The 134,513-nt window shown below is 44.4% G+C and overlaps 2 protein-coding genes and 2 non-coding genes across 7 annotated transcripts; all 4 read left to right on the top strand.

Annotated features, from left to right (window-relative positions):
• The first annotated feature begins 24,089 nt into the window (after positions 1 to 24,089).
• CCNT1 (cyclin T1) lies at positions 24,090 to 80,264 on the top strand. Of its 2 annotated transcripts, XM_040425500.1 has the most exons (10): positions 24,090 to 24,263; positions 31,939 to 32,020; positions 40,584 to 40,712; positions 45,514 to 45,574; positions 46,373 to 46,435; positions 48,129 to 48,174; positions 54,268 to 54,431; positions 55,668 to 55,738; positions 56,655 to 57,811; positions 80,172 to 80,264. In XM_040425500.1, exons 1-9 carry the CDS (start codon positions 24,118 to 24,120, stop codon positions 57,804 to 57,806), a joined length of 1,914 nt encoding a protein of 637 aa, XP_040281434.1. In that variant the 5' UTR covers positions 24,090 to 24,117; the 3' UTR covers positions 57,807 to 57,811; positions 80,172 to 80,264. The 2 variants fall into 2 exon arrangements, with proteins under 2 accessions (XP_040281434.1, XP_040281433.1); XM_040425499.1 differs by lacking the exon at positions 80,172 to 80,264 and having other exon boundaries at positions 56,655 to 58,458.
• A 94-nt stretch (positions 80,265 to 80,358) lies between these two features.
• On the top strand, positions 80,359 to 100,255 carry KANSL2 (KAT8 regulatory NSL complex subunit 2). 3 transcript variants are annotated; one of them, XM_040425501.1, is made up of 10 exons: positions 80,359 to 80,427; positions 80,818 to 81,073; positions 88,537 to 88,715; positions 89,556 to 89,670; positions 94,419 to 94,582; positions 95,028 to 95,194; positions 95,953 to 96,049; positions 97,259 to 97,512; positions 97,601 to 97,786; positions 99,956 to 100,255. In XM_040425501.1, exons 2-10 carry the CDS (start codon positions 80,826 to 80,828, stop codon positions 100,070 to 100,072), a joined length of 1,527 nt encoding a protein of 508 aa, XP_040281435.1. In that variant the 5' UTR covers positions 80,359 to 80,427; positions 80,818 to 80,825; the 3' UTR covers positions 100,073 to 100,255. The 3 variants fall into 3 exon arrangements, with proteins under 3 accessions (XP_040281435.1, XP_040281437.1, XP_040281436.1); XM_040425503.1 differs by lacking the exon at positions 80,359 to 80,427 and adding an exon at positions 80,436 to 80,746; XM_040425502.1 differs by lacking the exon at positions 80,359 to 80,427 and adding an exon at positions 80,436 to 80,750.
• Positions 95,705 to 95,840, top strand: LOC120996840. The gene has a single exon (XR_005777939.1). It is a non-coding gene; the product is annotated as a small nucleolar RNA SNORA2/SNORA34 family (small nucleolar RNA).
• Positions 99,733 to 99,867, top strand: LOC120996839. The gene has a single exon (XR_005777938.1). It is a non-coding gene; the product is annotated as a small nucleolar RNA SNORA2/SNORA34 family (small nucleolar RNA).
• Positions 100,256 to 134,513: the final 34,258 nt, after the last annotated feature.

Below are 134,513 nucleotides of genomic sequence, written 5' to 3'. Positions count from 1 at the left end.
CAGCCGCTCCTCACCTACATCGCAATCCTCTTCCTCCTGCTGTCGGCTGTGCTGTGATCTGATGCACACAGCGTGAGGTCACAGAGTGTCCTCACGCTGTGCGCAGCCTTCACAGCCGACAGCCGAGGACCAGGAAGTGGTGAGTACAGAACCTTCACTGCTTCCTGGTCCTCCGGTACTAATGAGCGCTTCCATAATGGAAGTGCTCATTAGTATTCGCCCCATAAGACGCAGGGGGGAAAAATGCGTCTTATGGGGCGAAAAATACGGTATGTACCCCAAAATGATACCAATAAAAACTACAGCCCGTCCTGCAAAAAACAAGCCCCCACACAGCTGCATTGGTGAAAAAATAAATATGATATTGATATTAGTATATGGTGATGCAAAATATCATTTAAAAAGTGATTTTATGCTGTATGAGTAGTAAAACATAAAAAAACTATCTAAATTTGGTATCGCCATATCCGTATCAACCCACGGAATAAAATGATCATATCATATTTAACGCAAGAGGTACCCCATAAAAAATAAAAAACACTGACACAATTGCCATTTTTACCCACTTCACCTCCACACAAAATTGTATAAAAATTGATCAAAAAGACAAATGTACCCCAAAATGATACTAATAAAAACTACGGCCCGTCCCGCAAAAAACGAGCCCCCACACAGCTACATTGGTCAAAAAATAAAAATGTTATGGCCCCTAAAAACAATTTCAGCAAATTACATGTTAGAAAATCATTATGCCGCTCCTTCCCTTCTGAATGCTGCCGTGCGCCAAAACAGAGGTTTACGACCACATATATGTTGTTGCCGTATTCAGGAAAAAATGCATAACAAATTGTGGGGTGTATTTTCTCCTGTTAGCCCTTGTGAAAATAAAAAATTTGGGGCTGAAGCAACATTATATTGGAAATAAAATATAATTTTTCATTTTCACAGCCATGCATTTCGAAATTCTATGAAATGCTTGTTGGGTCAAAGTATTCATTTCAACCCTAGATTTAATGGGGGCACAGCGGCACACAGGGGGTCTTACCCTATTTCAGGCTGCGATCTCTAGAGTGGAGATCACAGCCTGAAACCAACATTTTACAGTGCTGCTCTCTGATTGGTTAGTCTGCAGAGACTAATCAATCGGAGTGCTTGCTGGCAAGGGAACACTCTGATTGGTCCCTTGCCGGCTTCCCAGCTGTCTCTGCTCTCGGGGAGAGCGGAGACTCCGGGGCTGTGACACTTTATAGTGTCACAGCCCCGCTAAGCAGTTTGGACGTGACTGTACATCCTAATGCAGTAAGTCACTTGCAATTTGGACGTACAGTTACGTACGGTTAATGCCCCAAGATGCCGCCATTTCCCTCCTTTCCCCAAATCCTCCTGCTCCCTTGTTCCGGCATTGATGGCAGCGGCTCAGGAGCGGAGCCGCTGCCATCAACAGAGAGTGTCTGCTGTAAATTACAGCTGACACTCTGCTGTAACAGCTGAAATCGGTGCTGGCACCGATCTCGGCCGTTTAACCCCATAGATGCCACGGTCAGTAGCCGCTCACGGGATCCATGGGGTTGAGAGGGCGGGATGCTGTGATGGCCGCGGCCCGATTGTTACCATGGCAACCGGACACCTTGCAAAAGTTTCCGGGCATCCATGTATCTAAGGCTGATCAGACCCTGAGGGTCTGATCAGCCTTAGGCCCCTTTCACACGGGCGAGTATTCCGCGCGGATGCGATGCGTGAGGTGAACGCATTGCACCCGCACTGAATACCGACCCATTCATTTCTATGGGGCTGTTCACATGAGCGGTGATTTTCACGCATCACTTATGCGTTGCGTGAAAATCGCAGCATGCTCTATATTCCGCGTTTTTCACGCAACGCAGGCCCCATAGAAGTGAATGGGGTTGCGTGAAAATCGCAAGCATCCGCAAGCAAGTGCGGATGCGGTGCGATTTTCACGCACGGTTGCTAGGAGACGATCGGGATGGAGACCCGATCATTATTATTTTCCCTTATAACATGGTTATAAGGGAAAATAATAGCATTCTGAATACAGAATGCATAGTAAAATAGCGCTGGAGGGGTTAAAAATAAATAAAAAATAATTTAACTCACCTTAGTCCACTTGATCGCGTAGCCCGGCATCTCCTTCTGTCTCCTTTGTTGAATAGGACCTGTGGTGAGCATTAAATACAGGAACAGGACCTTTGATGACGTCACTCCGGTCATCACATGATCCATCACATGATCTTTTACTATGGTGATGGATCATGTGATGACCGGAGTGACGTCATTAAAGGTCCTTGACCTGTAATGGACGCTCACCACAGGTCCTGTTCAGCAAAGGAGACAGAAGGAGATGCCGGCATCGCGATCAAGTGGACTATGGTGAGTTAAATTATTATATACTTTTTTTAACCCCTCCAGCGCTGTTTTACTAAGCATTCTGTATTCAGAATGATATTATTTTCCCTTATAACCATGTTATAAGGGAAAATAATACAATCTACAGAACACCGATCCCAAGCCCGAACTTCTGTGAAGAAGTTCGGGTTTGGGTACCAAACATGCATGATTTTTCTCACGCGAGTGCAAAACGCATTACAATATTTTGCACTCGCGCGGAAAAATCGCGGGTGTTTCCGCAACGCACCCGCACATTTTCCCGCAACGCCCGTGTAAAAGAGGCCTTAGTGTAAGTGTAGCACTGACTAAACAGTGCATTGCAATAGATGACTATTGCAATGCACTGTATAGCCATTAGGCCCTCTGGATCTTCAAGATCCAAATGGGTCTTGATAAAGAAAAAAAAAAAAAGTGTAAAAAAACCCATCAAAATGGAAATAAAAATAAAATAAAAATTGTCTTTTGTCATATCAGTTCATTTATAAGTCATGAAAAAATAAAAAAATCTACACGTAATTGGTATCGCCGCATCCGTAATGTTGTGCATTTTTATACGTATACAATATTATCTAATGACATTATAATCAAAATGAATGCTCATCTCATTGCCTTTAAGAATAAGATCAGCCTGAACCAAAGTTATATTATATGGCTGAGGAAACCAAGATGAGTTCATGGCAAGTTCAGTTTATATAAAAAATAATAATTGTGAACATAAACGGACATTGTATTAAAAGTTAGTGCTAAAGATATGAGACAATCTGTTAAGGAGTAAGTCAACTCCCTAAAACATGTCTGTCTGGAGGGAACAAGGTTACTTGATAAGGACTCATGTCCTTATCGCACACCTGCTGTATGAGGTTCAATTTATATATTCATAATTATATTATATATATATATATATATATATATATATATATATCTCTGTATGGTATATTTAGTTTACAACATATGTTAATCAATAATTCATATAATGTGTTATCTATGTGTAACAATGTATCGATTTATATATATGTTATACTATGTATTTACCATTTAGAAGGTATTGTAGAAGGTACAGAAACAAATAAGTTTATGTTAATTGGATTTCAAAATAATAGTTATTCATGGACGTAGTGAAATGTACAAGTTCCGATGCCTAGCATCAAAGCCGCTATATAAAATTTTCATCAAGTCAACCTATATTTCAAAAAGATAGGAGAAGACAGTCAACTCCAACAAGTCCAGGATATAGGTAATTAAAAGTGTCAGGAAAAGACCTTCCTCAATGATTTATGGTAAGGAAGGTCAACAAGTTCATGTGAACATATTATTAGATATTTAATTTTAATGCTTAAAAGTTGTTATGTTCATCTACAATACCGCAGTGCCATCTGGAGGCAGATGGACAACATTATATTATTTCATTATTTGTTCTATACCATATTAGGAGTTGAGATAACGTCATGATGTTATTAGCATGCGAATACACCCACCCTACCTGATTGGGAATCCCTAATCTAAAGGGGATGATCCTTAGATAAGGGGGGGAATAATTACTCGTGTGCGGAGTAGCATGGAAAGTTAGCAAGAAAAAAAAAAGAAAGCTAGAGAAAAAGATCCATATATCCATTGATCCATCCATTCATTCAATCAAAAAGAAAAACTTTACCAGAAGAAACTTGGATTATTCTTTTTGTATTATTAGGAAAGTTCTTCAGAACTGGTCCCATCTGAACTCTGTCTACCTTTGACCCGGTAACGTATATTTTGTCTACTACTCGTGATATTAATAAGATATTTCTCTCGGTATACAGGGAGTGCAGAATTATTAGGCAAGTTGTATTTTTGAGGATTAATTTTATTATTGAACAACAACCATGTTCTCAATGAACCCAAAAAACTCATTAATATCAAAGCTGAATATTTTTGGAAGTAGTTTTTAGTTTGTTTTTAGTTTTAGCTATTTTAGGGGGATATCTGTGTGTGCAGGTGACTATTACTGTGCATAATTATTAGGCAACTTAACAAAAAACAAATATATACCCATTTCAATTATTTATTTTTACCAGTGAAACCAATATAACATCTCAACATTCACAAATATACATTTCTGACATTCAAAAACAAAACAAAAACAAATCAGTGACCAATATAGCCACTTTTCTTTGCAAGGACACTCAAAAGCCTGCCATCCATGGATTCTGTCAGTGTTTTGATCTGTTCACCATCAACATTGCGTGCAGCAGCAACCACAGCCTCCCAGACACTGTTCAGAGAGGTGTACTGTTTTCCCTCGTTGTAAATCTCACATTTGATGATGGACCACAGGTTCTCAATGGGGTTCAGATCAGGTGAACAAGGAGGCCATGTCATTAGATTTTCTTCTTTTATACCCTTTCTTGCCAGCCACGCTGTGGAGTACTTGGACGCGTGTGATGGAGCATTGTCCTGCATGAAAATCATGTTTTTCTTGAAGGATGCAGACTTCTTTCTGTACCACTGCTTGAAGAAGGTGTCTTCCAGAAACTGGCAGTAGGACTGGGAGTTGAGCTTGACTCCATCCTCAAAAGGCCCCACAAGCTCATCTTTGATGATACCAGCCCAAACCAGTACTCCACCTCCACCTTGCTGGCGTCTGAGTCGGACTGGAGCTCTCTGCCCTTTACCAATCCAGCCACGGGCCCATCCATCTGGCCCATCAAGACTCACTCTCATTTCATCAGTCCATAAAACCTTAGAAAAATCAGTCTTGAGATATTTCTTGGCCCAGTCTTGACGTTTCAGCTTGTGTGTCTTGTTCAGTGGTGGTCATCTTTCAGCCTTTCTTACCTTGGCCATGTCTCTGAGTATTGCACACCTTGTGCTTTTGGGCACTCCAGTGATGTTGCAGCTCTGAAATATGGCCAAAGTGGTGGCAAGTGGCATCTTGGCAGCTGCACGCTTGACTTTTCTCAGTTCATGGGCAGTTATTTTGCGCCTTGGTTTTTCCACACGCTTCTTGCGACCCTGTTGACTATTTTGAATGAAACGCTTGATTGTTCGATGATCACGCTTCAGAAGCTTTGCAATTTTAAGAGTGCTGCATCCCTCTGCAAGATATCTCACTATTTTTGACTTTTCTGAGCCTGTCAAGTCCTTCTTTTGACCCATTTTGCCAAAGGAAAGGAAGTTGCCTAATAATTATGCACACCTAATATAGGGTGTTGATGTCATTAGACCACACCCCTTCTCATTACAGAGATGCACATCACCTAATATGCTTAATTGGTAGTAGGCTTTCGAGCCTATACAGCTTGGAGTAAGACAACATGCATAAAGAGGATGATGTGGTCAAAATACTCATTTGCCTAATAATTCTGCACTCCCTGTATAGCCAAGAGTTCCCATATTGTGGGAATATATAGTGTTAGGTGCCTCCATAATGCTGATTTTCTCTTAGCAAAGATGCATATTGTTAATGGAAGATCTGACATTATTTGAAAAGAGGACTAAACCCTTGGAAAGTTATTTTCCCGAGTCTGATTGCCGAGTTGAATATTTTATCATATTACCGTATATACTCGAGTATAAGCCGACCCGAATATAAGCCGAGGCCCCTAATTTTACCCCAAAAAAATGGGAAAAATTATTGACTCGAGTATAAGACTAGGGTGGGAAATGCAGCTATAATGCAGAGTGTATGTGTATATAATGCACACACTCTACATTATATACACACATCTGCAAGAGGGTGACTCAGATTGATGGGAGTCTGACTCTGACTCCCTGTATTTAATGCAGAGTTTGTGCATTATATACACACACACTCTGCATTAAATACAGGGAGCCATCCACAGATCTCCCCCCTAAACAGTGCCATCCACAGATCCTCACTAAACAGTGCCTTCCACAGATCCCCCTACAGTGCCATCCACAGATCCCCCTCCCCGACGCTCACAGCAGTATATTTATAAACGAATCAGTAACTACGGTACTTTAACTTTAATCATTGCTCATTGCTGAGCTCTTTACTCTGATTATTTGGATATCTTACTTTGTCTTAGCTCCGGTAATAGCAGGCAGTGCGGGGGGCGGCGCTCACTCACTGACGTCACGCGCCTGCTCCCACTAGGCGGCACAGGCGCGTGACGTCAGTGAGTGAGCGCCGCCCCCCGCACTGCCTGCTATTACCGGAGCTAAGACAGACCTAGACTCGAGTATAAGACGAGGGGGCTTTTTGAGCACAAAAATATGTGCCAAAAAACTTGTCTTATACTCGAGTATATACGGTAATATCATATATTTTTGATTGGTCATAGGAAAACAGAGTCAAGGGATAACAGTTAATTTTCCTGTAAATCCGTGTTTTATGGTTATAGCCTGTTTGATAACAGAACATCCTAAGTTTCTCTTGGTACATGAGTCCGTTTGTTAAAAGTATGACACTGGTTGTCATAAATCAATAAATCATGCTGTGCTGATCAGATAGGGGTGTGTTAACACCACCGTGTGGTACATTTTGGGTGTTACGTTGTAACTTTATCATTTGTTTTGCAATCGTATTGTTTTTATATTCTTTGTTTTTATAATAAACGATTATATATTTTTGCATATACAATTGTTCCTTTGTTTCACTGCTTGCACAAATCAAATTAACCACCTCCGGACCGCCTAACGCAGATTCGCGTTCCGGAGGTGGCAGCGCTGCGCACAGTCACGCATATACGCGTCATCTCGCGAGACGCGAGATTTCGCTCCAAGCCGGCCCGCGCATGCGCATCGCGGGCCGGCAAAAGTTAAAGAACAAGTTCGTCACCAGCCTGCCAGCAACGATCATTGGCTGGCAGGCTGGCGATTTTTAAAAAATCCAATCACAAGCCATATAACAGATCATATTAGTAAATATGATCTGTTATATGGCTTCTCTGCTCCTGTGCTGGTCCTTTTCGTCGGTTGGATCCAGCACAGGAGCAGACTGAACTGTGAGTAGCACCAACACTACACCTTAGCCCCAGATCACCCCCCTGCACCCCAATTAACCCTTTGATCACCCCTTTGATCGCCCCTGTCAATCACCAGTGAAAGGAAAAAAAGTGATCAGTGTAAACTGTCACTTTTTTTTTTTCACTAGTATTGGCTGTTAGGTTTTAGGGATAGTTTAGGCCCCTTGGTTAGGTAGTTAGCGTCAGTTAGCGCCCACCCCACCGCACCGCAGTCACTTTTATTCGCTGAATAGCGTATCGCTAATCAGCATTTGTACTTTTATAGTATCTGTAAGTGATCAAAACTGATCACGGTCAGATCTATAATAGTATTAGTGTCACTTTAGTTCGCCCTCCACCCAAAACGCAGTGTTTGCCCGATCAGGCCTGATCGGTCGCCCACACGTGCGTTCACCCACGCCCGCCCCACCGCAGTGACAAAAAATATATATTTTTTGATCACTGCACATTCATTTTACACGCACTGCGGCGATAAAAAAATCAGTTTTGATATTTTTTATCAACCGCAGCGGCCTCCGGTACTTCGCTAGCCTCCCCTTTGTAAGACAGGTTTGCTTTTTTTCTTGGGTAGTCTCAGGGAATACCCCTAAATTTAGTAGTCCAAAATGTCAAACAGGGGGTATTCTTCTGAAGAGGCCTACAGGATTCTGACCCAGTCGGATGAGGAGTGGGAACCCTCATCTGATGAATCTAGCGGGTCAGAATATGAACCTGTGGAAAGCAGTGGCTCTCTGACCCAAAGTTCGGACGAGGAGGTGGAGGTCCCTGGCAGCACCAGGCGTACCCGGCCCCATGTCGCTAGACCACAGGTTATGCAGGATCCGCTTCAAGAGCAGCAGAGTGGGGCTGTCGCTGCCGGATCACGTGGTGAGGCATACACCAGCAGCGCAGCCCTCCCTGGACCTAGTACCAGCACTGCCGTACAACATGGTGACGTGGCGAGCACCAGAAGGGCAGTTGAAGCTGGTACGGTGGCACGTGCACTAGTTACCCCGTCGCAGCCACCGCAAAGACAGGCCCGTAGAGCCCCTAGAATCCCTGAGGTGCTGGCAAACCCTGATTGGCAGTCACCAACTTCAGCCGCACCTGTAGTTCCCCCTTTCACCGCCCAGTCTGGAGTTCGGGTTGAGACGGCTCAAATCGGTTCGGCCCTGGGATTTTTTGAGCTGTTCTTGACTGCGGAGCTCTTGGACTTAGTCGTGGCAGAGACCAACCAGTATGCCACACAATTTATATCCGCCAACCCGGGAAGCTTTTATGCCCAGCCTTTCCGGTGGAAACCAGTCCAAGTTTCCGAAATTAAAATTTTTTTGGGCCTTCTCCTCAACATGGGCCTGACAAAAAAGCATGAATTGCGGTCATATTGGTCAACGCACCCGATTCATCACATGCCCATGTTCTCTGCTGCTATGTCCAGGGCACGATTTGAGGCCATCCTCCGTTTCCTGCATTTTAGCGACAACACCACCTCCCGTCCCAGAGGCCACCCAGCTTTTGACCGGCTCCACAAAATTCGGCCCCTCATAGACCATTTCAACCAGAAATTTGCAGATTTGTATACCCCCGAGCAAAACATCTGCGTAGACGAGTCCCTAATACATTTTACCGGGCGCCTTGGCTTCAAACAGTACATCCCAAGCAAGCGTGCCCGGTATGGGGTCAAATTGTATAAGCTCTGTGAAAGGGCCACAGGCTATACCCACAAATTTCGTGTCTATGAGGGAAAAGATCAGACCCTGGAGCCGGTCGGTTGCCCTGACTACCTGGGGAGCAGTGGGAAGACAGTCTGGGACTTGGTGTCACCCTTATTCGGCAAGGGGTACCCTCTTTATGTGGACAATTTTTACACAAGTGTGGCCCTCTTTAGGCATTTGTTTCTAGAACGAATTTGCGCCTGTGGCACCGCGCGAACTAGTCGCGTGGGCTTCCCCCAACGGCTTGTAACCACCCGTCTTGCAAGGGGGGAGAGGGCTGCCTTGTGTAACGAAGAACTGCTCGCGGTGAAATGGAGAGACAAGCGTGACGTTTACATGCTCTCCTCCATTCACGCAGACACGACAATCCAAATTGAGCGAGCAACCCGTGTCATTGAAAAGCCCCTCTGTGTCCACGACTATAATGCGCTCATGGGAGGGGTGGACTTCAATGACCAGATGTTGTCTCCGTATTTAGTTTCCCGCAGAACCAGACGCTGGTATAAGAAGGTGTCTGTATATTTAATTCAATTGGCGCTGTACAATAGTTTTGTTCTCTACAGTAAGGCTGGGAGAACACGATCTTTCCTCAAATTCCAGGAAGAGATCATCGAGAACCTCCTTTACCCAGGAGGTTCTGTGGCCCCACCCCCCAGTGTAGTTAGCCGTCTACACGAGCGACATTTCCCCAGTGTCGTTCCTGGTACCTCAACCCAACCGTCACCCCGAAAAAGATGTCGTGTCTGTAGCAGGAGTGGAATAAGGCGTGACACCCGCTATTTCTGTCCTGACTGTGCTGACCACCCTGCCCTATGCTATGGAGAGTGTTTCCGGAAGTACCACACACAGGTACACCTAGCATAGGGATTGCATCTCACAGGACAGGCACACAGGGCTATTAGGGCCCTTTTACTCTCAGCTGCTGCAAACCTCTCCTTTCACCTGGGATAAAGTGCATAACGTACTTCGCCACATCTTTGGGCGATTTGCGCTTTGCACATTGTCCCATGGGGAAGGAGAGGTTTGTTCTATAAAGGTAAAAAAAACTAAACAAAAAAAAAATTACCGGTAAGTAAAAAAGTTAAAAAAGTTTAAAAAAGTTAATATGTTCTGTTCTAAAGTTAATAAAGTTATTGCTTTGCGGCCTGGTTTTTTCTTTTTTGTTTTGTTTTTTTTACCTTCCAGGTGGACCAACCGATCGACCAGCTGCAGCACTGATGTGCATTCGGACAGAAGCATTGTGCTGCTGTCAGATTACACGCAAGTCGGTGTATGCGGCGCTGCAAGACGAGATTTCTCCTCTGCAGTAAAAGATATGTTTGCCGAGGCATATGAGCTGAGGAGGTGGCGGTGTTCATATACTTTGGCAAACACTTTGTATATATAAAAAAAAAAATCCCGGCAATGATTTATTCATCCACATCGATTGATGTGAATGGAGAAATCTGGTTTGCCAGGGCATACGAGCTGAAGTGGGTATGGATGTTGGGCGGAGCTCCTATGTCCTGGCAGACGCCTTTCCCCTCCTTTTTCTTTTTTTGGCAGAGATTTTTTCATCCACATTGATCGATGCGAATGAAGAAATCTGTGCCGTTCATTTTTTTCTTTCAGCCCAGAGGCTGAACGGAAAAAAAAAATCTCATTACCCGTATGCTCAATATAAGGAGAATAGCAGAAACTCCTAATGCTGGGCATACATGTAATGATTGCGGAGACCCTCAAATGCCAGGGCAGTACAAACACCCCACAAATAACACCATTTTGGAAAGAAGACACCCCAAGGTATTCGCTGAGGGGCATATTGAGTCCATGAAAGATTGAAATTTTTGTCCCAAGTTAGCGGAAAGGGAGACTTTGTGAGAACAAAATCCAAAAAATCAATTTCCGCTAACTTGTGCCAAAATTTTTTTTTTTCAATGAACTCGCCATGCCCCTCATTGAATACCTTGGGGTGTCTTCTTTCCAAAATGGGGTCACATGTGGGGTATTTATACTGCCCTGGCATTTTAGGGGCCCCAAAGCGTGAGAAGAAGTCTGGTATCCAAATGTCTAAAAATGCCCTCCTAAAAGGAATTTGGGCCCCTTTGCCCACCTAGGCTGCAAAAAAGTGTCACACATGTGGTATCTCCGTATTCAGCAGAAGTTAGGGAATATGTTTTGGGGTGTCATTTTACATATACCCATGCTGGGTGAGATAAATATCTTGGTCAAATGCCAACTTTGTATAAAAAAAATGGGAAAAGTTGTCTTTTGCCAAGATATTTCTCTCACCCAGCATGGGTATATGTAAAATGACACCCCAAAACACATTCCTTACCTTCTCCTGAGTACGGAGATACCAGATGTGTGACACTTTTTTGCAGCCTAGCTGGGCAAAGGGGCCCACATTCCAAAGAGCACCTTTCAGATTTCACAGGTCATTTACCTACTTACCAGACATTAGGGCCCCTGGAAAATGCCAGGGCAGTATAACTGCCCCACAAGTGACCCCATTTTGGAAAGAAGACACCCCAAGGTATTCCGTGAGGGGCATGGAAAGTTCCTAGAATTTTTTATTTTTTGTCACAAGTTAGTGGAAAATGATGATTTTTTTCTTTTTTTTTTTTTTTCATACAAAGTCTCCTATTCCACTAACTTGTGACAAAAAAAAAAAATTTCCATGAACTCACTATGCCCATCAGCGAATACCTTGGGGTCTCTTCTTTCCAAAATGGGGTCACTTGTGGGGTAGTTATACTGCCCTGGCATTCTAGGGGCCCAAATGTGTGGTAAGGAGTTTGAAATCAAATTCAGTAAAAAATGACCTGTGAAATCCGAAAGGTGCTCTTTGGAATATGGGCCCCTTTGCCCACCTAGGCTGCAAAAAAGTGTCACACATCTGGTATCTCCGTACTCAGGAGAAGGTGGGGAATGTGTTTTGGGGTGTCATTTTATATATACCCATGCTGGGTGAGAGAAATATCTTGGCAAAAGACAACTTTTCCCATTTTTTTATACAAAGTTGTCATTTGACCAAGATATTTATCTCACCCAGCATGGGTATATGTAAAAAGACACCCCAAAACACATTCCTCAACTTCTCCTGAGTACGGGGATACCAGATGTGTGACACTTTTTTGCAGCCTAGGTGGGCAAAGGGGCCCATATTCCAAAGAGCACCTTTCGGATTTCACGCGTCATTTTTTACAGAATTTGATTTCAAACTCCTTACCACACATTTGGGCCCCTAGAATGCCAGGGCAGTATAACTACCCCACAAGTGACCCCATTTTGGAAAGAAGAGACCCCAAGGTATTCGCTGATGGGCATAGTGAGTTCATGGAAGTTTTTATTTTTTGTCACAAGTTAGTGGAATATGAGACTTTGTATGAAAAAAAAAAAAAAAAAAAAAATCATCATTTTCCACTAACTTGTGACAAAAAATAAAAAATTCTAGGAACTCGCCATGCCCCTCACGGAATAGCTTGGGGTGTCTTCTTTCCAAAATGGGGTCACTTGTGGGGTAGTTATACTGCCCTGGCATTCTAGGGGCCCAAATGTGTGGTAAGGAGTTTGAAATCAAATTCTGTAAAAAATGACGAGTGAAATCCGAAAGGTGCTCTTTGGAATATGGGCCCCTTTGCCCACCTAGGCTGCAAAAAAGTGTCACACATCTGGTATCTCCGTACTCAGGAGAAGGTGGGGAATGTGTTTTGGGGTGTCATTTTACATATACCCATGCTGGGTGAGAGAAATATCTTGGCAAAAGACAACTTTTCCCATTTTTTTATACAAAGTTGTCATTTGACCAAGATATTTATCTCACCCAGCATGGGTATATGTAAAAAGACACCCCAAAACACATTCCTCAACTTCTCCTGAGTACGGGGATACCAGATGTGTGACACTTTTTTGCAGCCTAGGTGGGCAAAGGGGCCCATATTCCAAAGAGCACCTTTCGGATTTCACTCGTCATTTTTTACAGAATTTGATTTCAAACTCCTTACCACACATTTGGGCCCCTAGAATGCCAGGGCAGTATAACTACCCCACAAGTGACCCCATTTTGGAAAGAAGAGACCCCAAGGTATTCGCTGATGGGCATAGTGAGTTCATGGAAGTTTTTATTTTTTGTCACAAGTTAGTGGAATATGAGACTTTGTATGAAAAAAAAAAAAAAAAAAAATCATCATTTTCCACTAACTTGTGACAAAAAATAAAAAATTCTAGGAACTCGCCATGCCCCTCACGGAATAGCTTGGGGTGTCTTCTTTCCAAAATGGGGTCACTTGTGGGGTAGTTATACTGCCCTGGCATTCTAGGGGCCCAAATGTGTGGTAAGGAGTTAGAAATCAAATTCTGTAAAAAATGATGAGTGAAATCCGAAAGGTGCTCTTTGGAATATGGGCCCCTTTGCCCACCTAGGCTGCAAAAAAGTGTCACACATCTGGTATCTCCGTACTCAGGAGAAGGTGGGGAATGTGTTTTGGGGTGTCATTTTATATATACCCATGCTGGGTGAGAGAAATATCTTGGCAAAAGACAACTTTTCCCATTTTTTTATACAAAGTTGTCATTTGACCAAGATATTTATCTCACCCAGCATGGGTATATGTAAAAAGACACCCCAAAACACATTCCTCAACTTCTCCTGAGTACGGGGATACCAGATGTGTGACACTTTTTTGCAGCCTAGGTGGGCAAAGGGGCCCATATTCCAAAGAGCACCTTTCGGATTTCACAGGTCATTTTTTACTGAATTTGATTTCAAACTCTTTACCACACATTTGGGCCCCTAGAATGCCAGGGCAGTATAGCTACCCCACAAGTGACCCCATTTTGGAAAGAAGAGACCCCAAGGTATTCGCTGATGGGCATAGTGAGTTCATAGAACTTTTTATTTTTTGTCACAAGTTAGTGGAATATGAGACTTTGTAAGAAAAAAAAAAAAAAAAAAAAATCATCATTTTCCGCTAACTTGTGACAAAAAATAAAAAGTTCGATGAACTCACTATGCCCATCAGCGAATACCTTAGGGTGTGTACTTTCAGAAATGGGGTCATTTGTGGGGTGTTTGTACTGTCTGGGCATTGTAGAACCTCAGGAAACATGACAGGTGCTCAGAAAGTCAGAGCTGCTTCAAAAAGCGGAAATTCACATTTTTGTACCATAGTTTGTAAACGCTATAACTTTTACCCAAACCATTTTTTTTTTACCCAAACATTTTTTTTTATCAAAGACATGTAGAACTATAAATTTAGAGCAAAATTTCGATATGGATGTCGTTTTTTTTGCAAAATTTTACAACTGAAAGTGAAAAATGTCATTTTTTTGCAAAAAAATCGTTAAATTTCGATTAATAACAAAAAAAGTAAAAATGTCAGCAGCAATGAAATACCACCAAATGAAAGCTCTATTAGTGAGAAGAAAAGGAGGTAAAATTCATTTGGGTGGTAAGTTGCATGACCGAGCAATAAACGGTGAAAGTAGTGTAGGTCAGAAGTGTAAAAAGTGGCCTGGTCTTTCAGGGTGTTTAAGCACTGGGGGCTGAGGTGGTTAAGATACTTGATAAAAAGAACTTAGAGGCGTTTTTTATGTCCGCCTGAAGGATAATATATATATATTTTTTTTTATCCTCTCTTTTATATGAAGATTCTTTTTCATATAGAAGATATATGACCGTAACAACCTGATCTATAGAAGTATCATGTTAGTAACTCCGCGAGGTGAACGACGTAAAAAAATTATGTAAAAACAATGACGGAATTGCTGTTTTTGTCCCCTCACCTCCACAAAAATATAAATGACAAGTGATCAAAAAGTCAAATGTACTCCAAAATAATACTAATATAAACTACAGCCCGTCCCACAAAAAACAAGCCCTCACACAGCTACATTGGTGAAAAAATTAAAAAGTTATGGACTTTAGTATATGACGATGCAAAATATAAAATTTTTAACAAAAAAGTGATTTTATGCTGAAAAAGTAGTAAGAAAAATCACTGAATAAAGTGGCCTAAATGGGAGAAAATGCTCAACTCCAAACACTGTAGCGTGTTTATAATCAGGGGAGCAATTCCTCCGCATGCGATCTGTTGCTAACGGCAATCCCCAGAAAAAATGCATACAATGGAGGATGTTGGCAGCGGACCACATGCACCACAAAACCATCCTACACCAGATGAAATAATGTGTGGATGAAAATATAAAAATGCATAAATCACAGAAAAAAGTTGCACCACAACAATATGCGACTGACCATACTGGCTAGACCCTCACGCTGATGTTAAAAGCTGAGACGTTAGCCAATATCTTCCAGTCAGGAACATATCGGAGCCCTGCACACCCCGTCAAGGTATCTCAGTGTGGCGTGGGTCCTACAGCTAAACTACCTATCGTGTGTGAACACAGTCTGATAGGTGCTAAGGACCGACTCACAGCCAAGCTCCTACATACCTCCATAGTATGATCCCTACACTTAAAAGGGTTCTGGTTATAACAAGCTATCCCCTCAGCTATCTCTAGCCTTTCAATAGAAATGAATGAAGCGGCAGCACGCATTCCGACCAGCTGCTCCGTCCATTTCAGGGGGCACCACGGGGTACAGGGCCCCTGTTCTCCTGGGGCTGACAGCCACATTCAGTCCCTTTCTGCCATTAGCTGAGTGCTGCTGATCAGCCATTTAGGCACCCTGTGCAGTCACCCATCCCGGCTCTGACAAAAACATATGACATTCCACCTGTTGCCCATGTTATGGAAACCCTATTTTCAGAAATTTGAGAGAGACTTCAAAGGTCCTCCAAGTCTATCAGCGTGGTTCAAATTGAGTCCTTTACTATGCATCAGAGAGAAAGAAAGACATAGATAAAATGTTTCCAAGGGAACAATACCCTGCAGAGTAATGTAATGTATCATCAACTAACATAATTAGGCGGGATTACATTCATAAAATCAGTGTACCTGGGAGGAGGTGTAGTACCAATCGTCAGCTTCTCGTTCTGGATTGTATTGTACTATATACTTAGCCTTTTTGCATAACTTAGGAACAAGCCAAAACAAGAATTTCACAACTATATATATAATTTACTAATACTGGGAAGACTAGACATGACACACATGACATATGTATGTATGTATGTATGTATGTATATATATATACATATATGTCCGTATGGAAGTTCTCCTGGCCCCCAATACTATCCCAGTATGAACTGGTCTTCTCAGGTCAACTCATCCTATGGATATAAATTATAAACTCTAAGGCTGCGTTCACACGAGTGAGTATTCCGCGCGGGTACAATGCGGTAGGTGAACGTATTGCACCCGCACTGAATCCCGACCCATTCATTTCAACGGGGCTGTTCAGATGAGCGGTGATTTTCACGCATCACTTGTGCGTTGCGTGAAGATCGCAGCAATCTCTATATTATGCGTTTTTCACGCAACGCAGGCCCCATAGAAGTGAATGGGGTTGCGTGAAAATCGCAAGCATCCGCAAGCAAGTGTGGATGCGGTGCGATTTTCACGCATGGTTGCACATGGTTATAAGGGAAAATAATAGCATTCTGAAATCAGAATGCTTAGTAGGTGATCAATTGAGGGTTATTTTTTTTTTTAACTCACCTTCTCCTCTTGTTCGCGTAGTTCCCGGTCTCTTCTTTACTTCTTTAATGATGAACTACCAGCTAGGACCTGTGGTGACGTCAGATCACATGCTCCAATCACATGGTCCATCACCACGGTGATGGACCATGTGATTGGAGCATGTGATCTGCTGTCACCAAAGGTCCTTTAGCCGACAGCTCATCATTAAAGAAGTAAAGAAGAGACCGGGAACTACGCGAACAAGAGGAGAAGGTGAGTTAATTATTTATTTATTTTTTAACCCTCAATTGATCACCTACTAAGCATTCTGTATTCAGAATGCTATTATTTTCCCTTTTAACCATGTTATAAGGGAATATAATAACATCTACACAACACCGAACCCAAACCTGAACTTCTGTGAAGAAGTTCGGGTCTGGGTACCACAGTCGGTTTTTTATCACGCGCGTGCAAAACACATTGCACCCGCGTGATAAAAACTGAACATCGGAACGCAATCGCAGTCAAAACTGACTGCAATTGCATTCCTACTCGCGCGGGTTTGCCGCAATACACCGGGACGCATCCGGACCTAATCCGGACACGCTCGTGTGAACCCAGCCTAAATGACCCTACAATAAGAGAGATGAAGGGGGATGTGTAAGATGTACTGTAAATGCAGAACCCATCATTTCCCCCTTTTTCTCATTTACATACAAGGACAGCCAACTACTTCGCTCTACCCTAGTGGTAGTAGGGGGGCTTTCCTAACTCTTCACCCATTCATTGAGCTGTGTTCCATATGTAAACAGCACCATACCTGGGAGGAGGAGTAGTACCAATCGTCAGCTTCTCGTTCTGGATTGTATTGTACTATAAACTTAGCGTTTTTGCATAGCTTAGGAACAAGCCAAAACAAGAATTTTACAACTATATATATAATTTACTAGGACTGGATGATGGTTGACAGACTTATTGTCCCAGACGTTATATAGGGTGGGCCACGAAAAAGTAACCTGCCTCCAATATCTCCAAATCAACCTAATAGTAAATCTGTCTTAGTTGTTCATAGCAACCAATCAGAGCTCAGATTCCTTTTTGTCAGAGTTCTGTAGGAACTGAAAGCTGAGCTCCGATTGGTTGTTATGGGCAACTAAAGGCTGATTTATTACTCGGTTTGATAAAAGTGGCCTATTGTGTCAGGAAGATGGTGTTCTCCCTGGAACAGTGAATAGTGATTGTGGAAGGCCATGTGCGAAGCAGAGCGATTAAGGAAACGCAATAGACCTTTGCCGACAAGTACCCAGAAACAAAACCACCAGCTAAACGGTGTATTCAGAGTCTGGTTCTGAAGTGGCATCAAACTGGCTCTGCTGCAAACATCAATCAGGACGGCTGAAGTTGTGCAAGTAGCCCCCAAAAATCAACTCAAAGACTATCTCAGCAAGTGTATCATCCAGGGGCGGACATACCGCCTGTGCAGCCGATTCAGCTGCACAGGGGCCCATTCTTGAATACTAGTAAGCGCTTCCTAGTCTGCAGGAGGCAGGGGAGTGAAGCACTGTGAGCGCTGTACTCACCCCTCCTCCCTGGTCCCCTCCGGGCCGCACTGCACTGTCCTGACTGTGTACAGCGTCAGGAATTACAGGGAGCACCATGACCTGATGCTGCACGCAGTCAGATGACAGTGCAGCCCAGCTGGAGAGGATACCGGACATGGAGAGCAGCTGTGTAGCAGCAGAGGTAAGTTTATTTATTAGAGTCTGGTGGGAGCCTGAGCATCTGATATGGGGGTCTGAGCATTGATATGGGGGCCTGAGCATCTGATATAAGGGTCTGATCTAATATGGGTGTCTGAGGATCTGATATGGGGTCTGAGGATCTGATAAGGTGGTCTGATCTAATATGGGTGTCTGAGGATCTGATATGGGGGTCTGAGGATCGGATATAGCAGTTTGATTTGAGGATCTGAAAGGAAGGGTACTGGTGCAAATTGTAAGGATAATTATTACTACTTGGGGACTACAGGGAACATGATTACTAGTAAGGGTCCTATTAGGGCATTATTACTTTTAGGGCACAATAGGGACATTATTGCTATTGGGGGCACTGTTAACACTGAGTGCACTCTGGCAGATAATTATTTCTATTGGTGGGACTTTGAGGATCACTATTACTGTGGGATGTACCCTGACACAGTATCAGCTTAGCGCAGTTATTTTTGTGGAACTTTATGGATACAGTATTAGTGTCAGAAATACTATTTCCTGGGTGCAGTTATTTTTATTTTGTTAGTTTGTTATTTTATTTATTTATCGTCTTTTTGTAAAACTCTGCAGAGACAAGAGATGGTTGAGAGAAGTCATCATGGCGGTCTGGTCTGAATGGAGAAGATGAGGAAAGAGAATATTTACATCAGAGGAGACGTCACTGGATGCAAGTGGTATGTGCGCTGTATTCTCCTGTACAGTATGTTTGTAGCTCTGTATGTAATGGTTTCCAAGTATGTCTTTAACAGTAGGGCTAAAGGGAAGGGGTTAGGTTGAAAAATTGGCACGGGGGGGGGGTTTGGCTCTGGACTTGCAGGAGCGCACGGCATTATCATGATTTATAATGCTATGTGCCTCTGCTTGACCTTATTTCTACAGAATCATAGTGACATAAAGCTGTCACTATGATCCTGTAGAAATAAGGTCAAGCAGAGGCACATAGCATTATAAATCAAGATAAGGGTCCATTCACACGTCTGCAATTGTTTTGTGATCCGCAAATTGCGGATCTGCAAAACACGGACACCAGCCATGTGCGTTCCGCATTTTGCAGACCGCACTATGATAGAAATGCCTTTTTTTTCTGTGGCTGTGGACAAGAAAAGGATATGTTAAATTTTTATGTGGGGCTGCGGAACGGAAGTGCGAATGCAGTCAGCACACGGTGTGCTGTCTGCATCTTTTGCGGCCTCATTGAAAAGGAATGGTCCGCACAATTGCGTAACGGATGCGGACTCATTTTGCGGACGTGTGAATGGACCTTAAGGCCTCATGCACACGACCGTATGTATTTTGCAGTCCGCAAAAAACGGATCTGCAAAAAATACGGATGATGTCCGTGTGCATTCCGTATTTTGTGGAACGGAACAGCTGGCCCCTAATAGAACAGTACTATCCTTGTCCGTAATGCGGACAATAATAGGATATGTTCTATTTTTTTGCGGAACGGAAATACAGAAATACGGAAACGGAATGCACACGGAGTAACTTAAGTTTTTTTTTGCTGACTCATTAAAATGAATGGTTCAGTTTACGGTCCGTAAAAAAAAAAAGGAACGAACACGGAAAGAAAATACGTTTGTGTGCATGAGGCCTAATACTGTGAGCTCCTGCAAGTCCAGAACGGAGGATCACGCTCACACATGGAGCGTGATTCCCACAATGGACTCACTTCTGCGAAATAGCCCTTAAAGGGGTTGTCTTACTTCAGCAAATGGCATTTATTATATAGACAAAGGTCATACACTTACTAATGGATGGTAAATGTCCCTATTGCCTACTTTGCTGGCTTGATTCATTTTTCGATTGCATTATACACTCCTGGTTTCAGCCACCCTGAAATCCAGCAACAGTGGCCGTGCTTGCACACTATAGGTAGGGTTGAGCGAAGCGAGTTCAGACTGGTCTGACCAAACCCAATTCATTCCAAAACTTCATTAATTATATGTGCTCCATACAGCTTTACAATGTATTGTCCTCACTGAGGCTAGGGTTGTATCGGTTCCAAAATTTTGATTCGGTTTTAATACCAGAAAAAGGTATTGCGATACTCGATACCATGCGAAAAAAAATAAAACTAAAAAAGCCACATGCATTCCGCATTTTATGGAACATCCGGCCCATAATAGAACAGTCTGATCCTATTTTTTGGGGGGACAAGGTGACAAAAAAAAAAAAAGGTGAATCATGCACTTTTTATAAAAAAAAAATTCTGTTAAGAAGTACACCGCATAGGACATACATTTTTTTTAAATATTTTAATAGTTTGGACTTTTTAGATGTGGCGATATGTAATATGTTTATTTATTGTTTATATATAATAATATTACAGGCTATAGCTACTAGAGATGGGTCGTTTAACCAAGGAGTTAGTCTGATTGCCTGATTAGGGGAATAAAAAAATTCCTTCCCGACTCCAAAGTGGGGAAAATTGGCTTCTACCTAACAGGGTTTTTTTTTTGCCTTCCTCTGGATCAACTTACAGGATAACAGGCCGAACTGGATGGACAAATGTCTTTTTTCAGCCTTATATACTATGTTACTATATGTAAAATTGGGAAAAGGGGTGATTTATACTTAATATTTTGGTGTGTTTTCTTTTTTTTTTACCTTTTTATTTAATAACTATTTCCCCCTTTAGGGGCTAGAACCTGGGATCTTTTAATCCCTTGTCCTATTCACCCTAATAGAGCTCTAGGACTTCACACTGTCCCTGCTGCCCTGTGCATAGTGCACACAGCAGCAGGGAGCTGACTATGGCAGCCAGGGCTTCGGTAGCGTCCTGGCTGCCATGGTAACCGATTGGAGCCCCACGATTTCACTGCTGGGGCTCCGATCAGAAGCTGCCACTGCCATCAATGAGGAGGAAGGGAGGGGACCCTGTGGCCACTGCCACCAATCATTTTAATACTTGGGGGGGGGGGGGGGGGCACTGCGCCACCAATGATTTTAATACTGGGGAGGAGAGGGGGAGGGCACACTGCGCCACCAATGATAATATAATTAACATTTAATATAGGAGGCCTTCCGGATTTGTATTAAAAAGGACCTTTCATCTGGCAAAAAATTCTGAACTAAGTATCATGATATGCACAGCGGCGTCCAGGGATCTCACTGCACTTACTATTATCCCTGGACGCCGATCCGTTCTCCCGCTATGTCCTCCGGTATGTTCGGGGACTTGGTTATACTGGGCGGAGACTGCCCTTGTTCTCCTGGGTGTCTCCTTCTCCCCTGTGCTGCGGAGGAGAACACAGAGCGCACTGACAGCAGCAACATCATTGTTCTCTGATACTAGACTGCGCAATAGCGAAGCCTAGTATCGAAAAAAGGCAAATCCTGGTATCGAGGTCGATACCAGGCAAAAGTATCGAAAATTCGAATAACCGAAACCACCCTAGCTGAGGCAATCTTCTTATTGCCACCAGTAACGCGAGAGTTGTTTAGTCTTATGCCTGGCCCATTACAGTTAGTTTCTGCGCATACACATTCATGTTTTACAATCTGAACTCGGGTTTATTAATGAGCCACAAACCCAAGTTCGGATTCGGATTTTGAAACATAACATATGCACAGAAACTACTGTAAAGGGCCATTAACAAGACTAAACAAGTCTCACGTTACAGGTGGCGATAAGAAGATTACCTCATCGGAGCCAATACATTGTAAGGTTGTACGGAGCACATATTATTAATGAAGTTTAGGAACATATCGGGTTCAGACTAGGGTTGCCACCCGGCCGGTATCTCACAAGCAATGCTGGCATTTTAGTGGTCCTGCCGCTGCAGGTAATTTCTTTCTACCGGCAATATTAATTACCGGTATTTTTCTACAAGGCCAATTACTAATTAGTGCTTCCATTGTGGAGTGCTCATTAGTGCAGCCTTTATCTCCACCCCCCCCCCCCCCCCCAACTTGTGTTAAGAAAGAAAAAAACAAACTCACCTCCTCCATATGCTACACTCGCTGCTGACTGGAGGACAGGACCTGCGAGAGGTCATCACACTGGAGCGCAGGTCCTGTCCTGAGCTTCCAGTCAGAGAGCGTTCAGCACAGCGCGAGCAAATGGAGGAGGTGAGTGCTTTTTTTTTTAGAATCGGAGAAGGGGACATTACTCTTACTGGGGGCACTAATAGGAGGCATTATTAATTCTGGGGTGCACAAATGGGGGCATTATTCTTACTGGGGGCACTAATATTACTGGGGGGCAATAATATTATTGGGAGCCACAATGTGATAGCGACTTAAAGGGGTTGTCTTACTTCAGCAAACAGCATTTATCATGTAGAGGAAGTTTATACAAGACTAATGTGTTGTTATTATCCATATTGCTTCCTTTGCTGGATGGATGCATTCTTCCATCGCATTATACACTGCTTGTTTCCATGGTTACGACCACCCTGCGATCCTTCAGTGGTGGTCATGCTTGCACATTATAAGGGCCCTTGCTCACAACCATATGCCCTCCGTGAGCGGGCCATATGTCCCTGAGCGGCATTGATCTTGCGCACGGGAGCACACAGCATCATAGGTTACAATGATGCTGTGCACGTCGGGCCGCCTGCGGGGCTATTGTCCCGCACTCATGAGATCATATGAGTGCATCATTGTAATCTATGATTCTGTGTACTCATGTGCGCGTGATCGATGCCGCTTCGGGACATATGGCCTGCTCATGGACCGTATGTCTCGGAGGGCATACGGTCGTGAGTAAGGGCCCTAAGGAAGAGTGAAGGCCTCTCTGGTGGCCAGGACCATGGGACCACAGATAGACCAGTGCTTTTTCCTATAGTATGCAAGCACGACCACCACTGATGCATTGCAGGGTGGTCGTAACCATGGAAACGAGCAGTGTATAACGTGATTGAAAAAATGTATTTAGCCAACGAAGGAAGCTGGATAATAACAATACAATAATAAGTGGCTTGTATTAACTTTCTCTACATAATAAATACTATTTGCTAAAGTGAAACAACCCCTTTAACAAACTGTGTTAAGCCACTCCCCCACAACCACACCCCCTTTAGGGTGTGGCTTAACTCAGCTGATATTTTTTGCTGGGAAAGGTGTCAACCCTAGTTCATACAGAGCAGTCCGAATCCCCTTCGCTCAAACCTAACTACAGGAAAAAGTGCCAGCCTCTGTGGGAACACACATAGAACAGTGCCTTTTTCTATAGTGTGCAAGCACGGCCACTGTCCCTGGATTTCAAGGTGGTCGTAACCATGGAAACCAGAAATGTATGATGCAACTGAGATAAATATAGCCATCAAAGGAGACAATATTGGCAATCGCAATACATTAGTGTTTTGTATTAACTTTGTATATATAATAACTGCTACTCACGGGCAGGGCCCTCTCTCCTTCTGTACCAGCGTGTAACTGCTCTTGTTCATGCTTAGTGCAGTTGTATGTATAACCCTGATCATATGTACAGCGCCATAGAAGGAATGGCCCTTTAATAATAATTTACTGACATGAGACAACTCCTTTAACCTCTGCCTGCCTGGACAGCGCGCGCACACCACCCACTGCTGCCTAGTTACACAATCAGACCGTCCGCTACAGCCGCAGCACCCTTCCTTATATAAGAAGCGTCGTCGCGCTGACGTCACTTCGCTCCGCCCTCCCAGAAGCGCTTCCGGTGTACGCGGTCAGGCCGTGCTGGGTTCGGCATGACGTACTTCCTGTTTTCTCTCGCGCGGTCCCATTTACTCCGTCATGGCGCCGCCGAGCCGCTGGTATTTCACCCGGGAACAGCTAGAGAACAGCCCCTCTCGCCGCGCCGGCTTGGACCCAGATAAGGAGCTTTCTTACCGGCAGCAGGCGGCTAACCTCCTGCAAGATATGGGCCAACGGCTTAACGTGTATCCTTCCCTGGGCTGTAGTCAGGAAGGAAGGCCTAGAGCTGGGCGGCTGTGTGTTCACGGGAGGGGAGCCGTTGACTCCCTCTGTTACGATGCGTGAAGGACGAGCGCTGCGCTGGACACAGGCGACTGCTCACGACCCTTGCTGCTGACAACCATACTGCGTGTTAGGAAGGTGTCGGGGCAGCCCCCCCCCAGACGTGTGTTTAGCCCCACGGTCATACGAGGTGTCATTACTGAACCCCCCCACCAGGGGGCATGATCCTACTTTACAGATACATGACTGGTCCCCTGTGGGACCTCTTGCAGTCATGGTGACTTGTAGATGAGCAGTTTTGGATGGCAGTAGGTTCCTATCAGCAGTAATGGTGTATTACAACGGGCACAGTGGTGGCTCTGATTATTGTAGCAGGAAAAGTTACAGTTGGGTTGTTAAACCTAATACAAGGCACAAAAAAAATAAAAACCGACCGCAGAACATGTGATAATAAACCGGATCCAGATGTGTGGTGTCTTTAATTCAATAAATAATGCGTAACCTTTTTATTTTTTGTGTGCCCTGTGTTCTCAGGAGGACAGTGTACTGTGCATCCAGGGTGTCATTTCTGTAGAGTGCAGACTTGGGCTACTTTCACATTCGCGGTAAGCTTTTCCTCCGCCTGATCCGTACTACTGCTTGGACACGTGTGCTGTCGAAAGTCCGTCTGGCCCCCCATTCATTATAATGGGGACCGCTGACATGCCGAGAGGTGCTTGTCAAAAACCACAGCGTGCATCAGCCGGTGCCCATTATAGCAAATGGGGTCGGGTGGACTTCTGACAGCAACCGTGTGCAAATGGGAGTGCGGATCTGGCAGGCTGTTCCCCTGCTGGAAAGGCTTATCGCCAGTGTGAAAGTAGCCTTAGGAATGCTATCGGCGATTACGTATCAATTTGCATCACTTATAATTGTGAAATAAACGTCAAATGGATGATTGCTAGAAGTAAACTAGATAAAAAGTGGCTTAATAAAAGGATTCCACACAGGCTGACAGCACAATGTCAGTATTTTAAGGGTGGGTTCAGATCTGCGTTCTGGATTCCGTTATGGCTTTCCGTTATAAAATGGTTATAACGGAATCCATAGGACCGATCCGTTATGCTGCCCATAAACTTGTATTATGACGGGATGCAAAACGGAAGCATTTAAAAGGCTTCTGTTTTGCATTCCGTCATAATACAAGTTTATGGGCAGCATAACGGATCCGTCCTATGGATTCCGTTACATCCTTTTTATAACGGAATCCAGAACGCAGGTGTGAACCCACCCTAATAGGATGGATTCATTTTATGGCATGGGAAAAGCTTCTGCAGAATTCACGTCTCTCCGTGTGCGTTTGCTGCAGATCTAATCCTGTGAGGCAAATCCTCATGTACAGAGTGGATTTGGCTGGAATGTAAAATGACTCCCCTCTTAGTACACACTGTTAGGCTGGTTTCAGACGAGCGCGTTCATGGACTCTGCTCACGGCATTAGGCCTCATAACCATTGTTTGGGTCCACGTTCAATCCACATTTTTTTTGCAGATCTCACAAGGACCCATTTACTTCTATGGTCCCTAAAAATGCGGACAGCACACCGATGTCATCAGTGTGCTATCCGCATTTGTGCGGCCATTCCACAAATTATAGAACATGCCCTAATGTGCATTTATAATGGGAAGTTGCATTTTGAGAATCCACGGACCGCAGAATACATGTGGTTGTGTGTACAGAACTGTATAATTTGTAATGCTGTGGGTCCCTGCCCAACGTCATCTGTAATGAATTGTATTGACTGCCGTCAGTACAAGTCATTACAGCAGGGACACACAGGATTATAAATCAATGCAGTGAGAGATCCCATTACAAGATTGCGCTCCCACACAGGGGGTGTTTCTCACAGTGAACTCACTCATCTGAAACTGGTCTTGCATGGACTTTGGTTTTTATGTAGCTGTCCTTTGATCATAGGTGTAACTTCAAGCCCCTGGGTCTCAATTCGTAATTTGTAATCGCTTATAATTTAGGCCCCTTGCAGACGAGCGTGTGTCACGCTACGAGTCCGCAGCTGCCGGCCTGGGGTCACACAGCATTATATTGATTCATGATGCTATGTAATACTTAGGCCCCTTGCAGACGAGCGTGTCCGGATGCGTCCCGGTGCATTGCGGCAAACCCGCTCAAGTAGATACCCAGTTTTGTCTGCGTTCCGTTGTTCAGTTTTTATTGCGCGGGTGCAATGTGTTTTGCACGCGCGTGATAAAAAACTGACTGTGGTACCCAGACCCGAACTTCTTCACAGAAGTTCAGGTTTGGGTTCAAGGTTGTGTAGATTGTATTATTTTCCCTTATAACATGGTTATAAGGGAAAATAATAGCATTCTGAATACAGAATGCATAGTACAACAGGGCTGGAGGGTTAAAAAAAATAAAATAAAGTATTATTTAACTCACCTTAATCCACTTGCTCAGGCAGCCGGCATCTCTTCTGTCTTCATCTGTGAGGAAAAGGACCTTTAATGACGTCACTACGCTCGTCACATGGTCAGTCACATGATCCATCACAGAACAAGACAGAAGAGATGCCAGCTGCGCGAGCAAGTGGATTAAGGTGAGTTAAATTATTATTATTATTATTATTTTTTAACCCCTCCAGCCCTATTGTACTATGCATTCTGTATTCAGAATGCTATTATTTTCCCTTATAACCATGTTATAAGGGAAAATAATAATGATCGGGTCCCCATCCCGATCGTCTCCTAGCAACCGTGCTTGAAAATCGCACCGCATCCGCACTTGTTTGCGGATGCTTGCGATTTTCACGCAACCCCATTCATTTCTATGGGGCCTGCGTTACGTGAAAAACGCACAAAATAGAGCTTGCTGCGATTTTCACTCAACGCACAAGTGATGCGTGAAAATCACTGCTCATGTGCACAGCCCCATAGAAATGAATGGGTCCGGATTCAGTGCGCGTGCAATGTGTTCACCTCACGCATTGCACCCGCGCGGAAATCTCGCCCGTGTGAAAGGGGCCTTACAGTTCTGGAAATAGATGACACTGACAGCATTATGTCAGTGTTATCCAATACATTCCAGAGCTGTAAGGGTTACACACTCGTCTGCAAGGGGCCTTATGGTACTAGTTTGTTGTGGGGTAAGGGGTCATTTTTGGGTTCCTGAGGCCCAGGGGCAGCTGCAATGTCTGCATCACATATAGTTATTGTATATTCACAAGTAGATTGGTTCGTCCGTGTGCATGCCACAGTAATATCTCCAATTGTTTTAAAATCTGATACATATGAATATAGCACAAACTCCACATGTTGAAATTTCATCAGTAAAGCCTCATTCCTACATCAGTGTTCTCCACGGACAGCACACGTCCCCATTCATTTTAATGTGTGTATTCAGACATCAGTGTTTTTAGCATAGACGCATGCTCTATTTTGTCCGTGTTCACGGATCCATCACGTCCATTATAGTCTATGGGTCCATGAAAACCAGGGGTGCAACACAGATTCCATCCGTGTTGCATCTGTGTTTCACGGATCATTAGGAAGAGATGCTTTGAAAATTATTTTTCAGCTTTTTAATGTCGGTGAAACACGGATAGCTTCACGGATGCGTCACTGACCACCTGCTTACAGATTTGAGCACAGACACGGACGTGTGAATGAGGCTTAAGACAGATTTGCTAAAAGTTGCTTGAAAATCTTGGTATAGTTGCTATTAAAGGGAACCTGTCATCTGGAAATTTATTGTAGATCCCATTATAGTGAATGGCTGTGCCAGATACGGTAACTCCGGTAGTCTGTTCCTCTGCTGAAACACACTACCAGAGTTAAGCCTCATGCAGACGTCCGTAGAACGTGGTCCGTGAGATACCGGACTGGCATTGCAGGAGGGCATGACGTCATTGGTTGCTATGACGCCGTGCGATCCTGCAATGCCAGTCCGGTATCTCACGGACCGTGTACCACGGACGTCTGCATGAGGCTTTAGATAATGGAGATGTGGCTAAGTAAAAGGTATCATTGCATTCAGGTGAGCTTTACCTACAAGGCTTTGTGCCTGGTTAAACAGTGACTTCCCTTTAAAGTTGTACCATACTACAAATTAGTATAAGGCCACTTTCACACAATCAGTGTTTGGTCAGTGATTTCCATCAGTGATTGTGAGCCAAAACCAGGAGTGGAGCTACACAGAGATCATGTATAAGGCTGGGTTCACACCTGAGCGTATTCAATAAGCGCTTTTTACAGGCGTTTTTGAGGCGTATTTTGGGGCCGCGCGTTTGTGTGATTAACCACAGAGGCATCCAATGAAAAACTGCCACAATACGCGTGACAATACGCCCCAAAGAAGCGCCTGTACTTCTTGGGGCGTAGGGCGTTTTACAGCGCGTTCGTACGCGCTGTAAAACGCTCAGGTGAGAACCATGCCCATAGGGAAACATTGGCTTTTGCCTGTTGAGCGTTTTACAGCGCGTAGGAACCCGCTGTAAAACGCACAGGTGTGAACCCAGCCTAAAGGAAAGATCAGCACCGGTTCTGTGTTATTGACCCATACTTGGTTATGGTCCACAATCACTGATGGAAAACATTGACCAAAAGACTGTATGAAATCGGTCTAAAGCTTATATTATACGGGCATGTAAAATAATCTTTTAGATCAGGGCTCGACAAATCCCAGGTCGCCATGGCGACCAGGAATTTAGTCCTGGCGCTTGGGTATTTGTCAGCCCGTTTTCAAAGGTGCCCGGGCGATGGGTGCGGAGCTGCCGTTCTGTCCGGAGGCAGCACCGTGTGAGTCAGCTCCGTCACAGCACACAATAGCAGAGACGCTGGCAGCAGGGAGGGGAGGGGCTCGGGAGGAGTGTAATCTGATCCTAGAGTGGAAGCTGCTTCTGCCAGCCCCTCCCCGCCCACCAACCAATCAGAGCTGAGGCAAGGCAAGCACTAGCAGCTCTGAGTCTGAGTCACTGACACAAGTACAGGGAGTCTAAGTAAGAAAGAATCAAATGAGTCTCAGGTTAGGGCTCTTTCACACTTGCGTTCTTGTCTTCCGGCATAGAGTTCCGTCGTCGGGGCTCTATGCCGGAAGAATCCTGATCAGGATTATCCTAATGCATTCTGAATGGAGAGAAATCCGTTCAGGATGCATCAGGATGTCTTCAGTTCCGGTACGGAACGTTTGTTGGCCGGAGAAAATACCGCAGCATGCTGCGCTTTTTGCTCCGGTCAAAAATCCGGAACACTTGCCGCAAGGCCGGATCCGGAATTAATGCCCATTGAAAGGCATTGATCCGGATCCGGCCTTAAGCTAAACGTCGTTTCGGCGCATTGCCGGAGCCGACATTTAGCTTTTTCAGAGTGGTTACCATGGCTGCCGGGACGCTAAAGTCCTGGCAGCCATGGTAAAGTGTAGTGGGGAGCGGGGAGCAGTGTACTTACCGTCCGTGCGGCTCCCCGGGCGCTCGAGTGACGTCAGGGCGCCCCAAGCGCATGGATCATGTGATCACATGGATCACGTCATCCATGCGCATGGGGCGCTCTGACGTCATTCTGGAGCGCCCCGGGAGCCGCACGGACTGTAAGTATACCGCTCCCCCGCTCCCCGCTCCTACTATGGCAACCAGGACTTTAATAGCGTCCTGGGTGCCATAGTAACACTAAACGCATTTGGAAGACGGTTCCGTCTTCAAATGCTTTCAGTACACTTGCGGTTTTCCGGATCCGGCGTGTAATTCCGGCAAGTGGAGTACACGCCGGATCCGGACAACGCAAGTGTGAAAGAGGCCTTAAAAGAATCTAAAGATCCGATTAGTCAGTGACTCATTCGATTCTTTGAGTTAAAAGAACAGTCAGTCAGACTGTAGAACAGGTTACACTGAGGCTGTGGCTGATGCTTTGCAGCAGTGATAAGATTAAGGGACCTGAGATAAGAGAAGTGACAGATGACACAGTTTAGATTACAGTTTGAATTAACCCTTTAGGATCAAATTGGCTTCTCAAGGAGATCTATATGTTAAAGGCATCCCTTCTTCTGTCTCATTCAGTAGCTATAGAACTAAGGCTACTTTCACACTTGCGGCAGGATGGATCTGGCAGGCTGTTCACCCTGTCGGATCCGTCCTTCCGCTGTTTCGCCGGACCACCGCTCCGTCCCCATTGACTATAATGGGGGCAGAGCTCTGGCGCAGCACGGCAGTGCATGGTAAAAGTACTGCATGTCCAACTTTTTAGTCCGGCGGCCTCTCACCGCGAACTGCCGTGCTGCGCCGGAGCTCCACCCCCGTCCCTATTATAGTCAATAGGGTCCGGGGACGGAGCGGCGGTATATGTAACATGGTATACAGCATTATTGGGGGGGCTCTATGGAGAAGTGGGGGGGGGCACCTACTAGGGGCTTTATGACGCGGCTCCGCCTGGCTCCTAACTTTTTTAGCTGGCTCCTAGATTCCAAGGAAATTTGTCAAGCCCTGTTTTAGATCATTTATAAAAGTGGCGCCCAGCCCTCTCACATTCTGACTTTTCACCTGCCACAGCTATGGCAGGGCAGGAGCGGAGTGCAGTTGGGACAATTATTTGTGACTTTTCCAAATGTCCCTATCATAAATAATGGCAAAAACCAATGTATACCATAGGAACGCCCACAAAACTGCTGGATTTCCCATTCTGAGTTAGGCTACTTTCACATTAGCGTTTTTTGCGGATCCGTCATGGATCTGTCTGCAAAAACACTTCCGTTACAATAATACAACCGCATGCATCCGTCATGAACGGATCCTGTTGTATTATGTCTTCTATAGCCATGACGGATCCGTCATGAACACCATTGAAAGTCACTGGGGGACGGATCTGTTTTCTATTGTCAGACAAAACGGATCCGTCCCCATTGACTTACATTGTGTGTCAGAACAGATCCGTTTGGCTCAGTTTTGTCAGACGGACACCAAAATGCTGCAAGCAGTGTTTTGGTGTTTGCCTCCAAAGCGGAATGGAGACTGATCGGAGGCAAACTGATGCATTCTGAGCGGATCCTTATCCACTCAGAATGCGTTAGGGCAGGCATGCTCAACCTGTGGCCCTTCAGCTGTTGCAAAACTACATCTCCTTGCATGCCCGAAAAGCCTACAGCTATCAGCCTACAGCAGGGCATTGTGGGAGTTGTAGTTTTACAACAGCTGGAGGGCCGCAGGTTGAGCATGCCTGCATTAGGGCAAAACTGATCCGTTTTGGACCGCTTGTGAGAGCCCTGAACGGATCTCACAAACGGAAAGCCAAAACGCCAGTGTGAAAGTAGCCTTAGCAGGCACACAAATTAACATCGGCCTGTCAAAGGCAATTGATAAATTTGGTTTACAGGTAAAATGACGAAAAAGTCTCATTTTACTCCAAAATAAAGACCAAACCAGTTTGATAAGTCAGGACCTAAGTGGTTTCATATGAATACAGGATCATACTATACAGGGTCAGTTTGTTGTCTGTTACCATGGAAACCCATAGGCTGCAGAAGAGCTGTAGAAACAAAACGATAGGAAATTTTGCAAAGTTACTTCACTTTTTATATTATTTGCATTAACAAAATAAAAAATAGTTTGTGAAGGTGGATATAACCTGTTGTATTTTCCTTAGTTTTAATAATGCAGATCTCAGCTGACTATTAATACAGCTATAGTATACATGCATCGTTTCTATATGGTCCAGTCGTTTACAAGATTCCACCGTAACGTAAGTGATGTTGTGTATATTTTCTTTTCCTCTAATGTATTGTCATTTATGAGTTACAGTGGTTAGAGTGAATATAGCAAGGTTATTTAAAGGGAACCTGTCACCAGGATTTTGTGTATAGAGCTGAGGACATGAGTTGCTAGATGGCCGCTAGCACATCCGCAGTACCCAGTCCCCATAGCTCTGTGTGCTTTTATTGTGTAAACAAAAACAATTTGATACATATGCAAATTAACCTGAGATGAGTCCTGTCCCTGACTCATCTCACATACAGGACTCATCTCAGGTTAATTTGCATATGTATCAAATTGTTTTTGTTTACACAATAAAAGCACACAGAGCTATGGGGACTGGGTACTGCGGATGTGCTAGCGGCCATCTAGCAACCCATGTCCTCAGCTCTATACACAAAATCCCGGTGACAGGTTCCCTTTAAAGATTTTTTTTTCTTCTTTTAGGGTGCATTCACACGACCATATGTATTTTGCAGTCCACAAAATTACACATTATGTCCGTGTTGCATCAGTTTTTTTTTTTTTTGGATGGACCCATTGTAACCCAAAGTGGACAAAAATAGGACATATTCAATCTTTTTTGTGGTACTGCGGAACGGGTATACGCATTTTTTTGCGGCCTTATTGAAATGAATGGGTCCACATCCAATCCACAAACAATAGGGATGACATGCGGACCAAAACTACAGTCGTGTGAATGGGGTCTTAGAAATGTACAGCCATTTTTTAAAAGGGTTGTGTCACTTCAACAGATGGCATTTATCATGTAGACGCAGTTAATACAGGGCACTTATGCTGAATATATTTTCATAAGAATTTGGGAAAATTATAAAATGTCCTATAAAATGTCTGTTCTATTCCTGATCTAAGGATCTAGGCTTTTAGTTGAGATGAATGTGTGCTGCCCTTCATGTAGATGCTCAGTAGTGAAGCTCCTTCGCTACAGATCTGAGGAAAAAGGCACTGGGAAGGAATGGCTGCACTCATCTCAGATCTGCTAGAGAAAACAGGATTAAAGAGTTTTTCTCACTAGTTACAAAGATTTGCTTCTAACATAAAGGGACAGTTAAAAGAAGACATTTTCTAAATCCATTGGTCAGTAGATTTTACTTAGTCAGGAACTATAGAGTCTAGACAGTTCAGCAGGTCTCTCACTGCACACAGGTTTCTATGGTAACCTGCATATCTGATTAGCTGAGAGCAGGAGTGACCTCGCCCCCGCGGAACGATGGAATTTATAAGGTTTAGAAGAGATTACCTGCAGTAAGCAAAAGGTCCAAGTGTTGTGAGGACTGAGAAGCATGGCTTTACCTGTAATTGTGTTAGAGATCACAATAAGTTATATGCTAATAACTGGTGGAGACCCCCCCCCCCCACAGCCTGGGGAGGCAGAGCGAGTGCAAACTGCCTGTCAGCCAGTGCATCAACGTGCTGAGAAAACCCCTTTAAGGCAAGTACTTCTTAGTATATCTAAACTTTCAATAAACTGTGCATAAATCAATTGTTCAGGGCATGTTCTCTCTGGATGCTTTATGTTCTAGTTTGCTTTTCCTCTGAGCTCATGTTTGGAGAGGTTAGCTGCTCTGATGGCTTCTATATGCTATACATAGTATATAAGGTGGAAAACTGTTTTCTAACATCTCAAATTTAGAAATACAGAAACACAAAATACAAAAAAGCTTGAATTATCACTTAAACATGCGCCATGTATGAGGGAGTCAGAGTTAGGGGAAATTGAGGAGTCGGGGCTTTGGCTTACCGACTCCACAGCCCTGCCACCACTGCTGGATTGCAGGGTGTCATAACCATGGAAACGGGCAGTGTGTAATGTGATGGAAAAATAAATCCAGCCATCAAACAAGACAATATGGACAATCACAATACATTAGTAACCAGGGTGGATTTGATTTAAATCATACTGATTTAAATCAAACTGATTTAAAGGGACTCTGTCACCACTTTCTAACCCCCCCTTTTCAAAGTATTGTTATCTGCATGGCGCCCCTGTGATTATAAATGTGTTGTTAGAAGTTAAATTCGCCGTCTCCTTTTGATAAAAAGAGCTTTTATCTAACCTGTCAATCTTCTTGATAAGGTGCCCAGGGCGTTTCTTTTCGTCTCAATCTGCCGCCCGCCGCCGCCACCGTTGGTGCCCAGCTCCTCCCCTCATGCTTTCAGCGCCGCCTGAATGTAATCAAATACGCCTCCGGCTCTCTCTGTGCCCCCTCCTCCTTTTCAAAGATCCCGCGCGTGCGCACAGGGCTGTGCCTGATGCGCCCGTGCGGACATTTACAATCAGCCTCATTGAGCGAAGTGCGCATGCGCGCACTTCGCTCAACCTCCTCATCAGACGAGCACTGCAGCCTGCTGCAGTGCTCGTCTGATGAGGAGGTTGAGCGAAGTGCGCGCATGCGCACTTCGCTCAATGAGGCTGATTGTAAATGTCCGCACGGGCGCATCAGGCACAGCCCTGTGCGCACGCGCGGGATCTTTGAAAAGGAGGAGGGGGCACAGAGAGAGCCGGAGGCGTATTTGATTACATTCAGGCGGCGCTGAAAGCATGAGGGGAGGAGCTGGGCACCAACGGTGGCGGCGGCGGGCGGCAGATTGAGACGAAAAGAAACGCCCTGGGCACCTTATCAAGAAGATTGACAGGTTAGATAAAAGCTCTTTTTATCAAAAGGAGACGGCGAATTTAACTTCTAACAACACATTTATAATCACAGGGGCGCCATGCAGATAACAATACTTTGAAAAGGGGGGGTTAGAAAGTGGTGACAGAGTCCCTTTAAATCACTAGTCAGTAAGGCTTGATTTAAATCATAGTTTTCTACATAAAGACTAATTCTTGCTGGTATAACTTATAATATGCAAGTAGATGAAGATTTTTAGAATAACAACTTTTCATATTATGTAGTACTGGAAGACTGGCACTCTCAACACATGGGTCCATATGGTTCAGTGCAGATCACAAAGTTTATTAATAGGTACAAAAAAGAATAAAAAGATAAAAATATATTTATAAACAAATAAATATACACTGATAACTATTAAAGTTTCACACAGTATTGTGCTGATCATAACATGATATCATAAATCGTATATTTTGACACCCTATATTGTATATTGATCCTTATGTTTTAATGATCGCTGCAGGAAAAAACATAAATGTTCGCAAATAGATTCCTGTAAATGGGAAAAAAAGGGGGAAAGAAAAAGAGAGTCCTCCTTGTTCTTATCCTTAAGAAAAGCAGACAATGCGAAAAATTTTTCGCTAGAATGAAGTCAATATTTCTGCTATAGTTGACTGTTTCTTTCTTATGCAAGTTTTACTTGGCAATTGGCAGTTTGGATATGCCTAGTGATCACCCACTGTGTGGGCTTACCTTTCCTTGGTGCCGGTCAGTCAGTCAAATTTTTCGGGGCTCGCTGGATGCCGGCGTCCCGGCTGTTTCACAGTCAGCGTCCCACGTGGATTCGGAGATAGGTTTGTCGCTCCGGAAATGACGTATCGGCACACAGGATTGTATTCGTTGATTTTTTTTTAGCTCAAACGTTCGTTATAACGGCCAATATCGAACTTACAGTGCACTGTTATAGAGATATTTCTTCTTACAGACGGGTCATATTATGATCTCCTATTTGGATCTCTTGAAACCAAACGCGTTTCGGGGAAGGCTCTCCCCTTCCTCAGTGGTAATGAGGAAGGGGAGAGCCTTCCCTGAAACGCGTTTGGTTTCAAGAGATCCAAATAGGAGATCATAATATGACCCGTCTGTAAGAAGAAATATCTCTATAACAGTGCACTGTAAGTTCGATATTGGCCGTGATAACAAACCTTTGAGCCCCGAAAAATTTGACTGACTGACCGGCACCAAGGAAAGGTAAGCCCACACAGTGGGTGATCACTAGGCATATCCAAACTGCCAATTGCCAAGTAAAACTTGCATAAGAAAGAAACAGTCAACTATAGCAGAAATATTGACTTTATTCTAGCGAACAACATTTCGCATTGTCTGCTTTTATTAAGGATAAGAACAAGGAGGACTCTCTTTTTCTTTCCCCCTTTTTTTCCCATTTACAGGAATCTATTTGCGAACATTTATGTTTTTTCCTGCAGCGATCATTAAAACAACATAAGGATCAATATACAATATAGGGTGTCAAAATATACGATTTATGATATCATGTTATGATCAGCACAATACTGTGTGAAACTTTCTTAATAGTTATCCAGTGTTAGTGTATATTTATTTGTTTATAAATATATTTTTATCTTTTTATTCTTTTTATGTACCTATTAATAAACTTTCTGTACTGCACTGAACCATATGGTCCCATGTGTTGAGAGTGCCAGTCTTCCAGTACTACATATTTTCTTGCATTTGTGAAGGGTGAATCATTTTAGACTAGAGCACCTCTCTGTGACTGTGAGAGGGTGAGCTATTTCCCATATTCGCAGAACGCTAGTGTGAAAGTAGCCTAATCCTTTTGAATTCAACTTTTCATATTAGTTTGATTAGGTTGATTCTGTATTCATAGGTTTGTAGAAGTTAGGATTAAGGTCTTTTTCTCAACTCTGTTCATGTTATAACATTTTTGCTGTGAAGAAGAGGCATGTGATCTCTGCTGAGTCAAATTCAGTTTTGAGAACTGCAAAGTAAACCAAGCATCTGTGATAATATCTTGTAGGCAGAGAAACTGCCCAATAATCTTACAAAAACCTCTGGAAGAGCCTGACATTGTGAATGGATTAATGGAATTTTTTACTAAAAAAATTAAACTTATACAGCCTTATTCTACATAATTAAAAAACAAATCTTTATTTCATGATGGAATAACCTTTGGATGGTAATATATTTTCCTTTAAAAAGCATTTTATATAAAAAAAAATCTGATTTAAATAAAAAAAAATCATTATTTTTTCTTATTTTTTTTTTTATAATAGATTTTTATCCACCCTGTTAGTAAGTGCCTTGTATTAACTTTCTCTACATGATAAATGCCATTTGCTGAATTAAGACAACCCCTTTAATCTAAACTTAGAACAGAATCTACTATAGCTAGATTCTCGACACTTTTTCAAATTTACTATATATTTATACCATAACCTTTGCTTTTTATTGTAAAAATAACATAGGACCCTATGCTTCTTGACATTTTGCCATAATGGTAATCATAAGATCTTATGAGTGTGGGACAATAGCCCTGCAGGCGGCCCGATGTGCACAGTATCATTGTACTCTATGATGCTGTTCACTGCCGTGCGCACGATCAATGCCGCTCCAGGACATATGGCCCGCTCAGGAGGGCATACGGTCGTGTGCAAGGGCCCTTATTACTCTGTGTTATTTCCGCAGGTAACCTAAAGGTGCATCAGATTTATCAGCCACTGTAATAAATCTGGTGCATATTTATACTATTCATAAAGATGATACGTTTTATCTGTCTTTCTCAGAGAGTTTTTGAATACTTTTAATGTCTTTAAGGATGTGAAATAAAATATAGAGTGCTGGAGAGCTTCATATACTTTTTCCTAAGCATCTTTAGGCTACTTTCACACTTGCGTTCGGGGTTCCGCTTGTGAGTTCCGTTTGAAGGATCCGCTCAGAATGCATCAGGTTTGGCTCCGTTCCGCCTCCATTCCGCTTAGGAAGCGGACACCCGAACGCAGCTTGCAGCGTTTTGGTGTCCGCCTGGCCATGCGGAGCCAAACACATCCGTCCTGACTTACAATGCAAGTCAATGGGGGCGGATCCGTTTGACGTTGACACAATATGGTGCAATTGCAAACGGATCCGTCCCCCATTGACTTTCAATTTAAAGTCAGGAGTCCCTATTAATATACCATCGGATCGGAGTTTTCTCCAATCCGATGGTATATTTTAACTTGAAGCGTCCCCATCACCATGGGAACGCCTCTATGTTAGAATATACCATCGGATTTGAGTTAGATCGTGAAACTCAGATCCGACAGTATATTCTAACACAGAGGCGTTCCCATAGTGATGGGGACGCTTTAAGTTAGAATATACTAAGAACTGTGGACATAACGGCCCCCTGCTGCCTGGCAGCACCCGATCTCTTACAGGGGGCTGTGATCCGCACAATTAAACCCTCAGGTGCCGCACCCCCCTCCCTCCCCAGTTTTAAATTCATTGGTGGCCAGTGCGGCCCCCCTCCCTCCCCAGTATTATATTCATTGGTGGCCAGTGCGGCCTCCCCTCTCCCCCCCCCCCCCCCCACCTAATTAAAATCTCCCCCCCCCCCCCCCCCCCCATCATTGGTGGCAGCGGAGAGTTCCGATCGGAGTCCCAGTTTAATCGCTTTGGCTCCGATCGGTTACCATGGCAGCCAAGACGCTACTGCAGTCCTGGCTGCCATGGTTACTTAGCAATTTTAGAAGCATTATACTTACCTGCGCTGTCTGTGTCCGGCCGGGCGCTCCTCCTACTGGTAAGTGAAAGGTCTGTGCGGCGCATTGCTTATAGCACAGACCTTTCACTTATCAGTCCTGGCTGCCATGGTTACTTAGCAATTTTAGAAGCATTATACTTACCTGCGCTGTCTGTGGCCGGCCGGGCGCTCCTCCTACTGGTAAGTGAAAGGTCTGTGCGGCGTATTGCTTATAGCACAGACCTTTCACTTACCAGTAGGAGGAGCGCCCGGCCGGCCACAGACAGCGCAGGTAAGTATAATGCTTCTAAAATTGCTAAGTAACCATGGCAGCCAGGACTGGTAAGTGAAAGGTCTGTGCTATAAGCAATGCGCCGCACAGACCTTTCACTTACCAGTAGGAGGAGCGCCCGGCCGGACACAGACAGCGCAGGTAAGTATAATGCTTCTAAAATTGCAAAGTAACCATGGCAGCCAGGACTGCAGTAGCGTCTTGGCTGCCATGGTAACCGATCGGAGTCAAAGCGATTAAACTGGGACTCCGCTCGGAACTCTCCGCTGCCACCAATGATTTGGGGGGGGGGGGGGAGGCCGCACTGGCCACCAATGAATATAATACTGGGGAGGGAGGGAGGGGGGCCACACTGGCCACCAATGAATATAATACTGGGGCGGGAGGGGGGGGGGGGCCGCACTGGCCACCAATGAATTTATAACTGGGGAGGGCGGGGGGTCTGGCCCCTGCTGCCTGGCAGCACCTGATCTCTTACAGGGGGCTATGATACGCACAATTAACCCCTCAGGTGCGGCACCTGAGGGGTTAATTGTGCGGATCACAGCCCCCATTAAGAGATCGGGTGCTGCCAGGCAGCAGGGGGCAGTTATGTACACAGTTCTTTTAGTATATTCTAACTTGAAGCGTCCCCATCACCATGGGAACGCCTCTGTGTTAAAATATACTGTCGGATCTGAGTTTTCACGATGTGAAAACTCAGATCTGAAAAAACAGTTATGCAGGTGGATCCGTTCTGAACGGATGCAAGCGTTTGCATTATAGGTGCGGATCCATCTGTGCAGACACCAGACGGATTCGCTCCAAACGCAAGTGTGAAAGTAGCCTTAGACTGTCTAGTCAAAGTTTTCATTTAGATGGCATTTGTAAATCTACCTCTCTCTCTATATATATATATATATATATATATATATATATATATATATATATATATATATATATATATACCGTATTTATTTATATTTTATGTTGTGCAATTGTTTCCTTTATTTAAAGGGATTCTGTCACCAGGTTTCACCCCTGTCAGCTAAACATATGCTGATGTTCAGGGCCTCATCACGATTCCTAATGTGGGCTTCTAAATGTGATCTGTAGCCTTATTTTGCTAAAAAACAGCTTTTACTAACCTGTCACTCAAAGAAATAAGGTGCCCAAGGGGATGTCAGGGGATGTGAAGTGATGCAAGGTGCCGGCTGCACCCGCCGCCGTTCGTGCCCAGCGCCGCCTTTCCAGACTTCTGCGCCGCCTCCTAATCCTCTGTGCCGCCTTTCAATTCTCTGTGCCGCCTCTCGCTCTCCCTCCCCCTCCTCCTGCTGTAAGATCTCGCGCGTGCGCACAGGGCTCTGCCTGATGCGCCCATGCGGACTTCTCCATTTGGCTTCTTACAGCGAAGTGCGCATGCGCCGGCACTTCGCTCAACCCCCTGTATGACCTGCACTCTGGCGCCAGCCTCTCAGAGCCCTGTGCGCATGCGCAAGATCTTACAGCAGGAGGAGGGGAGGGAGGGAGAGCGAGAGGCGGCACAGAGGATTAGGAGGCGGTGCAGAAGTCTGGAAAGGCGGCGCTGGGCACGAACGGCGGTGGGTGCGGCGGGCACCTTGCATCCCTTGACATCCTCTGACATCCCCTTGGGCACCTTATTTCTTTGAGTGACAGGTTAGAAAAAGCAGTTTTTTAGCAAAATAAGGCTACAGATCACATTTAGAAGCCCACATTAGGAATCCTGATGAGGCCCTGAACATCAGCATATGTTTAGCTGACAGGGGTGAAACCTGGTGACAGAATCCCTTTAAAATAAAGTACATATTTGAATTTAAACAAAAAATCCATGAAGTAACTATAATATTTTTTTAAATCTCAGACTGTAGCGCCTGCTGCTTTGTTTTTAGCAGCAAAGGTGGAGGAACAGCCTCGTAAGTTGGAGCATGTCATCAAGGTTGCTCATGCCTGTCTTAATGCTCAGGAACCTCTACCAGACACTCAGAGTGAGGTATGTAGCCACTACTGTGATTTTATACAATAAAAAATAGTCCACAGTGTGAAGCTGGCCGTGCATGGTGCAGTATTTCAGCACGGTTTACACTGTGTACATGTAATTAACAAGCATGTCAAGTCCTCCGTATCTCTAACATCTTGATAAAACCTATTACCTCAGCACAGCGGGGGGATTCCCATCAATCACATCTCACTCTGTATGACTCATCTCAGACATCCATGGCATATCCACAGTACATCCTTTAAATGTCCAATAAATGTACCCCCACCTCACCAGGTCGCAATGGCTGCAGAAGCGGCCAGGTTTACAGCAACAGCCGAGGGCTGAACTTTTTAGAGCCTGGGGTTGCCCTGCAGAAAATGTTACAAAATAAAAAATACCAACATTACACACCTGTTAAATCCAATGCTACTGCAGCACTCATACTCCTCCCGTTCCTGCCAGTTTTTATTTTCTTGCAGCGCTGAAGTGCCACACGTCCATGTGACCATTGGCCCCAATGGTAAGATGTATGGCACGAGACTGCAGAGGCCAGTTATTGGTTGCAGATGTTACATGAATGTATGGCATTGTATGGCCACTAAAGGAAAATAAACAAATGTAGGTGGAGAACACCGGTGCAGAGTGGGATTTAACAAGCGAGTATTTAAAAAAAATAATATTGCTGTTACCTTAAGGGCTCATGCACACGAACGTATTCTCTTTCCTTTTCCGTTCCGGGTTTTTTGAGGACCGTATATGGAACCATTCATTTCAATGGGTCCGCAAAAAAAAAACGGAATGTACTCCATGTGCTTTCCGTATGTCCGTATTTCTGTTCCGCAAAAAAAAATAGAACATGTTCTATTATTGTCCGCATGACGAACAAGGATAGTACTGTTCTATTAGGGGCCAGCTGTTCCGTTCCGCAAAACACGGAATGCAAACGGACGTCATTCGTACTTTTTGCGGATCTGTTTTTTGCAGACCGCAAAATACATACGGTCGTGTGCATGAGGCCTTAAAGGATTGTCTAATTAAAAGTCTTGAATGGCCTTAAAATGAAAAAAAATTTAAGCTCCCCGTTTCTCCAGCACAATTCTCTGCGGTACTGGTCCTGTCCTTCTGCAATTGTTTGCTTACAAACGCAATGATGTGATGCCATAAATCACATGACCACTGCAGCCAGTCACTGTCCTCAGTGGTCTACAGGTGAGAACTGTGCACTTCACAGTGTCAGTGATTTGCACAGGGATGTGTCGAGGATCAACAAGTGACTGCTGCAGCTAATCACTGTCCTCAGCAGTAGAACGCAGATGTCACGTGTTGCATTCCAGCATAAACAATCAGCAGCAGGAGAACCAGACCAGTGCCACAGAGAACGACGCTGGAGAAAGGGCCCATTTTAGGACTGTCAAAGATTTTTAATTATCTTAGGCAACCCCTTTAGGCTACTTTCACACTAGCGTTTTTTGCGGATCCGTCATGGATCTGCAAAAACGCTTCTGTTACAATAATTCAACCGCATGCATCCGTCATGAACGCATCCGGTTGTATTATGTCTTATATAGCCAAGACGGATCCGTCATGACCACCATTGAAAGTCAATGGGGGACGGATCATGTCACGTACTGGGGACCAAACCAGCCCACCGCGTCACGTGACAAGGGTTGCCCAAGCCCTTCAGGCCGATTCACCTCACACGCTGCATAAATCGCCACCTGAAGCCTGCAAGCACACTGACGCAATAACACAAAACTTTTGCCGCCACCACCCGCCAGTTATAAGGTCGACAGGACAACCCTGAGTGTTCCACTCGCAAGCAGACACATACACGATAGTAAGCCTCAGGGAACAACATACCGCCTCAGACTGCACATACACTCTTCATGGAGCTAACAGGTTCTTGAGGTTACAAGACAAACCATCAAACTTTTAGGTTTAATGTATGAAAAATAGACAGTACTTGGTTACAAAAAATGATTAACAAGAGACATACATAAATGGCAAACAATTGTAAAATAGAAAGGAGAAAACATAGAAAGTTCTGATACTTAGCATTTGTGTGGTAAAAGTCCTTTCCTCCCAGGAGATTTGGGCTGAGTAATGGTGCACAAACTAATTTGATTGGATCTCCCACTTTGTGACATCCAAATATCCAGGGATTACATTTTTATGTCTTTCCTCCAAGGGCAGGCCAGAGGGGGATTCACACCTCTGACTCAGCCCCTCTGGGCTGTGCTTCATTACACATGCAGCCAGCCCCCTGGCCATCTAGGGAACAGGTGTGAAAATATCCAAAATATATTTCCCAGTTGCCGTGGTGAAGATACAGGCCCCAGCCCTTCTTTATAATTCATAGCTCACCGTTCCGAGTCCTAGCATATCAAACGTGACACGTCCAGGACGCTCGGAAGGTTAGATCCTTCTTTTAGGAAGATGAAGGCGAGTTGATACGCCATGTCTGGTGTCCATGCGATGCCCCCATCATACCAGAGGTGATGAGCTGGGTTTTGGAGACATCCGCCCCCTCCTGAACAAGTTATGAAGGACTACAAATTTTAGTTCATTTTCTGGTTAGGAACTCCCCTGCTGACAAAAGGGGTCAGAGAGTCTTCAGTCCCCTGTCCTAAAGTGTGATCAGCTAACGGGCCCACCCTCGCTAACTATCTCCCGGGGAGCAGTTTGGCTGTTTCCCAGGTACGAGGCAGACAGCTCGACTCTCTCTATGCATCCTTAAGCCAATTCATAAATCAATTACTCCCAACGTGACTGCTGGCCTTGTAATACAGAAGATACAAATACATAAATACACACTGTATATATATGTAAATCACACACTGGAATATGTTTACCGCTTATAACCATAAAACATATATCGCTGCAAACATTATAATAACTAAGGATAAGGCGGTCCTTACAGATCCGTTTTCTATTGTGTCAAAGAAAACGGATCCGTCCCCATTGACTTACATTGTGTGTCAGACGGATCCGTCTTGCTCCGCACCACATAACGAACAGAAAAACGCTGCTTGCAGCATTATTCTGTCCGTGATCGGGACGCAACAAAACGGAACGGAATGCATTTTGGTACATTCCGTTTTGTTCAGTTTTGTCCCCATTGACAATCAATGGGGACAAAACTGAAGCGTTTTCTTCCGCTATTGAGATCCTATGATGGATCTCAATAGCGGAATTGAAAACGCTAATGTGAAAGTAGCCTTAGTTGTTTCTATGCAAGGTGTATACTAGGTCTACCGGAAGCAGGCAGACAGTATATGAAGATTGTTTATAATTTTAGTTAAAGGAGTTATGCCATGATTGATATAAGACATCATATGGTACATGACAATACTTTCTAACAAAGCTTAAACCAGCCCTGTAAAGCAGCAGGTGGCGCTATACAGATAGATTTCAGTGAATAACTCACTGGCTCTACTAAATTATTAATTTCATTCTATTACAAAAGTATTCAGATCCAGGTGTGAAAAATGTAGAATATATTTTGCGACACAACCCCTTTAAGGGTTTGTTTGGACACTGTTACCGTCTATGAATTGTATGACTAGGACAGGTACATTGTATTAGCTCAGTGAAAGGCAAAAATACTGGTAAGGATCAGATATGGACTATGGGAGAGGGTTCGCTGAGCATGCTTGTTATGCACTTGTTTGCATGTAGTCTTGTCTTTCATTGGACCTTTTACCTTTGTAGCTTTTTAGCAGGTTGGCTCGCCCTGTAAGGTTTGGTCTGTTCTCGCTGCTAATAACATTTGGTCAGAACATGATTAAATCTTTTATTAAACATTCTCTTCCCCATCATATTGAGAAGAAATAATAAGAGCTGATTCACACGACGTGTGTCGGCCACATCTCCCAGTCCAACCACTGCTCCCCTGACCGGAAGTGACTGCATCATAGTGATTTATGATACCGTCAGCTACTGTCTGATGGCGAATCTATTGTACTGTATTTACATGATGATGTGAGTACAGTACAATAAACCCGCGATCAGGAAGGAACCGTCTGTATCATAAATCACTATGATGCAGTGACTTCAGGTCAGGGGAGCCACGGTCAGCTGACATACAGGCCGTGTTTCTGGACTGAGCACAGTCATTTGAACCAGCTCTAAGATTCCACATAATCCTCAGTTACTGTAGAACCATGACCAGTTTGTAACCCTCATGAAAAAAGGGACAATGCAGCACCACTCTGCAAACACAAATAATGTACAATAATGCCATAATTATAGAACATTTTCTGGTGCTAATGTTACGCTTATTTAGCAAATTTTAGATTCTTGACATACATTTTGTACAAAATTATTTGGGCCAATCTGCCAAACGTCAAGGCGATCTCTGTAAGACGGGAACCTAACACTAAATCCTACCTGTTATGTGCTGCTAGGTGTGTTAAAAAGCAGAGTGGACCCAGCATGCATGTGGAACCTGCACTCCCTGAATTTTTATGGCACATAACAGGTAGGATTTAGTGTTAGGTTCCCATCTTACAGAGATCGCCTTGACGTTTGGCAGACGGCCCAAATAATTTTGTACAAAATGTATTTGTCAAGAATCTCAAAGTTGCAAAATAAGCGTAGCATTAGCGCCAGAATGTTTTCTATAATTATGGCATTATTGTACTTGTGTTTGCAGAGTGCTGTTGCGTTGTCTTTTTTTCCTGTATGTTTCTAGCCATGGCAGCGTGCACCTGCACATTGGGATGTGCTGACTGACCCCCTTTTTTGCAGTTTGTAACCCTGTTTTGTACAGAGTGCTTGCCAGTGAGTAATTTGCCTGTCCTCTCAACAACAGGCATACCTGCAACAAGCCCAAGACCTGGTCATTCTAGAGAGCATTATACTGCAGACCCTGGGTAAGTCTTCCAGGATGGCTGAAAAAGGGAAAACCACGAAAGCCCCAACTAAGCCTTGATCCCAGCCATGGAGCAAGACTGACCTGGAGGAAAAGTCTGCAGAATAACACTGTGGTGGATGATAATCGTGCTACCCAAGGGCCTTACTACCTTGTGTTATGGTGTACAGTGTTTAACCCATTAAGGGCCACCTCTTTGGGGCCTTATAGGTAATCTGTCAGCTCCAAAATACCTCACAAACTACAGTAAGCAGTATACAGTGTAAGTAACGCCGAGTCCGGTTATGCAATCTTTATCGCCATACTCATTTGAATTCTGACACTGTACCCCAATGAGCCAGCAGTAAGATCCACTGCGAGTCCTTTCCATTGTGTACGTGAGCACAGGAGTCCTCTCAGTATATTTTAGTGCTAGTTTGTCAGGGTCGGAATGAGGATAATAATTACATAACCGGACTTGGCATCACTTACACTATACACCTCTTACCCTTGTTTGGGGTTGGGGGTTTCGGAGCTGACAGATTCCCTTTAAGGACTAAGCACAATTTTTTGCCATTTTTTTCAGTTACTGTACTGAGTTCTTATAATTATACTGCGCCGCTGAGACACTCAAATGGAGCTCCGTCTCCTCTTCAAACAGCTGATCGGCGGGGGTGCCTAGTCTTGGACTCCCACCGATCAGATACTTATGACCTATCCAGGGGATAGGTCACCAATATATACTGCCTACACAACCCCTTTAAGACCAAATCGTCCTTATCTCAGATTAATATCTAAAGTATTGTCTTTTGTTTTTCAGGGTTTGAAATTACTATTGATCACCCACACACTCATGTAGTGAAGTGTACCCAGTTGGTAAGAGGTGAGAATTCATTTTCTTTCCACAGGCTCACATTAATTTCAGTACGCTAGTACTATTAGCCAAAGCAGAGAACTAGGGGACCCGGTTCCCTCATGCATTACTTAACAGTTATATGACTGACAGCCATGTAATACTACATTTTCCCTGCAGTCACCAGATAATGTAGTTAAATGGTTTTTCTGAGACTTTTCTGCTGATGACCTATCCTCTGGATACATCTGACACCCAGCACCCCCGCTGATCTGCTGTTTGAGAAGGCGCTGTCACTCGCAGTAACACTGTGGCCTTTTCTCTGCTCACCATGCACAGCGATGTCTATTTGATAGCGGCTAGGCTTGATATCATAGCCCAGCCCCAATCACTTCTATAGGGCTGAGCTGCGCCTTGGCCATGTGACCGATGAACTTGTCGTCACCGGCCTATGAAAAGCTGTGAGAAGGAAGCGGCGCTACTGTGGTGCCTTCTCAAACAGCTGATCGGGGATGGACCCGAGTGTCAGAACCCCACCGATCAGATACTGATGACCTATTCCTAGTCTCGGAAAACCCTTTTAATGTTGAGTTTTTTTGTTTTACATCTCTACCATACAACATGCTCTTCATTTTGGCTTTTGAACTGCTTTTGAAAGTGTGGGAACAGTATATGTATTGTGAAAATATATGAGGCATTGTGATGTCCTCCTAGTTTTATAGTTTGAAATGTATTGATTGGGCATTGTAGAAATAGAAAATATTTGTTACATACCATATTTTTCGCTCCATAAGACACACCTGACCAAAAGACACACCTAGGTTTTAGGGCTCCTGCACACAACCATAGCCGTTTTTGTGGTCCACAAAACACTGGCCAAAAGCCTGCAGACATTTTTTTTTCACTCCTTCACAAATGTCCTATCCTTGTCCACAAAACTGACAAGAATTGGACATGTTCTATTTTTTTTGCGGGGCCGCAGAACAGACATACGGGTGTGCTGTCCACATCTTGTGCTGCCTCCTTGAGATGATTTGATCCATAAAAATTGCAGATCGGATGCGGACCAAAACTACAACCATGTGCAGGAGCACGAGAAAGAAAATAAGAAACAAATATTTTCAGACTTCAGATCAGGAGGAGCTGAGCAGTTTTTTGGGAAAACATTCATTAAAACTTGTATTTCATTCATTTACATTCCTGCTCATTCTGGTATTTTAAAGTCGCGGAGGCGGTCCTATCAGTGATTGACAGCTATCTGTGTATACACAGTCATAGAGGGAAGGCTGTCAATCACTGATAGGACCGCCTGCTTGACCTCAAAGCCCAGAATGAGCAGAGATATAAATGAATGAATTACAAGTTTTGCTGAATCTTTTCCCATAGAACTATATATCGATCTGCTCAGCTCCCCCTGCTCTATAACATGCTGCCTACATCTCAGACACCATGGTCAATGTGAAAGGTTCTGTTCCCTCTAAAGTTTTTTTTTTTTTGCCTGCAGCGTAGCAGGTAAATGTTACATCATAGAATTTGAGGAGGAGTTGTATGGAGCATTGGCTGAGCATAAGCACCGCTGCACACCGTACAAAGCTATGATAGATACAGAAACAGCTGAGTGAGCACTGTGGAAGGACTGCCTAACCAGCAAGTTTTAAAATAATGTAATGTGTGAAATAACCTATTATGCACCCATTTTAATTATCTCTCTCTTTCTCCTCAGCAAGCAAGGACTTGGCTCAGACATCCTACTTCATGGCAACCAACAGGTTAATTTATGAGTGTATTTCTGTGGGTAGAAGGTGAAAAAAAAGACTTTTTTATAGAATAAAGTGACATCATAACGGGCTTTAACATGGAATATGTACAATTATTGCCAGCTTTACTGAAATATTTACTGTTGAAATATTTTTGGGCCACCTGTAAATTTGAAGTATAGTTATTTCTTCACAGCGTATTCCACTAAGGTCTTCTCAGCTTATTGCGTCTTTAAATTCTGATGCAAATAGACATAGATGTTGCGGCACCCTGCAAACATTAGAGGAAATGTCCATATAGAATGGTCTAAAATAAACAGAGTAATACTAACCTGACTGCTCCCCTATTGCTCCCATGTTTCAACTTCCAGCATGGGCTGCTGATCTTTTAATGCTGGCTTCCAGCAATGACATATTGGTTTAATCTTATGATTGCTGCAGCCATTGATCAGTTGCAGAGGTCATGTGACCTTGTCAAAATGTCATTGGTAGGGGCCAGCTTTTAAAGATTGGCTGCAGTAGTCACATAGGCCCCCATCATACCAGTAGACGCCAAATTGGTATAGTTTTAGCCTCTGTCAGGCGGATATCAGCTGGGTTTTCCAATTTGTTACTGTAGCCTGCACTATTACATACAGAGCCAACCACTGAAAAACCGTGTATCACGCAATGTGTTTTTTTACCAGCTTCACCACCTATGGGGTATGGATGCTATTAAGTGGCATCTGTTAAACTTGTGTGCCCAAGATTTCCATCAGAAAAATCCTCCCGTTGGAAACTTGGTGTGGTCACTAGGCCCAGTGTGAATAGATTTAAGGAAAACATGTCACTGCTGGCCCAAAAAAGGGACCTAGCTTAGCGCTGTTTGACCCACAAGTACCTGTTTATTATTCTTTAACATATTGAATAAGAAAGAATACTACACTGTTAACATGAAAAGGCCCTTTAAACTGAACCATAAGAAGTGTTAAAGAGGACCTGTCACCGCTCCTGACATTCCTGTTTTAATAGCTTCATACATTCCCCATGTAATAACAATTCTGGAGAATCTATTCGTATGGCTTTATGTTGTCCAATTCCTTTATTATTTCTACTAGAAGTTATGAATGAATTGCTAGCAGTCTGCAGTAAGGGTACAGAGCTGTGTTAATCAGATGGGGGTGTGTACCTGCATAGTCTCACTCTATCCAGTCAGCTCTGCCATTGTCAGACTGTGCAGGGGGACCCCCCCCCAAACTGGTTACCACCCTTCTGTACCCTTACTGCAGACTGTTAGCAATTCAGTCATAACTTCTAGTAGAAATAATAAAGGAATGGCACAACGTAGAGCCATAAGAATAGAGGCTCCAGAATTGTTATTACTGTACAGGGGGAATGCAAGTAGTTATTAAAATAGACCTATCAGGAGTAGTCACGGGTCCTCTTTAACATTTTTTCAGTATAACTTGAGGTGTCCATGCTCGGCCGAACACCGTGTGTACTCAAGCGCGATGCTCGAGTCTCCTCCCCGCATGTTTGTTGGCTGCTACGCAGCCAATAAACGTGTGCGGTGGTACTGCCACTCACTGTAATGCCGTAGCCATGTTGGCTACTGGCATTACAGTGATTGGCTGGCCGGAACTTTTCAGGATTATTGTTTTATCTGGCTGCCATGTATATTATTAGCGCAACCTGCGCTAAATTGTGTGCAATTGTTTGGCCGCTTTTGACAGTGACACAACCTCCGCTACATCTGTTGTTTTACATTTGCACTGTGAAATTCAGCGCAATTGTTTGGCCGCTGGTGACAGCGACATTACTTGCGCTACATCTCCAGTATAACGTTAGCGCATCCGAAATATTAGTGACATTCAGTCTAATTTTTTCGCTGCTGGTGACAGCGACATTACCTGCGCTACATCTCCGGTATAACGTTTGCACATCCTAAATATCAGTGACATTCGGTTTAATTTTTTCGCCGCTGGTGACAGCGACATTAGCTGTGCTAGCTACATTTCCTGTATAATATTTGCGCATCCTAAATATCTGTGACATTCAGTTTAATTTATTTGCGCATACACTTACAAAACCTGCGCTACTGTACGTGTGACATACTTGTAAGCATATATACCAGAGATGCTCAACCTGCGGCCCTCCAGCTGTTGTAAAACTACAACTCCCACCATGCCCTGCTGTAGACTGATAGCTGTAGGCTGTTCAGGCATGCTGGGAGTTGTAGTTTTGCAACAGCTGGAGGGCTGCAAGTTGAGCATGCCTGATATATACCATTTAATATGCTCAAGGCGAGCAGTAAGGGACGGTGAAGTGGCCATGCTGCTGATGGTGCACGTAGAGGCCGTGACCCCGGGCGCGGTGAAACTGTGCCTGCTGCCAGAGCACAAGAAACACACTAATCCACTATACCTAGCTTCATGTCCCAGTTTGCACGGCGGCGCTGGACACCACTCTCGAAGTCACACCAGTGCGACCAGGTGGTCGGTTGGATTGCAGCAGATAATGCTTCCAGTCGGTTAAGCACCACCCTGTTTTCCCACAAAGTCCAGTCTCAGTAGCCAAGAGTCTGGTCAACAGAATCCTCACCCTGATCCTCCTTCCTCCCACCATGGAGAGTCTTGGCAAACAAGTGATCCCACATTTGGATATTCCGAGGAGCTCTTTTCATCGCCATTCCTTGATTTGGCCCTCTCGCCAAGCCCGCTTGAAGAGGGACATGAGGAGATCTTGTGCATTGATTCCCAAACTCAGGAGCATCCACAGTCAGAAAAAGATGACGGTGGGGAACGGCAATTAGTGTTTCACGAGGTGAATGATGATGATGAAATACAGTTGCCAATAAGTCAACGGCAATTAGTGTCTCAAGAGGTTCATGATGAGGATGAGACACAGTTGTCAATAAGCGAGGTTCTTATTAGGTCAACCAGTCAGGAGGATGACCAGAGTGAGGAAGTGGAAGAGGAGGTGGTGGACGATTAAATCACTGACCCAACCTGGGAAGGTGGCAAGCCGAGCGAGGACAGCAGTACAGAGGGATCCGCAGCACGGCAACAGGCTGGTAGAGGCAGTAGGGTGGCAAAAGGGAGAAGGCAGGCCACACCAAACAAGCCCGCAACTGTTCCCTGGAGCACCCCCTTGGAGCAATCTTCTTGCCAAGGGGTAGGTGTTTCGCAGTCTGGCGGACGATAAAAGAATTGTCATTTGCAACCTGTGCTGTACTAAAATGAGCAGGGGCGTGAACACTAGCAACCTAACCACCACCAGCATGATCCGCCACATGGCATCAAAGCACCTAATAGGTGGGCCGAACGCCTGGGTCCACAATCGGTGTCTGAGGGTCACACCACTGCCTTCTCTTCCCCTGTTATGTGCTGTCCAAGACCCAGGCCTGGATGCCTCCCGCCCTGCACCTGGACCTTCGCAAGCACCATCATCTACCACATCCACCTCTGTGTCCCAGCGCAGTTTACAGATATCCATAACCCAGGCCTTTGAACGAAAGCGCAAATACCCAGCCACCCGCCCACAGGCCATAGCACTAAATGCGCACCTTTCCAAATTGCTGGCCCTGGAAATGTTGCCATTTAGGCTTGTGGACACCGAGGCTTTCCGCAGCCTGATGGCGGTGGCCGTCCCTCGTTACTGAGTCCCCAGCCGCCACTGTTTTTCATGGTGTGCCGTCCCCGCCTTACACCATCTGGTGTCCAGTAACATCACCCGTGCCCTGACCAACGCAGTTATTGGGATGCTCCACTTAACGACTGACACATGGACAAGTGCTTGTGGCCAGGGACTCTACATTTCCCTGACGGCACACTGAGTGAACGTTGTGGAGGCCGGGAGCGAGTCGTACCCTGGGATGGCACAGGTGCTACCGACGCCAAGGATTGCAGGCACTATTTCCATCAGGATTTCCGCCACCACCTACATTAGTGGCTGCAACCCCCCCCTTCTCCTCCTCCACTTCCACCTCTGAATTCTCATCTTGCAGCACTAGTCAGCCATCAGTGTAGCACTGTAGTGGGGAAGTGGCAACAGGCCACGCTGAAACGAACTTGCTTAAGTGATAAACATCACACCGCTGGAGAGCCTTGGCAGGGTATAAGGGACCAGACTGAGCTGTGGCTCTGTTCAGCGTGGATGGGCCGAAGAGGATGAGGAGATTGAGAGTCATCCTCCTGGTGAGGACAGCGAAGTCTTGTCTGTTGGGACTCTGGCACACATGGTTGACTTTATGCTATGCTGCCTTTCCCATGACCCTTGCATTTTGGCCAACACAGATTACTGGTTGTTCACCCTTCTCGACCCCCGCTACAAAGAGAACTTCTCATCTCTCATTCCTGTGCTGGAGAGGACTAGCAAAATGGTGCAATACGAGAAGGTCCTTGTGGAAAAATTGCACCTGGGACAGTTTCATGACACCCCGCCAGCACCCTCAGCCTGATGCGTGGCCTAGTGTCACAAGGAGAGAAAAGTTTTGGAAGATGGTGAAGGAGTACGTAGCAGACCGTGTCAGCGTCCTCAATGATCTGTCTGTGCCTTACATCTATTGGGTGTCCAAGCTGGACACATGGCACAAACTGGCGCTCTACGCCTTTGGAGGTGCTGGCCTGCCCTGCCAATAGCGTTTTGTCAGAGCGTGTATTTAGTGCTGCTGGTGGCATAATAACTGATAAGCGCATCCGCCTGTCAACTGAAAATGTTGACAGGTTGACTCTTATCAAAATGAACAAGGCCTGGATTGCCCCTGACTTCTCTACTCCACCAGAGGAAAGAGGCTGAACATAAAGGCACTTTAAATGTGGCTTTTATGGTCTATTGAAATACACTGTATTCCCATGCACCCCTTCCACCTCAAAAAAGGGTTATGGTTCAATCTTCCTTTTCTCGCCCTCCTCCATATCAACATGCTTATTAGGCTGCCCTCGCCCCTAATGTTTTAGAGGGTCACCAGCAGGCCCTTGCTCCTAATGTTTTTGAGGGTCACCAATCATAATTTTTCAAGGGTGTGTATGATGCCCTCCTTTATGTGTAATAAAGGGTGTATTGTAGTGCCGGTTCCTTGTAATTTTTGGCAGCCCTTTCACTTAGTGCATAGGCTTTATGAGTGTAGGAGTCCCACTACCTGAAAAATTGTACCACAATGTGAATGAGGCCCTCCTTTATGTGATATACAGGTTGTATCTGAGTGCCTCTTCCTTGTAATTTTTGGCAGCACTTGCACGTTATATACAAGTAAATATACAGGAAGGAATGTTTGCTACCAAATTTTCCTCTAAAATCGATTTTATCTTCGATTTGGTGCGTATTATTGTCAGTCTGTAAAAGTGGCGTACTACTCGGACAACATCGTTCCCAGCAGCGACCTGGGAGTCCACGATGCATCCAGACATCCTCCCCATGCTGTTCCTGAACCATTTCAGTGTGTTTCCATCAATTTCTGACCTTTTCCTATGAACCAGACACCCTCCCCTCTTCAGAGCAGGGGGTGCCTGGTTTAATGCCCTTTGGTGCTCGATGAACACTAGTCCATACACATTGGATTAATGTCAGCCAAACTTGCTGATCTTACCAGTACAGGATGTCCAGTGTGTATGGTGGTGTCCCAACTCCTCCTTGAGGGCAGGTTTTAGGGAAAAGAAGGATTAGGCGTATTGGATTTCAACATGTCGGATCTTTTGTTCTCATTGTTGATGAACTGGATTTCCCCTGTCCCCATTCAAAACACATGCTTGCTTGGTTGATATGCGGCTGGAGCACTTCAAGTGTCTATTACCATTTTTTTTAGGGGTTGTCAGGTTTTAGAAATATATTGTACATCACTCAGGGCGTACCTGAAATAAATAACAGACTATTACTTACCTTGCAAATCCTGAGCTGCCACTCCAATTCTCCCGGTTAGGCTCTGTTGACCTGGCTGCAGCGGTGACATCACATCTACAACATGTGACAAATCAATGCTGCAGCTGGGTAAAAACAGCCGACGGGTAGGAATCTTTTAGGTAAGTAATGGTCTATTTCAGGCACGCCCAGAGTGATGTCCAATTTATTCATGAAAACCCTTTAATCAAAGTTGATGTCACATGTAATTTTTAATCTGTTCTCTCGTAGTCTGCATTTAACTACGTTCAGCCTTCAATACACCCCTCCGGTAGTGGCATGTGTCTGCATCCATTTGGCGTGCAAGTGGTCTAACTGGGAGATCCCAGTGTCAACAGATGGGAAACCATGGTGGGAGTATGTGGATGTGACAGTGACACTGAAGCTTTTGGATGGTTTGTATCTTTAGGTTTTACATTGCTTATGTAACTGTAGATGTTTATTAGATCAACCAGAAATGTGTCTGACTTGCATATGTTAGGTCTTTTTCCTTCTCTCTGTATATTGCACGTGCACATTTGAGCTATTCAGCCCCACTGCTGCACCCCTTCCCTTCTTGTACCGTGATTGTTCACACCTGAGCGTTTTACAGCGCGTACGAACGCGCTGTAAAACGCCCTATCCCCCAAGAAGTACAGGAGCTTCTTTGGGGCGTATTGTCACGCGTTCCCGCCCATAGATTCATTGGATGCCTCTGTGTTCAATCACACAAACGCGCGTACTACGCGCGTTTCCAAAATACAAAAACGCCTGTAAAAAGCGATTATCGAATACGCTCAGGTGGGAACCCAAGAGTCTCCTCAGACGTCCGTAAGTGTTTTGCGGTCCACAAATTGCATCGTGTAACCTTATGGAAACTTGTCAATCTGGCGGCATCTCAGACTCTTCTTGCTCCCGCAGAGAGGACTTCATATCACCTAGAATACTCTGCTCCATTGTTAAGCTTGTATTTTTCTGTGCTATAGCTCCTTATTTTAATGCTCTGTACATCATCATCATGATATTCTATTTCCCCTCCCCTACAGATCTGGGGGATAGCATATACTCTTCCCCAGATATAGCATGGCCCTACTCGACATAGTTCCTCTAAATAGGTTGCTCAATGTTGGATCTTGCTAGCTGGTGCTTCTATACCACCCTCGTCATCCTTTTTTTCAGTATGTACTCGTATGTTTGACTGTACTATTAATGGTTTAATTCGGTATCCATAATTTCCTACAGGCTTTGCAGGTTTCAATTCTTGTAGACTTCCTCTTATGCAGCATTCCATATGTATTTTAACTTTTTGGTTTTCCACAGTTTAACATGGAAAATGTGTAGTTTTGTAATATGCAGTTATATACATTAATAAGATAAAATTAGAAGAAATAATAAATGCAATATCAGAATCTCAGAAAACCCCTTTATTAACTTGATAATATTTCAATATATACTACATCTGAATGTGAATTTCAGTATAGACCACACATTGTAAATGTAGGTTTGGAGATTTAATTATACCCTCGGGTGCACAGTGCATGCAAGGTAGGCACAGGTGTTGTGTGTAAATGTAGGTGTCATGCATTGATTTGCATAGTATAATGTTTGTAGTTTTTTCACCTTGACTGTAACTATATGTGTATTATTTGCAGAGCTGACACATGAATTTCTCCAGATCTTAGAGAGAACTCCCAGCCGCTTGAAGCGTGTAAGAAACTGGAGGGTAAGTCTACTAATAATATGTTACTTATACATTGGAAACACATATCACTATATAAACCAATGTAGATGCTGTTTTTTGGTGCCCAAAATGTAAACATATTAGTTCCATTTTGACAGCATAAGAAAGCCCTGTGCTGCTGACTTAGGTCTCATGGGTGCAGCGTGTGTAGGAGGCTGTACAGCATCGCACTGGCTCCCCTACATAATAATATGGATTACGCCACAATAGTTTTTCTTGCTAGATTCATGAAAAAAAAAAATCCTCTATTCATGCACTGCCAAGGATGTACAAAACAGAGACACAATGCTGCCATGTTCAGGGGCTAAGTGAATTTCATATTACAGCAATATAAAGATATATATATATATATAATTTATAATATGAGCCAGATTAGAGAAATGGGAAGTTAAGGCTATGTTCACACATGCAGCGGATACCAAATTGCAGATTCTGCCATTTTTGCAAAAATAAAAAATAGCACTGTAGGGTGGACAACTCGGGGAAAACTGACAGGTCCAGTTATAAGTCAGTGGGGCCCTTGGGGTGCCGCTGTTTGTCCATCTTGCACCATTGCTTCTGGTAGAAACAGATTTTACGATTTGATGCAATATTGCATGAAGTGCTGAGTGGCATTTTCACAGGTACCAGGGGTCTACATGGGTATGGGTGTATAATATGATTTTTTATTTTATAATGCAGGTTTATTTGTGGATGTCAAAATTGTGAAAACTGTCCTGGCAAAGAAAGGGATAGTGCGATGCCAACATCTAAACTGTACTGTACTTTGATGTCCTAGTGACCACAATCATTTAAAGTCATGACGTGTTAGCCAACCCAGTTTTGTTTGTCACTCGTTCCGACAGGTAAATGATTTTAGGCCTCTTCTAAGTATACTTGTATTTGTTTTGTCATTCAGACCACTCCAACAGTCGGCAAATCTAAAGAAGATGGTTTTGATGATGCGGATAGCAGTGACAATCTTTCCGACCAGGCCATACTTCGAATGTGCTCTCGCGGTGGTTTTATAACTTCCCCCCTGTCTGATGCTTCTTCTCATTCATTCTCTGGATCAAAAGTGGATTCTGTGATGTCCGGGAGTACGTGGGGAACTCTGCTACCGAGCCAGAGGCAGCCACAAAGGACTACAGAACACAATGCATGCACAGATCAGGCCCAGCTAGCTGTAAGCAAACCACCTGCCACTGCAAAAGTGTCACTGAAGGAGTACCGTGCGAAGCATGCCGACGAATTAGCTGCACAGAAACGACAGCTAGAACATATGGGAGCCAACCTAAAAGAGCAATATGCAAGTGCTGCCCAAAACCTACTCATTCAGCAGCAGAGAGAGCGGGAGAAGGAGAGCCACACGTCGCCCATCATTTTAAAGATTCCCTTGCATGAAGTCAGTCATGAACGGACAGACAAGTCTACCAGTCTGAAAATCCATCTTCCTGTACCTAACCGGGATAAATCGGAGGAGGGCAAAGTTTCCGTTAAAGTGCCAACGGAAGAGAGTGGTGGTAACAGCAGCAGAAGTAGGGAAAAACACAGGAGCAGTTCTTCATCTTCTCATCACCATCATCACCACCACAACAGCCAGTCTCACCGTCAACACCACTCGGACTCATCCAGCAGCTCAAATAGCAAGCGATCTTCTTTCAGTAGCTCTTCTCACAAAACATTACCTTCTCGAAAGAGACCTCCCTCAGATGATGTCAGCGGCCATGATCCCTCTTTTCATAAACTAAGGAGGACTTCCAAAACTCCCACATCTGACGTCCCTGTGGCACAAGCATCTCACAGATCACGCAGTAGTCATGGCAAAACAGAGAGGGAGTCCTCCTCTGGTGCCAATGGGCACAGTGCATCTAAAGTTATTGATTACCAAGACACAGTAAACATGCTGCATTCACTGCTGAGTGCACAGGGAGTGCAGCCCATGCAGCCAGCTCAGTATTTGCATCAGTTTGGGGATTATCGCAGGCCCAGGCCGGGCAACACAGACAAAGCCAGAGCTCCTCCACTTCCTGCTGAGCCACCTCCACCTTTGCCGCCACTCCCCAAGTAACTGAAGTACGCATCTTCAGACTTGCATGAAAGGGTTTTATAGCCACTATTTTACCAGCATATTTTCTCTGTGTTCTTCCATATACTTTGTCATGTATCTCATGTCTTAAGTTACATTTTAAAAATCGTATTTCTTTGTGTCCTTTTTTTTTCTTTTGGCTAGAGTTCATACAACAGCTGCCGTTCTTGTCGGCCACTTTCAAAACCGCCGCAGCTTCACAATGTCTTGTCTCATCTGTCTCTTTTTTAAGTGGGGGTGTATGTTTTAAAAGTTCCTTGCCGTTAACATGCAGAGCCACAAGCTTTGTATTGAGATTTTCAAGGCTACAAATTTGAGGTCCGTTTTTTTTTTTTGTTTTTTTTTACTAGCATGTCCAGGTACTTTACGTGAGCACCATTATTTCTATCAGGATTGACACTGAAACGTTTTTCTGCATGGAAATTTTGTGCACATTTGGAATACGTGTAAATGCAAAGTTATAAAGAGGCTTGACAGTGAGGTTTAATGATGGCGGAGTGTTCAGTCCCCATACATGGTTGTTGTTCACCTTTCTGCACTGTGTTAGATATTTTAAACTGTGTAGTAATAATTCACTCTTAGGCCTCTTGCACACAACCGTATGGCTTTTTCAGTATTTTGCGGTCCGCAAAACATACGGATGACATCCGTGTGCATTCCGTTTTTTGCGGAACAGCTGGCCCTTCATAGAACAGTACTATCCTTGTCCGTAATGCGGACAATAATAGGACATGTTCTATCTTTGAACAGAAATACGGAAACGGAAGGCATACGGAGTACCTTCCGTTTTTTTTGCAGATCCATTGAAATGAATGGTTCCGTTTACGGAACGGAAACGGGAAAAAAAACTGTTCGTGTGCAAGTGGCCTTAGTCTGCTGCTTTAAATATGACCGTTCTTACTATTCCATCTATCATTGATGGTTTTTGGGGTACGTATGGCGTTCTAATGCTCTGTGATAATGATAATTATTTTTATTATATCGATAGTGCTGCAAAATCCGTTCAGGAAAGAGAAATTAGACTTTAATAATAATTAGAAAAACCCCTTCTCCCACTAATACAAGACCTGCTACTACACAGCTCGAGCTGATTGAATAGTGCCGGAGTGGTCTGGAAGCTCAGAGCTACTGATTGCTCCCTTGACAGTATGTGGTCTCTTTAGTATAATGGGCAACAGAACAAACTTAAAGGCTATGGACACCTTTTTTTTTTATTGTATTCTACTCATTTTGAGCTAAAAATCTTGTTTTCAATTGGTCCTTTATTAAAAAAAAAAAAGAGTCAGCCCCTTTCTTTGTACAGGTTGAGATTCTCTAAAAGCAGGTCATGTGTTTACACTGCGTCGCATCAGCTGATGGCTCATGTGAAGCCTTATCTCTGATCTCCTGAGAGCACAGAAACACTCATTATAGCTCACTTCTTAGCTTTCTGATTAGGGACGAGCGAACTTGTGTTTCTAGTTCAGCGCTCAAGGTTCGGGTTATCTAAGAATTCCGTTATGGATTCTGCTACCACGAACCATAACTTATGGTCCGTGGTAGCAGAATCCATAACGGAATTTTTGGATAACCGCGAACCTTGCATGCCGAACTAGAAAGACAAGTTCACTCATCCCTATTTCTGATATGAATATGGCTTAAATAAGTGTTTAAGAGCTGTTTGTATCTCAGAGGTAAAGTGAAAGTAGGATGGTCGCAGCTAGGCTAAAACGTAACCCTTTATGACAAAAACTGCTGAAAATGTTTATTAAAGACCAACTCAAATGATTTTTACCCCAAAATGAGTAAAATGCAGTCATACAATAATTGCCTCCAAAGGTTTTCATAGCCTTTAAGTGAAAAGAAGAAGTGCACATGTATTTATTCAGAAAACCAGCACTGGGGAGCAATGATTGCTCTACTATACCTGGCACTGGAGATGATATGCTGGTAGTATTTGTCAGTATTTGATGCAAGCGCTTCCGCTAAATCTAAACTCAATAATCTAATCTTATTTAACCCAATGAGTAGTAAATAGTAGGAATAGGAACTCCATTACAGCTCTCTATTGAATAATTTTATTACCATAGTTTATCATTAAAGGGTCACTAACCTTTTACAAAACTTTTCGAGACATATCAAAAGTTGTGACTGATTATGATGCTGAGACCCCTACTAATTCCTTTAACCTCCATGCACATTAGACCGCCAGCTAGCGCTTTCGAAATCAGTGGGTTCGACTGATATATATCTAGTACGCAGGGTTATTGCAATGCTTCAGCTAAAGATTATGTACCACAGCATGAGTTGCAGTGTGCAGTAATATATTTACTGGCTGACAGAACAGTATGGGTCCATAAAATTCTGTGGGAACTATATTCCCAATCTATGTGTGAGGGACTTGTTAGCAAACACAATGTTACAAGAAAAAGTGGAAATTCTTCTCTTTAGTGAGGCAGCACATGCAATCCCACAAGGCAACTTAAAGAGGTTGTTTGGGGTTGTCCTTAAGATAGGCCATTCCTACCGACTCTCAGTAAGGGCTCATGCACACGAACAAGTGCGGCCTGTGCTGTGGACTGCAAATAGCGGTCCACAATGCACGGGCAGCGGCCATGTGCCTGCCATTTGCGGATGCACACCCATTCACTTGAATGCGTCCACAATCCGCAAGATTCAGTGCGCACAGCAAAGAAATAGAACATATTACATTTTTTTGCGATGTGGAGGCACGGGCCAAAATCTCACTGAAGATCTCCTGCCTCTGTGGGCTTCCGCTCCGTGTCTCCGTACTGTTCCGTATCTTGCGTATTGTGATACGGGCACGGGCCTCACATGTTCATGTGCACGAGCCCTAACTCTGAGCTCTGCGGCCTCTTTGCTTACCAGGCTCAATGCTGTACATTTCTAGCGGCTTTGTGTGGTACTGCAGCTTGCTGTGGCTCATCTCATTCAGAAGAATGGGACAGAACTACATGTACAGGGGCGGACTGGGAACTTGAATTGGTCCTTAAAAAAAATAAAAGCGGCCCCATGTTGTACAGGGGTTAAAAATTGACAGAAGGCAGTGCCAGCAATACCATACCATTTGTAGCACGAAATACACAGTGCAGAACAAAATACTGCCACTCCTGCTGCAGTATTCAACTGTATGGCCTCATGCACACTGCCGAGAGCGGTCCGTGGTATGCCGGGCTGGATTCCTATTCAGAGCAGGAGCGCACGGCGTCATTGGTTGCTATGACGCCGTGCGCTTCATGCCGCCGCTGCAGTACAGTAATACAGTCATATAGTGTATTACTGTAGTGCAGCGGCGGCATAGCAACCAATGACGCCGTGCGCTCCTTCTCTGAACAGGAATCCAGCCCGGCATACCACGGACCGCTCTCGGCCGCGGAACACGGCCGTGTGCATTCGGCCTATCACTGTCCTGAGGATGGCGATAGTTGAATGCAGGAGGGCTCCTGATACTCCTAGCATTAATTAATACTGAGAACCTGGTCGGTGGCTTGAGGAGGGCTCGGTCGGCCCACTGGGTAATTTCCCTGTAGTGTCTATGGCCAGTCCGCCCCTGTATGTGTAGTATCATACTCAGCTGCTACAAAATGTACAGCACTGAGCCTAGTAATGAGCACCAGAGCCACAACCTCTTCAATCTGATATTGATGGCCTATCCTAAGTATAGGTCATTGTTTTAAATCCCAGAGAACCCCTTTAAGTGCACCTTTTGATATAAAGAAAAACAATTACAATCACTCCTGCGGTGAATGTGTATTATTGTTAGTGCAGGCAGGAATGTTATGCCCAGTGGGTATGAGTGTAGTGCGTGGTGTGATATGCACTCAGACCCTGCTTGGCCCTTTACGTTTTTTGTCAGCAGGGGTCTCACACATAAACACTGAGACGGGAACTCTGATGGGGAACTACAGGCAGCACAACTTTCCCCTAATATGTCATATATTCACATTTCAAGGGAATTTCTGGTACTGAGTATTCCACTGTTATTTGCCCTGCTATCCTGTTTTTTTCATGTGCTGAGATTGCATGAAGGGGGAGCTAATTTATCACAATATTACTGTATTATCTGTATTTGATACATGGGAGAAAATACGGATGAGAAAACACCATGGAGACAATACAGAGGCTACTGACGTGTTTCAATACACTCATGTGAACATGGCCTAAGAATAGTCTTGAGCGAACTTGTGTTATCAAGTTCGGCGTACAGATTTGGGTTATCTAAGAATTCCATTATGGATTCCGCTGCCACGGACCATAACTTGTAATAATAGTGTTGAAAGCAAATTATGACGTGCCTAGGGAATGAATAAATGAGAAGTTAGTATTTTACGCTAGATTTTCTTGAAGCCTTTTGTTTTAGTATGAAGTGACTTCCCCACTCCATCACACATGATCTCCATCTGCTTCAGAACATCATGGGGAGATACCCCAAAACCGGCGTACTCTATGATTAACCTAGATGGTAAAATTCTCATTACGTCAGGCTGTTTAATAGTGTAAGAAAGAGGCCTTGCAGGTATCCACTGTATGTGCACTGGTAAGACATGTGTTTACTTAGAGACAAAAAATTCTTCTCAGGAATTAGTTATTCAAGGTAGTCATGTAGTAATTTATTTCCAGAATGATATTTTGTTGTGTAGTTTGTATTGAGATAAATGGTTTTGCACACTGCTGGCTTTACCTGAATGTTTCTCGCCAGACGCATCATATTACTCTATTGTTTTAGGATTTAAATGGACTGTGACACAGTTGTAAATAATTCATCATTTATTGGTCTGTGTTCGCATGTGTGCGCAGGTTCGTGCCAGTAATTGTTTGTTATTTTGTCTTTTCTTTTACATAGCTGAACTTTTAATATTATTTTTTTTTTGTGTGGGATAATCAAGTTATAGTCAAAGTGTTCTTTAAGAGCCTAAAGGTAAAAATAGTGAACTCTGTGATTAGAGATAAGCGAATTTCATATTTTGAAATTCGTTCAAATTTCGTTTGGTGGTAAAAGGTGAATTGCATTATGGATTCCATTACCACGGACCATAACGCAACTCTATGACGGAATGCAGAACTGAATGCTTTTAGAGGCATTCCGTCATAATAGAAGTCTATGGGCTGCAAAACGGATCCGTCCCGTTTCCGTTATGCAGGGGAGTCCTCTCCTGCATAACGGAAACGGGACGGATCCGTTTTGCAGCCCATAGACTTCTATTATCACGGAATGAATAACGGAATGCCTCTAAAGACATTCCGGCATAGAATTGCGTTATGGTCTGTGCTAATGGAATCCATAACGCAATTCACCTTTACCACCAAATAAAGTGTGAATGAATTTCATATGCGGAAATTTATTCATCTCTATCTGTGATATATTAAAGAAAAGTTACATTTTTCACTTATTTCCCCCAACCTCCTCACCCCGCGCCTGCACTGTTCAGTCTCTGAATTGACTGATCACATTGGTAGACAGAATCCATACAAAGCCCATTGAAGTTTATGGATATTTTAGATCCTTTGTGTTATCTGATGAAGGGGCGTTTGTTACCCTGAAATCTCAGATATATTGTACCTAATGTATGGAGAGAGGAAGAGAAAGACCAGCTGCGGAGGCAGACAGACTGCAGAGCGAGACCAGACACGGCTGCAGCATCTTCTAAGTGATTTGTCTCAACCCAGAGCTCAGGTGAAATGTTATGCAGTTCTGGGGTGAGATAACTCACTCAATACTGCAGCCACGTCTGGTCTCTTCCCTGTATGGATTTGATCCGGCAGTTCAGAGACAATAATCAGTGCGGAGTGAGGGATATAAGTGCAGAAACAAGTAGTTTCTTTAATAAAATACATTTCAGACTTCACTACTTCAAAGAAAAAACTGTTTAGGGCTCTTTCACACGATCGGATGCCGTGCGGGTAATCCGCTGCGTGACAGAGAGCCAAGCCGTGCCCTGGACAGCAGAGACACGGAGCAGTAACATGACTGATAACGCTCTGTGCCGCTCTGTGACCCTTTTCTCTAAAAAATCACAGTGAGATAAAGTTGTCACCGTGACTTTGTGGTAAAAAGATCACAGAGAGGCAAAGAGCGTTATCAATCACGTTACTGCTCTGTGTCTCTGCTGTCCAGAGCGCGGCTTGGCTCTCTGTCACGCAGCGGATTACCCGCACAGCATCCGCTAGTGTGAAAATGCCCTTAGATATGCTTTGAAGGAAAAAACTTACACGTTGAACAGATATTTCAGAATTTACAGCAGTAGTGGTTTGCGAGGTGGGGCTGGTGCTCTTCTGAGATCTTGTGCTCCTTAAGGTGGAGTCACACAGCTTTTTTTGTTGCAATTTTGATGCAGTTTTTTGAGCCAAAGTCAGAAGTCGATTTGGTAAGAATAAGTGTAAGGCCCCTTGCAGACGAGCGTTCCTCCCGCAGCGAGTCCGTATCGCAGCACCCGGCCTGACCTCCCAGCACTGACGGAATTCACATAGCATTATATTGATTTATGATGCTATGTAACCCTTACAGTTCTGGAATGTATTGGATAACACTGGCAGCATTATGCTTCAGTCCAGTGCAATACATTGAGTTGCTTGCTATCAAAGTCAATCGGTAACACTACAGAAAATCTCCATGTAGCCAGGTTTTACTCTGGTCCGATTATTTATTTTTTTATCGTTTGGAAACAAAAAAAATCATTAATTGGCCTACACACGTTGTGGAAGCGCGGATTCCGGAGTGGGAAAAACTGCAGTGTAGTACAGTACCAGCAAAGTGTAGAAGATTACACAAATCTTAGGTACACTTTGCAGATTGTTTCCCTGCGGAAATTGGCCTGCTGTGCGGTTTTCAAAATCTGCAGCATGTCAGTTATGTTTGTTGTTTTAGCTGCGGATTTCACCCTTTTCCAATGAAATACGCATCTAATCTGCAGAAAAATCCGCAAATAAAAATTGTGTATTTTGGTACAGAGATGTTGCAGAAACGCACAGAAATTTGTGCGGATCTTATATGCGATCACCCGCATAGTGTGCAGAGGGTCTAATGATTATTGTGCGTTACAGTAGTGACCAGTACGATTTCTGGTGTAACAGACTCAGTATGGTCAGTATTTCGAATCAGGATTTGTAAGCCAAAGCCAGGACACACTCCATAACATAGTGGATTTTATGTAAAAGTTTCTCTGAATGAGAGAGCAGCATACAAATATGCTGCAGAAACAGACCATTCAGATGTTTGGGGCTGATTTTTAATTTCTGGAATTTCTGCAACAAATCTGCCACGTGTGAGCATACCGTTGGGTATGACTTCGTGGTTGAAATGTTTGCAGTGGAATATAGTAAAAGGCAAAAACAGATCTCATGTTGCAGATATTGGCCTACTGTGCGCATTTTCAAATTCGTAGCATGTTCATTTCTGACATGGCAAGTTTAAGGATTTTCCCCCTTGACTTCAATATGGAAGTCAAGATCCACAATAAAAACCTGCAAACAACCCCATAGTTGGGGATTTTGCTGCTGATTACCCGCAAATTTGTAACAATAACCACAGAAGTTAGATAATCATATAAAATGAAAAATATAAGCGCTATACTCGCCACTCCCGTCCTGACGTTTTCCTGGCCTCCATCAATAACGTATTGATACATATCACCACTGTGCAGCATCGACGGTAGTGACCATCAGGAGACCAGGTAAGGCTACTTTCACACTAGCGTTCGGGTGTCCACTCGTGCGCTCCGTTTGAAGGGGCTCACGAGCGGCCCCGAACGCATCCGTCTGGCCCCAATGCATTCTCAGTGGAGGCGGATCCACTGAGAATGCATCCGTCTGCCAGCGCTCAGCCTCCGCTCCGCTCAGTGAGCAGACACCTGAACGCTGCTTGCAGCGTTCGGGTGTCCGCCTGGCCGTGCGGAGGCGAGCGGATCCGTCCACACTTACAATGTACGTCAATGGGGACGGATCCGCTTGAAGATGACACTATATGGCTCAATCTTCAAGCGGATCCGTTCCCCATTGACTTTCAATGTAAAGTCTGAACGGATCCGCTCAGGCTACTTTCAGACTTAGAAAATTTTCTAAGTAATAATGCAGACGGATCCGTTCTGAACGGATGCAAACGTCTGCATTATCGGAGCGGATCCGTCTGATGAAACATCAGACGGATCCGCTCCGAACGCTAGTGTGAAAGTAGCCTTAATGGGACGGGAGCGGCAGGGGATTGGGAAGGAGGGCACAATGCTTTTCTTTTTGTTCTTTACAATCAGTAGTGAGTCTGCAGAGGCAAATCCACACAATGTTGCATGTCCCATTCCTAGTTTTGGCTTACAAATACTGACCTAAATACAGAAGTGTGAATGAGGCCGTAAGCTGTACACAACACTTCTATTGCAATCACAATTTAAATGTCTGTGCAGATTCTGTGCAATTTTACTGGATGCCAGTGGTGGTACCATTGTTCATGAAGGCATGACACAGCGGCATAAATAATTTATTTTGCTGCCCTATTGCCTAAAATATTTTTTATTGTGTGACAGGCAGCTTTATGCCTATTGATGACTTTAAAGGAGTTTGGCCAAATATAATGCTATTCCCTCACTCCATTTCATGTGTTTTTTCCTGGAAGAAAAAATTGTGAACATTTTGGGGAGGCCTTCAGCAGAACCAGCTATATATATTTTATTTTTTTTGCATCTTACTTTATTTTTTAAACAATAAATTTCAAACTTTATATAAAACATAGTATGTTGTAGCTCAAAGAGAAATATACAAAAATATGCCTGATATACATATAGTAACATACATAGTTTATAAGGCTGAAAAAAAAACATCTGTCCATGCAGTTCAGCCTGTACTGTTGACATATATACGGTTGACATGCTGCTGGATCCAGATAGCCAAAGTATTAAAGTACCGATGACCATAAGACACACCTAGGTTTTAGAGGAAGAAAATAAGAAAAAAAATATTTTTCATCAGACCCCAGTCTCATGTGGCCCCCTATAACCTTCATCAGACAAAAAAAGAAAATAAAATAAAACAACTTACCTCCCCTGCTCTGGACGGCGCCACTCGGGAGATCCAGTGTGCTCTTACACGCACTACGTCTTGACACTGTCAGGACACAGCTCAGCGGGTGCTGTCAGTATAAGGGCTCATGCACACAAATGTATTTTCTTTCCATGTCCGTTCTGTTTTTTTATGCGAAACCATTCATTTAAATGGGTCCGTAAAAAAAAATGGAAGTTACTCCGTGTGCATTCCGTTTCCATATTTCCGTTCTGCAAAAAAATAGAACATGTCCTATTATTGTCTGCATTACAGACAAGGCTAGTACGGTTCTATTAGGGGCCAGCTGTTCCGTTCCACAAAACCCAGAATGCACACGGATGTCATCCGTATTTTTGCAGACCTCAAAATACATACGGTCGTGTGCATGAGCCCTAATGGAGTCATTCATCCCCTTGGTCGCAGTGGTGTTCTGGTTGGGAAAATCAAGCAAGGAAGTTTGCTCATCACTATTCTGAAAGAGACCTTTGTGTGGGCTTCTGTATCTAGGTCTATCAATAATAATAGAGGTGTCTCTCCACGCGAGATGCCAGCAAATAACTTTCTTGGATTTTGTTTGTAGGTGGAGTCTTTAGCTGTTTATTTATTTTCACTTTCTAAGCAACAGATTTACAAAAACATAAAAGGGAATATAAAAAATAAATATCTGTGTATAATATATAGAGTTATGTATCCTTCCATGTTCATCGAAATTAGACTGGCTTATATGGAGAACTACATTTCTCATTATATGTCTATGCAATGTGAATACAAAAGTTACTCTTTTTTTGAGAGAGGGGTTGTGGGGATAATTTAGTTATTGTAATAAAATGTTTAGTTCCCAAACAGGGACTATTTACTATGGGCATAGAGACGTCTTTTGCCAGATACACACAGCCCAGCTGTCAGGGTCTGTTCACATGTTTGTACCCTGCATGTGCCATATATACGCAAACGTATCCATAGTGCCCCATTCACCCGATGGAGGCCAAGAGAGATAGATAACTTTATAGGGGTTCTCTGGGATATTCATATTGATGGCCTATTTTCAGGATAGGTCATCAATATGAGATCAACAGGGGTCCGGCACCCCCACAATTCAGCTCTATAAAGAGGCTGCAGTGGCCTCATCCCAGGCCATGTGATGGTGTTCTACGTCAACAGGTGACATATGGCATACATCGCAGAAGACTTAGACATGATGTGAACAGTCTTAGCTGTATGCTATGCTGCTGATGTGACTGAAATGTCTTGTAGTAAATAATTGTATTCATTAACCATTCATGATGCATTTAGCAAAGAAGTAGAGGTTTTATTGGAACTTGAATTATCATATATGTGAACTAGTGCGAGGGAACATAGTATGAAATACGTAAGAGGGGTCAGGGGAATAAAGGGGTAGTACATGACTTGCTGCACTAAGGAGGGGCAATTAGGGAGCAACAGTTTTACAAAAAAAATAAAGTAGTTATACATGTTTAGGATGTGGTTAGTGTTGTACTATTGCTTTGTATGTAATGACCATGCAGCTTCTTTTTTTTTTTTACGTTTCTTGTAAAGGCTGGAGTATCCCTTTAAACCTGTGTCTGTGCAGGGCTCTGTATAAATATAGAAATATAAAGATATCTGTTAAGACTGCAAAAAGTAAAATGGTATTCAAGACGATAACTTCTTGGTGCTCTGCTCTACTACAACTTTAGGCCTAAAATTCCAGTGAGACATATTTAAATTAATTTAGTTTATAATGTGAAGCTTTCCTTCCGTGTGCTAACTGCATATTCTGTGGCTAGCTCACTGACCCTTTCATCTATATGGGGCCATGCAGATTGGTAGAACAGGACCTGTGCTTGTCCATATTGTAGATAAGACTAGCCCTTTCTTCTGATACAGAATGCACATGGGAGGTATCCGTATTTTGTGGATCCGATATTTTTTTTGCAGACTGGCAAACGGCCATGTGCATGTAGAGCATTGATTTTCATCCACGCATTGCTGTTTTAGGCGTCACTCAAACGTCTGTATCCGTGATGATGTTTGTGACAATGCGGTCAGTGTTCCATCCAAGATGTCTGTGAAGGGTCCATTGTTGGTCTGTGTGTCATCCATATTCCATGTGCACTACTAGGCTGAAAAAGGGATTTCCAGAGCATCTCCTACCAATGGTCAATGAAAATCAGTGACAGGACATGGATGCCATCTGTGTTTTGCAAGCCATTTTTCATGGACGTCAATGGGCATGTGTGATCTGCATCGCAGACTAAAGTAGTGCATGCTGCGGCTGTTTTTCACAGACCCACGATCAGTGCAAAAACAAGGATATCTCATTAAAATCAATGGATACATGTGCTGTCAGTGGAGAACACTGACAGCAAACATCTGTGATTTACTGATATCTGAATAAGGCCTTAGATGATGTCAGCTCCATTACAAGGAGCATGGGTTTATACTTAAAGGGGTTGTATCAATAGACATTAGTGGCATATCATCACCAGATAGGTGCCGGATCCAGAGGTGGCACCAACACCTATCTCTAGAAAAGGGCCCCCAAAACATGGCCACCCTCCATTCAGTTCTATGGGAGCTCCCGTAAAAAGGCGAGCGCCAGCTTGGCTATTTCTGGAACTCATGGAGAGGTGGCCGTGCATGCATGGTGCACTCTCCATTCACTTCTATGGGAGTTCCGAAAATAACCAAGTGCACTCGCTCGGCTATTTTCAGAAGTCCCTTAGAAGTGAATGGAGAGCACACCGCACATGAGCAGTGAACTTTCCTTTCCTTTAGGGGCCCTGTTCTAGAGATACGTGTGGGTCCCAGAAGTGGGAGACCTAACGATATGCTACCAGCGTCTCAGATGACACAACCCCTTTAAAATGACCATACTGACAACATTTTAGTGTCTGGACTAGGGATGAGCAAATTTCATATTTTGAAATTAGTTTTCGGCTTGTGTTGTGGTATTTACTGAATTGCGTTATGGGCTCCAGCATAACGGAAACTGGACGGATACGTTTTGCAGCCCATAAACTTCTATTATGACGGAATGAATAACGGAATGCCTCTAAAGGCATTCCGTCATGGAATTGCGTTATGGTCCGTGGTAATGTAGTCTATAATGCGATTCAGTAAATACCACAACCTGAACCGAAAACAAATTTCAAAATATGAAATTCGCTCATCCCTAGTCCGGCCCTAAAAAGATTCAGTTGTATGCTACCAGTGGTTGAATATGCGTCATCAGGTAGCTGCTGTAATGCATCACATAAAAAGAAGGAACACTCACCAGTAGTAACCAGTCAGATCACCGCTTTTGTTTTCAGAGCTGGAATCAGATTGGATACGATGGGCAATAGTAATGTGCTGCTCTTATGTCATTTAAGGAATGTTTTCTGGCAAGGATTAAGTGCAAGAGGCGTGTTTGTCATTGGTAATTCTTTTATACATGTGGCGCACTTGTGTTTTTATTTGTCCTTCATATATACTGTAAGTCGGAAGTTGTCAAGGTACCTATCATTTTAAGAGGTTGTGTACTGGTTTAATACTGGTGACCTATCCCCAATATCAGATCAGCAGGGGTGCAACTCCCGACACCTGCCCCTGTCAGCTGCTTGAAGAGGTAGTGGGGCTCGTGCGACCACTGCTTACTATACAAAACTACCAGTGCGTCATCTCGCTTGTACAGGAGGTATAATTACAACTGCTCCTCTCTTTCAAGTGAATGGGAACAGCAGTTGTAACTACATTGCGCGGCTGTCGCAAAGGAGGCGAGGAGAAAGCAGCAGATCGGCAGGGGTGCCGGGAGTCGGACACCCTCTGACCTGATATTGATGACCTACCCCAAGGATAGGTTATCAGAATTAAACCAAACATATATCGTAGTGAATTTCTCATTGGGGAGGGGGATCTGGGTGCTGAGACCCCTACCTCTGGGGGCTGGACAGTTTTGCTTTCTGATGAGACTGTGTACTTGTGTTTACTGTGAGCACTTGCTTTCTCTTGATATTGCCTTCATTTTTTGTGATGTGTAAACGTTAGTTGTAACGGTGTCAGGCTGCTCAGCGAGGAGAGTTTTCCAGATGGTTCTCTGTCTTTATATTTGGCGTAATTGGTGTTGTTTTTAAGATCTAATTTTAATATATTAGCATTGATTTTGTTTTCCTGCTGTGTACCATGTACACAGCATAATGACTGGTTCTAGAGGAACCCCTTGTCATTTGGGATAGAGCGCTCTCTTCCTCTGCCCTTCTCTCATGCACAGCCTTCCATTTTTAGAGAGTAAAGTCAATATCCTCTGGCTTGATAATAGACCATCTCCACACCGTCATCTGAGAATTCAGACACATATTAAAGCCGCATGCAGACGTCCGTGGAACACGGTCCGTGAGATACCGGACTGGCATTGCAGGAGCGCACGTGCGTCAAAGCAACCAATGACGCACGTGCGCTCCTGCAATGCCAGTCCGGTATCTCACGGACGTCTGCATGAGGCTTAACGCTGCAAGTGGTAATACAAGTCATCTCTGTACATTTGGGCAAGCTGCTCTAAGAGTTGTTAGTGAGCAGGCGCTATTACGGGGCACATACCCTTCACAGACCACATAACAATATGGGTGTCATACACTTGGGGGCTGTTGACACGGCTGAATTTGGCGCAGATTCCATTGGATTGCCATTGTTTTGAATGGGAGGCCACGGTTTATTGTGTGTGACTGTGCGAATAAAGGACATGAATCTGCGCCAAATTGAGCTGACAAAGAATAAGCTGTGTGAATGGTCCCTAAGGATGCACCACACATAGTGGGTCCACTGGGGCATTTCAGGGAGTGAAAAATCAGCAGCGTATCTGGCTGATATCCGAAGAGAAAATATATGCATCAAACTGTGCGGATTTTGTTGCGAAAACGTTGTGGATTTTACCTGCAGGTTTCATCCTCTGCATTGCAAAGGGTGAAATCCATGACATAACTGTAAAATCCACACCAGATGTCAAAATTCAGATTACGGTGCAGACTTTTTCCGTAGCGTGTGGTTGAGATGTCTTAAGATACATGTACACGATAGTGAAAAATGGACATGTGATGGAGGTTTTTCTAACGTCCGTTTTAAGACCAATGGTCGTCTATGGGGTTATTCACCCTGCTGTTTTTTTCACTGACCGACTGCCCCCATACAATTGAATGGGTCAGTTTTTTAACGTCCGTTTCTCAGAAAGGCATCGTGTAGCCTTAAAATCCCATGCACTTTGCTGCTACTGGAAGCTCTGTGGATTTTCCACACCCAGTTCCGCTGCAGAAAATCCACAGATTTTACGCTGCGAGTGGCCGTACCCTTACGGTTCAGGATGCGTTCATACCCACTAGCCTACTGTTATTAGGGCATCTAATAAATCTTTATGTTCTAGTGGCTATTGCTATATGGTAACTGGCACTAAGGTTTTGCTGTTTGAGTAGATTCTGTGTTTATGGGCGATAATCCACAATGTTCATTTATTTGTACAGTAAAGTATAATCGCTGTATATTATCACTGTTGAGAAATGATCTACGTACAGATCTGTGGACATAAACCACACTGCAGACAAACCGTCCCTCACATTTTCCATCTACCTTAAAACTGACAGAGATTATAAGCTAAATATATTTTACCTTTTTATATGACCAAAGAGCAAAAAGGGTACGCCTGGTATAAGGGAGTAGGGAACGACTCAGGAATAGAAGTAACATGGTGCTGGTCTAGTGGCTCATTGAGGGCACTCTCTGCTGTGAGCATCCAGAGCCCAGAAATCATCTCCACATTTTATTTGGGGGCTGGGAAATTACAGGAAGGGCTTTTTACTACAGCTTGAATGTTGTAAAAATTTTGTACAATGAATGTTTGATATCTTGCTATGAATACATTTCTATCTATCCATTGCATCAAATAAATGTTTGAGGCCATGTAAAAAGGGACTTGTGTTTGCTTCATTCCTTCAAAAGCTAGATCAGATTTGTAACACTTTGTAACAGCCCTACTGACCAGATTTTTGGTGTACAGACGCAGTGATCTCTGTGCAGTGCTAGGTTGTTTTCACATTACACAATCAAGCCTTGTTTGTGGTGCTAAGAGTATAGGGGGTCATTTATTATCCAGAAATACGCCTATGTAAGGCCTCTTTCACACTTGCGTTGTCCGGATCCGTCGTGCACTCCATTTGCCGGAGGTGCCCGCCGGATCCGTATCAACGCAAGTGAACTGAAAGCATTTGAAGACGGATCCGTCTTCAAAATGCGTTCAGTGTTACTATGGCACCCAGGACGCTATTAAAGTCTTGGCTGCCATAGTAGTAGTGGGGAGCGGGGGAGCAGTATATTTACCGTCCGTGCGGCTCCCGGGGCGCTCCAGAATGACGTCAGAGCGCCCCATGCGCATGGATGACGTGATCCATGCGACATGTCATCCATGAGCGCGGGGCGCCCTGACGTCACTCTGGAGCGCCCGGGGAGCCGCAGGGACGGTAAGTATACTGCTCCCCACTACACTTTACCATGGCGAACAGGACTTTAGCGTCCTGGCAGCCATGGTAACCATTCAGAAAAAGCTAAACGTCGGATCCAGTAATGCGCCGAAACGACGTTTAGCTTAAGGCCGGATCCGGATTAATGCCTTTCAATGGGCATTAATTCCGGATCCGGCCTTGCGGCAAGTGTTCAGGATTTTTGGCCGGAGCAAAAAGTGCAGCATGCTGCGGTATTTTCTCCGGCCAAAAAACGTTCCGTTCCGGAACTGAAGACATCCTGATGCATCCTGAACGGATTTCTCTCCATTCAGAATGCATGGGGATAATCCTGATCAGGATTCTTCCGGCATAGAGCCCCGACGACGGAACTCTATGCCGGAACCCAACAAAGCAAGTGTAAAAGAGCCTTAGGCATATTTCTGACGCAAAGGATATTTGTGCTGCAATCTGCAACTTTTCCCCGCTCACGCCAGGTCTAAAACAGAGTGGCGGGGCCCGGCAGGCCCGTCTCATTCATCATTTTCTACGCCTGTTTTAGGTGTAGAAAATGGTCTAAATCTATGCCAGCAATGGAGCTAGGGTAGATTTAGAATCGGCGTTGGACCTGCCAAAGTTATGTAGCGTCCTCTACATAACTTCGGCGGACCAGCGCAGGGCCTTATTATTATTATTATTTATTATTAAAGCGCCATTCATTCCATAGTGCTGTACATATGATAAGCGGTGCACATACATAATACAGACAATTGCACTAATCATAAACAAGACAAGTTACAAACTGGTACAGAAGGAGAGAGGGCCCTGCCCGTGAGGGCTTACAATCTACATGGTATGGGAGAAGGACACAGTAGGTGCGAGTTAAGTTGGTCATGGCGGTATAGAGGCAGCAGGGTCACTGGTTGTAGGCTTGTCTGAAGAGGTGGGTTTTCAGGTTTCTTTTGAAGGATTCCAATGTAGGTAAGAGTCTGATATGTTGGGGTAGCGAGTTCCAGAGTATGGGGGATGCATAGGAGGAATCTTGGAGTCGATTGTGGGAAGAGGCGATAAGAGGAGAGGAGAGAAGGAGGTCTTGTGAGGATCGGAGAGTGCGTGTGGGGATGTATCGGGAAAGTAGCTCCGAGATGTAGGGAGGGGACAGGTTATGGACGGCCTTGTATGTATTTGTTAGTACTTTGAAGTGAATTCGCTGGGCAATGGGGAGCCAGTGAAGGGATTGGCAGAGGCAGAGGAATAATAGGGTGAGAGGTGGATTAGTCGGGCAGAAGAGTTGAGGATAGATTGGAGGGGTGCGAGAGTGCTAGATGGAAGGCCACAGAGGAGAATGTTGCAGTAGTCTAGGCGGGAGATAATGAGGGCATGTACAAGAATTTTCGCAGATTCAAAGTTAAGGAAAGCACGGATGCGGGAGATGTTTTTGAGTTGGAGGCGGCAGGTGGTGGAAAGCTTGGATTTGCGGTCGGAAGGAAAGTGCAGAATCAAAGGTCACTCCAAGGCAGCGGACTTTGTTGGCCGGGGAGAGTGTGCAGCTATTGATCATGATAGATAGGTCTGCTGAGGGGGTTGAACAAGATGGGGGAAAGATTATAAATTCTGTCTTATCCATGTTAAGTTTTAGAAAGCGAGAGGCGAAGAAGGATGATATCTATATCATAGACATTGTGATAGACATTGTGGGATTCGTGATAGTAAGGTGGTGATGTCTGGACCAGAGAGGTAGATTTGTGTGTCGTCAGCGTAGGAGTGATACTGAAAGCCATGGGACTCTATGAGCTGTCCCAGGCCAAAAGTGTAGATAGAGAAGAGCAGGGGTCCTAGGACAGAGCCTTGAGGGACACCAACAGAGAGGGAATGAGACGAGGAGGTGGTGCGAGAGTGGGAGACGCTAAACGTCCGGTCTGTGAGGTATGATGTGATCTAGAAGAGGGCCAGGTCGGTGACGCCAAGAGATGAGAGAGTTTGCATCTAAAACGCCGGTCTTAATGTCCCCCATAATTCACAAATACTGTTGTGTGAATAAAGCCTTAGGCTACTTTCACACTTGCGGCAGAGTGATCTGGCAAGCAGTTCCATCGCCGGTACTGCCTGCCGGACCCGGCAAAACGTATGCCAACTGATGGCATTTGTAAGACTGATAATGATCCTGATCAGTCTTACAAATGCCTGATCAGTCAAAAAAATGCATTGAAATGCCGGATCCATCTTTCCGGTGTCATCCGGCAAAACGGATCTGGCATTTATTTTTTTCACCTTTTTTTCGGTCTACGCATGCGACACTAATACATTCCTATGGAAAAAAATGCCGGATCCTGCATTCAGGTAAGTCTTCAGTTTTTTTCGCCGGAGATAAAATCGTAGCATGCTGCGGTTTTCTCTTTTGCCTGATCAGTCAAAATGACTGAACGGTAGACATCCTTATGCATCCTGAACGGATTACTTTCCATTCAGAATGCATGGGGATAAAACTGATCAGTTCTTTTCCGGTATAGAGCCCCTGTGACGGAACTCAGTGCCGGAAATGAAAAACGCTAGTGTGAAAGTACCCTTAGATCCCCATTCACACTTACATTTTTTGGATCTTCCCCTGTCTATATGCCTCATTAGGGATATAAATGGCATATTGAGGTCCTGTTTGGGACACTTATTAGCCTACATTCACATGAACAGTCCTTTAAAAACTGCAAAACGGTCAGTTTTTAACTGCCGTGTGCATAACCCCATAGACTACTATTGTTCTTAAAACGGAAGTGTGTATGTAGCCTTAGACCTTATGCACACGGCCGTTCCGTACATTGGGGACCGCAATTTGCCGCGACAGATCCAGACCCATTAAACTTGAATGGGTCCGTGATCCATCCGCACTGCAAAAAATAGAACAAGGACTCCGTAGTACTTATGTGGGGTTCTGTTCCGCAGCTCCAGATTGTAGACCCGCTGTTTGCGGGACACAGCCGTGTGCATGAGGCCTTAGCCAGGGAGGCACACCTTCATTACATGGTTACTAGTGTTGAGCGAACTTGTGTTTTAAGTTCGGCGTCTAAAGTTCGAGTTATCGAAGTATCCCGTTATGGATTCCCCTACCATGGACCAAGTTATGGTCCGTGGTAGTGGAATCCATAAAGTGATTCTTCGATAACCAGAACTTTAGATGCTGAACTTAAAACACAAGTTCGCTCAATACTAGTGGTTACCCATTCATCTGAGTGGATCCCTTGAATTACTGTCTGCATCTTCCCCTAGTAATACGAAAAATCTGAGCATTACATTGGTCAAATAGAATTTAAAATGGTCATCAGTATTTTTCTCCCATATTGAAGATATAAGTACGACTCAGTAATAGGGATGTAAAGTTAATATATATACTTAAAAAAATAGAAGTGCTAATAGTTTATTTATTTTTATCAATTAACAAAATGCTAAGTGAATGAAGAAAAGAGAAGTCTAAATCAAATCAATATTTGGTGTGACCAGCATCAGTTCTTCTAGGTACACTTGCACACAGTTTTTGAAGGAACTCAGCAGTTGTCCCAAACATCTTGGAGAACTGTATGTTGGCCTAATATCATGTGGGTCCTCTTCGTGCCGCCCATACAGCTCTGACCCATTGACACATAGTAAAGGACCTCTGAAAGGGTCAACAAGACGATAGCAGCCGAAGTTATATGGCGGGACTTCCATTAACACATGCTCAATCGGATTGATATCTGGGGAATTTTGAAGTCCAATCAACGCCCTGGACTGTTCCTCAAACTATTCCTATGCAATTTTTTGCAGTTTGGTAAGACACATTATTCTGATGAAAGAAGCCGTTGCCATTAAAGGGGTTTTCCAGAATTACTATGTTTTTAACAGGTATGCTCAATGTACAAGGTTCAGGATATCTAAGAATTCTGTTATGGATTCCGCTACCACGGACCATAAATTGTGGTCCGTGGTAGCAGAATCCATAACAGAATTCTTAGATAACCCTGGATCTTGTACGCCGAACTTGAAAACACAAGTTCGCTCATCACTACTCATGTAGTCCCTTACCTCATATACCTTTTCCATGTGCATTTTTTTCAGTTTGGACTCTTGTGACCCATTTTCACCATGTAATAAATCCCTCCAGTTTGTTTCCACCCTGTATATATGCTGTGGTCAATACCTACTAAAAGTGGATCAAGGAAAGAGAAGCAGTGACCGGGTCATGAGCAGCTAAGGCTTTATTCACACATCAGTGACTGTGGGCCAGGACTGGAGCCTCCACAGACATAAGGTATAATGGAAAAAATCTGCCCCTGTTCCTGTGTTTAGAGCCGCACCTGGTTTTGGCTCAAAATCACTGACCGAACACTCTGTGACTAAAGCACAGAACAGGGACAGATTTTTCCATTATACCTTATGTCTGTGGAGGCTCCAGTCCTGGCCCACAGTCACTGATGTGTGAATAAAGCCTTAGCTGCTCATGACCCGGTCAGTGCTTCTCTTTCCTTGATCCACTTTTAGTAGGTATTGACCACAGCATACCGGGAACAACCCCACAAGACCTGCTGTCCTGGAGAGATTTTCCGACCCAGTCATTGCCATTCGGTTTAAAAATCAAAAAAAGTTGGTTATATAAGTTCGGCCGCCGGCGCCCCTCATGCTGCGCCGCCTGAGCGGCTGAGGCTGAGCGCCTGCCGCTCTAAAGAATCCTGCCTGCGCCTGCTGTGTCTGCTCTGTGCTGTTGTTAATGTAGCGTGGCCGAGCTCTGTTCGATCCGCGGTACAGGAGCTTTTGTTTCCTGTTCCTGGCCGGACTGACAGGAAGTGCTCACTTAGTGAGGGGGGGGGGGTGGAATGAGAGTGACAAGGGAGAGGGGGGGGGGGGTGGAATGAGAGTGACAAGGGAGAGGGGGGGGGTGGAATAATGAGAGTGACAAGGGAGAGGGGGGGGTGGAATAACGAGAGTGACAAGGGAGAGGGGGGGGGGTGGAATAATGAGAGTGACAAGGGAGAGTGGGGGGTGGAATAATGAGAGTGCCAAGGGAGAGTGGGGGGTGGAATAATGAGAGTGACAAGGGAGAGGGGGGGGGGTGGAATAATGAGAGTGACAAGGGAGAGGGGGGGGGTGGAATAATGAGAGTGACAAGGGAGGGGAAGTGGAATAATGAGAGTGACAAGGGAGGGGGTGGAATAATGAGAGTGACAAGGGAGAGGGGGGTGGAATAATGAGAGTGACAAGGGAGGGAGGGGGTGGAATAATGAGAGTGACAAGGGAGGGGGTGGAATAATGAGTGACAAGGGAGGGGGTTGAATAATGAGAGTGACAAGGGAGAGGGGGGGAATAATGAGAGTGACAAGGGAGGGGGGGTGGAATAATGAGAGTAACAAGAGAGGGGGGGTGGAATAATGAGAGTGACAAGGGAGGGGGGTGGAATAATGAGAGTGACAAGGGAGGGGGGGAATAATGAGAGTGACAAGGGAGGGGGGGTGGAATAATGAGAGTAACAAGAGAGGGGGGGTGGAATAATGAGAGTGACAAGGGAGAGGGGAGGAATAATGAGAGTGACAAGGGAGGGGGGTGGAATAATGAGAGTGACAAGGGAGAGGGGGGGAATAATGAGAGTGACAAGGGCGTCCCCAGAGCCAGACTGCAACCAGAGACCAGATCATCTTATTGTCCTGGTGGTAAGTAGACAATGCAATATGTTTATTATTTAATTGTTTAGTTATTAATACTACATTGGAAACTAATTTACCTCATATTTAGGGTCCATTCACACATCCGTGTGTGTTTTGCGGATCCACAAAACACGGACAGCGGCAATGTGCGTTCCGCATTTTGCGGGCACTAAGAGAATATGCCTATTCTTGTCCGCTATTGCGGACAAGAATAGGACATGTTCTATTTTTTTCAGGATCGGAATTGCGGATCCGGGTCCGCAATTCCGGATCGGGGCCGCACGTCGTGTGGCCCCATAGAAATGTATGGGTCCGCAATTCCGTTCCGCAAAAAGAGACGGCTACAAGAAGCTGGATTAACCCTAAGGGAAACATAGCAGTTCTTTTAATTTAAAAGCTGAGAAAGGGGTGGAACATGATATGGGCAGATCATCTCATAATTTTTATCTTGCCTAGGGTGGCAAAAATCCTTGCACCGGCCCCTGCTTCTAACAGATTAATTTCTCTTAATGTTATGGCTAATCAGTATATTTCTGCCCCAAACAATAAACTTCTCACATACATACTGTAACATTCAAGTGTTCTGATGACTCCTATAGTTCACGCCCCATCTGTTTAACGTGTGATGTTCAGCCGCCCATAGGAACACGTCTCGTGAACAGACCGTCCAGCCTACGCTGTAGTCATCTCACTCGTGTCATCCATGTGGACAAAACACCTTCACACAGGACTGCAGGGACGATGAGCTGGAACCACAATAAATCTTGGCTATATGGAAAATGGCACTGTTGAAATGAATGGAGATAAACTGCCCAAAACGTTAGATCGATTTTACTCCATATACATTAGATCTAGGGTCAGCAACCTCCCGCACTTCAGTTGTTGCAAAACTACAACTCCAAGCATGCGCCATTCTCTTCGATGGGCTTTTAGAGAACAGCTAAGCAAGAATGCATGCTGGGAGCAGTAGTTTCACAACAGCTGGCATGCTGAAGGTGGCATATCCCTGCATTAGACCAATAGTGCTAGACGGTAAAAAAAAATATTCTAGAAGTCTTTTAAGCCGAGTTTGTGTTGTACTGGTGAAATGTCCATCCTAAAATAAAAAAAAACTGTCTCTCAGGAGCCGCGGATAATGGTGTACTTTTGTAATTTTTATTTGCTTGTTTTGTGTCTTCCTTGCTACGTAGCAAACATGGCGACTAAACGCGACCCGGGCCCATCCCGCCTTAAAAGCAACAACGCAGGCTTCCTTCTTTCTGATTGGTTCACCTAATCTCGCGATAATCACCATTCCCAATCAGAGAACGGAGTGAAACTGGCGTGGAAGGGATAGCGGCTTCTTCTAATTCGGCAGCCAATCACGGCGTTAAGGGGCGTGTCTATTGGAGTGAAGCCTGGACAACCTCACTCTTCTGCCTCAGTGTGAGAGGAGCGGCCGTGCAGGTAAAATGGCGGTGGGAGCGAGTGCTGAGTCACTAATATGCAGTGAGGCACAGGAGGCGGCGGCTGCTCTGGAGTATGCCGGCCTGACGTTTGCTGTACACTCTGATACAAGGCTTTGTGTCTGGGAGCTCCCTCAGGCTCCTGGTGTTGTTACAAGTGATTCTCCGGGCCTTGAGCGCCGCCTGCAGGCCCGGATGTAAAGCACAGCCAGGGGCAGTGGACCCCACGTGCAGTCATCACCAATGAAATAAACCTTTAGCTTCTTAAAGAACAACATTTGGCGAAATCTGGATTGTCTTGTTGTGTCTATGGGGAGTGTGTATGTACGTGCCTTTTATGGATTCCCTTCTAACGCTTTATTCCTCTTTAACCATCTTATTTTCTTATCAGCATTTCAGATGAACAGAATTCGCATCCACGTCCTGCCCAGCCGAGGCCGCCTGACCCCTGTGCCGAGGACCCTCGAAGCCTTGTCCTGTGCCTACGCTCACAGGCCATGCTCTCAGCCTCGCCTTGAAGGCTACGAGTTCTGCATCAAGCACATCCTAGAAGATAGAAACGCCCCGTACAAGCAGTGCAGCTATGTCTCCAGCAAGAACAGCCGACGCTGCAGCAGTGCCGCTCCTAAGCCTGACAAAAAGGATGGGTAAGTAGGAGCACTGATCTCTATTCTGTCGCCGTATGTCAGGGCACTTATTATAGCTGTGGAAATATTGGGCGTTGGCACTTTGGATGAAGCAATATGGCCGCAGAGTTTGCACTTAAGGGAGTCTGTCAGCACATTTACCCCTTTTTAACAGTTCCCATAGCGCTGTAGCTACAACACAGATGATTAAAACTGTACCTTTATATGCTTTTGTGAACTTGTAAAACTGCCAAAAATGAACTTTGCATATGTAAATGAGGGCTCGCAAGTGCCATGGGGCTGCGTCCACTGCGTTGCTGCGCAGGCAGCTCTGCCTCTTCGGCTCTTAGCCCAGCCCAGCCGTTTTCTCTCCCAGTCAGCGAGATCTGCGCGCTGACTTCCTTGGCCGGGGCATGCGCACTGCGATGCCCATTGCTGGCATCGCAGTAGCTTATGCGCCGGCTAACGGATCAAACAGATAAATTTTACCTCTCTTGGCTCTCTGTGTCTGCAGTGACAGCTGCTTGCTCGGCTTTCCTCCTCTTCTGCGCCGATGCACCGCCTCCTTTCTGCAGTTTTCGCGCAGTTAGCTGGCGCATGAGCTACTGCAATGCCGTGCCAGCAATGGGCATCACAGTGCGCATGCCCCGGCCAAGGAAGTTAGTGCGCAGGATCTCGCATAGGGGGAGCGAAAACGGCTGGGCGGGGATAAGAGGCAGAGCTGCCTGGGCGCCAACGCGGTGGACGCAGCCCCTGGGCACTTGCGAGCCCTCATTTACATATGCATCAAAGTTTGTTTTTGGCAGTTTTACAAGTCCACAAAAGCATATAAAGGTACCGTTTTAATCATCTGTGTTGCGGCTACAGCGCTATGGGAACTGATAAAAAGGGGTAAATGTGCTAACAAACTCCCTTTTATTTTTTTTTTAATCAAATCGTTTTTATTAAACAATAAATACATATTATAACATAATACAATATGTTGACTTTTTCTTCTTTAAATTATCCACGATGCAGATTCAGTGAACAACAATACTCATAAGTATATCACCACTCAGTATTAACATGAATCCATACACTACATATACCTTTGCTAAAACATATTATGGGCAAAAAAAAAAAAAAATTACCAGAAACTTGGCCTTTCCAAACTCCCTCCCCCCCTTACCCTACCCTAACCCCCCAACCCTAACATTGGTCTTGACCATCACATGACTATATAACCACGTGGGTATGAGATAACCATTCAGTCCACATTTTTTCAAACTTCTGAGGGCACCCTCTCTTCACAAACACCCCTTTTTCGAGTACCAGCATGTCATGCACCTTCCGTTCAAACTCACTCAGTGTGGGCGGACTCCCCTGGATCCACCTCATAGCGATCAGTTTCCTGGCCACATATAGCAATCTCCCCGCAGCTACCCTAACCGGTTCATTTCCTCCAATTTCAGACACATACCCCAGAATACACACCTTAGGATCTTTTTGAATTCTTAATGTCAATTTACTATTAATCATCTCTACAACTTCCTCCCAATAATTAGCAACTACTGGACAAGACCACAACATATGTAACAAGTCTGCACCATCTTCCATACACTTTGGGCACTTGTCATCACCTCTTACTCCTATCTTTTTCAGGAACACCGGTGTTTTGTACACTCTGTGTATAATAAATAGTTGGGACAGTTTGCCCTGTTCACTTAGAGACACCTTGGGGACTGCTTCTAAAATATCTTCCCACATATCCTTAGACATATCCCCCACGTCAGCCTCCCACTTTTTCATTCTTGAAAGCGGATATCCCTCTAAGAATTTTTCCATTAGAAGAGCGTACACCTGTGATATTAACCCTCTTTTTCCCCCTCCCGACGGAAGAACAAGCTTATGGACCACCTCCATTTGAGCTATCACACATCCCTTCCGCATCGTGACCCCAAGGGCATGTCTTATTTGAAGATATTTATAAAACCACTCCTTGGGGATATTAAATTCCTGCTGCAGGCTTTGAAATGACTTACATGTCTTGTCCTTAATTAATTGTCCAATTCTCGTCACTCCATAAGTTTCCCAGTTCCTAAGTCCTGGTATGGCCAATAGTTCTGGCAACAAGTGGTTCTTTCCAATAGGTGAAAGTTCACTAATACCTCCCACTCCTCTTAGCAGCTTCACTTTTGCCCAAACTTTTTTCATGAGTTCAATCAGAGGAAGTTTTTCCCTCCCTGCATGCATTCCTAAACCTTCCAGAATGCCCATGAGGTCACGACTGCCCAGCCAATGCTGCAATATCTGCCCAGTCATATCTGGTGCTTGTAGATCAATCCATCCCTTAAAATGCTGACATTGGGAAGCCAAAAAATAAATCCATGCGTTAGGGACAGCTAGGCCCCCTTCCGACTTAGAATACTGCAATGTCTCCAGTTTGATCCTAGCCTGTCCATACTTCCAAGTAAGATCTCTAAATATAGAGTGAATTTTCTTAAATCTATCCAGAGGGATCCAAACTGGAGCATTATTCAGTATATATATCAGTTGGGGCATCATAACCATTTTTAAAAGGTTAACTCTGCCTACCACCGAAAGAAAGAGCCTACACCATGACCTCACTTTAAGCCTAAAAGTAGCTAGCAAAGGGGATAGATTTAGTTCTTCAAAATCCGCTAGTCTCGGTGTTATATGTAATCCCAGATATTTAAATTTATCCACCCAGGGCACCAAACTATCTACTTGTCTGCCTACCAGGGCCTGCCCGTCAATTGGCATCAAAGAGGATTTCTGCCAGTTTATCCGTAGTCCGGAAAAGCTACCAAATCTGTCAATCAATGCCATGGCCGCATCCAGGGACGCACCAGTATCGCCCAAGAAAAGTAGGGTATCATCAGCGTACATAGCCACTTTATTATGCAGTTCACCATATCTAAACCCCTCTATACTTGTAGATAAGCGAATATGCGCCGCCAACGGCTCTATTGCAAGAGCAAACAATAAGGGCGACAGTGGGCATCCCTGTCTGGAACCCCTGGCGAGGGGAAAACAGTCTGATAATCCTCCATTAGCTCTAATTCTCGCCTTAGGGCTAGAATACAGAACCTGTACCCACTGAATGAACCGTTCACCAAAGCCCATAATTCTCAGGACCCCCCACAAATACCTCCATTCCACACTATCAAACGCCTTAGCGGCGTCAAGCGCAAGCAAGGCCCTGTCACCACCATTATCCGCCGGAATATTTAAGCTAGTGTACAGCCTACGAAGGTTAATAGCCGTTGATTTTCCTGGCATAAATCCCGTCTGATCCGGATGTACTATGGTCAGAATTACCTTGGACAGCCTGTTCGCCAACACCTTCGCCAGTAGCTTAACATCAGCCGTGAGAAGTGAAATTGGCCTGTAGGAATCCGGTATTTTAGGATCCTTCCCAGGCTTAGGCAAAACCACAATTATAGCTTCCTGCATCGAATGTGGTAACGAACCTGCCTCCAATGAGTGCTCAAACACCTTAAGTAATTCAGGGAGTAATATCCCCTGTAGTTTTTTGTATATCTCTACTGGGAGACCATCAGCTCCAGGGGCCTTACCACTTGCCATGTCCCCAAGTGCAGCTTCCAGTTCCTCTAGTGTAATCGGCTCCTCTAGCCTCTCTCTATCTTCTTCTGACAGCACCGATAACTGCGCCTCCTCTAGGAAATCCTTCAGGGCCTCATCAGAACTAGATCCAGTGGAAGTATATAGAGATACATAGAAGCTTTTTAAAATTCCTAATATTCCTTTTGTGTCCTGACAACTGTTCCCCCTGTCATCTCTCAACTCCTGAATACAAGAGGAGCCTCTCTGAGCCTGCGAGACCACTGACAACAAATGACCCACCTTCTCTCCTTCCTCAAAAGATCTCTGACGGTAAAAGCTTCTCTTTCTATCTGCGGCCTGTACCAGATGACATCTCAGCTGCTCCTGAGCAACCTCCAGCGCCTCACTACTAACCATGGTGGGGGATCTACTAAACTCTCTCTCAGCCTCGGACACTAGTACATGCGCCTTGACATCCGCCTCTCTGGTCCTGGATTTATGTTTGTTGATTTCTTTCATCAGAACTCCCCTCAGAAATGCTTTCATGGCGTCCCATACACCTGGTATCGAAGCCGACCCTGTATTGATATCAAAAAATTCCTTAATTTCCATAGAAATCCCAGATAGGTCACCCAACACATTCAACCAATGAGGATTACACTTCCACAGCCTCGGTCCCTGTCTGAGCACCCCCAGGCACAAGTCAATCTGCACCAGAGAATGGTCAGACAACGACCGAGGATGATAAACAACATCCCTAACTAGTGGTAGCATTATGTCGTTAACAAGGGCCAGATCTATACGCGATAGTGAATGGTGCGTGGCGGATCTACATGAATATTCACGCTTATCCGGGTTACGCCGTCTCCATACATCTTGCACTCCTACCTCACCCAAAATATTCCTGAGAGCCGCACTCCCCGGTGAACCACCTGCTCCCTCCACCCGGCATCTATCTAGGGAGTCATTCATCGTGCAATTAAAGTCCCCAACCAACAGCCACGGCAGCCCAGGGAAGTCCGCCACAAAGCCCATGATCTCTCTTATTAATGGGGAAGCAAACGGTGGGGGCACATACACAGACACCAGCACCAGCTGTATTCCATCCACCTTACACACCACACACACATACCTGCCCTCAGCGTCCACACACTCCTGCATATGTTCATACCTGATACTCCTATGCACAATCATACTTACACCTCTAGAATGAGAGGAATGAGTTGAATGTAACGCATGGATCACCCAATTTTTATTCATCCAGTGTAAATTTTCTCCTGTCAAATGCGTTTCCTGAAGACAACATATAGCCGGCTGAAACCGCCCCAGATACTGAAAAATACACTGTCTTTTCCGTGCTTCAGCCATCCCTCTCACATTCCAGCTTAAGATTCTAATCGCCTGTGACATGGTAAAATTTTTGACCATATTTGAATCTCACACCCCATTCAGATAACACTCGCTCATAGTTCAAGACCCTAACCTTCCCCCCCAACCTTTTCCCTACCCCCCCACCCCCCTCCCTCCCTCTCATACTCAGGTTACTGTAGCTGGGGAAACCTTTCCCTTCCTTATCCACTTCCCACATTAAAACAAGGCAATCCGAGAGCAACATGCCCTTCAACCTACAATAAGCATAACAATTTATAACACTTTTCCTCAGGTAGAGAATCCTCCCCACAACTGAGAAATACATTTTACTATCATTACCGCCTGCTCCCTCAGGAACTACCATTTGGTAGCATTACATAATACACTCCCTAACTGGTGCAACATTTAAAGCAATCCTAGAGTGTAAATGCATATATAACTTGAACATAAGAAACGTATATCTGCCTCCTTCAAGTGTCCAGGGCCCCACTTCTCAATTGTCGCTCGTGGACGTCCAGCCACTGCGTCGCCTCCTCCGGATCTTCAAAAAATCTGGTGGATCCCAATGCCACCACACGCAGTTTAGCAGGAAACAGCATAGCGTACTGGACTTGTAGAGCTCTCAGCCTTTTCTTTATATCCATAAATCTGCTTCTCCTCCGCTGCACTTCGTTGGAATAATCCGGAAATATGGATACTTTCACCCCATTCAGGACCATCTCCTCATTGTCCCTAGATTGTCGCAGGATAGTGTCCCGGTCTTTAAAATGGAGTATCTTCGCCAGTATGGGACGGGGAGGTCTGCCAGGCGGAAGCGGCCGCATGGGGACTCTGTGCGCCCGCTCCACCGCATATAATGAGGATAGACCTTTTTCATGAAATAATTGGTGCAGCCATTTTTCCACAAATTCGGTGGCATTATCCCCCTCCGTCTTCTCTGGCACACCCACAATCCGCAGGTTATTCCTTCTGGACCTGTTCTCCAGGTCATCTGTTTTGGCGTATAACGCCGCTATATCTTTAGCAGATGATTTTGCCGCCATTTGCATAGGCTGGATAACGTCCTCAATAGTGGACACCCTCTTCTCCAATTCAGAGGTGCGTTCTGTGATTTTATGTAAGTCATGCCTAATTAAAGACACGTCTGACCTCAGACTGCCAACCTGTACTGTAAGCACCTTCAGTGTGCTGTTACAACTGGCCACAGCGGCCATAATATCTTTTAGAGTAGGCTCTGCTCCATCCACAACTTTAGGGCCTACCGCGTCTTTTGCCGGCCGTGCAGGGGTTAATGGCGGCCAATTTACCGCGTCCAGGGTCTCCCCGTCGGTGGATTCATCCTCTTGTCCAGAGGAAACCTGAGCGTCCATCTCCTTCTCCTCAGCCCAGTCTCCCCCAGCACTCTCCGTGCGAGCAAACCTGCTCAGCTTTGCGGCAGCCGTCTGTCTCGTCTTGGGCTGTAAGGCCGGCCCCTCTTCTTCCTCGGCGCCATGCCGACTCTCCTCTGGCCTGTCACAGCGCGGCCCTTTACCGGACTTTCTAGGCATGTCGGGACTCAAAAGATCAGCACCACACTCTCCTGACTCCTCTCAACCACCAGGTAGGCAAGGATCTGCGAAATAGGGGGTTGCTACCACTCTAAAATCAGGATGTCTGCAGGAGCTCAGTGCGGTGCGACCTACTCCATGCGCTCTCAGGCCACGCCCAACAAACTCCCTTTTAAAGGGGGTGTCCCATCTCCACACTTATCGCTAGGGATGAGTGAATTTCTGTTTTCAAGTTTGGTGTATAAGGTTCGGGTTATATAAGAATGGCGGTCCCTGATAACATTGTTTTCAGCCCTTCTACTGCTGCGTACCAGTTAGATTTCTATATCGGGTTACGGTACTTTCACACTAACGTTCTTCTTTTCCGGCTAGGGCTCAATACTGGAAAAGAACTGATCAGGCATATGCCCATGCATTCTGAATGGAGAGCAATCCGTTCAGGATGTCTTCAGTTCAGTCTTTTTGACTGATCAGGACAGAGATGATACCGCAGCATGCTACGGTTTTATCTCTGGCCAAAAAAACTGAACAGTTGCCAGAATGCTGGATCCGGCATTTTTTTTCCATAGGAATGTATTAGTGACAAAATACAAAATAATGCAATGTGCAGACCGAAAAGGTGAAAAATATAAATGCCGTCTCTGTTTTTCCAGATGAAACCGGAAAGACGGATTCGGCATTTCAATGCATTTGTTAGATGGATCAGGCTCCTGATCAGTCTTACAAATGCCATCAGTTGGCATACGTTTTGCCGAATCCGGCGGGCAGTTCCAGGACTCAACTGCTTGCTGGATCACTCTGCCGCAAGTGTGAAAGTATCCTTATAAAAGAATGGCGGTCCTGAGTTACTCCTGATGACTGTCTTCAGCCCTTCTACTGCTGTGTACCAGTTAGATTTCTAAATCGGGTGTCTGTGTGACATTCCCAACTGTAATGATGAGTATTGTCAGTTCTACATAATCTCTAATTGTTTTCTATTGGCTGTGTTGATCTTTGCAGTGTTTCTTTCTGTGCTGAGCATTCCCGTAGAAATGCCCTAGCTCTCCAGGCTCAAATGAAGAAATCAAACACAGGACCAACCAGTGAGTCTTTGTTATACCAGTTAAGCTCGTATGCCCGAGGAGATCTGGGTACCCAGACCCAAGAAAGCAGCAGAAGTGAATCCAGTTGCATCCTGGGTATGTTTTCTCTCCTTGTATTACATCCTGTTCATTTATTCCTTATTCTTTAAGCACCACTGTGTGTGACTAATACCTAACGGGATATCTCAGCGGAAGTGTGTGAATATTTATAAAGGCTCCCCTTTTATTAGAGGGTTAAAATAACATTTGTGAAAGCAGTAAGCTATCATGTAATTGACAGGGAACCTGTCGCTAGATTTTTGGGCCACCCACTTGTTATACCCATGTAATTGCTTTTAACCTTCTAAAGATGCCCCAACCACTACTGGCTGTTTTGGCTTTATGTAGTAAAATAACTTTTAAATCTCTTCACTGTTCATACAGAGGTATTTTTTTGAAATCCAAATCTGAGATTCATAACATGCTGGTGGCTTAGTGTTGTGCCTAATGTATATTATCTCTAAACCTTGTAAAAAAAAAAAAAAAAAAAAATAGAGATATCTATCTATCGCCAGTTCCATCCCTGTGGTAAAGCTATCCGGCAGAGGATTAGCCTGCCAGAGTTCCCTGTATCAAGCCTAGCCAGATACTGCCGTTCACCCCCAGACCCCATAGAATTTTTTTTGTCCAACCAAAACCCAGCGCTTGTGCTGGTGGAAACCAGGCAAATCCCATTATTGTGAGTGGGGATCTGGCAGTGCATGGCCCTGTCCGCTTAGACGGGCTTACAGTGAACTTTTTATGTAATGTTTGTAGAAAGATGCATGCAGTATTTTGAGTTGCTCCTAAGGTGCAGCTGAAATCTTGTAACAAAATCCAGAACGGTTTCCAGCTCTGATATTCTAATTCCATTGTGTCTGGTTAATTTGGGAATAATTTCAATGCGTTTCCACTTAGATGAGGACAGCTGCAGTGACAGCGACCATGAGGCGGTGACAGTAGATCAGACCTGGATGGGAGATCTTGATAGTGAAGCAGACAGTCTGGACAGTGATCAGGAGGATCCTCTGAAGTAAGTCTTGGTGGTTTAGTTTTTAATGTGATGTTTTCGTTGCTACTGTTAGGCCTCATGCACACGACCGTTCTGGTCCGCATCCGAGCCACAGTCCCATTCACTTCAACGGGGCTGCAAAAGATGCGGACAGCACTCTGTGTGCTGTCCGCATCCATTGCTCCGTTCTGTAGCCCCGCTAAAAAAATATAACCTGTCCGTTTTTGCGGACAAGAATAGGCATTTCTACAATGGGTTGCCTATTCCGTTCTGCAAACTGCGGAAGGCACACAGGCGGCTTCTGTGTTTTGCGGGTCCGCAATTTTTTGACTGCAAAAAAATGGTACGGTCGTGTGCATGAGGCCTAAGAGGCTGTGTATTGGCAAAATAGTTACAATTGAAAAGTGAAAATATACAGTCCCACATCTCCAATCTTCGAGGAATTTTAATTGCGTTATGTTAAGAGTTCCCTGATATATAATATCTTTTAAAATGAGTACCTAATAAAAATTGTTTTATGAAAGACTAGTCAGAGGTATAAAGAGCCACGCTAAGGTCCTAGAGACCTTTGAACCTTTCCTATTAATATAACAGCGTGGTCACCTCCTGAGAGACCTACAAGTATGTTGGTTGCATGAGGCCTAAGAGTCACTTTTCTTCAGACACCTGTTAAATATCTACTTAACAATTTTGGGATTTCTAGCTGACAATTTGAACTATGCGTGGACCTTATTGATGACCTTTTCCGAGAATATGCCATAAGTACAACAAAATCAGACAGGCTCTTTAAAGGATAAGGTTACTTTCACACTTGAGTTCGGGGTTCCACTTGTAAGTTCCGTTTGAAGGCTCTCACAAGCGGCCCCGAACGGATCCGTACAGCCCCAGTGCATTCTATCAGTTTGGCCTCCGTTCCGCTCAGCAGGCGGACAACCGAACGCAGCTTGCAGCGTTTTGGTGTCCGCCTGGCCGTGCGGAGCCAAACGGATCCGTCCTGAATTACAATGCAAGTCAATGGGGACAGATCCGTTTGACGTTGACACAATATGGTGCAATTGCAAACTGATCCGTCCCCCATTGATATTCTATGTTAAGTCAGGAGTCCCTATTAATATACCATCAGATCGGAGTTTTCTCCAATCCGATGGTATATTTTAACTTGAAGCGTCCCCATCGCCATGGGAACGCCTCTGTTAGAATATACCATCGGATTTGAGTTAGATCGTGAAACTCAGAATATACTGTCGGATCTAACAGAGGCGTTCCCATGGTAATGGGGATACTTCAAGTTAGAATATACAAAAAAAAACTGTGTACATGACTGCCTCCCTCCCCTGTATTTAACTCATTGGTGGCCAGTGCGGCCGTGCCCCCCCAATTCAAATGACCGACAACCCAACCCCCCCCCCCCCATCATTGGTGGCAGCGGAGAGTTCCGATCGGAGTCCCAGTTTAATCGCTGGGACTCCGATCGGTAACCATGGCAACCAGGACGCTACTGCAGTCCTGGTTGCCATGGTTACTTAGCAATTTTAGAAGCATTATACTTACCTGCGATGTCTGTGACCAGCCGGGCGCTCCTCCTACTGGTAAGTGAAAGGTCTGTGCTATAAGCAATGCGCCGCACAGACCTTTCACTTACCAGTAGGAGGAGCGCCCGGCTGGTCACAGACATCGCAGGTAAGTATAATGCTTCTAAAATTGCTAAGTAACCATGGCAGCCAGGACTGCAGTAGCGATTAAACTGGGACTCCGATTGGAACTCTCCGCTGCCACCAATGATGGGGGGTCGGTCACTTCAATTAGGGAGTGGGGGCCGGCCACCAATGATTTAAATACAGGGGAGGGAGGAGAGGCCGGCTGCACTGGCCACCAATGAGTTAAATACAGGGGGGGGAGGGGAGGCCGGCTGCACTGGCCACCGATGAGTTAAATAGAGGGAGGGGGTTCTGCTGCCAGGCAGCAGGGGGCAGTCATGTACACAGTTTTAGTATATTCTAACTTGAAGCATCCCCATCACCATGGGAACGCCTCTGTTAGAATATTCTGTCGGATCTGAGTTTTCACGAAGTGAAAAATCTGATCTGAAAAAAAGTTATGCAGACGGATCCGTTCTGAACGATGCAAGCGTTTGCATTTTAGGAGCGGATCCGTCTGTACAGACACCAGACGGATCCGCTCCGAACGCAAGTCTGAAAGTAGCCTAAGGCCTCTTTCACATGGGCGTTGCGGAAAAATGTGCGGGTGCGTTGCGGGAACACCCGCGATTTTTCCGCGCGAGTGCAAAGCATTGTAATGCGTTTTGCACTCGCGTGAGAAAAATCGCGCGTGTTTGGTACCCAAACCTGAACTTCTTCACAGAAGTTCGGGCTTGGGATCGGTGTTCTGTAAATAGTATTATTTTCCCTTATAACATGGTTATAAGGGAAAATAATAGCATTCTGAATACAGAATGCTAAGTAAAACAGGGCTGGAGGGGGTTAAAAAAAATAAAAAATCATTTAACTCGCCTTAATCCACTTGCTCGCGATGCCGGGCATCTCCGTCTGACTCTTTTACTGTATAGGACCTGTGGAGAGCATTAACTATAGTTTAAGGACCTGGGATGACATCACTCTGGTCATCACATGGTACGTCACATGATCTTTTACCATGGTGAATCACCATGGTAAAAGATCATGTGACGTACCATGTGATGACCGGAGTGACGTCATCCCAGGTCCTTAAACTATAGTTAATGCTCTCCACAGGTCCTATACAGTAAGAGTCAGACGGAGATGCCCGGCATCGCGAGCAAGTGGATTAAGGTGAGTTAAATGATTTTTTATTTTTTTTAACCCCCTCCAGCCCTGTTTTACTTAGCATTCTGTATTCAGAATGCTATTTTCCCTTATAACCATGTTTATAAGGGAAAATAATAAGGTTCGGGTCTCCATCCCGATCGTCTCCTAGCAACCGTGCGTGAAAATCGCACCGCATCCGCACTTGCTTGCGGATGCTTGCGATTTTCACGCAACCCCATTCATTTCTATGGGGCCTGCGTTACGTGAAAAACGCACAAAGAGGAGCATGCTGCGATTTTTCACGCAACGCAAAAGTGATGCGTGAAAATCACCGCTCGTGTGCACAGCCCCATAGAAATGAATGGGTCAGTATTCAGTGCGGGTGCAATGCGTTCACCTCCCGCATCGCATCCGTGCGGAATACTCGCTCGTGTGAAAGGGGCCTAACTGTCACATTTTCGCTCAAAATTCAATTTCATATAAATTGTTGCTGCTGTGGTGTTGATCCATAATCGCTAATTGTGTTCACATACCACTTGTTTAATAATACTCTCTATAGCAACCACTCCTCACAAGACTTCTTTCTGACTATCTTCTCAAGATGGCTGCCGATGCCCTTACCCTGAGGCTAAGACCTCCCTAACTACCCAGAATTCATTCGGCTCATCTCGGGAACGCGCAGCCTCAACCCAACCGATCAACTTTCTCCAGACTAAAACACGCCCTCGCCCCACGCAAATATCGGCACTATCCTGGTCCAACGGGAGCATGCATGCAGGGTTCGGGACTGCCCACTACTATGTCCTCCGTCTTCTGTATATAGGAGATGGAGGACACCTAGCAACGCTCATTTAGCCGCAGCACTGGGGGAGGAAAGAACAAGCTGCAATTACTAGATAATTCAATACCTATACAAAAGTATTAACTAGAGAACTAAGGTAAACTTAGTCAGTCAGACCAATCCAATTACATAAAAAAATCGTTACCCTTCAAGTCTACTGCCCCATTTATTGCTGCACCTAAAGCATAAACCAAAATCTGATGAAAAACGGAGTGCTTCAGCTATTACGTTTTATCGGCACTACGTGGGTTCTGGAGTGAGCAGAGTTCAGATCCCTTGTACCTTCTCCCGTGCTGTATGGTAATTGCTACTATTGGTTCACCAGGGAGGAGTCTGCCCTATTTCTCCCTTGGGCGTTCCTTCTCCCTGGCTGTAGTGCTGTCCAATCGCAGAGCTCCCAGGCTGTGAGCTCTGCGCTGTGATTGGACAGCACTACAGTCAGGGAGAAGGAACGCCCAGGAGAACAAGGGCAGTCTCCTCCTACTATAACCAAGTGACTGAACATAGCGGAGGGCATAGCAAGAGAACGGAGCGGCGCCCAGGGATAATAGTAAGTGCAGTGAGATCCCTGGGCGCAGCTCTACATGTCCAGATATCTTTCAATGTTCGGACCCATGAAAGGTCCTCTTTTTAGTCTACAGTTTTTACCTTTGCTTGTGAATGGAATTAAAGATTCTCCTGGTGGTTCCACAGTCGCTTACCTGTGTGACACACTGGCCTTTCTCCTTCTGCAATGCGGTCATGTGACTGCATGTCTCCTGATATTTCTGCTGATGCCATTTGGATATTCTCTTCCTGTCCACTGCAAAGTACATCATATACTGTACATTGCAGACAGGCAGTCTCAGAGAAGCGACTCACGTACAATGTTGGTGCGTTGCTTCACATGCATGCCTGTTCTGGGTCTTGAAATGTTGGAAAGTACTTAGGAGTGGCCGAAAGTAGAGGGGGCTTGTAAGTCCAGCGTTATAGTTGCTAGTTTGGAATTGGATGGTAGCACTCACTGGAAGTAACAAAACCTGGAAGTTCAGCATGTAAACAGGGGAACACAGACTCTAATGGTATTGGTGAAAAGTTTCCTTTTCTTAACGCTATCCGGTAGAATGTTGTCTTTAATACAGTTTCTCATTCACTTTCATTGGTAGACATGCAGGAGTGTACACTGCTGAAGAAGTGACTCTTATAATGCGAGAGAAGCTCATTCGGCTCCAATCTCTATACATTGATCAGTTCAAGAGACTACAGCACTTGCTAAAGGAAAAGAAAAGAAACTACTTGCACAGTGTAAAGACTGAGCATGAAACCATTGGTATGTATTCTGTCCACGACGTAGAACTGGTGCTGCCAGTGCATAAAACTGTATGTTGGGGTGCGCTTTTGTTTAACAAACTAAGGTATATCATTGCACTCGTATGACTGAGGCTGTTGTGTACAACAAACCCTAAGGGTAGGTTCACGCAAAGTTTTTATATTTTTTATTTTATTTTTTTTTGAGGAGTTTTTCAGGCAGATTCTATTTTATTTTTTCGGTCAAAGCTGGAAGGGGAAGTGGGCCCCCATTTCATTCGATTTCAGATTGTTTGGTTCCACTTCTGGCTTTGGCTGAAAAGCCTGCAGGAAAATCTCTTAAAACCCCCTCCAAAAAACAGTGTGAACCTACCCTAACTCAGGCTGCATGTAATTTATTACATTCTTGTCTACATTTATTTTTAGCTTATTCTGGTAGTCAGTATCTTGTCTCTCCCTTACCCTAGGGAGTAGCCTTCTCACTGGACCAGAGGGACTCTCTTCTAAAGAGCGTGACAACCTGAAGAAACTGAAAGCATTGCGTCGCTATAGAAAACGATATGGAGTGGAGGCTCTCTTACATCGGCAGCTGAAAGAACGTCGTATGTTGGCCACAGAGGGAGCGTCCCAACAGGTATGTTTCTTATGTTCTGGACTTTATTTCTGTGGTATTTTATTTAGCTCTTATAGCGACACACAATATGCTGCGCATCAGTCTTTTTCCTCTCACTTTTTAGGCTTCATGCACACGAGCGTTATTTTGGTCCGCATCTGAGCTGCAGTATTTGCGGCTCAGATGCGGGCCTATTCACTTCAATGGGGCCGCAAAAGATGCAGACAGCACTCCGTGTGCTTTCCGCATCCGTTGCTCCGTTCTGGACAAGAATAGGCAGTTATATTAATGGCTGTCCGCGCCGTTCCGCAGCGCACATGGACGCTATCCGTGTTTTGCAGATCCGTAATTTGCACACTGCAAAACACACAACGGTCGTGTGCATCAGGCCTTATCCACTCCTTGGTTTGGCTAAAACAACTTCCTCAAACTGCACGTGAAGCCAACCTGGCACTAGTGTTCATAAATCTCTCCTAATGTAAGAGAACATTTATATAAGACTGATATACTGAAAGCTGAAGTAGAAGTGAACAGGCCCTGAATCAAGGCTTATGGCTTGTTGTAGCCGTGGGTTTCAAGCAGGTGCCTATATGAACTCTTCCTGTGGTCTGTTAGCTGTGCCGTTCACACTACATAGGCCCAGCTAATTCAGTTGGAAGAAACAAGTTATTTTTTGGTAATTGTAATATCAAACTTTTGCCCACATCTGGTGGTAATTTTATTGTGATTGCCATTTGCTTTAGGTCTTATGAAACTAAAACTTGGTTCCCCTAATGCAGGCCCACACCACAAGATCCAGTCAGCGATGCCTTTCCTTTGTTGAAGACGTACGCTGCTCTAATCCAAGCCTTCCTATGAGCAGACACTGCTTATCACGTATCCTTTACAGCTTATTATTTTCCTGTACTGATCTTGTAAGTGTTCAGCTGAAGTGTAAAAGATTCATTATTCAGCTATTGTAGTAATACTTGCGGAAAGAGGTAATAGAAAGGCCTTATAGATTTCTGGAAATGTGTGCGACAAGTCATCATAAATTGCAGTGATTTGAAAGACTGCGTTTTTTCAGAAATACCAGATGCCCTGTTGTCTACAGAAGGACTCGTCATGCATAGGTCCCCTCCCTCTTGCTAACTGGTTATAAATGCAATACACAATATATCCAGTTCGTTAATTGTGATGGGTAATCGCTGCGTGTCTCTGACATGATGTGGGTTCAGTTCACATGGAGTATAATGCAATATATGAGGCTGTGTTTTCTTCAGCACCACTGATGTCCTAGCGCTGTAAATATACAGCTTTGCAGAAATGACCCTGTCCCCGCACTGTACATTTACAGGCGGGAAGGGTTTATGCACAAAGAAAAAAAATGCATTTTTATTTAATTTATCTGCCCTCATGTTGCTGTAGGCCATATCCATTTCTGTGGGACAGAGCTCTGCAATACTGTGTATATGTGGCTGTATGTTGGAAGGAGGTGATTCTTAGCTCTATACCAGAGAAATGGAGCTCCTGCCCCAATAACAGTTGCACATGGGAGGTTTTGGCTGCATGTAGAAAATACTCAAATGGGTTATTGTGGAACGTTAACGTACAGACAAATTCTGAATTAAAATGAATTGTACAAAAGATTGGTCTGAAACAAGGGTGACTGATTGTTATAGTTTTAAAAAGAATCCCTTTAGACAGTGACACTACAGGAGAAGCGAACTCCACCTTTTACTGCTTTTCCTGTGATGTCCGTTTCGGACAAGCTTGTGTGGGAGGACTCTGCTCCTTTGACCATACCACACTGCATTATGATTTATAGTGCTGTCTCTGCTTGACCTCAACTGTATTGATCAGTATAATGCCATCAGTACAAATTAGGGTCTCTGCAATATAATGCTGGAGCAGTGTCCACTACGGGAATTCATGCTGGTCTGAAACTGACCTTACTTTAACCCTATGGCAGCTGTCTAGCCCTGCCACAGTTTTGTCATCTTGTGAACTACTTCACTATGTATACATAGTAGACTTCCAATACAAGGATTTGTTAGATTTCATTTTCATACCATGTTAAAACATTCCGTAATTCGGTCTGATCAGATATTTGTCAAGACAGTAACCAAGTTCTCTTCAAGATGTGTGCAGGCTCTGAAGAAGTTCCTTGCAATAAAGCTCTTCCTGGGAGCCTATCTGAAGAGCCCTGCTGCCCTCTTCATCACAGTTTACCTTCACCAATGTACAAGTCTGAGCCAGTGCTGCCTGTGTCAGAACCGATGGATGTGGCTCCCATGGAGCTATATTTGAGCACGGCTGAGCTACAGCCTACTGAGAGCTTGCCCCTTGAGTTCAGTGATGTAAGTTCTTTTTGGGGTAAAAACCTACGTTTTGATGTGTTTAGTAAAGATTGTTCTTTAGTGTTTCACCATTTATTTCCTTTGTTAGGACCTCGACGTAGTAGGAGATGGAATGCAGTGTCCGCCGTCTCCTCTCCTTTTTGATCCTTCTGCGGACATGGCTTTGAATGATGTTTCAAAAACGCCATTCGACATACTTGCAGAAGACACTGAACAGACCACTCCAAGGGACACCCTTTTGACAGCGGACTCCTTGGTGGGATCTGCAGGACAGGTACACCTACTTTTGTTAGACATGCCTAGTCATCTTCATGGTGTTACCAAACTGATTCCTTACCGCATTAATGTTCCTGTGTTTGCTCCAGGAGGAGTATCAGTCAGGAAATACTAGCGTGATTTGTTAAAGGTTAAGAGATCTGTGTAAGGTGTTTTCGGAGTTATTAAAAAAAAAAATAGTGGCACCGACCAGAAGGCTGTATGAAATAAACATTTTTTGCTCACCTTTTTAAATGTTCTGCTGCTTCAGTCCCCGCTGGGCATGCAGCAGTCACAAGCCATTCATTGTTCTGACTGCTGCAGCCAGTGACTGTCCTCAGCTGTCACGTGTATAGGAACATCACATGATGACAGCAGCTATCACTTGAACAATGGATGTGACGTGGTCGCTACAGGGACTAGAATAGCAGGGCATTTTACATTTCAGTAAGGTTTTATATTGTACTATTCCCTGCTCTGTGCCTGTGTTCTAAAATGAATCTCTGAAAATCCCAATAATCCATATCGCCCTTATTTGGTGGTCTATTGGGAACAGGATTAAACATTACAATAGAACAATGACATTTCCTTACCTGGATGAATACAAAACTTATCCCTTCAGAAAGTGCACTCATCTTGTGATATGAAAGATTTGGACAGACCATATTTTATGCAGTGACCTAGAATGTGTATAAGGGCTCATGCACAAACGTATTTTCTTTTACATGTCCGTTTTGTTTGCGGATCGTATACGGAACTATTCATTTCAATGGCTCCGCAAAAAAAACAGATGTTACTCCATGTGCATTCAGTTTCTGTATGTCCATATTTCCGTTCCCAAAAAAGTCCTATTGTCTGCATTATGGACAGGGATAGTAATGTTCTTTTAGGGTCCAGCTGTTCCGTTCTTCAAAATACGGAATGCACAGATGTCGTCCGTATTTTTTGCTGACCGCAAAATACATACGTTCGTGTACATAAGCCCTAAGGGTGTATTCACATGCAGATTTGTTGCAGGAATACCTGTAACTGTCCTATTCATCTGAAGGAGGTTAAAGACTACATCTATCTACACGCTGCAGAAACAACTGATTCTCACTCACCAAAATGCAACAAATCTGTCCCCTGTTATGCATATACCCTAATAGCAACCAAAGGGGGTGAGGGGAAGGGATCAAGTGGCACCCATCAGAAAAATAATCATGTAATTATTGTGCATGTCTGTATCTAGGTCTTTATGTGTTTGGTTAGTCTGTTATGTGATGGGATTGTGTAATGTCACCACTCCGTCACCAGATTTATGCTGCCTTATCTGAGGACAGCTTAAAGTAGGACTAGAAATCCTAATTATAGTGGTGTTACTTGTTTTGTTGCATTAGTTTCCATAAAATCACACTTTTAGGGCTCATGCACACGACCGTATGCCCTCTGAAACATACGGTCTGTGAGCGGGCCATATGTCCCGCAGCGGCATACATCATGCACACGGGAGTGCACAGAATCATGGGTTACTATGATGCTGTGCACATCAGGCAGCCCGTGGGACTATTGTCCCGTACTCATGATATGAGTGTGGGACAATAGTCCTGCGGGCATCCCAATGCGCACAGCATCATAGTAACCTATAATGCTGTGCACTCCTGTGTGCATGATGTATGCCGCTCCGGGACATATGACCCGCTCATGGACCGTATGTCTCAGAGGGCATACGGTCGTGTGCATGAGCCCTTACACTGCATTCAGTGTCTCTTACTATTATGTCCTAGGCGCAGTATAAACCAGGGGACAAGATTCCCTTTAAAGCATGCTAAAATTGTGGTTTATTAGGGGCCAAATAATTTGATGTAATTTTTATTTAGAGTGAATAATACTTTTGATGCATTGTTTCTTGTATATTGAGTTATAGCTGTGGTGATCTATACGTAACAAGAAATTACAAACCTATAGACTAGAGTAACAATGGTCATGGCCCTGAATCAAGGCTGGTGGCTTGTTGTAGCTACTGGTTTCAAGCAGGAGCACAAATTAACTTCTTCCTGTGGTCTGTTGGCTGGGCCAGTTTGCTGTATGACCAAGCCAATTCAGTTGGAAGAGACAATGTTTGTGGACTGTGTAATGAATGAACCAGGCTGCAACTTTGTCTAAAATGTTTTTTTTTTTTTTTTTTTTCCATCACTATATTTTTCAGAGTCAAATCCAGTCATCAGGAACCTCTCCACAAGTCGCTGAACCAATTAGTGATGATGCAGTGGCGCCAGCACAGTCGAAAGCCAATGGAAATGCAGATGGTTCTGCTTCAAACTGAATTTTGCTGTAGAAGGTTAAAGGGGTTGTACCTTCTGGACATTTAGGATATAGCGCCTTTCTTCATTCATTGCTGTGGAGAGGTGGCTGTGTATGCCAGAAGTGTCCAGATAGGATGACCCCTTTATTGTTATTTTATTTACTTGATTACTTTTCACTCGCTTTAACTTAAAGACAAAATCTGATCCTTTATAATACTATGTGGTCTTATGAATTTTTTTTTTTTTATTTTTTTTACACAACACAGTAATATGTAGAAGCTGTTATGTGAAGGTATTGGCAATAGGAGATGGAACTGCCAAAATGTGGAAGTATTTGAAAATTAAAAAAACTTAACATTTTTTGTTTCAGAGGGTTTTTATTACGTTTAAAGGGTTTTCCAAGATTTTATTATAGATGACAAATTGGTATCTGATTGGTGCGAGCCCGACACCCCCCCCCCCCCCCCCACATCAACTGTCTGAGAAGGCACTGAGCACCGCGTCCTCTCAGTTCACAAAGCACACCGCCATACATTGTATAGCTGCTGTGCTTGGTATCGCCAGCCCTGTTCACTTCAATTGGGGTGAGCTGCCCCAAGGCCACTTGACCAATTAACATGACAGCACATGGCCTAGGGAAAGCTGTGAGAACGCTGCAATCACTGCTGCCTTCTCAAACAGCTGATCGGCAGGGGTCCTAGGTGTTAGACCCCCACCGATTAGATACTGATGACCTATCCAGATGATAGGTTATCAGCATAACATCTCGGAAAACCTCTTTAAAGGGAACCTGTCACCAGGATTTTGGGCATAGAGCTGAGGACATGTGTTGCTAGATGGCCGCTAGCACATCCGCAAATTAACATGAGTCATATCTTGTGTGACCAGAGAAGTCATATTTTCAAGCTCTGACTCATCTCAGGTAATTTGCAGATGTATCAAATTGGTTTTTATACGCAATAAAAGCACACGGAGCTATGGGGACTGGGTATTGTGGATGTGCTGGCGGTCATCTAGCAACCCATGTCCTCAGCTCTATAACCAAAATCCCGGTGACAGGTTCCCTTTAAGAGTGTTCTAAATTTAAATGCATATTTGTGGGTTTTTTAGCACTACTTTGCTTAAGACAATAGTACAGACAAATGTATGACACTACATCCCTGTATTATGAAACCAGACTGAGCTGTTTGGGCTCATGCACAAGTGCAGCTGGTAGGCACGGAAATGTCAGAGTACATGCAGGGATTACCAGGATTTTTCAGAGACTGAGTGGGTAGAACCCGCTGGGATCCCAATGGATCAGCTGTTTGAGATGGCACGGGTGCATGCATTAGCGCCTCCGCCTTCTCTCAGCTCACCAAGCACAGCAGTGTACAGTGGCTGTGCATTGTATCGCAGCTCGGCTCCATTCACTTCAATAGGTCTGAGCTGCGCTTTAGATCATGTGGCTGATGAACATGACATAACATGGCCTAGGGAAAGCGAGAAGGCCACAGCGCTACTAAGAGCTGATCAGTGGGGGGTTCCCAGGTGTGGAATAGTGATGACCATCAGAATAAGGCTACTAGAGTTGTTGCGATACCAATTTTTTTATTCGGATTCGATACCATGAAAAAGTATTGCGATACTCGATACCATTCGATACCACGTGAAAAAAAAAAAAGCCACATGCATTCTGCATTTTAAAAAATGGCGAATCGCGCAGTATTTTTTTATTTTTTCTGTTCTGGCGTTCACCGCATAGATTTTTTTTTTTATATTTTAATAGTTTGGACTTTTCTGACGTGGCAATATGTAATATGTTTATTATTTATACATTTTATATGTGAAATTGGGAAAAGGGGGTGATTCATACTTCATATGTTGGTGGGGTATTTTTTTCCTTTTTTTTTTTTTTACACTTTTTATTTAATAACGATTCCCCCCCCTAGGGGCCAGAACCTGGGATCTTTTCATCCCTTGTCCTATTCTGTGCACACAGCATCACGGATGTTACCATGGCAGCCAGGGCTTCAGTAGCGTCCTGGCTGCCATGGCAACTGATCGGAGCCCCAGGCTTACACAGCTGGGGCTCCGATCAGAAGCTGCCACTGCACCACCAATGAGGGGGAGGGGAGAGGACCTTGTGGCCACTGCCACCAATGATTTTAATACTGGGGTGGTAGAGAGGGGCCGGCACCAATGATTTTAATGGGATGCGGGGTTGAGGGGGGGGGGGGGGGAGAAGGGGCACACTGCACCACCAATGATAATTACCCCTTAATACAGGAGGCGGGTGTCAGGGGCAGGATGCCGGCAATGCGATTCTGCTACCGGCACCTGCCTCCTGTATTATGGGTTAAAGTCTACTTTTCCTGGGTCCAGACTTTCAGTATTAGGCTACACAGAGCGGCGCCCAGCGATGTCCCAGCACTTACTATTATTCCTGGGCGCCGCTCCGTTCGCCCGCTGTGCCCCATTACTGTCTCCTCTCCTGCTCCACATGCTGATTACTATCGGAGGGATGGGGAGGAGACATCAGCTTCACTAGTGGGCGTTCCTTCTCCCTGGCTGTAGCGCTGTCCAATCGCAGTGCAGGAAGGAACGCCCACTAGAGAAGCTGATGTCTCCTCCCCATCCCTCCGATAGTAATCAGCATGTGGAGCAGGAGAGGAGACAGTAATGGGGCACAGCGGGCAAACGGAGCGGCGCCCAGGACTAATGGTGAGTGCTGGGACATCGCTGGGCGCGGCTCTGTGTAGGAAAAGTACTATCATTGATGGCGCAGTGCGCCCGCCCCTCCTCCACCCCTCTCTTCTCATTGGTGGCAGCGGCGGCAGCAGCACAGGGGGAGGGAGAGACTGCTTCCTTCTCCCCGTGCTGCTGAGAGAACATGAGCGCGCTGAGAGCAGCGCTCTCATGTTCAGAGATACTAGACTGCGCAGAAGCGCAGCCCAGTATCGAAAAAATGGAAATCCCGGTATCGTATCGATACCGGGACAGAAGTATTGAAATTTCGATACCTGCAACAACCCTAAAGGCTACATGCGCACACTGTATGTGTGTTGCGGATCCACAAAAAAATGGCGTTCCGTATGGCATCCGTTTTTTTTTTTTGTTTTTGTTTTTTTTTTGTTTTTGTTTTGCGGACCCATTGTAATAATGCCTATCCTTGTTCACAAACTTTTTTGCGGGGCAACGGACATACTGATGCGGACAGCACATGGTGTGCTGTCCGCATGTTTGCGGACCAATTGGAATGAATGGGTCCGCATCCTATCCGCAAAAAAAACAAACGGCCATGGAAACTGTTAAGGGGGAATATTAATTACCAATATTTATGCAAATATCAATAATAAATAGAAGTTGTCTACTGATGACTCCGCCTATTTATACCTTAAATAAAGATACTACTATTACCTTGCACTAATCGCCACACTAGCTGCATGCGCCTTACTGAACTAACTACCGCTAATAACCACACGTTACACAGTTAACAAATAATACAAGATATTTATTAACACCTACAGTACACTATGCATGCAATACACTAACAATACAGTACTAACAACACAATCCCAAATTCCACCCACAAACTCTAACTAATACACATACACGTTATCAGCCCCCAACCTGGCTCTAAACTATCCCTACTAGTAACAAAGGGTTAATGGTGGCACTGCAGGGGTTAATGCAGGCGTAAAAGGGGTAATGCAAGAAAGGGGAGTAGGGATGCTCATGCAGGGATAGGTGGTTGAGGGGGGAATATGGGCAGGTAGGGGTTAATCAGGATCGTTGGTGGGATAGGGCCAGTAGGGGTTAATTGTTGGTGGGATAGTGGGGGGTGATACTCAGCCCTCCTGGGATTATGCTCGTTGTCCAGGGGTTCTTTGGGGGGGGGGGGGGTGGCTCAGCTCTTCGGCAGGCCCTGCACTGGGGCAGGCCATTGATGTCTGGTGGCCCGCACTGGTGCGCGCCACCGTCAAGGACACGTGGGCCGGCGCAGTGAGATGTCATTGCGCCAGCCCACGCCACTTGCTGACAGGCGGGAGAAGCATTTGATCTCCCGCCTGTAGCACTTTGCATTCTGGGCAGTGCGATAGTAATCGCGCTGCCGGAATGTGCATAATAGATGGGGAGGAGGTTTCTCCCCTCTTCCTATTATGCATAATTATCTCCAGCAGCGCTGGAGATAATTAATACAAAGGGCTCCGATTCTATTGAATCAGAGTTCTTTGAAGCATGCAGGATGACCGGACTCTTGTCCAGTCATTCTGATGCAATTAACCAGATGGCATCAGTGCGAATGCTTGGGGCACATTCACACTGATACCTCTGGTTTCAGGTGAACCAAGGGACATTTTCCCATCAATGGGGCCTATGGAGGGGGATATGTTTAAAGGTGCACATATTTAGGGGACATATGACATATATAAAAATGAACAGATAAGGGGGCACATTCCCCACAGGGGCCACAATGAGCCCCTATGGAATACTAAGGCTGGGTTCAGACCTGAGCGTATTCGATACGCGCGTTCTTGCTATTGACCACAGAAGCGTACAATGACTTACGCGTGACAATATGCCCCAAAGAAGCTCCTGTACGTCTTGGGGCGTAGGGCGTTTTACAGCGCGTTCGTACATGCTGTAAAACGCTCAGGTGAGAACCATGCCCATAGGGAAACATTTGGTTTTTGCCTGCTGAGCGTTTTACAGCGCGTAGGAACGTGCTGTAAAACGCTCAGGTGTGAACCCAGCCTAAGGGCATATGTGCGCATCCTATAATGCGCCCATTTCTGTTTGTGTATATATTATACATACATGCATGCATATGTCTCAACCCTTCCTCAACAGAAACAAACAACGTTTGTGTGCACACAAACGTTTGTTTCCGTGTCTTTTTATTTTATTTTTTTCCGGATAGGATGCGGATAGGACCCATTTCAATGGGTCCGCAAAAAATGCATACAGCACACCATGTGCTGTCCGCATCAGTATGTCCGTTCTGTAAAAAAAATAGACCAAGTCCTATTGTCCGGTTTAGGCATTGTTGCAATGGATCTGCAAAAAAAAACATGGATGGCATACGGATTTTTTACACAATGGGTCACTCCATGGAAAACAAAACATGCTGACACATACCTGCCAGACAGATCCAAAAGGACACTTGGCATCCTTCTGGTGAAACTGAATCTACAGAGAAAGTATAATTTAAAGGTTGGTATTGGCTTACAAATGAAGATGAAAAATATCAACCAAATACTAATGCCTCATTCGCACGTCAGTGATTTCCATCAGTGATTGTGAGCCAAAATTAAGCGTGGCTTAACACAGAACAGGTGCAGATCTTTCCCTCATGTCTGTGGAGGCTCCAGTCTTTGTTTTGGCTCACAATTATTGATGGAAATAACTGACCAAAACACTGATGTGTGAATAAGGCTTAAAGAGTAACTAAACTAGCATTTTGAAAGCGTTGGAATAGGTTTGCACAGAGATCAACAACCTTTGGCACTCCAGCTGTGGTTAAACTGCATCTCCCAGCATGCACAATTGCTTGGCAGTTCTCAGAACTCCTATAAAAGTGAATGGAACATACTGGGAGTTGTAGTTTTACAACAGCTGGGGTGCTGGAGGTTGCTGACCCCTGGGTTTAACAGAAGGATAACCGTTGCAAGTTCGGATACACTGCTGTGCCATCTGGTATTAGCAGTGTGATACACTAATGCGATGACATGCTGCAAGCTTAGAATTTTTTTTATTATAAGACTGATTTTTCTATAGTCTAGGACAGGGATCAGCAACCTCCTGCACTTCAGCTGTTATAAAACTACAATGCCAAGCATGCTATGTTCACTTCTATGGGATTTCCAAGTACATCTGAGCAAGTGTGCATGCTGAGAGTTGTAGTTTCACAACAGTTGCGCTACTAGAGATCGCTCACCCCTGATTTAGGATGTCATGCATTTTTATGCATGTATACATCAGCTAAGCTTCTGCCTTCATACTGATTTAGGGATGAGCAAAACCCTTAAAGGGGTTGTCTCACTTCATCAAATGGCATTTATCATGTAGAGTAAGTTAATACAAGGCACTTACTAATGTATTGTGATTCTCCATATTGTCTCCTTTGCTGGCTGGATTCATTTTTTCCATCACAATGTACACTGCTCATTTCCATGGTTACGACCACCCTGCAATCCAGCAGCGGTGGCCATGCTTACACACTATAGGAAAAAAGCACTGGCCTCTCAGGTGGCTAAGACTGCAAGAGTGCTCATAGGCTAGCGCTTTTTTCTTAGTGTGGGTGGTTGAAGCCATGGATACAAGCAGTGAAAAAATGGATCACGCTGCCAAAGGAAGCAATATGGACAATCACAATACATTTGTAAATGCCTTGTATTAACGTTGTCTACATGATAAATGCCATTTGCTGAAGAGAGACAACCCCTTTAAGACTAATTCACTGAAACAGTCTCATCTGAGCAGTAATGTGATATAACACACAATATTCTTACAGAAAACCTGGAAGGTGAACCGAGCACTCTAATCCATCTGTGAATTCAGCACTATACAGCCGCCTCAGTGCTGGTAGAAGTGTCTATCGGCTATATTTCACCTATTAAAACAACCACTGTCCTTACGTCTCCCTGGTAAATGGGATATTCTCCAAAGCTTAGATCTGTAAGCAGCTTGTAGATCTAAGCTGCTTAATATAATAAAGTTTCTGGACCATCAAGGAAGCCTGGCGATTAAAGAATGACAGTGACATGACTTCACCGAACCTGCCCATAAAATCATTAAAATAGGTTGACCGTCGATATGACGGTTCCAGACCGTGGGCTCTGCTGGATCATGGGAACTGATTATACAAGAAGCACTTTACAAATCCAGTGCATTCCTGGACCAGTCCAAGAGATTTTGTCCACTAGAGGCCGCTAAAGTCATCTGAATAAATGTCACCACTAATAGCTGAGGATTTTACAAGGGTATACGCCATGAAGGGATGTTCAATCTTTTTGGTCTGGAGGCCGCATTGTCACATTGCTCTATTTCAAGGGGCCACAAAAAGTCAATTGGTGCTCGTTTAATAGGCCAATGCAAACGAGCACCAATCAACAATTTTTTTGCGGCAACTTGAAATAGAGCAATGTAGATGGGGAGTAATGATCGCTACCACAGTCATTCCTCCCTCATTCAGTTCTATCTGTGGGTCACATGGGTGTGCACCCCTGTACATGGCAGTGTAATTTATGTTTCTGCCTGATTTTCACTGCTTCCACACCAAATCTGCAACAAAAGTAATTTACCAAATCAATTAAAGAGCGGAAACCATATCAACATAGGCTCGGCATCAGGAGCGGTGGTGTGGGATACCCTGAAAGCGTATGTCAGAGGGCTGTACATTAAGCGCATTAGTGTTAGGAAATCCAAGAGTCGTCTTCTGGACAGGGAGCTATCTGATAGAGTTACGCAATTAGAGGCTAGATATATAGAACAACCTACGTTGCTTAATGAAACACAGTGGAAGGAAGCCCAGAAGCTTTTAAGGGATCATATACAAACTAAAGCAGATGATAAACGTTTATTTATGACCCAGAAATACTTTGCTGAAGGGGAAAGTGCGGGGCACCTGTTAGCTACAGTGACTAGAGCACAGAATGGTCCGTCCTGTATAGCCTCACTTAGAGGAACTGACGGACAAATAGTAACAGGGGACGAAAATATCCTGGGAGAATTTTATGCTCACTTTAGGGAGGTGTATAAGTCCAGATTGGTCACTACTAGATCCGATAGAGATGGTTACCTTGAGAAAATTAATATTCCTGTCTTGTCTATGGAAAATAGCTCACTTCTTGAAGAAGACATAACCCTGGAAGAACTGGAGATGGCGTTGACTTCCATGCCCAATGAAAAAGCACCTGGTGGGGATGGCCTCCCTGGGGAATTCTATAAAAAGCATAGGGAGCTACTACTTCCACATCTTTTAACAGTATTTAAAGACGCATACCACGAAGGTAGGTTACCCTGTTCCATGAGAGAAGCTATAGTTGTGGTGATACCTAAGCCAGGTAAAGATCCCTCACTTGTGACTCATATAGGCCCCATCTCACTCTTGACTGTAGATGTGAAAATTCTGGCCAAGGTTCTGGCTAATCGACTGAGTAGGGTCATTCAATCTATTATTCATGATGATCAGTCTGGGTTCATGCCTGGAAAATCCACGGCGTTGATCTTAGGCGCTTATTTTTAAACCTACAATTGGAGGAAAGGAAAGTCAGGATAGTAGCGCTGCGGTGGTCTCACTCGATGCTGCCAAAGCTTTTGACAGTGTCGAGTGGAGTATCTGTGGGCGGTTATGACCTCGGATGGGCTTTGGAACAGGTTTTTTGAGGTGGGTCAAGCTTATATACTGCGAGCCTAGAGCCAGAATTAGAGTGAATGGTCAATTATCACCCACAGTTGCATTGGAAAGGGGGACGAGACAAGGCTGTCCGTTGTCTCCCTTGCTATTTGCAATAGCAATTGAACCATTGGCATGCATTTTGCGATCTACTTCATTGATGAGAGGACTGGTGAGGGGCTCTGGTGAGGAACATGTATCCCTATACGCAGATGATATGCTAATCTATGTAGGTAATCTAGTAGACTCCATAGACTCTATAATCTCTGTAGTATCGCAGTTTGGTGACCAATCTGGACTTCTTATAAACTGGGATAAATCAGTAATTCTCCCAATATCTTCTCAAATACATACCACTCATGCTACTTTCGCTGAACTAAAGGTGGTGCGTTCTTTTAAATACCTTGGAGTAACTGTATCAATGAACCCTGCAGACTACATTCCTAATAACCTATTACCCCTGTTAGGGAGATTTAAAGAGAAGGTTGCTGTCTGGCATAGATTGCCTCTTTCCATGATCGGTAGAGTAATTTATTAAAAAATGATATTTATGCCCCAGTTGCTTTATATTTTACATAATTCCCCCATATGGATCCCAATGCATCATTTCTATAAAATACAACAACTGTTCCGTTTTTTTATATGGAAAAATAATAGAGGTAGAATAAGATACGAAATTCTACAAAGGAATAAGGAAGCTGGGGGCCTGGCACTACCCAATCCCATGTTATACTTCCTATCGGCCCAATTGCAGCATTTTAAAGGGTGGGGGACAATAGATGATATGGGAGGGAAGAGTGGTCGGTTGATAAGATGGGTTTCAAATAGGTCTCCCCCGCTGGTAGCTATTGAAGGAGAAATAAAAGGAAATGTGGGAAATATCCCGACCCTGATACTTATGAGGAGAGTATGGAATAAGGCAAGGAATATTTTAGGGATCACGGGGTTAATGAGCATCTCGCCTATATGGCATAATCCCGCACTCCAGAATTGGCTGACCTAACTGGATTCTCTCAATGGAATACTAAGGGGTATGGAATCTAGGTCACATTTATTCTAGTGGAATCTTAAAGCAATATCAACAATTGTGCTCTGAATTTGGGCTGCCCGCTTCACAGTTTTATCGATATCTGCAACTTAGACATGCTTTGGAAGCTCAATCTAGGATAGCACCGGTGACATTTATATCAAATCAGATATTAAATATAGTGGTTGCTGCTGGATCAGTAAAGGGAGCAATCTCCATGGTATATCAAGCCCTATTGGAGGACTTTCTTTAAGGGGTATCCACTAACAAGTAGACGCCAATGGGAAAAAGATCTAGGTGAACTTACAGATGAGCAGTGGGTGGAGGTAGTGGAACTTACCCCTACTTATCCCTTAGTGAGGCAGCACGGTTGTCTCACCTGTACTTAATACACAGGGTATATAAGACCCCAATGTTTTTATATAAAATAGGATACAGAGACAGCCCTGCTTGTCCGAAGTGTGGGAGTGGCTGAGGCTGATCTATTGCACATGTTATGGTCGTGCTCATCACTGACATCCTACTGGAAGGCGGGTACTGCATCTAGTGAACAAGGTGTATAGTGCTAATCTTAAATTGAACCCAAAGTATGTGTACTGGGCTTGGATACCAGAAAATAATCTACAATCGGTTATAATAACTGGAATAGAGAGGATGCTATATCAAGCTAGGAAAACGTTAGCAGCAAAGTGGACCAGCCCATACCCCCTGATATATCGGAATAAGTTGCTAGACTAAATGTAGTGATTCGCTTCGAAAGGGGAGTATATCAAAAAAAGGAAATGTTTGTCCCAAATTTGAAGCGATCTGGGGCAGCTGGATTGATAATTCTGGGGCTGCAGCTCCTCGGTTGGCGCTTACAAGGAGTTTTTATATGAAAAAGGGCAGTGAAGTGAAGTTGGAGGATAGTTATAATATTGAAGCTGAATCTCAAAAGGGGGGGAGGCACAAATGGTAGTAGGGGTGTGGTGCATGTATAGAAGCCTGTTGGAAATTGGTTTATGTGGAACTATAAGGCGGTCTGTATGAAGAAATGGATGCTGGAGGGAAATGTTTTGTAAACATATAGATGTTGAAACTTGTTACTAGGAGACGGTTTGACTATTGAGTATAGTGGGGCCGACACCCCAGGAGTAATAATAAAAGGAAGGATGTTATAAATGTGTCCTGCTCTTGTAGGGTTTGGGAGGGGGGTGGGAGTTTGGGGTTATTTGTTTATGGAAGACATTTATTCCACATTGGAAATGGTCCTTGATACTTGAATTTGTATGTAGATTAATGTCATGTCCTTTGTAGATATATGCTTCATAAAGATATATATTATATTGTATATATGACTGATAAAATACATGTCTACTGTCTACAAAAAAAAAAGGAAAAAGATTGTAATGTTAATGTTACAAACAATGACTGAAAATTGTTAATAAAGAAACATCTGATTTAAAAAAAGAAAAGAGCGGAAACCAATATGAGAGGTATAGGAGGAAATTTATTGTGAGGTAATGTGGCAGTAATATTTTGTCATACATGGATCTGGATAAAATTATATTAAATGGGTGCTCTGGAACTGTAAATATTGATTACCTCACCTGAGGATAAGTAATTCATACCAGATAGGGCCTTATTAACACTGTGTTTGATCATAGATTTCTATCAGTGATTGTGAGCTAAAACCAGGAGTGGAGCCTATACAGTCAGGTATAAGGGTCCATTTAGACGTCCGTAGGTGTTTTGCGGATCCGCAAAATATGGACACCGCCAATGTGCGTTCAGCATTTCGCGGACCACACGTCGCCGTCACTATAATAGAAAAAGCCTTTTCTTCTCCGCAGTTGTGGACAAGAATAGGACATGTTCTATTTTTTTCGGGAAAGGAATTGCGGATCTGGAAATGCGGACAGCACATAGTGTGCTGTCTGCATCCGTTCCGGCCCCATTGAAAATAAATGGGTCCGCACCAGTTCCGCAAAATTGCAGAACGGATCTGGACCCAAATTGCGGACATCTGAATGGACCTTTAGGGAAAGATTTGCACCTGGTCTTGGCTCTAATTCACTGATGGAAAAGCCATGAAGGAGAAGGACCTAGGCGTACTTTTTAACTAGGTTGTACCAGAAGGATTATAATCCGAGGGAGGAGAACCTAGGGGAAGCCCGGCCGGCAAATTATGTAATTCAGGATTTGGGGTGTTCAAGTGCCTTGTGAGCCAGACCCAAATCCTGGGATTGGACTGAGACCGACCTTGGGGACCATTCCAAGCAATTCCGGGGAGCAAAAGAGGAAAACTGCCAGACAAATAGTGAGAGAGAGAGAGTAGGAAAAAGACAGTAGAGACGTATGCAGCTGGACTGTGGACCATTTGGACTGACATGGGTTGGGATCAGACTGGACCAATGGGTGAGAAATTGTTTACATCAGCATTTATGGAAGGCTCGGGACCTGCTCTGCAAGCCAAGTTAAAAAGCCTGTAAACCTGAATGGTGAGTCACTACACTGCCACAATTGATTGCTGCTGCAAAAGGGTTAGAACTGGACATGAAAAATAATTCAGGGGCTGCAGTCAAATATGTTGTAGAACCCGTAGGAACTCTGTTTGCTGAGATAGAGAACATATGGAGACGGAAAGCTGAGTATGAGGGGAGACTGCAGGGGCTTCAGCTGCAAGGGGGGTGACATCACGACAATGGAATGTGTGATAGCGAGTACTAGGTCTACAATAATAAGAGAAAATAACAAGACAATGAGACTTGCTGTGAGGTAACTATATCTCTTAATTTTCCTGCATCGGAACTGGTGTAAAGCCTCAAAGCAGAAGCTGCAGTTTTATAAAAACAAGGTTGTATTTCTAAGGCACTGCCTCTGCCACGGAGCTCGCCACTTAACCCCAGAAAGAAAGGAGGCTTTTGAAAGGATACAAGTGCCCAAAAGAGCACAAAGCTTACAGGTGTTTTGGGGGCTGGTGTCATACTGTCGCCCCTGGATTAGACATGCCTCCATGTTAATGCAGCCTCTGTATGATTGTCTGTCATCTGACCCATTTCACCTTACAGAAGAGGCAGTGAATAATTTCCATACATTGAAGCTGTGCATAACCTCGGCCCCAGCCCTGGGTATTCCAAAATATGACGAGGAGTTTAACCTGTTCTGCTCAGAAATGCAGGGTCACAGCACAGCTGTACTGACTCAGAAACATGGTGACCGCCAGAGGCCAGTGGCATACATTTTAGCCAGATTAGATCCTGTCGCCATAGGCGCCCCCTCCTGTGTCAGGGCGGTAGCGGCAGTGCAGGCAATGATAGAAAAAGCCTCTGAAATTGTGTTCGATTACCCGGTGATTGTACAAACACCTCATGACATACAGGGCATATTAACACAGGTTCACCCTAAGCATATTTCTATGGCCAGGCAACTCGGACTCCAATGTGCACTCCTTATGCCCGCTAACATTTCTTTCACAAGGTGTACTACTCTGACTCCTGCTACTTTGTTACCAATCACAGATTAAGAAATGGGGGAAGGGGGCATAGAAGGTACAGCAGCCTCCTAAATGACATGATGGAACATGACCCCCATGACTGTGTACAATTAATGCAACGAGAAACGTCAGGATTTAATCATGTACATGAAAACCCCCTTGATAGCCCTGATTTTGATTATTTTGTAGATGGAAGCAGGTTCATGGGAGAGGATGTCCGGTTCCACACTGGATATGCAGTGGTCACACAGCATGAGGTAGGGATAGCTAAACCACTCCCACCTCACATGTCAGCGCAAGAGGTGGAGCTGAAGACATTCACTGAGGCATGTAAATTGGCCAAGGGGAAGAAGGTGAACATCTACACGGACTCAAGGTATGCTTTTGGTATTGCACATGACTATGGACCCATATGGCAGGCTAGAGACTTTCTAACATCAGCAGGCCAGCCAATTAAACATAAAGACTCTGTACCTGAACTTATAAACTCTCTGTTATTACCAGACGAGGTTGCTATTATTAAGGTGAAGGCTCATACAAGGTGTACCACGGTGGAAGCAAAAGGCAATGATCGAGCAGACAAGGCAGCCAAACAAGCTGCACTTCAGCCACTAAATGCTGACACCACCCTGCTGAGAGCCTTGAGACCTGAGGACATTTCAGTAAGTACATTTCAAAGAATGCTCGAACAAGGAGGAAAAATTACTTTGGGCAAAACAAGGGGCAACCCTGATGAACATGAAATTTGGAGAAACAAGGACAAAATTTGTCTACTGCACCCTCTATACCCAGCTATGGCTCAGGAGGCCCACGGGCCCACTCACCTATCAAAAGGTGCCATGGTAAGTGTGGTTAATGCAGGGTGGATTGTTCCAGGATTTTTTACAGTAGCCGCTCGGTTTGTACAAGAATGTATTGTCTGTGCATTGAACAATCCCGGTCAAGTGGTGAAGACTCTAAGCAAGCACCCGCCAGGCCACTTTACCAGTTCCAGAGACTGCAGATAGACTATATACAACTGCCTAAGGTAGGAGTATATGAATTTGTCCTTGTGTGTGTTGATCTCTTTTCAGGGTGGCCGGAAGCCTTCCCAGTAGCAAAGGCAAATGCAAAGAACACAGCAAAGAAGCTGGTCAGTGAACTGGTGTTCAGGTATGGTGTCCCTGAAGTTATTGAATCAGACAGGATTATCCCCATTTGAGATTCTGTTTGGAAGCGCCCCCAGATTAGGATTGTATTTTCCACAACAGTTGCAAATGAACTATGATAGCCTAACAAGATACATGCGGGCCCTCACAAAGAGGCTTGAGCACACCCATAAACGAGTGCTTGCTTTCCTTCCACATTCAGTAGAAGGAACACACAGTCTGCCACCAGGAGACTGGATAGTGATAAAAAGACATGTGAGGAAAGGCCTGGATCCCAGATTTGATGGTCCTTTCCAAGTCCTGTTGACTACTCATACAGCAGTAAAGGTTTAAGGAAAGCCTAACTGGATACACGTTTCTCACTGCAAGAAAGTTCTGACACCCAAAGATGGGGATCCTCCTGCTGATGGCCGTCCTAATCTTGGGAACAACGGCACTGTACTAACAACTGAAGGATAACTGGGACAATGCACTTATCCAACACCACCAGGTGCTGTTTAGAGGACTCAATGAGACTGACAAAAAATTAAGGACTTTTGGATCTGTACTCACAGTCCCGTGAGTTCAAGAACTCTGCCTTATCTGGCAATCCCTTTGACTTTTAAAGAACTTATTCATATGTCTTGTTGGCAGTTTGTCTCACAAAGAAGACCAGGGCCTGATGATCAAAAGTATAACCCCACTGTAGTTCCTCTCCCGATAGCAGGGTGGTTGGAGGCTCCCTGGTAGCAAGACAAACAATAATACAAGCAGTGTTGATTATAATAGTAGTATATGTTGTGATTAAGCTTATGTTTATGTGCACTAACAGGTTCTGTACCAAAAGGAGAAACTACCAGAATTATTGAGAGGTCTTGGGAACTGCATCAATACCTGACAGGGAATCTGGCCTCCGGCTGGCAGTTGGACCTATCCCACCTGAAGTACCTCTGGGTTAAGATGTCAGTTCCAAGATATCTCAAAATGGGGGAATTGTGAGGGATGAGAATCCATTTTGTATAAACATGTCGTTCATCTTGTGCTTAGGTGGAAAATTACTAACCCAGCTGTGAAGGATGAGGGAGAAGGGAGGTTTCTGTTAATAAGCCAAAAGTTCTGAGCTAACAAGGCCAAGGTAGTGGCCCCCTCTCTTTCGGATCAGAGTCTGACATACAAGAGAGAGTAACGCTGGGTTCACACCAGAGCGTTCTGAAAGGAGCGCTCTGTATGCGCGATTGTACGGGCGTTTACAAGCGCGCATACAGAGACAAGTGAACACACATTGTCGCGCGTTCCCGAAAGTCTATGTACAGGAACGCGCGACAAACGCCCAAAAAAACGCTCATGTACTTGTTTGAGCGTCTGGCGTTTTACAGCGCGATCGTACGCGCTGTAAAACGCCCAGGTGAGAACCATTCTCATAGGGAGGCATTGGTTTCTCCTTGTTGAGCGTTTTACAGCGCGTAGGAACGCGCTGTAAAACGCTCAGGTCTGAACTGAGCCTTATACTCCTTGGTAATTTGGGATGCGCTGCTAACGAATGCTAACTTTGAGATAAGATTCTGCAGAACCTTTTTAATTAGTAGAAATTTTATTAGTATGATGTGGAAGTATTACCTTTTATGAATAACCAACCAAATCATTAGTTTCGATTTCCGCCTCCTTGGCGGTAACATAGTAACATAGTACATAAGGCCGAAAAAAGACATTTGTCCATCCAGTTCGGCCTGTCATCCTACAAGTTGATCCAGAGGAAGGCAAAAAGACCCTGTGAGGTAGAAGCCAATTTTCCTCACTTTAGGGGAATAAAAATTCCTTCCCGACTCCAATCAGGCAATCAGAATAACTCCCTGGATCAACGACCCCTCTCTAGTAGCTATAGCCTGTAATATTATTACACTCCAGAAATACATCCAGGCCCCTCTTGAATTCCTTTATTGTACTCACCATCACCACCTCCTCAGGCAGAGAGTTCCATAGTCTCACTGCTCTTACCGTAAAGAACCCTTTTCTATGTTTGTGTACAAACCTTCTTTCCTCCAAACGCAGAGGATGTCCCCTCGTCACAGTCACAGTCCTGGGGATAAATAGATGATGGGATAGATCTCTGTACTGCCCCCTGATATATTTATACATAGTAATTAGATCTCCCCTCAGTCGTCTTTTTTCTAACGTGAATAACCCTAATTTTGATAATCTTTCAGGGTACTGTAGTTGCCCCATTCCAGTTATTACTTTAGTTGCCCTCCTCTGGACCCTCTCCAGCTCTGCTATGTCTGCCTTGTTTACAGGAGCCCAGAACTGTACACAGTACTCCATGTGTGGTCTGACCAGTGATTTGTAAAGTAGTAGGAATATGTTCTCATCACGGGCATCTATGCCCCTTTTGATGCAACCCATTATCTTATTGGCCTTGGCAGCAGCTGCCTGACACTGTTTTTTGCAGCTTAGTTTGCTGTTTATTAAAATTCCTAGATCCTTTTCCATGTCAGTGTTACCGAGTGTTTTACCATTTAGTATGTATGGGTGACTTGCATTATTCCTTCCCATGTGCATAACTTTACATTTGTCAGTGTTAAACCTCATCTGCCACTTATCTGCCCAAGCCTCCAATCTATCCAGATCCCTCTGTAGTAGTATACTGTCCTCTTCAGTGTTAATTACTTTACACAGTTTAGTGTCATCTGCGAAAATTGATATTTTACTATGCAAGCCTTCTACAAGATCATTAATAAATATATTGAAGAGAATAGGGCCCAAAACTGACCCCTGAGGTACTCCACTAGTGACAGTGACCCAATCTGAGTATGTACCGTTAATAACCACCCTCTGTTTTCTATCATTGAGCCAGTTACTTACCCACTTACAGACGTTTTCTCCGAGTCCGAGCATTCTCATTTTATATACTAACCTTTTATGAGGTACAGTGTCAAATGCTTTGGAGAAGTCCAGATACACGACATCCATTGATTCGCCGCTGTCAAGTCTAGAACTTACCTCCTCATAGAAACTGATTAAATTAGTTTGACATGACCGATCCCTCACGAAGCCATGCTGATATGGCGTTATTTGCTTATTTCCGTTAAGATGCTCTAACATAGCATCTCTCAGAAAACCTTCAAACAGTTTACCCACAACAGATGTTAAACTTACCGGCCTATAGTTTCCAGGCTCTGTTTTTGGACCCTTTTTGAATATTGGCACCACATTTGCCATGCGCCAATCCTGTGGGACAATCCCTGTCAGTACAGAGTCCGCAAATATCAGAAATAAGGGTCTGGCTATGACATTACTTAATTCCCTTAGGATACGGGGGTGTATGCCATCCGGTCCTGGCGATTTGTCTATTTTGATATTTTTAAGTCGCTGTTGTACTTCTTCCTGGGTCAGACAGGACACTTTTAATGGCGAATTTATTTCAGCATTCAGCATTTCATCTGACAGTTTATTTTCCTCAGTGAATACATCGGAGAAAAAAATATTTAACAGCTTTGCTTTCTCCTCGTCGCTCTCTGCGACTCCCCCCTCATTACTCTTTAAAGGGCCGACACCTTCAGATTTATACTTTTTAACATTTATATAATTGAAGAACATTTTAGGGTTAGTTTTACTCTCTTTGGCAATTAATCTCTCGGTCTCTAGTTTGGCCGCTTTTATTTGTTTTTTACATGTTCTGTTTTTTTCCTTATAGTTTTTCAGTGCTTCCGTGCTACCCTCCTGTTTTAGTGTTTTATATGCTTTCTTTTTGTAATTTATTGCTTTCTTTACAGTTCTGTTTATCCACATTGGTTTCTTTTTGTTCCTTAACCTTTTATTCCCATACGGTATGTACCTCTCACAATGAGATTTTAGGATGTTTTTAAAGATATCCCATTTTTTGGCTGTATTTTTATTTTTGAGGACTTTGTCCCAGTTAGTTAGGCCTATGGCCTCTCTTAGTTGGCTAAATTTAGCTTTTTTGAAGTTTGGTATTTTTGTTCCTCCCTGTAGAAACGCTCTTTTGAATGATAATTGGAAGGTTATTACTTTATGGTCACTATTTCCCAGGTGTCCCCCAACCTGCACGTCTGTTGTTCTGTCAGGCCTATTGGTTAATACTAAGTCCAGTATGGCTGTCCCTCTAGTCGGGTCCTGAACCAGTTGGGAGAGGTAATTGTCTTTGGTTATTGCCAAGAACCTGTTTCCTTTATGAGATATACAAGTTTCAGTTTCCCAGTCTATATCTGGGTAGTTGAAGTCCCCCATAATAACCACCTCATTATGATTTGCCGCCTTGTCTATCTCGTTTAGTAGTAGATTTTCTGTGGACTCTGTATATTAGGTGGTTTATAGTAGACTCCTATTAGTAATTTATTGTTGTTTTTAGCTCCATGTATCTCTACCCCACAGTGACTCCCACATGTTCATGTCCCTCACTTATATCTTCACGGAGTGTGGGGCTTTAGACAAGACTTTACATAAAGGCGGTGTGCCAGATTTGTTTATGGTTATCTGTTATAGAGAATCAATTTGGATCCCGACAATTATAGAGATGGGATTTTGCCTAACACCCCTATCCAATTGAATGGGCCATTTTTAATGTCCATCTCTCAGAAAAGCATCAGTGAAATAAACGTCCGTTAAAAATGTCCTTTTTTTGTGACGTCCGTTAAAAATGTCCTTTTTTTGTGACTTTTATTTTACTGTCGTGTGCATGTAGCCTAACAAAGCACTGATGTGAGAATAAGGCCAAATTCCCAGCACCCTCCTTGCTGAGCTGTTTGAATGGGCTGTTGTGCTCTATAACAGCACAGCTCCTTACACTGGGTAGTGACCATGAATGGTACTACAACTCTGGTCCTACTCACTTAAAGGGATTATGTCACAAAACATACTCTACATTTTCAACCAAGGACCCGGATCTGATATATTTTGCATTGCATATATTTAAAAATGGTAGTATAGCCAGTGAGCTATTCAATAATCTGTATCTGTATACCACCACCTGCTTTTTGTGGCTTTTCTTTATTTTTTCGTCCATCTCACTGAGCTGGTTGAACATGCTCAGTTTAAGGCCTCATGCACACGACCGTTGTGTGCATCCGCGGCCGTTGTTCCGTTTTCCTTTTTTTTTCACGGACCCATTGACTTTCAATGGGTCCGTGGAAAATCGGAAAATGCACCGTTTGGCTTCCGTGTCCGTGATCCGTTTTTCCAGTCCGTGAAAAAAATATGACCTGTCCTATTTTTTTCACGGACAACGGATCATGGACCCATTCAAGTCAATGGGTCCGTGAAAAATCACGGATGCACACAAGGATAGTCATCCGCGTCCGTGATCCGTGTACCGTTTTTCCTATCATTTTCAATGGAAACTTGACTTAGTTTTTTTTTTTCACTTTTCATGTCCGTGGATCCTCCAAAAATCAAGAAAGACCCACGGAAGAAAAAACGGTCAAGGATCACGGAACAACGGAAACCGTTTTTGCGGACCGCAAAAAAAACCGTCTGTGTGCATGAGGCCTTAATCTTCAGCTGCCACCAGCCATATGTTCTGTTAGCTGTGGCAGTTACAGGGAGAGAGCTGCAGCAGAAAGGACACACCCTGTGAGTTGCCAGGTTGAAGAGAATCTAGCAGAGCAATTGGATCAATGAATGGGCAGATCTGTGGATCCATGTGCGGTACAGGGCTGGTTCTAGCTTTGTTAGGGCCCATTCAGACGGCCATATGAACGGGTCTGCACCCGTTCGCAAGTTGCAGAACGATTGTGCCGAACCCATTAATTTCAATGGAGCCCCAAAAGATGTGGTGCTTCCATTCCGCGGCTCTGCGGAAAAGATAGAGCATGTCCGCGGACAAGAATAGGCATTTTCTATTATGGTTGCGGCCATGTGCGGTCGCAAATGGCCGGAAAACACACGGCCGGTATCCGTGTTTTGTGGCTCCACAAAACACTACAGCCATCTAAATGAGGCCTTAGAAAGAGATTGTCATTTACTATATGATGTCTTATTTTCATTTTTTACATCAATCATGGCCGAAGGCTAGTTGCACAATAGCAGCAGGGGCCATCCGGCAGGCTGTTCCGGCGGGTGCATAGCCCTGTCGGATCCATCCTTGCGATAGTTCACGTGTTGCCCCCTGGACGACCGCTCCGTCCCCATTGGGCAGGGGCTGAGTTCCGGCGGCAGCACGCCGAGAGGCGGTCGGACAAAGTACTGACTTTCGGCGTGCGCTGCCGTGCTGCCACAGGAACTCCGCCCCTGCCCCCATTATAGTCAATGGGGATGGCGCGGCATTCCCGGGGGCACACGTGGCAGCAGGACGGATCCGACAGGCTGTTCACCCGCCGGAACAGCCTGCCGGAGTCCCCTGCCGCTAGTGTGAAAGTACCCTGACCACTTTAAAGGCCTTCTCCAGGCATAATTTAAAATAACCAGAAGTAATCTATCCAGCAGAGCTGATTAGGGGGCGTCCAAGTCACATTCTAGGATGGGTTGTTTGCAGCCATTTTTAGTTATTCCCATAAAACCCCTTTAAGGCGGGATTACGTTAAACCCATGCAATACAGATGTATGGAGCAGGCTGACAAGGAAGACTGACCATTCATCTGGAGTTGGTGGCATCTCTGGAGCATAAGACCCCATTCATTCTCTGGTGCGCTAGATGAGCCAACAATATGGCTGTCAGAGCGTGAGGAACCAAAACACTTTCAACTAAGAGCCACATATTATTGGCACTAAAGCAAATCGTTTTACTGTACTTTAAAGCCGAGCTGCGGTAGATTTGACTCATGTTAATAAATGCAAATATGCAGAGAACTAGGTTCCCTTTGTGCATTAATCTATACCAAATGTTATAGCAAACATTTATAGAAAACTAAATTGAAAACAAACTTTCATTTATGCTGTGGTAATTTTCATTTTCTTAGCGCTAGTTATATTTAGCTCTCATATAAACTGCGCTTTAGGCTTCACATCTGTTTAATCAGGGCCTCAAATGCCTATTATTATTATTAAGCGCCAATGAGTCGATTGCAGCTCATGGCGACCATATGAAAAGTATTCCTATTTTAAAGGGACTCTGTCACCACTTTCTAACCCCCCCTTTTAAAAGTATTGTTCTCTCCATGGCGCCCTTGTGATTACAAAGGTGTTGTTATAACATAAATTCGCCGTCTCGTTTTGATAAAAATACCTTTTATCTAACCTGTCAATCTTGTGGATAAGGTGCCCAGGGCGTTTCTGAAGGTCTGAAGCTGCCGCCCGCCGCCGTTGGTGCCCAGCTCCTCCCCTGATCCTTTCAGCGCCGCCTGAATGTAAAGAAATCCGCCTCCGGCTCTCGCTCAGTGCCCCCTCCTCCTTTTCAAAGATCCCGCGCGTGCGCACAGGCCTGTGCCTGATGCGCCCGTGCGGACATTTAGAATCAGCCTCATTGAGCGAAGTGCACATGCGCGCACTTCGCTCAACCTCCTCATCAGACGAGCACTGCAGCCAGCCACTCAGAGCCTGCGGCTCCATATAGCGCTTGGCAGGCTCTGAGTGGCTGGCTGCAGTGCTCGTCTGATGAGGAGGTTGAGCGAAGTGCGCGCATGCGCACTTCGCTCAATGAGGCTGATTCTAAATGTCCGCACGGGCGCATCAGGCACAGGCCTGTGCGCACGCGCGGGATCTTTGAAAAGGAGGAGGGGGCACTGAGCGAGAGCCGGAGGCGGATTTCTTTACATTCAGGCGGCGCTGAAAGGATCAGGGGAGGAGCTGGGCACCGGCGGCGGGCGGCAGCTTCAGACCTTCAGAAACGCCCTGGGCACCTTATCCACAAGATTGACAGGTTAGATAAAAGGTATTTTTATCAAAACGAGACGGCGAATTTATGTTATAACAACACCTTTGTAATCACAAGGGCGCCATGGAGAGAACAATACTTTTAAAAGGGGGGGTTAGAAAGTGGTGACAGAGTCCCTTTAAGTGATTGCAGCCAGCTAGTTCCCTTTTTTGCTTTCCATTTTTTCTTTTAAAATGAATATCTCCTTAATGAGATTCAGTCTCAGTCTGGTCATTGCTGCTGAAAGGTTGGGCATTTTGTGGAGGGTCTTCTGGTTTGCCATCTATGGTGGTCTCAAAAGTCACTGTTTTTACTTAATATTATTATTTTACTTTATATTATATAGTTTCATAGTTATTAGGGCCCCCACACACATAAATCTAGCTCTGGTGTTTTTTGCCACCTGTGTTTTATATGCTGTTTTTCTGGTTTTTATTCTGGCACTTTTTGTGCGCAGTGTGACTTACCACTAGAGTTTTTATCATGGCATTTTCCCATACTGAGAAGGTGTTGGTAAGATGCCTGAAAAAAAAAATGCTAGGAGCTACAGCATGCTGCATTTTTTTTATTAAACAAAGCCAGAAAGACAAAATAAAAAACACCACCTAATGATCAAAAACTCCAGTAGCGGGCGTGGCCTGCGAGTGCATGGAGTAAGACGTACCGCTCACTCAGGGCTGGGACAAGGTCCACCACCCACAGCGGCTGAGCTGCCCAAGGGCCCCCCCCCCCCCCCCCCTTGCCTGCGCCCAGGGCCGGTGCAAGGTTTTTTACCAACACAAGCGAACCTACATTTCGGTAGGTTTGTCCCATAAGACGCACCTAGGTTTTAGAGGAGGATAATAGGAAACAATATTTTTCATTCCACCTCAGGTCAGACCCGCAATGTTAATTAGACCTCAGTTCGCAGGCACAGCCCCAATGCCTCAGATCAGACCCCCATGTCAGCCATCAGCCCTCCATGTCATATTTCTCCCCTCCATGGCACAGACAGACTACAGACATTGTCTCCGGCCCATCATGTAACCCCATCCTCACCCATGTCACATTTCTCCCCCTCCATTTGATTGCTCTAACACCTAAAGAAAATTATATATTTTTTTAAAACCTGATGTTTCTCCAGATGATCTTATGCTAAAAGTAGTGGTAATAGAGTCTCAAAGGTCTATAGAAGCAGGTACACTATTTTTACAAACCTTTGAGACTCTATTAACACTACTATCAACATCAGGTCATTTAGAGAAACAGCAGGTTTTTTTAATTATGTTTTTCCTTTAGGTGTTAAAACATAACTTTCATTTGATTGCTGTAACACCTAAAGGAAAAATCTTTTTAAAAACCTGCTGTGTCTCTAGATGACTTTATGTTGACAGTAGTGTTAATAGAGCCTCAAAGGTCTGTAAAAATAGGGTAACTGCTTCTATAGACCTTTCAGACTCTATTACCACTGTTATCAACATAAGGTCATCTTGAGAAACAGCAGGTTTTTTATTTGTTTTCCTTTAGGTGTTCAAGCGATCAAATAAGTTATGTTTTAACACCTAAAGGAAAAAAATAATTTAAAAAACTTTCTCTTTCTCTAGGTGACCTTATGTTTATAGTAGTGTTAATAGAGTCTCAAGGGTCTATAAAAGCAGTTACCCTATTTTTACAGACCTTTGAGACTCTATTAACACTACTATCAGCATAAGGTCATCTTCTAGAGAAACAGCAGGTTTTAAAAAAATCCCTTTAGGTGTTAGGGTAGATTGCAATCAAATGAACGTTATGTGTTAAGATTAGGGTCAGAAGCAGACAAGCAGGGCTTTGGTTAGCCTCTTGGGTATCTTAGTTTTTACATTCATAAAGCTCCACATTGAGCTTCCAGTAGCAGACAGATGCCAGGGCACTTCTGTGGTCACCTCACCTGGGCACATGGTCTTTGCTCAGCAGAGTCCTGCCATACATGCTGGGTAGATGCTAGAATGGATTTGTTAGAAGGAGGTCTGTGACGTCTTGATAAAGGAAATTAGTAAGCATAAATCTAAGTCCAGAGAGGCGGATGTTAAAGCACATGTCCTGGTAGCTAAGGCTGAGAGGGAGTTTGGTCGATCCCCTACTCTGAATAATAGTGAGGCTCTGGCGGTAGCTCAAGAACAGTTGAAGTGCCATTTAGTGCAGGCCGCAGAGAGGAAAAGTAGTTTTTATCGCCAGAGATCTTTTGAGGAGGGTGAGAAGGTGGGTCATCTGTTGTCGGTTGTTTCCCAGGCCCAGAGAGGTTCCTCCTGTATTCAGGAACTGAGAGATGGAATGGGGAATAGTAGTCAGGACACGAAAGGAATATTGGATATTTTAAAAAGTTTTTATGTGTCTCTATATGCTTCCACTGTCTCCAGCTCGTCTGAGGCTTTGACCGCCTCCTTGACGGAGGCACAGTTATCGGTGCTGTCAGACGTGGATAGAGATGGCCTACCTGTGGAGGTACAGTTGTGTTCAAAATTATTCAACCCCCACTGAAATTGAGTGTTTTGGCCAGTTTGACATTGATTTTGATCATTTCAGTCATCTTGTTTACAATTAAAGTGTACCTGAAAGGGCTCCAGAGCCTGTGGATCCCTCTGGCCCCCCTGAGCCAAGGCAAGAAGAGTCTCTGCCAGTAAGGAGGTCCACGCGGCCTACTAAGGGGCACCCACCTGTGAGATTCGGAGACTACGTTGTTGACCAGAGTAACCCCCCTCGGGAAACTCCTATTTAACCGTCTACAAGACCCGGGTACGGATTCATGTTTTTCTTTTGAGCCTCCAGGAACTTTGGTTACTATGGCATTTTTATCATTATGGACTATCCTGGTTACTCCTGATACGCTGTACCAGGTCAGCGCCCGCGTTCAATTTGCCAACTTATGAAGAGAACGACGCCCCTTTTCACCGCACTTGTCCTTTGCTAGCGGAGCTGCCTGTTAATTTCATTGCAAATGTAGTGATTGTTGTATATGCCTGCTTTGCATTTTTTGTCTTTCAGGTCACAGTTTCCAGCTGGGCGGGCCCCCTGTGTTGCGCCGAGGTCGGGCAACCTCAAAGCAGTGGGGTATGTAGTGTCCCACTACGTAAAGGTGGGCACTACTAAAGGTCAATTGGGTCATGTTGTTTCCCACCTCCTGTGGGAGATTGCTTATGGTATTTTGTATTGTATGACTGCATATTTCCATGTTATTTCCTGTGTACCAGGCCTGCTAGGGGTGTAGTTTCCCCTCCTGAGCTGTAGAGGGAGCTAGGGAACCCCCTAGTATACATAGTTAGGCCCAGACAGGAAAGGGAAGTTCAGTCTAGTCCAGGAGGCTAAGCAGTTCAGTCTAGCCTGCCTGAAGTCCTGAGTTAGTGAAGCTCAGAGGTTAATCCAGGAGAAGAGTTTCCTCCGGAGTTATCCTGCACCCTGCAGAGTACAGAGCAGTACTAATCCTATACAGCCAAGTGGAAAGCTGAGGGACAGAAGTTTATTGTCAGCAAGAGAATTGATACCAGAGGAGGTTTCCTTACCCAAGGATAAAGCCAGCTATTAGGCATACGGGCCTTGGAGAAAGCCAGACAAGATTCTGCAGAAAGTACAGCCTGATCTGTGAGTTTAATCCCCCCTGAGTTTTCTTGCTAGGATTCTACCTGCCACCTGGGTAAAGCCTGCCTGCTACTAAATATTCTTCATATGGAACTGTTTCGAGTTTGTACATAGTTTGAACTGTTCAGTAAAGAAGAATTCTAGTTCACTGCAATCGTGTGTACCTCCATTATTCCTCCTAACAATCGGTGTGCCACCGTTACCGGCACTGGCGTCACGAACTGTAAGGGATCTTGCCACAGGCACGCTAAACCTTCAACACCCAGGGCACCTCACCTATCACCTGGCCTGGTCCCTATATCTAGAGAGTTCCCCAGAGGATCTACGTGCCAGCCTCTTCATCACTGACTGTACGCCTGCCCAGGGTATAGTACAAACTGTGAGTACTAAGAGTAACCCTCAGTCTTGCGCCAGGGAAAAACAGATACTCTTAGAACTGTAATGTATCCGTTATCTGTTGATTTATAAACTAAAAATCAATAAAAATTGTTTATAAAAAAAAAAAAAGAGTAACCCTCGGTCTGTTAATTGACCCCTGTGTCATCACACTCGCTCACCCTGAAGGACTGGCGTACTACCGAAGTATTTATATTAAGTTGGAGAAACCAAACTGGAATAGAAGTCAATGGGGTGACATATATTGTCTGCCACTTACAACGCTGTTCTAACACATCTCTCGAGGCAGTTTAACAACACCTAATAGCTTCAGTCATGCAAATTCAATCAACACCTTACCTCCATGACTGAAGCACAAATACCCATTATTTAATACTGGAGAATTCTCGCACCAGCCATTCTACTTGAGAAAGTCAGTCAGATGACTATATACACTGCGTGCAGAATTATTAGGCAAATGAGTATTTTGACCACATCATCCTCTTTATGCATGTTGTCTTACTCCAAGCTGTATAGGCTCAAAAGCCTACTACCAATTAAGCATATTAGGTGATGTGCATCTCTGTAATGAGAAGGGGTGTGGTCTAATGACATCAACACCCTATATTAGGTGTGCATAATTATTAGGCAACTTCCTTTCCTTTGGCAAAATGGGTCAAAAGAAGGACTTGACAGGCTCAGAAAAGTCAAAAATAGTGAGATATCTTGCAGAGGGATGCAGCACTCTTAAAATTGCAAAGCTTCTGAAGCGTGATCATCGAACAATCAAGCGTTTCATTCAAAATAGTCAACAGGGTCGCAAGAAGCGTGTGGAAAAACCAAGGCGCAAAATAACTGCCCATGAACTGAGAAAAGTCAAGCGTGCAGCTGCCAAGATGCCACTTGCCACCCGTTTGGCCATATTTCAGAGCTGCAACATCACTGGAGTGCCCAAAAGCACAAGGTGTGCAATACTCAGAGACATGGCCAAGGTAAGAAAGGCTGAAAGATGACCACCACTGAACAAGACACACAAGCTGAAACGTCAAGACTGGGCCAAGAAATATCTCAAGACTGATTTTTCTAAGGTTTTATGGACTGATGAAATGAGAGTGAGTCTTGATGGGCCAGATGAATGGGCCCGTGGCTGGATTGGTAAATGGCAGAGAGCTCCAGTCCGACTCAGACGCCAGCAAGGTGGAGGTGGAGTACTGGTTTGGGCTGGTATCATCAAAGATGAGCTTGTGGGGCCTTTTCGGGTTGAGGATGGAGTCAAGCTCAACTCCCAGTCCTACTGCCAGTTTCTGGAAGACACCTACTTCAAGCAGTGGTACAGGAAGAAGTCTGCATCCTTCAAGAAAAACATGATTTTCATGCAGGACAATGCTCCATCACACGCGTCCAAGTACTCCACAGCGTGGCTGGCAAGAAAGGGTATAAAAGAAGAAAATCTAATGACATGGCCTCCTTGTTCACCTGATCTGAACCCCATTGAGAACCTGTGGTCCATCATCAAATGTGAGATTTACAAGGAGGGAAAACAGTACACCTCTCTGAACAGTGTCTGGGAGGCTGTGGTTGCTGCCGCACACAATGTTGATGGTGAACAGATCAAAACACTGACAGAATCCATGGATGGCAGGCTTTTGAGTGTCCTTGCAAAGAAAGGTGGCTATATTGGTCACTGATTTGTTTTTGTTTTGTTTTTGAATGTCAGAAATGTATATTTGTGAATGTTGAGATGTTATATTGGTTTCACTGGTAAAAATAAATAATTGAAATGGGTATATATTTGTTTTTTGTTAAGTTGCCTAATAATTATGCACAGTAATAGTCACCTGCACACACAGATATCCCCCTAAAATAGCTAAAACTAAAAACTACTTCCAAAAATATTCAGCTTTGATATTAATGAGTTTTTTGGGTTCATTGAGAACATGGTTGTTGTTCAATAATAAAATTAATCCTCAAAAATACAACTTGCCTAATAATTCTGCACTCCCTGTAGAAGTCTTGTGTGGTATGTGCAGTGTTTGGGTAGGAAAGGTCTCCTTCAGATTTTGACTCAGATCCAGGGGCCTTTAGCTATGCCACTGCTATTTCACACAGGAAAAGATATTTTAGCTGTGCTTATCCTGCTCAGATGTCAGTTTCTATTATTAGTACGTTTTGTGGTCAGAAGCAAGAAAAATAAAAAACTTTTTTTAAAACCTATTAAGTTGGTTCCTTCTCCATTCCAGCTGTTCTGGTCAGAAATAAGAAGTGATCTGATATTGGGCTGCCCTGCCAGTTTTGACTCTTACAGGGTTTCCCTCAAACAGCTGCCGAAGCAAAAAGCCAAGTCTAGACAATGTCATTTTTATGTATGAGTGTGTCTATGTGAACGAACATCTGTGCATGTTACACTGTGCTGTCTACAAGAACCTGTCTGCTCCGTCCACAGACTTGTTGTGTTCACTGGCTCCGTTCTGATAATGGTTTACAGTCTGAGACAATCGCTCAGACAATTATCAAATTCCTTTCCTCATATTCACACATCAGTATTACCCAGAAAAAGGCAATTCTTCACGTTTTCGAAAATGGCAGTGCTACACTTTGAAGCTGCCAGGAAGTATGGGACCCAAAATCATAAACAGGCAGGATAACGTGACACATGGTATGAATTTCCGAATATTTAGCATGAAAAAGGGTTAGAAATAGTTTTGAACTTAATAAGATTTCTGCCTGTAATGTTTGTCCTGTAAATATTTGTGTTACTCTGGTAATGAAAGCAGTAGTACTCATCATCTTATCATTGACAACAAAGTCAGATACAAACTTTGCACTTTTAACTGCCCTTAGGCTGGGGCAGGTTACAATTAGAAGCGATTCCAAAGGCCCCCATACACATTAGGCTACTATACTCACTAAGAGGCACTAAGGGGGCATAACTACTGTTTAGGGAAGGGGTGGATTGGGAATTTAAAGTTACCCTAAGTTTTAGGAGGGCCCAGAATGACAGAAGGTGGGGCCAACAGAAGTGGGCAGGGTCAACCACAATTTGGCTCAGTGCAGCACAATATACTACCCCAGTAGAACCAAATACCTCCCTAGAAGGTGCCGCTGCCTACATCTCCCAGCATGCCCAGACTGCCTACAGCTATCAGCCCACAGCATGGCATAGTGGGAATTGTAGTTTTACAACAGCTGGAGAGCCGCAGATTGGCCATCCCTGCCCTAGTGCTAGATTCACAGCTACCCTGCTTAGTCCTGCTATATGATATCCTTAGTGCTGCGGAGGAGTTCTAAAGAGAGGTAGAGGAGCAGAATCTTCTATTTTCTATGTGTGCAGTGTATGGGAGATATCATAGCATCTAGTCGCTCTGAGAACAAAAATATAGACCAGTTGAAACCTAATCCTTATCTCCCCAGATTCAGGGAGCCCTCTATACACATATGATGGTCGACAACCCTGCTGGAATTGGTGGGGTCAGTCAACATACATCTAATGTGTATGTCTGGCTTTATTCTGAGGACTGTGACCTGAAGATCTACAGCAGAGTGAGTGGAACTAGGGTAAAGATCAGGGAATCCCTTATACTTTACTCTTGAATTTACCTATTGTCAATCTAATCATGACACAGTGGGCTCACTGCCATCTAGTGCCTGTATCTGCGGTGACACTAGGGATAAATGCTTCTGCCATCTTAGTTCCTGACTGACTTCTGCTGACAGCATTATACTGGTTATTATTGTTGGATATGTTCATTCTTCTAATGGTATTCTTTCAAACAATTTTTGGTGCTCCTCACTAATGCCCTTTTCCTCCTCTGTTGAAAAACTGCTGGTTTTGTCATATTCATCTTTAGAATTTTCTTTAGAATTTCATGCATAAATGTATTTGCAGTATGTGCCCCTTTTAAAAGATAAAGCAATTTACACATCACCCTCTTTAACAAGCATAGCTAAACCTTCACTTGTGTCTGGATATAGTAGGATAGTCACCATTGTCTATGGAAGGCAATAACGATGCCTATTTGTCTCCATCTTTTTAGCCGTGCCCTACAAACATCATTTTCGGAGCAGCTGTCATTTATTTTTGTAACCTAATACTGGACCTGGCAGTGCAGAAGTTAATGTGGCCTATTTCTTTATTGCTGTCATGGGAAGTCAGCTCTGTTGCTTTACCTAACACCTTCCCATTCCTAGGTCACTAGACCTTAACCATACAGTCCTCTCTTTCATGGTCTACAAGCAAACATGAAGAATATAAATACGCCACTGTCAGGGAAGAAATGATGCAAAGTATTCATTGGCCTGAATGTGTTTTCTTACAGATTTACTTGTGACCAGAAAAATCCAAACATTCTTGCACAATCTGGAAATCTGTTTTTAGCCACAGATAAGAATGAATGCAGTTTTTCATCAGTCGGATGTGCCCCTTCCTGGAAGGGTTAAGTAATGCTACAGAGGGGGTGTTAGGGGCAAGAAACTCAATAAAAATGTAGAAATTGCAGTATATCCGATGGAAAATGAGCTGTAGGTTTTACATTTTGTTACAAAGTACTAAACAGGCAGAGACTTAATGCAGTGGTTGGGCATAGCATGATATGTAGTAGGAAAATAAGGAATACTTGGAAAATGGAAGAAGGGTGGAACTTCCTGGATCAGGAAATGAAACCTGCTACCTACGATTCCCAGGAGGAGGCGAATAACAACACCTTTCATCGTAATATTACATCTTATACTTCAGCAGTAAAGCAGCTTTGCCCATAGAAAAGAAAGCCAGCAATTCACAATACACATACTGTATACAGTGGCTTTCTAATTAGGATGGATATTTGTATACACCAACCCTCTAAAGCTCATAGAAGTGTAATAACATTTTAACGACTACACAGACCTAAGCATTAAAAAATATATATCTACAGTACGTACACGGTAAGAGGTGGAGCTGCAGCTGGAGGCACCCAGCCAAAGAATTGATGTGAATAGCTATTCTTTGTAATTCTTAAGGACTCATTCAGAAGGCCGTATGCTGTCCGCAGAAATGCGGATCCGTTTTTTTGGGGACAGTTCAGCATGTCCAAAAAAAAAACGGATTGCATTCCGTATTTTTGCGGACCCATAGACTTCAATGGGGCCCGCGTCCTGATTTTCACTGACAAGTATGGGACATGTTTCATTTGTTTTGTGGAGCCATGGAATGCAAGAAAAAGGCCCCATAGAAGTGAATGGGTCAGCATCTAATCCGCAAAAAAACTGATCCGCCTTTTTTGCGGACAGTATACGGCCGTCTGAATGAGTAATGTTAAAGGCGCTATATACTTTTATATAAATACCGTCTTTAGTACATCATTATTCCTATAGTGCTCCTCCAACTTGTATGTTGTATTTTAATTTGATCCTTAAAGGTGTTGTGCAAGAATGTTTTTTTTTTGGCAACACCGCCCACACACTTGGCCCGGCTCCCTCGATGTCAACACCCAGTTTGACATCACTGCAAGCAATTACTGGCCATGGCAGAGACCCTATTATGTGACCATTTGTCATGACGTAAGGGGAGCCTATCACCACTGTGGCTAGTGATTGGCTGTGGTGATGTCAAACCGTATGTGGATCTCGAGTGAACCCAACAGAGCATCGCAGGCCTGAAGGAGAAGGCGCGGACAACCACGCCAGGAAGTAGGTAAATAATCTTTCCATTACAGGTTCGGTCAAGTGGTGGGAAGGGAGGCGGGGGCAGAAACCCCACCATTTTTGCACAACCCTTTTAAAGGGAATCTGTCTGCAGTTTTGACCATGCTAAACCGTTGACAGCACTAGCTAGAAGCTGGGCAGTGCAGTACTAACAGACCTTTTGTGGAGCTTTTATTATCAGGAGTAGTGTGAATATGAAATTTTATTTTGGCACATTCTGCTCTTGAAAAATGCACTGGAGGTGGAGCTTCACTGTGATGTGCTCTCTGCACTGACTGCTTCTCAGCCAGGCCCTCCTGCTTTCAGTGACAGATGTAGCATCCAACCAGGATACCACTACATCTGTCACTCAGGGCAGAGTCTATAAAGTAGCTCAATGCAGAGAGCACTTCACAGTGAAGCTCCATCTCCTGGGCACTGGAAGTGTTTTCCAAAATTAGAAAGGCAGCCTTTTTATTTTCTAATTCTGGATAAACCCTTTAAGGAGCAGAATATGACACAATAACAGGTTATTTTCTCACAATTCCTGCTAATAAAACCTGCACAAAAATATGTTTGTCCAGTTCTCCCCAGCCCGTTCCTAGTGATGTCAGCAGATTAGCATGGTCAAAACTGCTGAAAACTCCCTTTAAATATTGATATCTGGCAAAATAGCTGAGGTCCATGAAATGCATATTAAGTAGCATGTATATACAGTTAGGTCCACATATATTTTGACACTGACACAAATTCTGTTTTTATTACCTGTTTACCAAAACATATTCAAGTTATAGTTATATAATGGACATGGGCATAAAGTCCAGACTTTTAGCTTTCATTTGAGGGTACCTACATTATAATTGGATAAAGGGCTTAGCAGTTTCAGCTCTTTTACATGTGGCACCCTGTTTTTGACGGGACTAAAAGTAATTGGACAATTGACTCAAAGGCTGTTTCATGGGCAGATGTGAGCAATTCATTCATTATTTCATTCTCAATTAAGCACATAAGAGGCCTGGAGTTGATTTGAGGTGTGGTGCTTGCATTTTGAAGATTTTGCTGAGAAGTAAACATGCGGTCAAAGGAGCTCTCCATGCAGGTGAAACAAGCCATCCTTCATCTGCAAAAACAGAACAAACTATTGCTACACTATTAGGAGTGGCAAAATCTAAAGTCTGGTACATCCTGAGAAAGAAAGAAACCACTGGTGACCTCAACAATGCAAAAAGACCTGGACGCCCACGGAAGACAACAGTTGTGGATGATTGCAGAATATTTACCATGGTGAAGAGAAACCCCTTCACAACAGCCAACTAAGGCTACTTATACACTAGCGTTCAGAGCGGATCCGTCTGGGGTCTGCCCAGACGGATCCGCTCATATAATGCAGACTTGGGATCTGTTCAGAACGGATCTGTCTGCATTATATTGTAGAAAAAATTCTAAGTGTGAAAGTAGCTTCAGACGGATCCGTCCAGACTTTACATTGAAAGTGTCACGAGTTGGAGGTCGTCAAGCAATAAACGGAAATCAGGTACAGACACAAGAGTTTATTGCACAAACAAAAACATGAAAGGCAGCACAGAGAAAACATGAGCTCTATGTACCGTCAGCACAGTGGGAGAAAACCCCCACTGCGCCACTGTCTAGTAATACTCCAGAGGGGCGTGACTAAGCAACTCCTGGTATTCACTAGAGCCCTAGATGGTAGGGTTAGACTTTGCCGCAGGAAGTTGCCAGGGTCCACTCTGGAGCGTGAACTAGACAGTGACAGCAGGAACGAATGGACAACAGGTACCAGAAGGTACCGACGGCACATAGGCAAACATAACAGACAGGTAAATACAAAACAGGGCAAATAATAACACAAGCAGGAGTTCATGCAAGGGAGCAGGAGTGGCAATGAGCAGAGAAGGACTTGCTCCACCAGTAGTAAACTGCATGGCCTTGTCATGCCACTCTGCTGCAAAGGCTTGCTGAACACAGACATCAGAATAAACACAAAGTAACTAAAACATAACAGGCATAACAGGCAGAACAGATAACAGACAGACGACGTTAAAGAGGACGGGAAAGGACGTAAATGAACAAGTAGGGAAACCCACAGAGCACAGGCAGACAGACACGGATCCCATGGGTCAGCAGCATGGGAGAGAGCGTACAAACCAGGAGCAGGACAAGGCAACACACACCAGGAGAGCTGACCCAGAACTGAGGAAACCTCACCCTTATATACAGGTTCCATGGGTGCAGCAGAGAGACCACACCCATGGAGCAGACAGAGGATTAACTCCTAATAGCCACACAGGGGAGTTAACCCATACAGAACCACAAATAACACAAAGGAACAGAACTTCAGCGAGGAGCGCCAAACGAGCAAGAACGGAAGGTCACAGCCAGAGATAGTGGCTGTGACAAAAAAGTCAATGAAGGACGGATCCGTTTGAAAACTGAGCCATATAGTGTCAAATTCAAACGGATCCGTCCCCATTGACTTACATTGTAAGTCTGGACGGATCCGTTTGCCTCCGCACGGCCAGGCGGACACCCGAACGCTGCAAGCAGCATTCAGGTGTCCGCTTGCTGAGCGGAGCGGAGGCTAAACGCTGCCAGACTGATGCATTCTGAGCGGATCCGCATCCACTCAGAATGCATTAGGGCAGTACAGATGCGTTCGGGGCCGCTTGTGAGCCCCTTCAAACGGAGATCACAAGCGGAGCCCCGAACGCGTATCAATATCCAAATCTAAGAGAAGACTGCATGAAAGTAAATACAGCACTGCGCGGTGCAAGCCACACAAAAGCCTCAAGAATAAGAAGGCTAGATTGGACTTTGCTAAAAAAAATCTTTAAAAAACATGCACGCTTCTGGAAGAACATTCTATAGACAGATGAAACCAATATCAACCTATACCAGAATCATGTAAAGAAAAAAGTATGGTGATGGCATAATCCGAAGCATACCACATCTGTAAAACACAGCGGAGACAGTGTGATGGCTTGGGCATGCATGGCTGCCAGTGGT

Source organism: Bufo bufo, chromosome 3 (genome assembly GCF_905171765.1).
Source record: "Bufo bufo chromosome 3, aBufBuf1.1, whole genome shotgun sequence".
Taxonomy (NCBI): domain Eukaryota; kingdom Metazoa; phylum Chordata; class Amphibia; order Anura; family Bufonidae; genus Bufo; species Bufo bufo.
Note: the sequence above shows the minus strand (reverse complement) of the source record. Positions and strands in the feature narration are given on the sequence as shown.

Bases quoted from the DNA above. Each gene is read 5' to 3' on its own strand.
- CCNT1 (XM_040425500.1), top strand. From the start codon at position 24,118: ATGGCGCCGCCGAGCCGCTGGTATTTCACCCGGGAACAGCTAGAGAAC. The intron at 24,264-31,938 runs GTATCCTTCCCT...TTAATAATGCAG, and splicing joins ATGGGCCAACGGCTTAACGT to ATCTCAGCTGACTATTAATA. The intron at 40,713-45,513 runs GTATGTAGCCAC...TCTCAACAACAG, and splicing joins TACCAGACACTCAGAGTGAG to GCATACCTGCAACAAGCCCA.
- KANSL2 (XM_040425501.1), top strand. From the start codon at position 80,826: ATGAACAGAATTCGCATCCACGTCCTGCCCAGCCGAGGCCGCCTGACC. The intron at 89,671-94,418 runs GTAAGTCTTGGT...TTTCATTGGTAG, and splicing joins GATCAGGAGGATCCTCTGAA to ACATGCAGGAGTGTACACTG. The intron at 96,050-97,258 runs GTATCCTTTACA...CGGTCTGATCAG, and splicing joins GAGCAGACACTGCTTATCAC to ATATTTGTCAAGACAGTAAC.